Here is a 144179-nt window from a genome sequence, read left to right on the forward strand (position 1 = left end):
AACACATCACTTCGAAGCTTCGGCACAGATATAATTATAAAGCAAAACCATGTTATGGAAACTGGAGTGGGAAATCATTCTGGAAGGAATAGGGAGCTAGAATAGAACACGTGACATATTCCCACTCTAATGTCATTGCAAAATTTGCAACCATGATCTCAACCAGAATATTAGCTTTAATCCAACAGAGAAGTAAGTTATTACCGGAAGGTCCTAGGAATTTTCCCTGGGAAATGGAGCAAAGCTGCAAAGTAACATGTTAGTATGTATAAACAACTCATGGGTTTCCAGTCCTGTCAATACAAATTTATTGTTTAAAAAGTTCAAATATTCAGTGGCAATATCGTGCACCCTCTTAATCAGGGAAGACAAGATATCAACTTGCCTTCCCTGATGAAGATGGCACAGGATATTGCCATTGAAAGTTTGGATTTGATGTTAGTATCATTCACATGCATAACATGCACTACTAGAATACAGTACATATACCTGTGTATATAAAAATAATAAATAAATGTAGAAAGTTGTGGGGCAAATCCTGTTCCTGTGGACATCAATTGCCATTAAGTTTGCACTAGACTATTTTAAAAAGGCACATACAGAGGAACATGAAAATAATACACTGAATTGCACATTTTATTATTTTACATTCCCAGTAACATAATACAGTAACAAATATTGGCATATGACAATATAGCTCCAGAAGGTTCTCCAAGTGTTAGAAAAGATGTGTACAAACTTTCATTCTATATAAAATTGACAATTCATTAGCATTCTCTTTATGTACAAAATTAACACACTAGAAAAATGAATTACATGTTGCATATTTTTATATAAAAAGATATATAAAAATAAGCTTGTACCAGCTTTTTCCTGTTTCACTGCCAATAATTTTAAAATATAGGTTATAAGATAATGCCTTTTATTTTCATATCTTGGTTTTAAACATGAATGAATTCATACTAACATAAAACCGGTTAATCAATAGAACACAGCTTTGATTAATCCCTCAATATTATGCACGGATTTACGGATGGCTAATGGCATAGGTATTAAAGTAAATAAGCAACAGTAATGGGGTCTTTCTTGTATGTTTTGCATATATTTGACAATCAAAAATGAAATAATAATTCAAAATGCATGCAGCAACCACTGGGTTAGCAATTAATTCTTCAATAAACGAGAATAATGCATTTAAAGCAGTCAGGGCCATATATAATTTTAGATTACCTTCTACTACCTTATTTGCAGAAACTTTTTCCCCCTAATTGTAGCGATTATTGCATTTATATTGCATTACATTTTCCTGGAACAGAGAAGATAGCTGAAAAATAGGTTAAGATTACAGAATCTGAGATTTTTATGGTTCAAAGTAAATTGAAGGGGAGCCAAGGAAGAAACTCACTGTGGAACCTCGTTAGAAGTGAAGCTCAGCAAAGTGATTATCAAAGGGAAGGTCAAAATTCATTCCTCTCCAAGAAAATCACAGACGGGTTATGAAGGGGTGTTGCACTCCTACCAGTCTGGCATTTCATATTCAAGATCAAGGTTTAAAATGATCAACAAGAGACACAAACCAACACCAGAGTATTGTGGTACTTTACAAATTTATCTGAGTATGAGTTTTGATTAATTACCACCCATTTCTTCACAAACATTGTCACAGTTATTCTTAAAGAGGGCACAATATTTTTTAATTTTGTTTTGCTGTTGTTGCAGAAATAAGACTAACACAGCTACCTCTCTGAAAACTGTTAATTCTGTGCTGAAAATGTACAGCTGTTTGCACTTCCAATAACTGCATCTACTCCAAAGAGAGGCCACTGAGAAACCTGGCCCTTTATATATTCACAATCCCCCAAGCTACTTGGTTGGGAGTCATGAAGGTTTGACAAATCCGGACAGCTCAAGTTCAGATATGTTCTAAGAAAAAAATCTTTCAATTGAGCCTCTCGTTTATTAATGTATTATTGTTTACAAGGCACTGAAATAAAGTCATTTGAGACTTTGACAAGGACGTTTTAAAGCCATAAATATAATTAATTAAATTAAATTGTCCTCCTGCAGTCATCTGCCGGTGTAGGGATATGAAAGAGGTCCTCTTTTTTGAACTCAGGGTGTTCTCCTCATTGTGTGCAAATCATATGCACTGTGAAACCAAGAAAGGAACTGTTTAATCAATGGCAATCTGTTGGGGATGGTGAAGTCATGCCTGTTGTATCACACAGTTATGAAACAGGACACTGGCCAGTACAACCAATACAGCAACACTGTAACCTTGCAAATCACTCTACAACATAATAGAAAAGAGGAAGCTGGTAGGAATCAAATGAATGTAAAAAAACTAGAAGGGAAAAGAGCTTCTTGCCAGGCACTGATAAGAAATTAAACAAGATGCCAAGTAGGCCTTTCTGGGGAGGGGCATTCCACAACTGAAGGCCCAATATCAGACAGGATTGTTCTCTGGTATCCTTCTATCTCACACACAGCTGGTGTGTGAGACATATCAATCCTCTTACTTAGGGGCAGAACATTTCTAATTCCTGTCACAGGATAGGGCAGAAGTGTCTGGAAGCAGAGATAAGCTCCACCAGTGAAGTCTCGATCATGGGGAACCTCAAACAGAGATCTGGGTGCAAGGTAGGATGGACATGGTATGATGCATGCAAAGGTCCTTGAATATGCACACCCTTGTCCACTGGAAAGGTCCAAACTGGATCCATAAGCCCTTTATACATCAGACAGGCCTCATGCTAAACTAGAAGAATGAAAGAAAAATACAGTGGTGCCTCGCAAGACGAATGCCTCGCGGGATGAAAAACTTGCAAGATGAATGGTTTTGCGATGGAGTCGATGACTCGCAAGATGAATGTTCCTGTGGCTGTGCTTTGCAAGACGAATTTTCCCCGTTTTTTGTTCCTGCTTGATGTTTGCTGATTTTTAAATATTTTTCTACGATGTTTAAAAAGTTGAAGTTTTTTGATTGAAATTTTTGAAATAATCTGCACAATATGTATTATTTTAAAGAGCACTGAATAAACCCTTTGTAAACCAAATTTGACTTTATTCTGACTTTTTTTGCCCACAGGAATGCATTAATTAGATTTCAATGCATTCCTATGGGAAAACACATTGTGCAAGACAATTTTTTCGCAAGATGACATTAACTGCGGAACGAATTAAATTAGTCTTGCGAGGCACCACTGTAACTAATTTTTCCATTTGGATGCAAAAAAAAAAGGTACTCCCCACCCCACACTTCCTGCCCCAGTTGGTGCAACCTGGCAGGGCTATTGAAGTGGCAGTTGGTCTGCCACTTTACCCACCCTTAACCCAACCACGACTGCACTTAAAAACACATGGAACCGAAGACACATTTTCTGATTTTAAATTTAAGATCAGAAAGGTCACATGTATGGCAAAATCCATTACAAAAAGTAGAATAATGACAAAATTATTTGCAGGTGCTAAACAGAGGCTGGCCTTTGGTCATTTATATAAACTAAACAAGGTACTCTTTATGCAGAAAAAAAATAAATGTACCCAAGTGTGACATTAAGAGTAACAGCAGATGACAACTAGTGGCAGAACATTTCCACCTCCTAGTTCTGTTTGTTATGAGCCATAAAACTGCTATTCTGCAATATAATATTGCACAGGAAGAGTCTAACATAAAGAAACCCATTTGCGAATTTTATATGGTGGATTTTGTTTGGTTGTCAACAAATCATGGGAATGGCCAGTCATGAGAGACAGCAATTGTCCCGTTTATGGGTGTTTATTCACAGCATCAATTCTTCTCTCACTGTTTATCATCTATAGCTACCAACCAGGAGAGGGATCACACAGATGCTGTGCTATTGATGCATCCATTTTATTGAATAGCGAGTTGACAGGTCACATACATTGTACTGCAAGATACCTCCGGTCTCTTGGATTGCCAGACCTTTCGTCTAGTGAAAAAGGAAAATTTTATGGTTGTATTCCTATGTTTCCCACCCCCAATGAGTACTTTATATATATTTGGCTCACAAAACCTTATAATGCAGTAAAGGCGAGGCTGGACTGCAAAGTCCCACTTGGTGAACTAGTAATTAACTGACAATAAAACAACAGACATTTCAGGGTATCACAGAAGTCAGATAAGCCATAATATGATCACCTTATAAACAAATATGTTTATAAGGTCATCATGAGTCAGATTCCTTTCACTGGCAAAACTTTCTGAATATATTATATAATTAAGTCTTGACTATCAGGCTAACATAACAGTAATTGCAACTGTAAATGAAAAATTCTTGCCGGGATGAATGCACTTCCATTTGGTAGAAACAAAGTGTTACAGTAGCATTTAATACCTGTGTCACTGGAGTACGCATTTTTGCATGGCAGAAGAATCTGGATATCAAATTTCCAGCAAAACCACAACGAAAACATTGCTTTTAGCATATAAAGGAATGCAGAGAGGGAAATCCAATGTGGAAAGAAGAAACCGTCTAGAAATGTTTGCAAATGGGTCATTCTGGAGACAAAATGTTTCAACATATGCAATGCAACTGCAGTCAGGGTTAAGTCTCTTTCAGCTTGTTGTCAAATACCAAACTCCAGTATTAGGACCTCATCTCTTTACAAGAACAATTCAGTCAACTCTCCCTTAATCATCAAAAGCAGCACAAAATGATTTTGTCTACAAGTATGTTTGTGCATGCACAAAGTGTGCCTTGGTCACATAGCCATGGAACACTCTGCAGTCAAACAGGCATAAAAAGAAAGGTAATTTCTGTATTACCGTGGGGTAATGAAGAGTCGGACACGACTGAACAACTAAACAACAAAAATTTCTGCATTGTACCAATAAGACAAGGTGACATGCAATGGGAAATGTCATGGAAGACAGTAAATCAACATACATGAGATAAGCAGAAATTACTAATAAAAGAAAACCAATAGAACTACTGCTGTTGCCTGTTGCTTTGCTCAATTTTCAGCTTCATTTCTTTATTTCTTAAAAGGCTCTAGCCCATCTGCCAACTACATTATGGGAAAAAAGAGGCAGTATCTTTGATAACATAAACATTCAGCATGATAAAAACCTAAAATATGTTTTAACAAAGGTTCAGTTTGCAATGCTACATGTGATAGTCAGGCACTGTAAAATGAATTCACCATCAGATAAAAATATTGTTTTTAGCACTGACTGGGGACACTGCCTTCCTGTAGCAGCATCTAATAACTTGGTGAATGTTTTGTAATATTAACATTTGTGTTAGGACAATATTCTTTAAACTTTATAAATACAATAAAAAGGATGAGGAATTTTCCAATATTCAAAATACAAATCCATAGAAATAAAATGTTTATAAAACACATGTGGCTTTATAAGCATTGTGCTTTCGGATGGCTTAAAATAGAATGGTTATAATGCTGGGGGGGGGGGGAGAGAAGAGGAGTTGATGTGTTTGTCTTCCATTATTTTCACTCCCAGACACAATTTTCCTCAGAATAGTCTGTTGTAAGAATCCAGTTGTGCTCTGTTCAGAGAAATGGCACCTGCAATGTGTGGCCTCTACGTATGGCTATTACTTTGTGGCTTGTTGAAGTACCTCCTGGCTTCAACACTGCTGAGGGACACAGAGCAGCGTGAGGGGTTCTGTCTTCTGTACTCAATGCTATCTGCTATGGCTTCCTTGATTATCTGCAAAAACAGAGGCAAAACAGCCTTGAAATCAGCACAAGTAATGAAAACAGAATGAATAAGATCTTCCAGCTGGTTACATTTCCTGTAGGCACCCCTCTTTAAGTGGATGTAAAGTGTTTGCTTACTATGCCTGTAAACATCATGAGGGAACTACTCTCACAGAAGATCAACAGAGGCAGACACTGCTGACCTCAGAAGATAATTGAGAAATTCAGATGGTAAACATGAGCTTTTAACCTTCCTTGAAGTACCGGAAGAGTAAGCCCACCACACTTCATGGACAGCTTTCCTAACAGTCTATTTAAATGTACAGTAATTTATAAAAACATTTCACAAACACTCAAATGATGGCCTCAGATACTTCTTCTAAGCATTCTCTTGGGCTTGTCTGATTCTCTAGACAGGGGTCAGAACGCTTCCCCAAACTAACACTCCCCCCACCCCAAAACTAATCAAGCATTGGAATATCATTTTGAGATATCAGCCAGAATCCTACTGACAAAAGGAAATTTTGGAAGTTATGAAACCCAATTTGCTGCTCATCAATAATAGGCTGGTTGAATTCCTGGATGCACACCCAGTCACATGAGTGGGTATGTACCACATTAATGAGCAGCAATTTGAGACAGTGATTTTCTTTGTGCAAGTATAAACAGCCACCAGAATTCTGACCATCATTAGATATACAAATCAGTATATCAACTGAAAAATAAACAATTCATTTAGAACAGAGGTGAAACTCTTCAGATATCATTAGATCTCCCTTCCCATCAGCCCTAGTCAGCATACACAACAGACATGCATGGCCAGAGTTATGATCTAGTTAAAATAATAGATTAGAATATTTTAAACAAAAAAAAAGAATAAAGAATTCAATACTTTAAATGCATTAAAAAGATACAAATACAAAACAACTCCCCATTAAAACTCCTTCCCTGGCAGTCAATTACTTGCCAAAAACCTGAATGAAAAGGTGACAGCAAGGAGAGAGCCAGCCCGGCCTCCCCTGGGATAAGTTTTCACAGTTTTAAGTATGCAATTCCCCAAGCAAATCAACGGGGACCATCTTAACTAGATTAAGAAGACTGTGTGCAATGGGAGGAAATGCATGCAGCAGCACAGGCAAAGGCTACATCAATGTCTTGTGAAAATATTACCCACTGTTCCTTGAAATGAATGCATTGTTTTATGCAACAAATATAAGATGGTGCTGCAATTGGTTTTTAAATTTTGCACATGTTGGAAAGTAATCTGAAATGGAGAAACGTAACCACTAGATGGCAGGATCTGATCACATGTTCTCAAATTTGACCATCTATAGCAAGGAAAAAAGCCACTTTGTCTAATGTGCTCTGCTCCAGATCTAATCTTCTGCATGCTAAAGAAAATAATTGTAATATACATAAGACAATTATCTTTGGGATAATACTGGAAGTATATGTAAGGCTAATCCTACACAGGTGGTTGAGGTGGCTCATGTGAAACTAAAAGTCGGAAAGAATATGGATCTAATAATATACACAGGCAAGTCCTCAACAGCGCCAGCCCCACCCACTCATTTCCTGTGTTTCCAATGTCAAGGGAAGAGGTCTGAGGAATGCTTCTACTCACACTAACTTGAGGGCTGGAGGGAATGTAAAGAATGGTACCAGAGATGTGTGTGTGCATGTGTGCCCATTTCTACTTTGCACTTTTATACCTCAAAGAAGTACTGTACATTTAATAGGGTTACTGAAATACTATTGTATTTGTGCTTGACTATTACATTGGTGATATTATATAATGTAATAAAAAGCACTCAGGACTAGCCTAACTACTGGATTCATGAAACTGAACTGATTGTAAGTATTTGTATTGTGTTATTGCCTTATATCCTAATCCCAGAAAAATAACTTTCTGGAGAACACTATGTAATGATAGAGTACAGTATCTGGATCTGAGGTCAGAGGTTGGGATTTTGATTTTCCATTGTGCCTTGCAGAAGAAGAGCCATCCTGTGTAGCCTTGGGTAAGCTACACAGTCCCAGGGCAGCCCCAGAAGAAGGGAATGGTAAACCACTTCAGAATGATATTTAAAAAGGTGAGATACAAAATTGTGAGTAACCAACAGGAGACCCTCCTTCATGGATTGCTGCCTTGTCGTGGCGAAGGGGCTTGAGTAACTCAGAGAAGCTATGGGCTATGCCGTGCAGGGACACCCAAGACGGACAGGACATAGTGGAGAGTTCCGACTAAACGCAATCCACCTGGAGTAGGAAATGGCAAGCCACTCCAGTATCTTTGCCAAGAACGCCCCATGATCAGAAACAAAAGGCTAAAAGATATGACGCTGGAAGATGGGCCCCTCAGGTCGGAAGGCGTCCAACATGCTACTGAGGAAGAGTGGAGGACAAGTACAAGTAGCTCCAGAGCTAATGAAGTGGTTGGGCCAAAGCCGAAAGGACGCTCAGCTGTGGACGTGCCTGGAAGTGAAAGGAAAATCCAATGCTGCAAAGAAAAATACTGCATAGGAACCTGGAATGTAAGATCTATGAACGTTGGGAAGCTGGAGGTGGTCAAACAGGAGATGGCAAGAATAAACATCGACATCCTGGGCATCAGTGAACTAAAATGGACAGGAATGGGCGAATTCAGCTCAGATGATTATCATATCTACTATTGTGGGCAAGAATCCCGTAGAAGGAATGGAGTAGCCCTCATAGTCAACAAAAGAGTGGGAAAAGCTGTAATGGGATACAATCTCAAAAATGATAGAATGATGTCAAAACGAATCCAAGGCAGACCATTCAACATCACAATAATCCAAGTTTACGCACCAACCAGCATTGCTGAGGAGACTGAAATTGAACAATTCTATGAAGATCTGCAACACCTTCTAGAACTGACACCAAAGAAAGATGTTCTTCTCATTCTAGGGGACTGGAATGCTAAAGTAGGGAGCCAAGAGATAAAAGGAACAACAGGGAAGTTTGGCCTTGGAGTTCAGAACGAAGCAGGACAAAGGCTAATAGAGTTTTGTCAAGAGAATAAGCTGGTCATCACAAACACTCTTTTCCAACAACACAAGAGGCGACTCTATACATGGAAATCACCAGATGGGCAATATAGAAATCAGATTGATTATATTCTCTGCAGCCAAAGATGGAGAAGCTCTATACAGTCAGCAAAAACAAGACCTGGAGCTGACTGCGGTTCTGATCATCAGCTTCTCATAGCAAAATTCAAGCTTAGACTGAAGAGATTAGGAAAAACCACTGGGCCACTCAGGTATAATCTAAACCAAATCCCTTATGAATACACAGTGGAAGTAAAGAACAGATTTAAGGAACTAGATTTGGTGGACAGAGTGCCTGAAGAACTTTGGATAGAGGCTCGTAACATTGTCCAGGAGGCAGCAACGAAAACCATCCCAAAGAAAAGGAAATGCAAGAAAGCAAAGTGGCTGTCCAACGAGGCCTTAGAAATAGCAGAGAGGAGAAGGGAAGCAAAAGGCAAGGGAGATAGGGAAAGTTACAGAAACTTGAATGCAGACTTCCAAAGAATAGCAAGGAGAGACAAGAGGGCCTTCTTAAATGAACAATGCAAAGAAATAGAGGAAGATAACAGAAAAGGAAAGACCAGAGATCTGTTCAGGAAAATTGGACATATTAGAGGAACATTTTGCGCAAAGATGAACATGATAAAAGACAAAAATGGAAGGGACCTAACAGAAGCAGAAGACGTCAAGAAGAGGTGGCAAGAATACGCAGAGGAATTATATCAGAAAGATTTGGATATCCCGGACAACCCAGACAATGTAGTTGCTGACCTTGAGCCAGACATCCTGGAGAGCGAAGTCAAGTGGGCCTTAGAAAGCCTGGCTAACAACAAGGCCAGTGGAGGTGATGGCATTCCAGTTGAACTATTTAAAATCTTGAAAGATGATGCTGTTAAGGTGCTACATTCAATATGCCAGCAAGTTTGGAAAACTCAACAGTGGCCAGAGGATTGGAAAAGATCAGTCTACATCCCAATCCCAAAGAAAGGCAGTGCCAAAGAATGCTCCAACTACCGTACAATTGCACTCATTTCGCACGCTAGCAAGGTTATGCTCAAAATCCTCCAGGGTAGGCTTCAGCAGTATGTGGACCGAGAACTCCCAGAAGTACAAGCTGGATTCCGAAGAGGCAGAGGAACTCGAGACCAAATTGCTAACTTGTGCTGGATTATGGAGAAAGCCAGAGAGCTCCAGAAAAATATCTACTTCTGCTTCATCGACTATGCGAAAGCCTTTGACTGTGTGGACCACAGCAAACTATGGCAAGTTCTTAAAGAAATGGGAGTGCCTGACCACTTTATCTGTCTCCTGAGAAACCTATATGTGGGACAGGAAGCAACAGTTAGAACTGGTCATGGAACAACTGAGTGGTTCAAAATTGGGAAAGGAGTACGGCAAGGCTGTATATTGTCCCCCAGCTTATTTAACTTATATGCAGAATACATCATGCGGAAGGCTGGACTGGAAGAAACCCAAGCCGGAATTAAGATTGCCGGAAGAAATATCAACAACCTCCGATATGCAGATGATACCACTCTGATGGCAGAAAGTGAGGAGGAATTAAAGAACCTTGTAATGAGAGTGAAAGAGGAGAGTGGAAAAAACGGTCTGAAACTCAACATCAAAAAAACTAAGATCATGGCCACTGGTCCCATCACCTCCTGGGAAATAGAAGGGGAAGATATGGAGGCAGTGTCAAATTTTATCTTCCTGGGCTCCATGATCACTGCAGATGCAGACAGCAGCCCTGAAATTAAAAGGCGCCTTCTTCTTGGGAGGAAAGCGATGACAAATCTTGACAGCATCTTGAAAAGCAGAGACATCACCTTGCCAACAAAAGTCCGAATAGTCAAAGCCATGGTTTTTCCTGTCGTGATGTATGGAAGTGAGAGCTGGACCATAAAGAAAGCAGACCGCCGAAGAATTGATGCCTTTGAATTGTGGTGCTGGAGGAGACTCTTGAGAATCCCCTGGACTGCAAGGAGAACAAACCTATCAGTTCTAAAGGAAATCAACCCTGAATGCTCACTTGAAGGACAGATCCTGAAGCTGAGGCTCCAGTACTTTGGCCATCTCATGAGAAGAAAAGAGTCCTTGGAAAAAACCTTGATGTTAGGAAGGTGTGATGGCAAGAGGAGAAGGGGACGACCGAGGATGAGATGGCTGGACAGTGTATGCGAAGCGACCAACATGAAATTGACAGACCTCCGGGAGGCAGTAGAAGACAGGAGGGCCTGGCGTGCTCTGGTCCATGGGGTCACGAAGAGTCGGACACGACTAAACGACTAAACAAACAAAACAAACAACAGGAGACCTGAAGAGAAATAGGAGTAGTTACAAATCTAGCTTTCTTCAACACAATCAGTTAGACTGGGTCTGAACAAAGGCTCCCGAAAACAACGTGAAGATAGGTTCATCGGCATGTTGAACTGTGACGGACAGGTCAGTGACCACTCCTGTCCATCACAACGGAACCCTGATTCAGGAGCCAATGGTTGTACAGAAGAGGTGGGACTAGGGATATATAAGAGAATGGAAGACAGTTGAAGTTCAGTTTGGAGTTTGGAGTCAGTTAGGGAAGAGCTAGGGACTGGTGTTAGAGAAAAGCAGTTTAGGCAGTTAGGACCAGCCTGGTGTCAAAGAATAGAGAGACAGAGAACAAGATATGAAATGAACAAATACTTAGATTAACATAATTCCACCTAAGCAAATATGTTACCAAAGCACAGTTGATTGAATAAATGAAATAAGACCATCCATGATTTACTTATGAACACTTTAATAAACATTGTTTAATTGAGTAACACTGATTTAAGAGTGATATATGATATATTGAGGAATAAATCCTCTGGTGGCAGTGGAAAGGGTTGAAAAGTAAATGTCATACCTGAAAGTGAACTTCGGTTGTGTGGAAGAACAAATAGGGGAACTGGGTGTGTGTGAGATAAAGCTACAGCTTATGGAAGAGGAAGAATGCAACTGATGGAGTTATACATGTGCGCAAATTTTTCTGGGTGTGCAGGCACCTTTATACAGAGATCATACTTTTTGTTTCTCAAAACCCTGTGCAATGGCATTGACTCCTTTTCTTATGTGGGAGGCATCAAAGCTTGGAGAAGTGCATTTTTGGACCACAACACCCAGATCCACCTCCTTCCCCCACCCTGGTGGGTCACTGTAGGATTTTGAGAATTGTTGTTCAAAATAAAGAAAATTTCTCTGAGCTGTAAAAGGCATGCACAATCTTGCATGATGACAGTGGTGTAGAAGAATTAAGAAGCAATCAATAGCAAAGATAGACTGGAGTCTAACTTAGCTTCTTCTTCTTCTTCTTCTTCTTTTTGGGGAGGGGGGGAAGGAGTACGAGGTTACTTTAACTCAGTTTGTTCTCATTCCCAAAGTATTCTCCTTGGCTACTTGGCTAAGTCCCCCCCCCCCATTTTCCTTTTTTTGTTTCGCCAGAGTTTATAAGATGCAAAGAGGATAAATGTTTTAATGAGTGTATTTGCTCAGGCTCTCAAATTGCCAGGCTCACCAACCAATGACAAACATTGCAGACAATATTCTCAGCACAGAATCTTTTGGCCTTTTTGTTCCCTACTGGGACCCTTTCTGGCAACATATAAAAGGAGCTTCTTTGTTTGATTAAAACCAAGCCACTTCCTGCTCATCTATCTTCCCAGTTCACTGAGAATAACCAGAGTGTGCTTGTGTTTCAGCATCCCTTCTACATAACTAAACAATATTCTCTTGATAGAAGTAAAGTTTGACTTATTCAATTAAGGCAATTGCCTCATAAAAGATTGTTCTTAAAAACAAGCTGTTTGTGTGTGTATTCAGAAGAGATTATCCAGCCTTGTAAAAACAGGCTCCTCGACCCCCCTTTCTCCTTGTTTTTTTCTTCTCTGTTCAAGGTCTCACGCTTTTCTGAGATAAGCATGGAATGTTGAGACAAGGGGCCCTTTAGGGAAAGTGATTGTTCTGCGCATGTCTAAAATGTGTTTTCACTAATCCAATGAATTGTTGCTAACTAACTTAATGACCTCAAAGGCCCACCCCTCTCGCCCTGAGGGGACAGCTATAAGACTGTACCAATTCCTTTGTTCTTTGAAGAAATCCTAATCACCCACAATTAAGGTGAAATTGGTTTTTCTTCCCACCAACTGCAGTGGTGTTGTTTGTTTTGTTCTCATGTAAATAAAATGAACTTCAATAGAAAAGCCTTCGTGTCTCAGTCTTTTGTTTAAGGTAAATTGTTTGGCATAACAATTTGGGGGCTCGTCCGGGATCTCTAAACGCCCCGATTGGGGCTGGATTTTGATCCAGTTGAGGTCAGGCAGAACAGGCGGCGGTGAAGTGAATCGGAAGGCGCCCCTGCCTTCTTTTAAGGCAGCCGCTTCCTTGCCGACGCTTTGGCTGCTTGGCATCAAGAACTCGGAAAGAGGCACGAACGCGAGAGTTTTTTTTTTAAGCCGGCCGGCCAACGAATCAACGAGCCAGCAGATCAACGGACCTGGTAAGTCGTAGTGGGAAACTCTGAAAGGGTTGGTTGTTGTTGTGTGAATGAAGAGTGAGTGACCTTGCGGTTCCCAGAGGTGGCCGTTGAAGTAGTCCGGGACCCTGGGCCAAGGTGTGCGACTGTTGTCTGTACCCTCCTTGTGTCTGCGTCAGAGAGACCCCTTACTCTCTACGCAACCTCCCTATCCTTGTGTCTTTGTCTCCCGTGGGATGGGAATACAGACTTCCAAAAGGGCCCGCGGGGGTCCAGAAGAAGGTCCAGAGGGGACCGAGGTAGGAATTCCGAGGGGGACGCCCCGACTCCAGGCCTTCTTGTGGGGGGTGGTAATGAGTTAGGAATTCCTGGCAACAGTGCGGTGGGCAAGCTGTTGCTGCATTGGGAGTCTGTAAAAAGGTACAGGAGTTTCAGACAGAGAAGGGAATGGTCCATGTGCTCTGGAGTTTAGACACAATTTGATATTCGTTCTAAAGGGCCAAAATTTGGCCCATCCGCCCCGTGTCCCTTATGTAGATTTTTGGATATGGTACCTAATCAAATTTGGAGAAGAAATAAAACTGGCAGTAAGTAGAGACTTGATAGGCTCTAAGTTACAAGGTGAGGAAATGACAAAATTGGAGTTTGTAAATTGGACTGCTCCACCTCAGTAAAAGAAAAGGAGGGGGATGGCGAAAATAAAGACGGGACGCTGTCCGAGGGACCGGTGACCCGCTCTAAGGCACGGCAGATGAAAGAGCAGGGAGTTAGTGCCCAGTATCCACTCAGAGAAGTCTCAGAGATGCTTTAGGGACTATGATTTACAAGCCCACAGAGCTGCTGCACATTTGTAAGCAGCTGGCCGGAGTCACCTAGGAGACTCTGGCAATTGCCGCTCGAACAGAACAGGCGGCCGGGGAATCCCTTCCAGGAGTAACCCCTGGAGATTGGGATTTTCAGGATGAAAATATCAGAGGGCGAAGTGCAGAAATGAAAGAGTTCTTGTTGAAAGGGTTGGAGGCAACAGTTCCTAAGACTGTTAGCATGAAATTGGCTTTTTGGTCAACCGTAAGTTCAGTTGAATATCTGGAAAGGCTAAAACGCAATATGCGAAGGAACACTGGGCTGGACCCAGAAGATTCAGGAAATGAAAATATTCTGAGATTGGAATTTGTGTCAGGGTGTTACCCGGATATAAAGTCCAAGTTACAGAAAAGAAACTGGAGGAGTTTTTCTCTGCCCTACCCGCTCAGAAGAGAAGGGAATGAAGAAGCGGGGGGGGGGGGAGAGAAAGGAGGGGCAAGGGGCCCTGACTGTGTTCACTTTTAAGGTGGCTCAGGAAATACTTAGGTGAAGCTAGGCAAAGAAAGAGAGAGAGAGTATGTTGTAAAGAAGGCAAGGAAAGTTGTTGCAAGATCAGATAAAGAGTTTTGAGGGGAAATGGGAAAGGAAAGGCTAGAAAATGCAGCTAGAGGAGGAAGGAGATTCAGGAAAGGAGTCCTTAATAGTGCATGCCAGCTCGGACAGCAGAACTGTTTGCTCTAAGCTGAGCACTACAGTTAGCTGACAGGAAAAAGGATTAAAAAGAGAAGAAGGAACGTAACTTTCTCAAAGTTCATGAAAAACACAGAGAATGTTATCCAAAAGTGTATATGAAATGGAATCCTCAGGAGGAGTCCTAAGAGAAATAGGAGCGAATGGAGAACGGAATGAGAAAAAGCTCTTTTGGCTTGTTAAACTTACTGGGGTATAAAGGGTTAAGAGTAGGCACAGAGTAGGAGGAAAAAAAAAATCGCCTGGTGTTGAGGGAGGGAGATCCCGGTAATTCTTTTCCATCTAAAGGGGCTGTAAAAGCCTATTGGAAAGCTACACTTCTGGATCTGTAAAATTTGTAGTTAGAAAATGGGAAAATCACACACACACACAAAAGACACTAGGGGAATTGTTGACTATGGAATCCCACAGAAAATCATGCAGGAAAATGACAGATGCAGTATGTGGATTGATTGGCAGAAGTACGTGTTTAAAAGTCTGAATTGAAAAGGAGGCTTTGGAGGTGTGATAGAGAAAGCCGCCCAGAGACCTTTGGGTAGAGTGGGCGGCATATAAATTAAATAAATAAATAAATAAAATGCAAGGGAAGAGAATTTGGAGACAGGAGAAAGAAATAGGTTAGTAGATAAGAGATAGCAAGCAGAATTGCTGGGAATGTTCAGATCACCCTCCTTGCTGCTCCAGATGCACAAAGTGGGAGCTGGAGAGACAAGGGGGGGTTGATTTCACACCAGGAATGGTTTGCCTGTTTTACATAGGCACTTTCTGTGGGAATTCCTTAGAAGTCACTTTTGCATTCAGGGGTCACTACCAGTTTTAAGAGATTAAAATGTGTGGTATTTTTATTGAGAGTGAATTATCTAGAAGCCACAGAGGATCTAATCATTGGCATGGATGCCTTGCAAACTATAAACTATGGGTTATGGTTTAATTCCTATAACAAACAACTACATCGAGCCTAAACCCGGAAATCGTTAGGAGAATATATTTCAGTTTTAAGGTGAAGAATTTGAGAACAGGAGTAAATGCAACATAGGAAGCGATTGTCCTGCATTCTTCACACCAGCATAGGACTATCCTTGGCGGTGGATGATGGTCAGTAGGCTGCTACAGATCGAGGCTATTCTCCTTGAAAAACTCGATCTAATACTGAGGGTTTATCAGAAACTGTCAGGAAGGAACTGTGTAATGAACATGATTGTATTGCCCTGACTGGTCTACAGATAAAGTTTAGGGAAGACCTACAGGAAGAGGCAATAGAGGGAACATGGAACTTGTACACTGACGGTTCCTCTAGAGTAGTGAATGGGAAAAGAATAACGGGATATGCAGTGGTAGAGAGGATGGGGGGTTCGAAGTTGAATCTGGACCCCTTCCCCCGTCCATGTCAGCTCAGACAGCAGAATTATATGCCCTAAAGGAGCTTTAGAAATAAGCACAGGAAAATCTGTAAATATCTGGACAGACTCTAAGTATGCATGTGGAGTAGTCCACGTTTTTGGAAAAATTTGGAGTGAAAGAGGACTACTTACATCCCAGGGAAAGAATCTGGCCCACCATCAGTTGATACTGGACACCCTGGAAGCGTTGAGCCTCCAGTCCAAGGTAGCTATTATCCACATTCCAGGGCACCAGAAGGGAAACTCCCCGGAGGTAGTAGGAAACCGGCTGGCTGACGAAGTGGCAAGAAAGGTGGCAGGAAAAGAATTGAATCCCGCCCTCTTAGCAGCCCTTATTCCTACCAGTAAAGAGATCACTGCCCCTTTGGTGTATTCACAAAAGGAGCTTGAATTAGCAGAGGAGCAGGGAGCTACAATGGTGAACGGCACGCTAAAGTTGAGAGATGGAAGACAATGGCTGCCCGAGGGGGTGGTCAGGGAAGTCCTCAAGGCATTGCACGAGGGAGGACGCTGGGGAGTTAAGGCTCTGGTCTCAGCCTTTCTGCAAAAATATACAGGGAAGAAAAGTGTGGTCACACGCCAACACCATTTTAGCCCACTGCATTCCTTGCCAGAGAGTAAATAAGAATAACCCGAGAAAAACAGAAATGGGAGGACGACTTCTGGCCATCCACCCCTTTGAACATTTGCAATGTAATTTTATTGATATGCCAAAGTCAGGACTTTGGAATCAGTGTTTGATAATAACTGATCAGCTCACTGGCTGGGTAGAGGCATACCCTACGGCTCGGGCAACGGCAGGGACAGTTTGTAAAATCTTATTGGAACAAATTATTTGTAGATATGGGTTATGGTTAGCAACAGGGGTAAAAACTGAAAGGATGAACCAGACTTTGAAAGAGCAAATTAATAGTTGATGCAACAAGCGCAGTTGCCCTGACCGAAGGGTTTGCCCCTAGCAGCTGTATAGCATTACAGGACTCTCGCCCTTTGAAGCCTGTGCAGAATGGAAATTTGGGATGTTAATGCACAGAGATACACAGAGAGTGAGCCTTAATTTAGATTTGTTCAAGGATGCCTTTATAAGAAAGTATTTGCTGGCCCTATTCTCTATTTTCTCCGATAACAGGGAGCGAGGCATTTCAGTGCAACGGACGCTATTGGAGGTAGCAGTGCATTCCTTCCACCCCGGGGATTGGGCTTATATCAAGGCATAGGAGAATGAACCGCTCGCCCCAAGATGGCTTGGTCTGTTCCAGATACTGTTGACAACAGAGACTGTCATCCAAACTGAGGAAGCTGGTTGGACTCACTATACCAGAGCCAAGCGCGCAGTCGACCCTGAGGGACGGTGAAAAGTTGTGCCTGTGTCCAAGGACGGACTAAAAGACTATTTTTAAACGACATATGTAATGTCCATTAGTCGGTTAGCGCATAAGTATTGTCCTTTCTTTAGTGTGTATATAGAAGTAAGAAAAGTTAATAATCTGGTCCAAACTTGGCAGGTACATTTGAGAATAGACAGGAGTCTTAGGGGACTCTATTTCTTAAAAAGATATTCAATTGGTGATCAAGTAGTGTTGGAGGACGAGGGGACCATTGATTGGGAGGAGGAAAGGAAAATCTTTAAAGATCAAGAACCTTATGAAAGTACTGACACTGATAGTTGCTCTGAAGAAGAAGGGTTTTGAATGAGGATTGTCGGATTTCATTGTCCTACCCAGGTTACCACTATTTGGGTAATTGCTGTCAGAGTAATGTCTATAACTCCCTATATAACAGGTAGAATTTGTCCCTGGTTTTCCTGTTCAATTAGTCGAACACCAAAAGGGGAGGTGGAAGAGTGGAAGGTACAGATACAAACCACTTCCTATTGGGACACTGAATACAAAGGGTTGGCCTGTGGTAACCAATTGATGGTACGCAAAGAGGTACGAGGTAAGGGCCGTGGAACTTTGTATACCAGCACTGAGTTGGCTTCAAGTCTAGAGTTCTGGCATAACCGAGATTGCAAGCAGTGCCCCCTCATTAAAATCAGAGATAGCAATATCTGCCCTGGATCAGAGTCAGACTCCGACTAGGTCATTTCCCCAGGAAAGTGATCTTTCTACTCTCATACTTTCACCTCCCGGCAGTTTACTCGGAGTATCAGGTAATATCTGAAACTTAAAGACCCCCTGATAGGATTGGATCCTTTTGAGCCTTACTGTTTATTGCATTGCCATTTTTGCCCTCACCATTGGAGTGCCAGAATAACTAAATTTGACGAAAACCCGGCTTTGAGGTGGTATGTGCTTAAGGTGAGATATCCTGAAGGGTTGTGGACTGAAGCTTGTAGGCTGTAAAAACGCCAATTGCAAGCTGTCCGTGGAGAATTCAATCTGATAGCTCGGCGCAGGCAGAGACCAATTCCCAAGGGATGGCTCCGTTACGCATCTTCGGTGCACCACGAAACGTGTTAGAAGTGCAAGGACGCAAGCCCCTGGTCAGTGCCCAGTCTAGATTCAGAGGACGAGGAATGGAATTCCCACTACAAGCGGAGGTAAAGCCCACCCCTCTAATGTCTTGGAGAAATATCAGGCAATTGTTTATTGGCAGACCACGGGTTGATGGCAAAATAAGGATAGTGTTAGGGCTCTTCTTGAGCCTTGTGCTACAAGCTACAGGATCCACCTGCCCCTGTGTAATAACGACAAGGCAGGGAAGCAGGGAACAGCAGACCTTAACCTATAAGTCCATCCTCAATTGTGTTGATAATATTACCTCCTGTGCATTTGACAAGGTAGAGTACAAAATTTGTCAGGACTCCCTTGGAACTCAAACTTGTTATGACCCTAGAGAAAATCCCGAGAGAATTTGGATTGAATTCCGTGTTACAGTAATTGGTAATGGAGGCTGGACTAGAATTAAATGTGGTGGAATAGGCTGGGTTCAGCACAACATGGTATGGAGAATAGCAGCAAGTGCAGGTTAGAAACTCACCTGTTTGTTCCTGTATGAAACTGTGTGAAGTTAGCCACCTGATCTACCACGCCCTGCAAGCCTCAGGAAGGTGCCTGTAAAGTTCGATTGTACCTGGGGCTCCTATGAAAATTGTCCAAGTAAAAGACACCTTAGGTTGGTCTGGGGGAGGGGGGAAGTTTTCATAATTGTGAATAAGTCAAAAAAAAAATTATAAAAAGAAAAACGGGAGAATTGATAGAAGTAAAGTTTGACTTATTCAATTAAGGCAATTGCCTCATAAAAGATTGTTCTTAAAAACAAGCTGTTTGTGTGTGTATTCAGAAGAGATTATCCAGCCTTGTAAAAACAGGCTCCTCGACCCCCCTTTCTCCTTGTTTTTTTCTTCTCTGTTCAAGGTCTCACGCTTTTCTGAGATAAGCATGGAATGTTGAGACAAGGGGCCCTTTAGGGAAAGTGATTGTTCTGCGCATGTCTAAAATGTGTTTTCACTAATCCAATGAATTGTTGCTAACTAACTTAATGACCTCAAAGGCCCACCCCTCTCGCCCTGAGGGGACAGCTATAAGACTGTACCAATTCCTTTGTTCTTTGAAGAAAAATCCTAATCACCCACAATTAAGGTGAAATTGGTTTTTCTTCCCACCAACTGCAGTGGTGTTGTTTGTTTTGTTCTCATGTAAATAAAATGAACTTCAATAGAAAAGCCTTCGTGTCTCAGTCTTTTGTTTAAGGTAAATTGTTTGGCATAACACTCTCATAACACAGCTTTGTTATTCTCTTGTCAAAGACAATAGAACCCGTTTCCATTCAGGATATTGTGCTTTCACAAGATAATTAAGTATTCAAAATGCAGATATTTTTTGGTCAGATTATCTGTCTTCTGGAGGAGAGTTCCATGTTGTTTTGGAGATTGATAAACAAATAGTCAAGGAATACCTTACCACCTTGAACGAGTTAAAATCTCCAGGGCCGGATGAACTGCACCTGAGAGTACTGAAGGAACTGGCTGAAGAACTCTCAGAACTGCTATCCGTTATTTTCTTGAAATCATGGGAAATGGGGGAGGTGCCAGAAGATTGGAGGAGGACTAGTGTTGTCCCTATCTTCTAAAAGGGCAAAAAAAGAGGAACCTGGGAACTACACGCTAGTCAGTCTGACATCAATACCAGGCAAAATTCTGTAAAAGGTTGTAAAGCAGTCATTGTGCAAGCACCTAGAAAACAATGCATTAATAACTAGAAATCAACATGGATTTGTCAGGAACAAATCCTGTCAAACTAATTTGATCTCGTTTTTTGATCAGGTAACCTCCTTGATAGACAGAGGGAATGCTGTAGACATAGTATATCTTGACTTCAGTAAAGCTGAAGAGGCACTGCCGATAGGAGGTGGGCCAGGGAAGCCAGGGCGCTGCCTCTGAGTGGGGACCTGCCAGGGGAGGCAGGGCTGGTAATTGCTGAATAATTGTTTGGATGAAAAAAGATCCAGCATCAACTGCCAAACTGGCGGTTCGCGCCCATCTCTACTTCAGATGGATGGGGATCACATGGAAAGGGTCTACAGATACAGGGATCTAAAAGGCATTAAAAGCCACCACAAAGCATATAAAGTCCCCTTAAGCCAGATTGAACAGTATACATACATCTAAGTTGTTGAGGGTGTTGAACTCCATTAGATCGTGCAGTCTGTTAAAGGCATCATTTGAATATTGGAAGTTAAAGGTGGAGAATGGTGTGTCAGGATCATCAAAAATATCAAAGTCAGCAAAATCCTTTTCCTCCTGAGTCTCTCTTGGAACACCTGCCAAGAGACCACAAGAGATGAAACATTCTAAAGACCATATTAAGCAGTAGATAAGCATAAAATACAAATTGTTTCATGCAAGTTGATAGCTTTTCTGGACTCATGGTCCATGGGGGATCTCTCATGCTTCACTTATTCTGTGTTGGATAGTAACATTCATTTCTTTAATCAGCTAACCAGAACTAATTTTTTTCCTACTGAAAATCTCTGATCTTCAATCATTGATTGAAGATGTGACATTTTCAGTGCTCTCCACTCTTCCACTGTGCTAGAAATCACTTTTAAAAACCAAAATAAAACCCTTCATTTATATCCAGAGAAGCTTGTAAAAGCCCAAATGCTTTGCAAAAAGCATTTGCAGGGGAGTGGGTGCCTACCTAAGAAGGGTCAAAATAAATAAATAAAAATCACCCTACCTGTGCTGTAATGAGGCTTCAAAAAGGTCTTCACTGGTGCCAGTGAAGGCTTCATTAAAGATTAACCACACCATAGTAGTTAAATACAATAAATCATGTTGTTGGGGGGGGGGAATTTCCAGAGGGAGGGCAGGAATGGATCTTTTGAGCTTGGTGCTGGTACAAATAACCCATCCACCATGTGCCTTCATCTTCAATCCAGGTGTAGCCCACTGTTCTAATATTTTGTACCTAGCTTCAGGTTGCCACACCAGAAATAAATGACAATGATCAGTTTAATACTTTTTCTATAAGGCTACTTGAAATTTACAGTCCATTAAATATAACTTTTTCAACAAGTTTCAAATAAAGCAGAAGCTACAGAAAAACCCCTGCAAGAATAAGGAATAGGAATAGGACTGGAATGCAGCAATAAACAAGGGACATTCATATAAATATGAGTTAAGACATATGCAGAAATTTTTGACTGTACTGTAAGTAAATGATCTTAACAGACTAGAAGGTTATTTTTCTTTGTGTTTTTTAATCTACTGACCTGGTGCTTTGTAATCTCTGAAGTTGATATTGGCTAAAACAAAGTGAATAATGGTTGGGCAGTCTATGTCAGAAGCAGGATTCTTGGGTTTGAAGACATAGCACTCTTTCAAGCCTTCACGATCAAATACATATGGGTCTATTTTGGGGAAAGGAAGTTTGTTCATTTTGGCCCATTTTTCAGCAAGTAAAATTTCCTAGGAAAAAAGCAAAAAAATCCATTTTCATAGCAAGCAGATGGCATTGAAAGGGACATCTTGGATAAACAAACAGAAATGGATATTAATTGTGGTCACCTTGGTTGTGTATCTTACAGACTCAAAAAGATTATCATAATTATTGCAAGCTGAATCCGATTTACATGGTTATGAGGCACAATCATAGGTAAAAAGATCTGTAAGCCTGACTGCCTTGTGTCCTTGGTGGAGAGGAATACACCATTCCTAATTCTTCACCAAGAAAGGGGGCACCTGGGTGGTTATGCAAATCTGCCCATAGTGCTAAACAGGGAAAACCAATCAGTACTAAGTTGTTTGTGAAGAGCCAGGGTACCAAAAGAAGGTACACAGGAGCAAAAGCTGGGTGTTTCACTGATCACTATGAAGTTAAACGATCAAGAGACTCCTCTATATCATGAAGTAGTTCCTCTGTAGTGCTATGAATTACATAGACAATTGTGGCCTGATTCCCAGTTTTTACATTCTTTCCATGTTTGTCAAGAGCCACTGCATTTGTTTCAACTATCTGTTGTGTCATCTTTGCGTCAAACGGCATCTAAAGATATCTTTACATCTTTGTGAAGATGTCTTCTTGGTAAGAGGCTCAACTATCATGCAGTGAACTGAGTGAAAAGTCACATGTCCACAGCCACAAATAAAATAAGTGTGTAAACAAGACTCATGGTTGACTCATTTTATCATATTGGTGCAAGATCAGATTTATATGGAATGCAAGAAAGCACACTGGGGGAAGATTTTAGGGACAGTCCAAATATAAGGGAGAAAGAAGTAAAAAAAAAAAGAAGACACAGTTTGCCTCCAAATGCACAGGGAAAAGAAAACATTCAAATGAACATCAGGAAATACTAATCATTATAAAATAAATGCAGTCCAGTGAAAATATAATTTATGCATTTGCTTAGTTTTTCCATCCTACTCTCTCCTCACATTCAAAATTCCCTTTGATTTTCAAAGATAACTAAATTCAGATTTAGTTTCTACTAGAGATGAGCACAAATCAGAAAAATGGTGACCATTTTGATTCATGATTCATCAATGTTGACGAATCACAAATTTACAATTATTTTTTCTGACAAATCGCTTTGTCAATTTATTTTTGACTTTGAAACCCTATAAAACATCCCCCCACACCAGCACCTAGAGATACCAAATTCGCAGGAAGCTTCCCCTTACTCTCCTCTACAAGCTATCCAGGTTTGGTGAAGTTTGGATTTCAGACGTTCAAATTTTCCTAGGGAGTTCCTAGGAAAGTTCTCCCAGGAACCCAGAAACACCAAAATCATAGAGAAGCTTCTACTGACTCTGCTCTACAGTTTTTCCAAGAAGATTGGGTTTCAGATCCAATTTATACACCCACAAAGTACCTCCCCCCCCCCCAGTAATGTGCCCTTTAGCAGCTGGCTTGGGAAAACCCAATCGTCCCCAAAACTGATGGGTCTGTAGAAAAGAGTCAGAGGAAGCTTCCCTACAGTTTTGTATCTCTAAGTGCCTTGGGAGCTGTTTTATAGCCAAATCAATGATTCAAAAATCACTAAAAATTCATTGATTCATGATTTGTCGGGGCATTGATTTAGGTAAATACAAATCGATGAATTAGCAAGTTTTGAAAAAATAGGTGAATCATTTTTTAATTTGTGCCCATCTGTATTTCCTACCATTGATTTTAACAGTCCCCTGAATTTTATTGTAAATCTTTTTTTAAAAAACACAGCTGAAAAATGTTGTTTTGAGGTAACCACAGTTAGTGTAATGACTGATGTGAGTACATTTCACCACATAGTTTTGATGGTGGAAAAGGTGAAGGGAGAACCAGAAGACTACAAGAATTTCCCATCTTAATCCTGAATTGGAGATCAGCATTATGTGCTCTAGGCTTACATTTCATTTTCATTATGCTTCATTTACACCACTTTAGAAGTCAAAGGGCACATGAAATAGAGGCAAAACTTACATGAGACCTTGTATAACTTATTCAGCAAAAGCAGATCAAAAACTGACATGTATATCTCATCTTCAAGTTTATGTATATTCATCTACCCTCTCTGACCTCTCTTGTGAATATTTCTTGTGGGGAAAAATGTAAGCATAAAAAACCTGATCAAGGACTACTTTCAATGTGTGAAGTAAAAAAAAACACCCTAAAAGATTCAATTCATGCTGAAAATGCTCAGTGGAGGCACATGATTCCCCATCTCCCTTGCAGGCTTGTTACTGCCAAGTTTAACTAAGCAAAACTGGAAAGCATTAGAGATACCTAAAAAGAGACCTACAAATGTACTGAAGTATTATCTATGAATTACCTAGACTTAACTCACCTTAAAAGGAGGGCTGGAGTCACTTGGACGTGCAGAGAAATCAAATGAGATTATAAGGTCAACCCCTCGTTGTGGTCTTAAGATAAGTGGATACGGCAGGTTAAAAGTCAGCCCACTATCCACAACATGAATTTTTTTGCTCTTCACATCCAAAGGCTCATATATCCTTTCAAATTCATCAGGATCTTAAAAAAAAGTAGGCAAAAGATGCTGGGTGTTAACATTTTGGAAACAGATTTATCATGTATTTATCCTGAAAATGTTAGAACAGGTCCCCAACCCCCAGTCCATGCTTATCCACACATGCACGCACCACACCCATCCACACATGCACACACCATACCCACCCATGAGCAAGTGCCACACCCACCCACGAGCGTGCCATGCCCACCCACAAGTGCAAGGAGTGCCCCCCGTACACAGACCCTGCCCCCCACCAGTCCATGGTTCAGAAAAGGTTGGGGACCACTGTGTTAGAATATCTAATAGAACTCATGTAGATGTCTGTCTGTCAAGCAAATTCTGCAACCAGTTCTACATGTGCACCACAGTAAGCTCTCTCTGGTGCCTGTGTCATCCTACCAACAGTTTGATAATACAGGAAAAAAACTTGAACACATGTGCTCCCATGTCCTTCTGCTTCCTTTCATGCCTACAGTTTCAATCAGTTACTTCCACTTGTACTTATAGCTTCCAGATTTACTCCCAAAGCTAAGTGCTATTTCTGTCTCCAAATTCACATTAAAAATCTCCTGAATTCAAAGTTCTGATAAAGATAAAAGCAGTGGTAAAATGGTGCAAAAAGACAGGAAAATGTCAGATTTTCAGTTGGACTTTTCTCAATACGTTCCTGTATCTTATTTCCAAATACTTCTTGTCATAACACAAAGCTTAATATGTATACAAGACATCATCCAGAAAGGGGGGGGCAGTTTACTAAATTTAATCCATTTCCATGGGGCTCCTCTCAACTGGTCGCCATATTAATTTCCCTGGAAAATTTTTGGATGCAAATCATTATTAATGGCCATCATCAATGGGGACAACACTTCCCTCCCTAATGCCATTGAGAATTATAATATGTAATGACTTTGTATCATTCTAAGTAAACATATATTGTGGCCACTAGCTGAAAAACAATGGTGAGTTTCAAGAACTTGAAAATTGCCCCCCTTTCCCCAAAGCTATTATGTTTCTATTCATAGTCTGTAAACAAATGATAGAGACCAAATTGCTAACATGTGCTGGATTATGGAGAAAGCCAGAGAGTTCCAGAAAAACATCTACTTCTGCTTCATTGACTATGCCAAAGCCTTTGACTGTGTGGACCACAGCAAACTATGGCAAGTTCTTAAAGAAATGGGAGTGCCTGACCACCTTATCCATCTCCTGAGAAACCTATATGTGGGACAGGAAGCAACAGTTAGAACTGGATATGGAACAACTGATTGGTTCAAAATCCGGAAAGGAGTATGACAAGGCTATATATTGTCTCCCTGCTTATTTAACTTATATGTAGAATACATCATGCGAAAGGCAGGACTGGAGGAATCCCAAGCCGGAATTAAGATTCCCAGAAGAAATTTCACAATCTCCAATATACAAATGATACCATTCTGATGGGCTCCATGATCATTGCAGATGGTGACAGCAGCCACAAAATTAAAAGACGCCTGCTTCTTGGGAGGAAAGCGACAACAAACCTAGACAGCATCTTAAAAAGCAGAGACCTTGCCAACAAAAGTCTGCATAGTCAAAGCTATGGTTTTTCCTGTAGTGATGTATGGAAGTGAGAGCTGGACCATAAAGAAGGCTGACCACCGAAGAATTGATGCTTTTGAACTGTGGTGCTGGAGGAGGCTCTTGAGAGTCCCCTGGGCTGCAAGGAGAACAAACCTATCCATTCTAAAGGAAATCAAGCCTGAGTGCTCACTGGAGGGACAGATCCTGAAGGATGGTTTCAATCCATTGACCTCTGAAGCTGAGGCGCCAATACTTTGGCCATCTCATGAGAAGAGAAGACTCCCTGGAAAAGACCCTGATGTTGGGAAAGCGTGAAGGCAAAAGGAGAAGGGGACGACAGAGGACGAGATGGTTGGACAGTGTCATCGAAGCTACCAACATGGATTTGACCCAACCCCGGGGGGCAGTGGAAGACAGGCGGGCCTGGCATGCTCTGGTCCATGGGGTCACAAAGTGTCAGATAAAACTAAATGACTAAACAACAACAACAAACATAATAATGATGATTATGATGATTCAAAAACACCTGGCATGGTCAAAATTATAGAAACATCGACTGGTATTACCTAACAGATACAAGTCTTAACCAAAAACCTAAATATCTGTTGAATATTGGAGCAGCATGTATGCTGTTCATAATATTGCAGTTTACTGTAGTTCTGATAGTGTGATTTCTGAAATCTGCAACTGCTTATAGTACTGGGTGAAATTTCTTGATATTATTCCCAAAGCCCCAATGTGTTTCTTCCAGAGACGAGATGTTTCGATTGGCAGGTCTCTGTACTTCGTTAGTTTTTCCAATTCTTTATTTTCAACTCTGGCATCCTTTGGAATTGTGATGTCAATGATCTACACATTTCTTCATTCTTTTCTTACTATGTCTGGTGTTATGTTCAAGCTGTCTATCAGTTTGGATCCGGAAATCCCACAAGATTTGACTTCCTCATTTTCTGACACCCACTCCCCACTGCTTCATTGGCCAACCTAAGTTTGATCTCCTGGAACGTGGCGGGCTGGCACGGCAAAAAGCAGGATCCTGATTTTTGTGATCTTCTTCGAGGCTTCAGCACCATACTGTTACAAGAAACATGGACGGCTCACCCTATATCCCTAGCCGGATATGCTTCATATTCCCTACCAGCTCAAAGGCTCACGACAAAGGGACGGCCATCCGGGGGTTTAGCAATACTAGTAGTCGACACAATAGCTTCCAACGCCATTCTTTCCGTCGATGGCATTTGCAAAATCCAGGCCATAAAATTGGAAACCAGGAACCACGAGCTTCTAGTAGCCAACGTTTACATGCCTCCAGCACCCTCCAAGTCTCACAGGCTCAACCAATGGGAATCCCTGAACTCTGCTCTTGATAACCTTGAGCTCCGGTTCCCTGGGACCCCGCTGCTGCTGGCAGGCGACTTCAACGCCAGGGTAGGTCAGGGTGAGACCATCTTCAATCGCGTGTCGGAGACATTTAGCGACACTTCCCCCCTGTATCCCCACGTTTCAGGGAGGCTATCCAAAGACCATCAAATCAACGATGCGGGGACCTACCTGGCACAACTGTGCCTGCTCAGAGGCTTAATATGGCTAAACGGTCTTACTGAGGCAGACATTGAGGGTGAATTCACGTTTATATCCCCCCGTGGTTCCAGTACAATAGATTACATCCTGATCCCCATCCCCTTGTTACCATACGTGGCCGATTTCCGGGTGGGCGAGCCTCTAGCCAGTGACCATCTTCCTCTATCCTGCAGCCTTGCCCCCTACATAGACCCGATACCCCTGATGAACCAGGCTCCTCCGGAGCACTCATCGACCCTGCTCAGAATTCACTGGAACCTCAGAGCCAAACAACTCTTTGAAAAAATAACCAAGCCAGACATATCTCCGTATAGTTCTCTCAACTGGCTATCGTCATCGAAGCCTGAGGACTACATCCAAGGTTTTGAGAACCTAACAGACACCATAACAGCTAACCTGGGGCGACCCTTCCCTCAATCCCTGTCAAAACAGGCCTCAGCCCCCTGTTACAGGCTAGACAAGGTCTCCATTGCCCTGAAGCAGCACCTGAGAAAGATCTACAACAACTACAGATCCTCCAAGGCTCCCAAGCCCCCTTCCCCTTACTTCGAGCTGAAAACCCTCCTCAGTTCAGCCATTAAGAATCTTCATCACCACTCGGCAATGGCCCGATGGTCCCAACTAGCCGAGGCGCTCCATTCAGGTAACAACAAAAAATTCTGGGAAGTGGTTTCCGGTTCCTTCATCTTCAAGCAGACATCACCTGATCTCCCTTACATCCCAGCCGAGACGTGGGAACATCATTTCCTGGCCACCTTTCACGACAGCTGTAAGCCAACAACTTCATCAGCTGCGCCTCCACCCCGAGACCTCCCAGAGTGGGCCCCAATCACAACCAGTCAAACAACAAAACTCATAGGCCAACTCAGAAATGGTAAGGCCCCTGGCCCCGATGCCCTTCCTCCGGAACTGATAAAGGCATATACGGACTGGTGGGCCCCGGTACTTGCTGTCCTATTCACCGCTATTAACGAATCTGGCATGATGCCCAAGTCATGGACACAGGCAATAATAATTCCGATCCTAAAGAAGGGAGACAAGAAAATTCCAGCTAATTACAGACCCATAAGCCTCCTTGACATTATAGGGAAGATGTACGCCAGTCACCTACTTTACAAACTGCAAGACTGGCTTCATGATCAAGACATCATGGGCCTAGAGCAAGCGGGCTTCAGGGAGGGAAAGTCAACACTAGACCACTGCCTGATCCTCTCCCACATGATTTCTAAATACGCCTCGCGGCCAAACACTCGCCTTTATGCAGCCTTTCTAGATCTTAAAGGGGCCTTCGATTCGATCGACAGAGATATTTTATGGCTCAAGCTTGCCAGGTTGGGTATCGACAGAAGGCTACTTTTTCTAATACAAAAACTGCACGCGGGCTCCACTTGCCGCATTAAAATCTCGTCGAAGGGGGCCCTCTCCAACCCAATTCCTGCTAATAGAGGAGTGAAGCAAGGTTGCGTCCTGGCTCCAACCCTGTTCAACCTGTTTATCAACGATCTCGCCCCTCTCTTACGCACTGTCAACGGTCACAGTCCCAAAATTGGCCACCTCTCGATACCAATCCTTTTGTACGCGGACGACATGGTTCTCCTCTCACGCTCAAGAGTGGGCTTAAAGAGACTAATTACTTGCTGCCTTGAATACCTGTCACACAACAACCTTCAACTCAACTTTGAGAAAACCAAAATTGTGGTCTTTGGCAAAGCGTGGAAACCCTTCGTATGGTCATTCCATGGGAATTCCATTCAGCAGGTCAGAGAGTTTAAGTATCTGGGCATTACTTTCCATCACCGACACTCCTGGTTAACTCACCAACGGGCAGCAATCAAGACAGCCAAACTTTCAGCCCAAGCCATCCTACGATTTCACCACACTTGGGGCCATGGCTTTATTCCCGCTGCTTTACAGATCTTTAACGCGAAATCAGTCGCTCAGCTACTATACGGCGTCCCTATTTGGTTGTCCTCCCTACACAGCTCTGTGGAGAGAGTACAATCTGTATTTTTATACAAAATCCTTGGCCTCCCTCACTGTGTTCCATACGCAGCTCTGTGTCTTGAAGGTGGCCAATACAGAATTGAGACTAGGGCCTGGCTCAGATTTCTCAAATACTGGGTCAAAATTTGTTTTTTCTCTCCCAAGGACACCCTATTGCAAGCGTTGCTAGCCGATAGCCTGCTTCCCAATGGCCTGGCCCTATTCACAAAGAAAGTTAAGACTCTAGGGCTATCTCCTGGCCTTTTGGGCCTTATACCCCCCTCCAAGGTGTTTCCAACCATCAAAAACAGGGTCCTGGACATTGAAGTGCAAACTTTGTTTAGTGCGGCACAAAAAGTCTGCTCTCCACTTCGTCTTCACCTCTCACTCACTCTCGGACGCAGCCCAAGCTACTTATATTTCCTTGAACAGCCACTAGAGCGTTGGGCATTTACTCTCGCCAGATGCAACATAGTTCCATCAAATCTAGTGCAGGGCAGATACTTGGGCCTTCCTACAGACCTGAGAACCTGTCCATGTGGCCAGGGAAAAACTGAATCTCTGCATCATATGCTATTTCATTGCATTTTGTATATGGATATCCGCCTGCTCCACCAGTCGGTCTTTCCCCCCTCCTATACGCGATGGGATGACCTAAAGAAAACCCAATACCTTTTAAATGGTACTAACAAGGAAGTCACTGTATCAACTGCTCGATATGTTCACGCCATTATTCAGAGACGCCGCAACATGCCCTCTCTAAAATGAGGGGCTTAACGTTGCAATTTTCCTCACCCCACTCGCATGCAACGAACCCTGTATGCGTATTTTATTGTATTTATTTTGCGGCTTCTTCTGCTGTATGCCAATAAAGGTTTATTATTATTATTATTATTTTCTGACACCTTCTCGGCCTGATGTTCCATGGGTTTTTGGAGGATGGCACATTATATTTTTTGCACAATGACCAGTGCACTAACTTTGCCACTGTCATCATGTGCAATCTTTGGACATTCACAGATGAGGTGTGACACAATTTCATCTTTCTTGGCAGAGTCAACATCTGCTGTTAGCACTAATTCCTTGGATCTTAGCTTCCATCATGTTGGTTAGAAGTGCTTGTTCTTGTGCAACAAAAATCAAGTTTTCGGTTTCTTTCTTAAGGGTCCCCAGTTTTAGCTATGCCCATGCTGAATTATGGTCATGCTTTCCATCAATATTTCTCAGGTGTTCTCCATTTAGTGGTTTATTTTTCTAGCTATTTATTTTCAAATTGTTGTTTCTTATATTGAGCCTTTGTTTCAGTTGTTTTCAAAATACTCTCCATTTTCACCTTAAGTAATTTTTCTCTACTTGTGCTATATAATCATTTAGGGTTCTTTCCCCCTCTTCTACTATCTGCTTCATTTGCAGTAATCCATGATCTCCAATTTTTTTATCTCCATGGAACTTTTTACATATAGTTTTAGGTCATCCATGTATAACAAATGATTGATTTTTCCTGCTTGTTCTGAAATATGGTAGCCCAATCCAGGTTTTATTAAAATTATTGACATAGGGATTAGTGAGATGTGACAAAGAATCCTGTTGAAATACGCCTCTTTTGGTGCTAACTGTCATGATTGACAGAGTTGATAGAGTGCCAGGGGGCACCAATGAGTAGATTCCCTTGGCCTTCACAAGGTTCTCGCTCTTCCTTCCTCTTCGCTGCCACCAGATATTAATGCTTTAATATCAATTAAATGTTGGGACACGTGTGATGCCAAAACTAAATCTTTTATTTAACAAGGGAAGATGATAATCAGTAAGGACTCATAGAATAAATTACAGGCTGCAAATCACTTATATTGAATCTATTAGAATATTTCTTCTTAACTCTTTTAAACCTCTGCTTCAATTTCCATGCTTACAGTTCTCTAACTCACTCTTCATTCCTTTTAAGCGACACACAGTATCTCAGACTCCCTCTACTGGTCTTTTTATCTTTTCCCCCTCCCCCTGGCTCTGCCTTCCATTCTCTCATTGGCTCCTGCGTCAATGTTCCACAGTGACAGGCAGGTGAGGTCAGGGCTGTTCGCTACACAAACTTCCCCAATTTCTTCACCACAGGCCATTAAGACAGTTTTCAATAATATGTTTGCTTTTGTTGAGGAACTTCTGAATATTTTTACTAATCCCAAATTTTTTAGATAGGTTTTAATCCAGCTGTGTGGCAATGAGTCAAATGCCTTTTTATAGACTATCTGAGACTTGTTGATATTTGTTTTTCATTGTTTTGCATTCTTTAGTATCATTTTATCAACAAGCAGCTGATCTTTCTTGCCGCTTGACTTTTTAAATTTCCTTTTCTGTTTAGTTGGGTATGGGGAGTTTTTCGATTAAATAATTATATATTGATCTTGCAAGTACGCCTGTGAGCAGCCTGAATATTGTTGGAAGGCACCTGATTGATTAATAATTACTGAGTTCATTGCCCTTTTGATGATCTTTTATTATAAAAAATGTGTGGCCTGTTGTCATCCAATCTTCAGTTATGGAATTTTGAAGTAAATGATTAAATTGCACCGATATAATTTGATGGAGACTTAAAATTTTAGAGCATCATCTTTACATGGGCCTAATTTCTTTTGCTCTGCATTTTATCCTAGTGATTTATAGAATGGGAACTGGTTATTTTAAAAATGCATGTTTTCCCTATATTGTTCCAACTGTCGATCATAACTTTAAATTTTCTTTGCTGTAGCTGTTACCTGTTGTTTTAACTTTTCCATATTTCAACAACTTTCCTTTCTAGGTCATATCTTTTGCATAGTCTGGCTTTTACTTTATCACTTCTAAGTTTTGAATCTTCAGGTATTTTAAGTTGCTAATATCTGCATGTAATTTGTTTAATTTTTTTCAGCCAAATTTTCCATTTTGGAATGCCAGGAGTTTTCTGGGGTTTTTTGCAGCTTGTAACTAGGTTCCATGGTAATTACGGTAGCAATGCTATACATGAGCTGGTTTATTTTCTTTAGTGTGTTGTTTGGAATTGCTCTGATTACTATATTTGCATCTGTCAGTAGATCTTTTATTGGTTTATTTTGCAACTGGTGCAAGATCGGGAGCCTTTGTCTTTCTGTGTTTTGATCAATATGGGTTACTGTTTTTTCCCTCTGTGATGTCTGCTGTTCTGTCAACTCATAGTGTCCGGGTTGTTTCATAGGTTGTTTCTCTACTGATACATTCTACTATTGTGTCTACATCTACCCTCCATTTGTCTTCCATACCATGGTTATTGTCCTGTGTTGATTTTTCTTTCCTAGTTCTTGCAGTTCCACTTCTGAAAACACTTTACTCCAGATGATAAAACTTCTCTGGTCCATTCACTGTTGTTCAGTTTTGTCACTATTTGGGTACACCCTTTTCCAAATTTCCATCATCTTTCTTGAAAACCACAGGCTGTTGGGTTTGCCTTATAATAGCATTTCATGATTTCTAAATTTTCAGGAGTCCACGTTTTGTGTTTACCTTGTTCCAGTAGCTTTACAGCAGCCTGTCCTGGTCTCTCAACAGCATCTGCTGGGCCCTGTAGCTCATTTGTCCATCAGATGTCAGGGGCTATAGCCTGTTGACCCAGACAATGACCAATGTAGTATAGATTTATTCCTTTGCATCATAATTGGTGGTTGGTGTACACAGTTAGTCTGGCTTCTCAGCTGAGACCTGTGTGGCTTGGGTGACCCTTCAGGTAGCAACACTACCACCAGTGTGTTCGAGTATTGGCGTATTATATACGTTCTTTGAACATATTAATGCAAAAATATTTTAAAATATATTTAGAAAGACAACTATTTTTTTTAAAAAAAGGCAATACTGTTGTGTCTTAGATCTATGATGTGGAATATTTTTTTAGAAGTTCTGTTGCCCAAACTGAAAAAAAAAGAGCAAAAATATAATATTGAACTGAAAATGGTTCTGAAAACTGAAGTAAGGATTCTTACAACTTCTATAAGAAAAAAGTTAAAATAATCTGGAATTTTTAGTACAGACAATAAAGATTAATGGACAATATGTCAGAGCATAGAAAATGGTGGGTCCCTGCAAAGCATTTTGTATAGCAGCTACCATCTAGGGATGTAAAAATCATTCAGTTTTATCTTCACTATGTTTTGCAGAGCCCCATTTCACTCTTGGCCATTTCACTCTCATGGCCGTTTCCTATTTGGCCATGAGATTTTGTTGTTCTCTCAACTGATAATAATCTCAGAATTGCAGAGCTGGAAGGGACCCTTTGGATCATTGAGTCCCAGTGGGGAATTGAACTCTCAATCATTCTTTGAAGTGTAATTTTTTTCTTGCTTGTTTTCCCAAAAGTACACTTCATGCAGTTTCCTAACCTATGCATTTTACCATACTGCTCCACTGAATGAAGTGTGTGAGCACCTTTCAAATATAGAAAAAAAATAGTCATGTGTTTTTAGAGGAATGTACAGTATTCATGGTTTTGTATACCGTATTTTTCGCTCCATAAGACGCACCTTTCCATAAGACGCACCAATTTTTAGGAGAAGAAAACAGGGAAATATAATCTGTTTTCTTCGCTCCATAAGATGCACAGACTTTCCATCCCCCCTGTTTTGTGGGGAAAAAGTGCGTCTTATGGTGCGAAAAATACAGTATATTTCATTTTTTGCCCCAGCATGTTGCAACCCTTGGAAATATATGTATTTCTGAGATATGATGGGCTTCATCCTGCTCCTAGTATTGGGATACATGACACCAATATTTTAGCAAAGGAACTATGAATCCAACAGATTTCTATCCCTGTTCTTACCAGCCCTTATTATAGGCTAGCTTCATGTCGGCTGATCAAAGTTGCAATTCAGCAACCTTTGAATAGCCACATGTTCCTCAGTCCTCAGTTAGAAGTTGGTGAATACTGAGAAAGCAAGTTGAGTCTGGGAACAAAACAGAATGGCAGCACTTTCAGATCAAAGAAATCTAAGCATCAACAATGGATAAAGAGAGTGGATAAAGTCATAGGCCAAAATCTAACAGGTAGTCCCAATAACACCTGTAAACTCATTGAATCAATGGGATTAGTACAAGTGTTAATCTGATTTACCATTCAACAACTGATTTAATGAGACTAGTCTTTTTAGAACTAGCACCTGGTTTTAGGCCACAGAGGACAGATCTATGAATAAGTCACTTGCCATAAACACCAAGAAGGGCTTGCTGCATAATTGAATGCTTGCTGATGCAAACTTTGATCTTGCAAAGTCAGGGTGGTGGTGTTTAAAACCTAAAGCTGCCATTAAAAAGCATTTCACCTACTATGTTCAACATTTTAGTGTGTCAGAGGTCCATTCTTGTTCTACCAGTAAATATCCGTAGCAGATAGCTATAAACAACTAGAAGCGGATGAAAAAAATATTTATCAATGTACAGGCGGAAATGATGACACAGCCACTTAGAAAAAGCATTTCTGTTAACAAATGCCATTTGAGATGTTGCTGTTTCAGTTTAGCTTTTCAAACACTTAAGTACCATTTAGAATTCCACAATGACAAGCAATTTCATCATACCTAATGACTTTTAAAAGTCATTTATTGTTACGATAGAGATACCCAAGGCATGAATGGAGGAAGAGTATGGTGATCTAGTTACAACACATATATACTAAGCACTGCTTTGCTTACATATCCATCCAAATTTCAGTGATGTGGGTGTTAAAAAGCTTAGTGGAGAAAACTAATAAACCAGAAATCCTGTACAGTATTTACCACAGAATCTACCATTCTAGCTTCCAGCAACTTCACTATCTTCATTGACAAGTGGTTCTTAACCATTTATTGTCCAATATTGGCGGTGGTGATGGCACCGGATCCGCTGCCAGCACCAGCTGCTCTGGATCCGCCTGTCAGATCTTCTGCCAGCACCGTGGCTGCAGCCGCCATCACCCCATATCGCCCCCCCTTCTGTTCCTTCACAACCATGTCACCCCTTTAACCCGATATCACTCAGGTTAAGAACCACTGACCTAAATCACCAAGCAGGGACTCATCAATTGCCAGAACCTGATGAAAGTTACACCATTTGTGCTAGCAGGTATAACTAAGCAACAGAACTTTGGCCAACATATTAGTTACATTATTCTTGATGTTTTGGTAGTTAGTATTATTGCTGTGTATAAGGTAGTAACATCCACCAATCATTATAAAACAAATGGATTTCCACCCCTTTGTTGATGAAATTCCAGCTTCTCATCAGTTTTTCTGCCATTTCATTGTTCATTGTTGAGCACAGTGCATGGATTCCAAAGGAGAAGATATAGAGATATGTATAATGCATGTAGGTCAACGGTGACATATTTTCAATACACTGTGACTTTAGACAGAAGGAGTGATCTTCAACACAGAGATGTTTCACTGAAAATGGGACTTCTGAACAAATGTGGCTAGAGATAGACAACATTTAATTCAGTGATTAACATAATCTATTTCTCTCATTCTGTAAGTGAGTGGCCAAAGGCATATGTACTGACCTGCCACAGCCGTATCCATTTCATCATCTTCCACAGATTCCTGAGAGATGAGACCAGCCAGAGGGGAAAGTGGATAACATGTACTGAGGTTCAAGCCCAGCATGAAATTGTGTACTTTGCCAGCACGACCTTCTCTGGTGGTAAAAAGGGCGCTGTCTCCCACTAGAGCCATAAACATACGCTGGACCCAGCTTTCCTGACTGCTCTGTTCATATTCTTTTTTAGCATCAGGGTTTTCTGTGCCTGTATACAGAAGATGCACAGAAGAAGTGACAACACATAACACATTAGAGAAAAATGATCATACATTCTTCTTGAATTAATAATTCAATAAAAGTCTACTTTATTTCTAATCACCACATAGAAGTGATATCAGGCTTTCAAAAGCTTTGCCAGCAACAGAGTACAAGATGGCGCAGGTTCTAACAAGCAGGTAAACTTCTAAATATCGGTCCAACAATGACTTGCAGATCAGCTACCTGAGACGGGACTAGCTTGGCCCTCAAAGCTCAGCAATAGCCAGTGGCCTCTTGGAGATGAATGGGACACAGCAACTATGAATGCCACAATGGTATGAAATAGCTGTGATCTCCACTGGCGAAGGGACTAAATGCCTCGGTGGAGCCACAGACCTTCAAGTGACCACTGTCACAGAAATTATGCCTTTTCAGAAGAGAAAATGCACTTTACATGCCAATGCAATAAATGATGCTTTAGCTGACTATTCAACGAAGCAGCTTCAAGTGTTTTGTAATTCTATGCAGGACAGAAAGGGTTGCATAATCACTCCACATCAGGTATATTCTGAGGCAGAAACAATGTCACTCTGAGGTTTCTTAAGCCAAGTCCTTAGGCGGCCTGAATCATAACCCTGCATCAGTATCCTGCCTATAACTTGGAGAGGTAACAAAACTGTCTCCTCTAGTTGTATATCACACAGAGAGTTTTAAGAGTATCATAAGCATGTTTTTCCATTGAGTTCCATGGGCTTAATTGCTTGTGAATACATTTAGAACTGATCCTACCGAAATCCATGGGATCAGCCCAGTGCAAATGCTTTAACTTAAGTGGGCATATAATCAGGCTTTAAATATGCTCATAAATGCCACAGTTATGGAGAAGTTTCTTTAGTCTCCCTGTATGTATGTGTGTACATATCTCTATGTGTTACTGACATATAACACCATGCACATGAGTACAAAATGGATTTGACATGACAGCTAAGGAGCTAGGAATCAAAAAATTTAAATCTCAACATTGCCATGAGTTTACTAGCCACACTCAAACAAACCGACCCAGCCTCAGCTCTGTTGGCCATAAGGATATAATATCTTTGACCTATCTTCAGGTTTGTTTTTCAGAGAAGGCTTAAAAATGGCCTTTGGGTGGGTCCTTTTAAGGAGAAAGGTGGGGTAAAAACATTTTGAATCACTCACTCATTCACTCAATCAATCAATCTTTGGCCTTCATCTATCATCAACCCTAATCAACACAGTCAACAATAACACATACACTGAGCATATCAAAGCACATATCATTGACATTTTTTCATCTGTATGTGAAAATAAAATATTCAGTCCATATTGGTTATTTATTCCGTATTGTGCATTAAGAAAAACTCATAAAAACTGTCTACTCTGTGCAATGGTCTTAATTAACCTATGACCTTTATGTTCCTTTTTTAAGGCAATGTCTTACTCCAATGGGACATACTTTCTTAAAAGTGTCATGTTTGGTGACTTACCTTTTGGCTCTTGTGATTCATCATCACTGTCTGAATCATTGCTTACAAGATGCCGTAGCCTGATATTTTCTGTGGGGAAAAACCAAGCAAGGCTTTAATAGGAGAGATGGGAGAGTCAAAAGCAATTACAAAAGTTACCCCATCCAGTGGGGACACGGAAAATCAACACCCCTACTGACATATACTGTATGACTTTTCCACACATCTCTGTACATACAGAGACTTCTATGGGTATTTATTAAGGGACCAAAGTAGTGGTGATACACCTTTGGTGACAGCATACTGGACCATTATGTGGGCTCTCACAGTCTGCTCTGCACATTGTGAAAGGGGTTTGGTGCATATTCCCCTGCACAGAAGCTTTAACAGAGTATTGCCACATCCAAGGAATCATAAAAATGTGCATCAGATTATTTATTGTCCCATTCCAAGGGATCTTTCATATGTATAATAGCAAACAAATTAAAAAGTAAAAGCTCAAGACAGTTAAATGTTTTATTGAATTAACCCTGCAATACACACTACTCTGCATTGAAAGAGACTGGGGAAAACATTTAATGTTTTATTACTATATTTTCTGGCCATCTGACAGGGATTCTGTCTTGTTCTTTCCAGCATCTCATTTAAAATATTTATATTAAATTTAACAAAATTAAAAACGAATAATCTGACTTCAGCAAAGGTTATAGACACCTACCTAACCTCTTCCTTACCACTAAACCTCTCAAACGTGTACCCTAGGCTCCTTTTCTTATACTATTATGGCCATGAAGACACTCCTTCACGGTTGGCTCTCACATTATTCTTACTATAATGTATCAGAACATCTTCATATATGGGTAAATCATACCCAATCAGTTATTTGGGGGTTTTTTTCCTGATAGAGGAAGGAGACAGTGGCTGAAATCCTGCTACTTAGCAAATTAAGTCACAAAGTAGGACCGTTTGAATCAATGGAACTTACAGTGAAGTTGACACATCAAATCTCCACTGATTCAGGGGGCCTACCATAGCTGTGACTTAGTATGCTAAGCAACAGGACTGCAGCTAATGTGAGCCACTATTAACAGAGGAAGTTTTTGTATTCACCTTGGCAACATGGAAGGCAGCCACATAGAAAGCTTTTATAGTTGCAACCACATCACTAAACATGTACACAAGCTGAAAGAAGTAGCAACAGGAAGAAGTAGAAATACATACAAAATGATGGCTCTGCCCTATTCCACATCAGCATCTGTTTTTTTCAGGGATGATATACTTTTACTGGGATTTGATCCTGGATTTATATCCTCATTACTTCACTGATATGAAACCAGAATTTCCCAATACGGATTAAATGCTAAACTCTGGCTTAAAGCAAATCAGGACTGAAGTGCCAAATGTGTGCAAGAGGAGGAAACAGATTCTGCCCCACCTCTGTACCTTTCAAATATTTCAAAAGGGCTATTGTATCTCCCCTCAGTCTTCTTTTCTCAAGGCTAAATATGTCCAGTTTTTTTCAGTCTTTCCTCATGGCTTCCAGTCTCTTTATGATCCTTGTTGCCCTCCTCTGTACTTGATCTAGTTTGCTGGCATCCTTCTTGAAGTGTGGCGTCCAGAACTGGACACAGTACTCTAGATGAGGCCTAACAAGTGCCAAATAGGTAAAGGTAAAGGTTCCCCTTGACAATTTTTGTCCAGTCATGTTCGACTCTAGGGGGCGGTGCTCATCCCCGTTTCCAAGCCATAGAGCCAGCGTTTTGTCTGAAGACAATCTTCCGTGGTGACATGGCCAGTGCGACTTCGACACGGAACGCTGTTACCTTCCCACCGAGGTGGTCCCTATTTATCTACTTGCATTTGCATGCTTTCGAACCGCTAGGTTGGTGGGAGAACAAGTGCCAAACAGAAGGGAACTAATAGCTGGAGACTATACAGCATCCCAAAATAGCATTTGCCTTTTTTGCAGTCACATCACTCTGCTGGCTCATATGGCAACTCAAGGACAATTCCAAGATCCTTCTCACTTGTAGGATTCCTGTATGAAGGAATGTGTTGTCTTAGAACACGGCTTCCTAAACTATGGCTTATGAAACCCAGAACAAATGTACAAAATGGTTTCCAGCCACATTAAAAACTCATTTTGCCTTACAAAAGCTCCTAGCATTGTTATAAACTAATGTTTCTAAACAATTCAAACATTTTAGTCATGAATCTCTCGCTGTTGAATATAATATGACTAGACACATGGAATAAAAAGCTCCTGAAAGTTCATATCAAAGAACTTGCTAAATTGCTCCAAAGTTTTAAAAGCCTCAGACTAGGTGGGCCTAATCTTTCTTTCTTTCTTTCTTTCTTTCTTTCTTTCTTTCTTTCTTTCTTTCTTTCTTTCTTTCTTTCTTTCTTTCTTTCTTTCTTTCTTTCTTTCTTTCTTTCTTTCTTTCTTTCTTTACTTCATACAGGAATGACTGGGAAAGGTTTGTATTTCAGACAACAAACAGAAAGACTCCTTTAAATTATATTTGCTATGACTTTTACAAGAGTCATGCACTTATGCAATCTATGTCTAAGTAGATCAACGTCAAGGTTATGCCATGGCACATTTACTTCTTTTTTCCCCTCCACAATATATAGTTACTCAGACAGTACTCTGTCATTAATGTGAATACCATACAGTAAAGTTAAACAACAGACATTTAAGAGAGGTGACCAAATAAGAGCAAGGCGAAAGAAACAACCTGAAAAGGAAGCAAAGCCACACGTACAGATTCTAAATGCCTGCCTTCAGCCTAATGTAAGAGTTATTTATACCTAATCCCACTGAAACAACTGTCTTAACTGTGCTTCATTGATGTTGCAATGGATTTTCTTCCTCTTTTAGGTTTAGGACCAAATCCAGTATAAATCCCATCTAATGGACACCTATTAAAATCACTAGGACATAGGTGAGTGGTGCCTTACAAGACTGATTCATTTAAATGTGTGTGTCATAGGTCATCAAGTTTGAGTTAGCTTATAGAAATCCTAAAAGAACTGTCAAGATAAGTGAGACATTTAAGGAGTGGTTTTACCAGTTCCATCACCTCTGCTGTAAATTTCCACAGCCACGCAAGGATTCGAAACATAAATTCAACAGTACTTTAAATGTATCAGAAGATCAATTGCTGCCAATTACTGGGGGGGCCACAAAATCAGCTATACGGGGATGGGAGGGGGGAACCTGGAGGACAGCAGAGATTTCTGAATCCATTGATTCATCCTCTCTTAATTGTTCCTCTCTTCACACTTTCTTCCCCTTCTTTCTCATAGCATTCTCCTTTCTCAAGGGCCATACTCCAACACTTTAGGAGTTTTGGCCTATCAAATGAGATAAATGGGGATATAACAACCAAAAAAGTCTTCTTGGTAGGGGTCCCCTGGCTGTAGAAGGTTCACTCAGAAAAAATTGCATAAAATGTCCTATTTTTAGTGGCAAGTATCCACAATTCAAAATGCTAGGAAATGGCATGATACTGCTAACCACTTCTCATCCAAAAGGCAAAGCAATTGCCATGGCTATTTCTCAACAAATGTCAATGTTTGTGAGCACAAAAGTCCAAGTTGCAAAGGCCAATAATTTTCTCCCAAAATTCCTCAGCTGGAATACTTATTGGCCATTCTTGGGCTGTGGGATTCTGGCAACTACAGTCCCAAAAAGGAATGTTTTCAAATGCTGGCTATGGCCACTTCAGACTTAGAACATTTTATGGAAAATTAAATCCATTCTTTTAAAAATTCCATGGAGCAGCCCTACAAGTCTGTCATGATGTGTCTTTTGCTCAGAAAGCATCTTGTGACCTTACATGTTTATTGTGGTTTTAGCTTTTATAGACTAGAGCCCACCACATCAGACATTTTGTATGTTTTTCTCAACTGGCAGATTACTTGTTCCTGCCAATTGAGCATAACCCTCTCATTTGATGTTGCAGGCAGTAGTCCAGGAAATCTTACACCATCAGAGATCTGTTAGTTTAGAAGGCCATGAGAATCTTTATTGATTTACAATTAATAAATTGTTTGGTTTACTGGCAATCCTAATTTTCGACTGCTTTATGCTTTGCTATCCTCAAATGCTTAGAACTGCCTTCCAGATAATTGAGTGAGGCCACTTCTTTGTCACTTTGTCATGAAATCCTAGACACATAGTTTGAGTCACATATGGGACAAAATGTTTTTGGATCTTGATTAAAGTAGTGTTTTTGCATCTCCTGAGACTCACAATGAGAATAAATGCAGCTTGCTTTAAGAATGCACCCTTTTTGAGGCTTATGAGGTGCCTGAGAGAAGGCAATGTGCACAAAATTATGTGCCCTAATTAACATGTGCATTTTAACATGTGGTAATTGTAAAAAACAAATATTTCAAAAAAGAAAAAACAACAACCCTCTGAATTATGAATGTGGGACACTGAATCCATGATTCAAAATCGCAGGAAATGGCCCAATATTGTGCAATATCATGCCCACACTGCCAGCAGGAAAAAGGATGCCAAGCTCTGCATACCAAAGGGCAGCCTGACTGTTGACATCATCAGTGACAGCAGTCAAGATGGTCTATAGGATAATCCCCTGTACTTACTACCACTTGTTGAAAAAGAGCTCTGATAATTGCTTTGTGTTTGGGTGTGAAATGGTTTCTGGGATTCTGGGAGTCAGTTTCTGGGATTTTCCCTTGCTTGGTCACTTTTTTGAATGGGCTGCTTCCCAGATTAGCAATGAGCACAACACTGGTTGTGCACACCACATGGTGAGTGGTAAATGGAACTGCCAGTTTGGGAGAGAGAGTCTGGGCTTCCCAGACATCTGTGGTACCAATATTCATATCCCCAGGGATACAAATATGAATATCCCATGTCTAATGAGATGCTATTGATTTATAAGATCTGAGCAGATCTCATCAGGGCAGCCCACCTTTTTTCTAAGAGCTAAAAAACTGGTACAATAAATTGCATTGATGCTCTAGAACACAGTTTTTCTTATTATAATCAAACAAATCAAACATTTGAAGACAGAACAGGAAGCATTATCTGACAGGAGATCAAGGCAGAAATAAGTAACAAGATACGTCTTGATTCCTGGTGGGATTAATTAGCATAAGAAAAATGCTGCTGGAGCAGAGGTGGCAGCCATTAGTACAGCATCCTACTTTCTACAGTGACAGGCCAGATGCTGCAAGGAAGCGGAGGAAAGGATGTGAGGGAAATAGTCCTTTTGCTGTACTCCAGTAATTCAGACACTTATTCTCTCTGGACATAGGCCTTCATTATAATTAGCGTTACTATTTTCTTGAAGTACAACTCATGGAATCTCCCAGTCAAACTGAACACTGGATCCTGGAAGCTGTAATCCGAAGAAGTCACCTCTCCAAGCTGTAGAAGCCACCAGTAGATTAACCTCTTGAATTTTCTCACTAGAGGGCAATACTACAAAGATATTTAAGGTACCTTAGATATTTAAGGTGTCAAGGTATCTTAGAATCTTGCAAAAGTTTTGTGAGGAAAAAATAAAGAGAGCAGAAATTATATCTAAGCATGGACACAAAACTCAGCAGCCATTATTGCCAACTATCATATTTTTTTCAAAAACTGCAATACCTAGCTCTTCTTCCATTGTGGGCCCTTTATTCTTCGAATTGGAATTAGAAACTCCAAGGACTCTGTTGAATAATATAGCAAATGCACTTCCCCAAACACCTACAGAGGGGGAAAAAGAATAATTATTTACATTATGATAAATAACAATGTATGAAATCCTTTTGCCATAACTTATGCCACATGAGGTTGATAGTGTCGTCATCAGCAATTTTTTAAAATGTTTTAAATTAAATATTTCCAGCTTCTGTCTGAAGTCTCCTCTGTAATCCTGCTCATTGCTGAGAAGCCATGGGTTCCACAGGATGGGAGGGAGAAGCCTTTAATTACTGAAAATTGCCACTGCTGATAAACTCATCTTGGTGATGATGTCACCAATTAACAAATTCTCCGCTGCTGGAGCTCCCATAGCTTTCCAACAGTTCCAGGAATTACATGGGTACCTCGGGAGCTTCAGGACAGAAGTTGGAAATATTTAATTTCCAAACTGCATGAGAATCTTTACATAGTGTATGTTACATCAACGTAATTTGAGCCATTTTTTAAAACTTAAAACTAGATCGTATCTTGGTAACAGTTGAAATGGATGTTCACTAGGTTAACGCACCTAAATGCATGTTTAAATAATCAAAGTTTAAGCCACGCATTGGACAGAAATGTTCTATTAGCACCAAAGCCAACTCACATTTGCTATTATTCATCACTGTGTTGTGTGCCAGAACCCACAGAAAGCAGCAGGGTTTAAGAACCAATCAAGTGGTCCAAACCATTCTTCTGTCCTGTATGACATACTCTCAGGAATAATTACTTTTGGCACTGTATAAATGTTACGATTAAAACAAATATCCAAGAGTGGGTGAAATTTCACTAGATGGCCCTTTGTAAGTAGGACTATATTTCCTCCGTTTCTTCTGTGTGGTGACAGTAGTGGTCTACCTGAGAGGAACTGCTATAACATTAACAACATAACAAATATAACGATCTTTTGAATATTAAGGTAATGGCCAAAATAAAAACTAGATGGAAATTGTTAGTTATTATATATGTTTATTATGGATAATATTTACATACATTTGTTTATTACTACAGATAGTATTACTACAGATCATATTTAATTCTGAAATATAATTTTCAAGGGCACAGCAATACCTAAATAATGAATAGAAAAAGGTGGAAAATATAATTCTGCATTGTTGTTAGGTGTTGTGAAGCTGGAACCAACTTACAATGACTCCAATAGGGCATTCAATGTGAGATATTTAAGAACTGGTTTTACTAGTTCCACACCCCTAGTGAATTTCCATGACTGAGCTAGGACTCAAACCCAAGCCTCCTGAATCCTTATCCATCACTCTACTACACTGGGCATCATTCTGTATAACTGGGTATAATTCAAAGCAATTACTTACCCATTAAGAAATGCAAAGGATTCTCTTTATAGTTCTTCACTACTGTTCCCATGAAAAATTTGCTGCCAAATAAACTGGGAGTCATAAAGGTCCCATATTTAGCCATCCCAATCTCATAAGGACTGAATTCTACCCAATCTGCGAATAAATTTGTAAAAGAAAACAAAATATTGGTTAGCATGAAATGCTGATCAGCACTCTGGGTGAATCTATCAGTTTCCCTGTTTCAAATGTTTTTAAAGCTCAAATTCTTTCAATTGAATTTATGGAGAAAACTGAATTTTGGAATGCACTAATGAAAAAAAAGGAAACCAAATTAAATTCCCTCTACTTAACAAAGAATGCTAGTTAGCATGAAATGAAAAACACCAGATACTATTTAGTTTACCACAGGCACAGTACCCGTGTGAAGAAGACTCCTCAAATCCCAGAGCACTAATTTTCTTCTCTCTTATCCACCCAACCACACAAGGATATGAATATATAGTAGTTAACCTGCAATGCATACACATGTGAATCTAGAATTATATTAAAGTGGAGCCGGCAGCACTCCAGATATTGTCAGATTGCAACACTCAGCAACTAGCTAGAGAGTGGCAGTCCAACTGCACTTGGGGAGCCACGCTATCCTCTGTTAGAGGAAGGCAAAGAGTTAACCCTCCTTTTCATGTTTATGCCAATAACTAATGATCTGAGAATGGACATTTTCATTTAGAGGAAGGCTGGATGAGGATAAAAGTAGCATGCATGTATCTTCTGCCTCTTCTAATTATATGTTTTGCTGCTTGCCTGACTGAGTGAGCAGAGGACGCACATTGTACAACAGAACTACTCTGAGCTCACAGCAATCATTTTGTATGAATGCTACCCTTACAAAGACATTGGACTGCATCCATTGAATAAGAACATTCCCAGATGACTTGGATTGTTTTGAAAGATGGACAAAAATATTTTCAGAAGCACAGCTGCGTAACAATGACCAAAAACAATGGACAATTTTAGAAAAGACAGACCATTTTCCCTTTAATTCTGAGCCTGTCAAAAATTTCTTCAGCAGCAAAAACAAACCAAAGTTTTTGGAAGAAAAGCTTTCTTGAGTAAAACAGTTTATGAGATTCACATCATTTTTGACTCTCCATTCAACGAGCGATGATTGAACAAACAGATTTGAGGGCCAACAGGATGGTTACAAAGAGTACTGAGGAAACTAAAAGCTAACAGATTTAGGATGGTATATCCACATATGCAGAAGTAACCCCACTGAACTCAAAAGGATTTATTTCTGTAGATGTACAAGAGTGCGGTGTTTGCATGGCATGAGCATTCACAAACTATACTTTTATTGCTAGAGCCTATTCAGATGCACTGTATTGTTTTCACTCGACATACACAGAGAGAAAGAACAGCAGTAGCAGTAGCCTAATCTTTTTAGCTTTGCTCTTCTTCCTGTTCCTCCTGTAATGGAACGTACGGTACCCCTGTCCTCAAATCAATTCTGAATTAGCAGAATTTTATAAAATTATAGTTCACAAATTGCACACCACATAGGTGTGTACACTTGAACAAAGTCAAGTGTCATACTGTTGAACTGACACCCATTTTCATAGTGAGGAGGACAGAGGTAATGGTGACTTTCAAATAAGAAAGACTAATCAGGTTGAAATGCTGAATTGGTTCACTGATTCTTCATGCATCTCATGAAATGAGTTTGAGTCAACAAAAATTTACACCACAATTAAATCTGCTAGCCTCTGAAGTACTAGAAGATGCTGAGTTGTCTGTGCTACAAGAGACGAGTGAGACCACCCCACGGAAACAGAAATATTATGATGCCATCCTATGAAAACAGAAAAATGCTTCTTGCATCTCAGAAAAATTTGCTCTACGATTATGAGACTCTTGGTGCAATTAGTTCAGCAACAACAAAAATCTGTTCAGTCCTTGTACACAAGCAGGATGGATTTGATTTAAATCAAGTTGATTTAACTCACAATTTAAAACACTAGTCAGCAAGACTCAATTTAAATCATGATTTTTAAATGTAAAGACTCATTCTTGTTGGTAGTTATCTTTAATATTTGCAACCAGATGAAGATTTCATATTTAGAATAATCTGTCAGATTAGTAAAACAGCTACTGTATATCAGAACTAGACATGGGGATAAATATAAAAACAAATCAAGATATTTGTTAAATATTCCTGATTCATCAGATATTTGTTGCTTCATATTCTTGGGGTCCAGAGACTCCAACGAATAAGAAGCAACAAATATAACCCTTTTATATTCATCCCTTCATTCCCTATCTACTTATGCCACCGCAGATCAGCTTTTCCTTGGGGGCATATGCAGAGAGGCGGTGTCCCTTTCGATGGAAAAGGCTTCAGGAGTTAACCTTGAGGCAAAATCCAGAGCCGGAGTCCCAGAGGCAGTTTGTGTCATTCTGGCAACTCCTGTGACATCGCTGGAACTAGTTGTATTGGCTCTTCCCTTTCCATTGGACTATTTCAGCGACGTGGAGAGGGTTGATTTGCCGCCTGGGTAACAGCCTATCCTCCATATTATTTTACCCAGGCTTTGTGCCCTGGAGAGGACACTCCAGCTTTGCATACAGCATTGAAGTCCTCCATACAGAGCACGTTACCATAGTCTCTCGAGACTGAAGGATGTCAATGAATAAAATCTCAGTGCAGCTTGCTAAATCAAAGCTTCCCTCAGAGGGTAGATATGAAGAATGCTTTGTAAGTTGGGCTTCTTGGGCAATAAATCAGGAAGAAAACTGAGTATGTTGTAAAGCTCTCTTAATCCAAGTTTGCTCTGTACAAATGTCATTCTTAGCTGTAATTAGCATAAACCATTATTTGGACATCTGCTTCAGAACACTTTTTTACGAAAGAGTTTTCAGGAAATTCTGAATCATGCTTAAGGTATTCTGAGTTAATGCTAATGAATACTTAACAAAGACAAAATATGGCTGAACAGATTATGTGACATTGCATAATATAATTCATGACAGTGACACTGTACAACATCGCTTTTCATCACGGTGTACAGCAACACCCTTGGTGTCTAGCTTCCTGGCTTTCTAGTGGCTCAGCCAATATGAGAATAGTCTTAACTCTGATCTTGAACAGCTTCCTGCACCTGCCCCTTTCATCTTTTCAGAACTCATTTAGGAGTCTATCATGCTATTATGGGGAGCCCTTCAGCAAACTATGTGCCAAAATGTTCAACCTATACAGACAACATTTAAAAACAAGATACCTATGGGTGACACAGAGAAGTGGCAAAATTAATTACAGTTAAACCACCTGTGAACAAGTCTAAACACATCTCTTTCTTACTCATTGCTACAGCAGGCGCCCCTATAGAGTGTGTCTGACTATTAATAATTACTTATGGTCCTGGGCATGATGAATATCCATTAGGAACAAAAATTTTATGAATAGTGTGAATTCAAAAATCTTCAATTTTGAAACTTGCTAGCAGGTAGCAGAAATTTTGACCCAGTTGTTCCAAGATTGATATTTCAACTGAATAAAGACACCTGTAAGTAGCACAACCAGCTGACTTAAAATCCATAGATAAAGTAATGAAAGAAAAGCTTGTTGCTTCATTTCTTTAAGACATTCCTATTTATTTATGTTATCTTAAACATAAAGTAGTGGTGGGTAATGACTCTAGTTTCCGAGGTGCTGTCAAGCTACTCTGGGTTTTGATCTGCAATTTATGAAATTACAAAAAGTGCTGGATCCTCTTCTGCAAAGATGTTCAGTACCTTGGGTAACTTAAAGTGGAGAGTAAAACACACAGTGGATTCACAGAACTTCTGAAACTGCAGTCACCAGCTGCCATTGAATATAACTGTGCAGCTCTCATGTGACTGATCTCCAACCAGTTGTGAAACTGGACGTTCAACTCGTCATGCACCCAATCGGGGAACAGGAGCCTGAAGGAATACGAAAATCACTACAGTGGTACCCCGCTTGACTATGACCCCTCTTGACGACAAAATCGCTTTACGATGACTATAGCGATCGCAAAATGATGTTTCTATGGGGGTTTTTCGACAATTTGGTCCCTGCTTCGGGAACCGTTTTTTCGCAAAATGATGATTTGTTTGCAAAATGGCTACCCGCTGTTTTCCGGACCGATTGTTCGCAACACAGGGATCATAAAATGGCTGCCCTATGGAGGATCTTCGCTGGACGATGAGGTATTTCCTCCATTGGAACGCATTGACTGGTTTTCAATGCATTCCAATGTTTTTGTGGGGGTTTTTTTTTTGGGTTGATGATGATTTCGCTTAACAGCTATTTTCCTGGAACGCATTATTGTCATCAAGCAGGGCACCACTATATATGATTGCCCTTCTGTGCACTGTTTTTCTACAGTTTAATTTTAGCCATTATGGGTTTTTTTTGTTTTTTTGTCCAAGTGAGACAAAGAAAAGTATTTAAATTAAATGATACCAGAGGGACATAAAAAGAGAACTGACTAAGATGAAGAGCTGAAATTACTCAAACTAACATAATACTAATTCAGATTGCTTGCATATACACAACTATCCAGTTTGATGAGATTTGAAAGGAATAATCCAAAGAAGCAAAAAACAATCCAAGAAATAATTTGAAATGCAATCTTGTATGTTTTTTTTTTTGCATGAATCTAATCAATGCACCTACATGCCATTAAGTATTTTTAGCCTATAAGAAAAGACAGCAAGTACTCAAAACTGTAAGATAAGTATGTTTGAAGGGCACTTGCACCTATATGAGCCTTAAAATCAGCTGGAGGTGCTGCTCGTGTGTATGTCAAACACATTTGTTAGACTGCTGAGCATGAAACAATGGCCTAAATCCAATTGCTAGTTGCAGCCTGAGTAGACTCACTGAATCAAACTGCTGAAAAGAAAGTCAACACTAATGTAAATCTTTTTGATTCAATGTGTCTACACTGGCTTGCCAACTGGATTCAGGTGAGAGTCTTTTCTGTGATGGCTCTACCCTCACAGACTGCCTCACCTTGGAATGTGCAGGTAGTCTTCTCTTTGGCTTAAATGCACCTTAAATTCTTGGATATTGCAATCCACTTTTGAGTGAAAGGACGCCTGTTTTTATTTTCTAATTTATATTGTTATTTTAAATGTCTTATGTTGCTGGTCTAATTATATTTTGTAGTCTTACATTTTTACTTTGTAAACTGCTTCAAAGTGCTATCTCAATAAACTGATGAAAATGTTTTTCAGTACAAAACAGTACAACAGACAGACAGACAGACAGACAGACAGACAGACAGACAGATAGATAGATATTGTGCACAACTATATGAACAAAGTTCAGAAATAAACAAAAATGAGTGAATTATGGATTATTTATTACTGGTGCAAAATCGGAGAATATTGAAGCTCAAAATTGAAAGTGAGAAATCAAACTGGGAAAATTTCTTAAGTATTTTAGCAATTTGATCTATTTGTAAAGGCAGTCCTGAAATGCAACTACAGGCAACATCATCAAACTATGGTGGTGGTCCTTAATCTCTTCTGGGTCACAGACTCCCTTGAGAATCTGCTGAATGCTATGGTCCTTGTATCCCCAAATAACACACAAAAACACAACCAGTTCACAAGGCCCCCAAAGCCCAACCATGGACCTCTTAGTGGTCCATGGCCCCTAGGTTAAGAACCCCTGGTCTAAATATATGTGTATGCAGATACATTCATGCCTGAGAAGTGAGCTGAAGATCATACTGTGTCTGGAATGTACAATGAACATCACAGTCCATTTGTAGGAGCCAGGGTGGACAACAAGCACAGCACTGAAAGCTATGTTGAAACCTCCAGCCCCCACTCTGTAACTGTTGAAAAATTTTGCTCAGAAAGTTTCATTGTGCTCTTTAGGAGGCATGGGAGTGGTTTTGTCATTTTTTGGGGGGTGGGTGGGGTCCAGCACTTTCAGTTTTAAAAAATGTTCAATAGACGACACTACAGTGGGTTTTTTTCTTTTTAAAAAACCACTTTTCAGCTAACTAAAAACCATTGCACTAACCTTTTCAGTACAACACAGCACTAATTTAAAAAAATTGAACAGTTTAAAAATTCAAATATGCAAATTGACTTCTTTGGCCTCCCCTTGAGAGTGTGGGTGTCAAGCTGCCAGCAAATCTGAAAAATGGATCTCAGCCATAATGTAAGTCCAGAAGCAATCCATCCATCCATCCATCCATCCATCCATCCATCCATCCATCCATCCATCCATCCATCCATCCATCCATCCATCCATCCATCCATCCATCCAAGAATTACAGTATAGTTCAGCTGTTTCCAGTCAAGATAACACACATTAATGTTAAATGATTCATGTTATTAAGGTGATAAAACACTTACCTGCAAACATCAGTTCTGATACATCAGGTTTAACATGGAGGCATGTAAAAAGGGGCAGAGCAGACTGTGCATTCTTAATTTTCTCTTTCATGGTGGACAAAGTGGTGTCCATTCTCTATGAGAAAGAAGGAGCAGAAGCAATGTGAAGACTAGAGTTGCCATCATTGTCATCATCCTATAAGAACTGCAGAGCTGAAAGGGACCGTATGAATCATCGCATCCAGGCCCTGTTAGGGGAGTACAGTGAGGAATCAAACTCCCAAATTCTGATATATAAACCACTGAGCTATGCAGCAGCTGAATACTCTGCTATTACTTGATTGCCTTTGCAAAACTATACAAGAAGGCAAAACAACAACAGAAGTACATGTGATTATGGACTGATAATCTTAAACAAAGTCCATGGCTATTTATGCAAACCATAATCTCTCAGAAACACGGTCAGGAACCTGGAACAGAAACAGCTGAGCCTGTGTCTCAAAGTATGCAAGTTACATTCAAAGAGTGGACAATTACAGCTACATTCTAAGATAGTCCCCCAACCAATAAGTCAATAAAAAAGATAACCATTTACGTTTACATTTATCAGATGTAACTTGAATTCTTACCCTTTCAGTTACTTTTTTAAAAAAATATGAAAGTTATAAAATTGCTGGCATATGATACAGAAAACATTCTCCTCCCATCCACTTCATAATCACTTCCATATCTTCAACAAAGTACAAGGAATAGCACATGCCAGTGCTTGAAGCATATGATATTCATCCTTCATTGTTTAGTAAAGGCAAACTCTACTAACTATTAAAGTAATCAAGAAAGTAACAATTATACCAACAAAGGAGTTGAGTTGCCCACTGTTAAGGTCCAATCATGCTATACCTTAATTGCACCTCAATTACTGGAAAAAGCAACTAATTACAAACCACTAATTATCTGTATCTAGTTACCAAATCCAAGAGACCTTATGCAGGATGAGCAACTTGTGGTCCTCCAGATGTTGCTGACTTGAAATATTCATCAGCCTTAGCCTGCAAAGCTAAGTAATATGGAACATGGGAGTTCCAGTTCAGTAACATCTGGAGGCCCACAAGTCGGCCATGCTGTTCTTGTGTATTAATGGTAATAGCTAGGAAACAGTGGCTGGAAAACACAGTGCTAACCAATCTCTGCATCTCTAGTATTACTTTTGGCTCAGAAAAACCAAACTAAAAACATGCAGCACAATCAACTAGTGCAAAAGTCATAAAATCTGTTATCTGGAAAGAGCATTCCTACCTGATAGACAGGAGAATGGTGTAAGATGGTTCACACAATAAGACAATGCTTATGTAAGATAGAATTAGGGAAACAAATTAACAATACCAGCACAATCCATTTTTTTTGCAATTTTGTGCGATCAAAAATACAATTATACAAAGTCACATGAATTCATTGATAGAAGAAAGTTATTTTAAAAATACTACAGGATTTCCGATAGTAATATAGCATTACTGGTCCCACCCCCAAGATTTAGACAATTTTCACAATCATTTAAATAGAAACCTACATTTTGAATAAGTGTTTCTCCAATCAACATTCCAAAGATGTCTGTAAAGGTGACCGGTTGACCAGACCTCTTCTTTTTCCATAGCGCTTCAATATACCGTTTCACCTTCTGGGGAGTAAGCAGTTTTAATGGATTGTGGCTGACATTCATTCTCAACTCTTCATTTATCTCCTTTGGCCCCTTCACTGGGAAATCTGGGTGAGAATACAGTGTGGACATATACCTGTAAATTAAAGAAAGCTTTTCAGTAGGTATAAAGAGGTTCCACAAGTTCACCAACACCCAAGGTCAGAGGGTGACATAATACAAAATCTTTCATGCTGAAATCTGCTAGATCTTTTTAAGCTTGAAGTATAACAGGAAAAGCTACCTGTCCACTAACATCTGTTCCAGCAATTACTCTCAAGTGACTTAGACAAAAATGTTTCATCACGTTTCATTGTGATCTTTTAAATGGGTATGTCAGGTATTGAACCTGCGGCCTCCAGCATACAGGTGAGCTAAGGACCTGCATGGCCACTTCCAATATACCAAGCTGCTATAACCTACTGTTACAAGACCCAGCTGGAAGGACTGAAAGAACAGCTCTGGAAGCCTCATCAGTGCTGATTCCATTGTTGTAGATAAGACTGCTTCTATTGGGGCTGCCTCCTTTTTGGCTTCGGAGGTTTCAAAGGGCTTCCTCCAATGTCGGAGGAATCCTTTTGAAAGCTCCAAAGGCAGGGAGGAAGGGCAGGAAATTCAAATTTCCCGCCCTTTCAGGTTCGTAACTCGATCTGCGTTCACAAATAGGGTCTGCTACTTACGATGAGATTGGGTTCGTAACCCGAAACATTTTCAACTAGGGCCATTACACTGTTGGTTCATATTCAGCTTGTGATCTACGACAATTCCAAGATCCTTCTCGCTCGTAGTTTGAAACTATTTTACAGTGCCCAGTCATTCACATGCACCTAAATTTTAATATAGACATGGACACATATAACTAAGAACACTGCCCAAAATCTCTTCACTTTAAGGTAATTTATTCTATAGCCCAATAAGATAAGAAGACTTAAGACATGAATATTGACCTACCATGTGGATCCAGATAAGCCAGCAATATATGTTGCACAATCCAAAATTCCAGATTCATACAGTGCTTTCATCACACCTGCAAACCCCACCATGGCACGAAATCCACCACCAGATCCCAATATTGCGATCACCGGGACCTGAACATACATACGATAAGAAGGTGTTTTAAAGTAGTCACTGTTAGGCATAAATATCATATTAGATGCTCCTTTGTGTAAATATATCCTAGTGACGTTTTTTTAAAAGAAGAAAAGAAGAGCCCACAAGAACAATGGAAGGAAGAAGCTGCTTTAGCCATTCTCAGTTTGTTTTTCCCCCAGATTACAAACCCAAAGTATGGCTCCATTTCCTCCCAACACCTACATTTCAACTTTCCAAGAAACAAGAGGCATTTGACACCCTTCAGGGAAATAAGCTACAGTACTTGAGTGTGGAAAACACAGGAATGTTACATTCCCTCACTCCTTGAAAAGTTTCCCTCTTCATATTATTTCCTCTTGAAGGAGTCTTGAATGTTAGCTTCTGTAACATCTAGTTAAACCCTTCCTCTCTGCATTAGCCACTCAAAGAGATCAATCTTTGGTCAATACAGATTTAGACCTCTAACATGGGGCGCATGTGTGCATGTGGTGCTCAATATATCTGCTTACTGGTGTTCCTGTGCTTCTACCAGCCCAGATTGTCTTCAAATCAACTAAGGAACAAAAATAGTCTCTGACTGACTTAGAAGCCTTCTGAGTCAGAAAGACACTACACATTTCAGAAAATGAGCACTTTGGCAGTATATGCACATTCCTGTCCTTTCAACCTATCGCTCATTCTTCCTCAAACCATGTCAGTTTCTATTTTGCATCAAACAAATGCTGCAGTGGTTTTGGCTGGCAAATATCATTCAATTACCGTATTTTTCCGTGTATAAGACCCCCCCAAATGTATAAAACAACCCCCTAATTTTGATCCTTGATGGAGGCGGAGGAGCAGTTAATGGGCAAGTGCTCTTCCAGGTCTGTCTCCTGCTGCTGCTGCTGCCTCCGCTGCCCGCCCAATCACCTCCTCCAGTGCGACTGCCGGGGCTCACCTCCAGCTCAAGTCACCGCCTTGTCCCCTGCCCTAAGGAGACGATGGCTGGAGGAGGTGATCCAGTGGTGGCGGAGGCAGGAAGAGGCGCCTGAGCGCAGAAATGGCAGGAACATCTAGTCCAACAACTTAACAATGCAGGAAATTTATAACAAGATCACTCCTAGCTAACGTCCATCTACTGTCCATTGCTTAGCTTTACCTCTTCTTTTTCCTTTTTTTCCCATCTTGGTCTCTTGTAGTACAATTGGGCCTCATTTTTTTTAATGCATTTATGTTTTCATTTATTATATTTGTATCTTTGGCTATCAGTATTTTGTGTAAACTGCCCAGAGTAGACATGTTCTAGATGGGAGGTATATAAGTCTAATAAAATAAATAAATAAATAAATCTTTTATTTAAAATTCTTCAGCGGAAGAGAATGACGTGAGGTATTTCATTGTTAAACCTTCTCCAAGAACTACTCATTGGCAGCACATCAACTTCATTTCCCATAAAGACTTACAGTTAACCCTTTAGACCTCATCCTCTACTGAAGCAAAGCCAAAGAACATGTAGCTGCATGTTCTCATATCTTCCCTTGTTACTATTTCCCCAACCAACTCTAATGACAACTAGCCAATGTTATTCCCTACAGTACAGTGGTCCCCAACTTTTTTGGGGCCGTGGACCAGTTGGGGGTAGCAAGCTCCATGTGTGAGGGGAGGCAGGGACACCCCCTCGTTTGTTCGTTGGGTGTGTTATGCTCGCGTGGTGGGCGTGTCACACTCACACAGTTGGCATGTCACGCCTGTGGGGGGTGTCATGCTCGTGCATGAGACACACCCACCACAAGCGTGACATGCCCCCCGCAGGCATGACAACCCCCCCCCCGCAGGTGCGACATGCCCCCCACGCAAGCATGACATGCCCACTGCACATGCGTGCAGGGGGATGGCGATCCACATCCATGGCCCAGTTCTGGCAAGCCCATGAACTAGATGCTCTAGTATATCTCTGTTTGGCTTGGGGCCCAGTTTATCACTTTTTTTTCTCATGCAGTAACAATATGTGCACATCTACTGAGAATTCCCTGCCATCCAGCATAACTTAGTCCCAGAACTTTCTCCTGTCTGTTTCAGAATCCGTTCGTTCGTTTAGTCGTTCAGTCATGTCTGACTCTTCATGACCCCATGGACCAGAGCACGCCAGGCCCTCCTATCTTCCACTGCCTCCCCGAGTTGTGTCAAATTCATATTGGTTGCTTCAATGACACTGTCCAACCATCTCATCCTCTGTCATCTCCTTCTCCTCTTGCCCTCACACTTTCACAACATCAGGGTCTTTTCCAGAGAGTCTTCTCTTCTCATGAGATGGCCAAAGTATTGGAGCCTCAGCTTCAGGATCTGTCCTTCCAGTGATCACTTAGGGTTGATTTCCTTTAGAATTGATAGGTTTGTTCTCCTTGCAGTCCAGGGGACTCTCAAGAGCCTCCTCCAGCACCACAATTCAAAGGCATAATTTCTTCGGCGGTCTGCTTTCTTTATGGCCCAGTTCTCACTTCCATACATCACAACAGGAAAAACCATAGCTTTGACTATTCGGACTTTTGTTGGCAAGGTGATGTCTCTGCTTTTTAAGATGCTGTCAAGGTTTGCCATCGCTTTCCTCCCAAGAAGCAGGCGTCTTTTAATTCTGTGGCTGCTGTCTCCATCTGCAGTGATCATGGAGCCCAAGAAAGTAAAATCTGTCACTGCCTCCATATCTTCCCCTTCTATTTCCCAGGAGGTGATTGGACCAGTGGCCATGATCTTAGTTTTTTTTGATGTTGAGTTTCAGGCTATTTTTTGCACTCTCCTCTTTCACTCTCATTACAAGGTTCTTTAATTCTTCCTCACTTTCTGCCATCAGAGTGGTACCATCTGCACATCGGAGGTTGTTGATATTTCTTCCGGCAATCTTAATTCCGGCTTGGGTTTCTTCCAGTCCAGCCTTCCACATGATGTATTCTGCATATAAGTTAAATAAGCCGGGGGACAATATACAGCCTTGTCGTACTCCTTTCCCAATTTTGAACCAATCAGTGTCAGAAGTACCATCACACAATTATTAAAAAATCAGATAATTTTCACCCAATACTGTAAACATCAAAAGCATCCATTATTGTTATTTCCTCCTCTTCAACTGACAGAGATCTTTTGCATAGGTATGTATAAGTCTTTATCATTGTTAGTTCATTTTTGCACAAGAGGTTTAATGTGGCATCAGAAGTCCTACAAGCTATGTCTTAAGGTTTTTCTCCTACTTAGTGACAAAAAAAAGAGAGAAATACAACACTTTATTTAAGACTAAAAGCAAAAAAGCAAAGTGTGCTGCTTATATACCGCCCCATAGCGCTTCAAGCACTCTCTGGGCGGTTTACAATTTAATTATACAGGCTACACATTGCCCCCCCAGCAAGCTGGGTACTCATTTTACTGACCTCGGAAGGATAGAAGGCTGAGTCAACCTTGAACCGGCTACCTGGGATTTGAGCCCCAGGTCGTGAGCACAGTTTTAGCTGCAGTACAGCGATTTAACCACTGCGCCACGAGGCTCCTCAGCCTAAAAGCAAAAGCAATATCCTCAACTTGTATCTTAGGAAAAGTAATCCTAATATCCATATCAGATTTTTGCATAAAGCATCCTTCAGTTTTGAAATCCTTCAGAGAGCCTCCTCGCTTAGTCCCTCTACCTTCAGAAAGATGTCTGATGGAGACTAAAAAACAATGCTTTCTAAACAGCTGTTCCCATGTTCTGAAAGTCCTTCCCATGGAAAACTAAGCCAACCCACTTCCTCTTGCCTTTTCACCAATGGGCAAATACCTTTCATTCATCTTAGGTGACTAAGCTGGGTTACCTCAGGAGGCACCTTTAACTAAGTGAGCATGAGGAGTTTTCCTCTTTATTGATATGTTTCAATTACTTACTAATCTGTTTTATGTTTTACTTGCATTTCTTTTATTAGGTTTTAGGGTTAGGCTGCCTTGTTTGGATGAGAAAGCTGGAGTATAAATCTAACAACAACATAAAATGCATACATACTATATGCATACAGAGACAGATGTACATACATTTTCCCCGTGAATGATCAAGACCAAAAGGAGCTGCTAATGAAAGAATGCTGAAGCAAAAACATTTGATAGAGTTGGGAGATAAAATAGACCATGAAGTAAAACAGTAGCACAATATAAAGAGAAGGTATGCTTAGGGGTTTAAGCTAGTAATACTAGCATTGCATCCTGCTCTTCTGTGGTTATTCTCTCAGCAAAACAGGATCACAATACTCAAGAAAAACACCAGTCATGCAACTGCTGACATGAATCTTCCAAACTTACATCACGAGTGGAGGTCAAATCTGTCTTCATGAATTTGTTCAGATGGTACATTATTCTAGTTTTCCTCCGCTGTCGAAAATCCTTTTCTTCATCACACAGAGCCATGCTAAAACGGAGGTCTGTTTGGGAACTACAAAAGAGACAAGATCAACATCAAAAAGAAATTACTCGAACTAATAAGCCAACCAGGTAATTCAGATTCCTATTAATTTTTCTAGCAATAAAGCAAATCATGAAATATATTCAGTATGCTAGCACTGAAATAGCAGAAATTACCTTGGGTTTCTGAATGGCTGTGGTAAAAAGTGTGTTATCTAATACTGCGGTCCCCAACCTTGGGCCTCCAGATGTTCTTGGACTACAACTCCCAGAAGCCTTCACCACCACCTCTGTTGGCCTGGATTTCTAGGAGCTGAAGTCCAAGAAGGTTGGGGACCACTGATCTAATAAACACAATACAGTTCAGGGTGGAATGCAAGGGATTATAATGTACTCTGTATCTGGCTGTAACTCTGACACCACAGCATGCAATTGCAACACAGCATGGCTTCTAGGATATCTTGAATACAGAAATCAAGTTTTCTACAGGTTCTATCTTGCAGGTAGAAAGGCAGGAATGAAGGGGATAAAGTTCGGGGAACGGAGAAGAGCCTTGAGTGATCATAAAACAATCTGCACTATCAAGCATATACTTAAGTAACTCACCTTAAGATTAATGGAACTTTAGCTACTTCCTGTATGATATTATGCTACATGCCTACTTCATATCTGATGTTTTGTACCTTATAATATCACAAAATTTAGATTTTCACACATATTTCTGAAAACTATAACCAGGAAGCAGCAGCAAGAAAAAACATTATCAAAGCTGATACCTATCCATTACTTCCTTTGTTTTATTTTTCAGTGTGTCATTATTACTTACCAAACTTCAAGAGAAACTTCCAAAATAATTTCTGTCACCTAAGTTTTAAAAAAAAATTACAGTAGCATAGGTTTTTTGGTCAGTGAGCTCATGAGCATTATTTACAGATTCATTATTAACACAAAAACACGTAAGCCTATTTCTCAGTAGGAAAAGAGAATTATATAACCAAAGGAATGACAGAAAATGTAAAAATAAATGTAGAACCTGAAACTGTGACACCAAAATATTACAAGACAAACTCTTCAGATCAAAACAAGACACCTGCTTGCATAGCTTCCTATGTGCCGTACGGCCTAAGCGTTCCCAGGAAATGCACATGCAATGCATATACAAGAGAATTTAATCTAGGGCTTGATTAGATGGCTCAAATGCAGCAGGTTCAATAGAGCCGCTTAAGGTTGCACTGAGGTCCAGTATACCATTCGGTGCGATTCTTCTATCCACAAGGTACATGGAGCTCAAGTGACTTTACTTGATCACCTTCCGTAAGAAAAGAAGAGGGAAAAAACGGGGGGGCTAAGAGGTTAAGCTGAACAATGCTGGGAAATTGAAACTGAATGGGAAATTTAATACCACAAGTTCAGCTGCAGGGTTTTCACAGGAAAAAATTAAAATGAATTAAAATTTTATGTAACAAATACCGTTTCTTTTAATTCATAGGGCATCATATTGGGAGATAATCACATGTGACTTCATTTCAAGCATTCATCAAGGAGAAATGTAATGTTATATTAACTATTTTATATTGCCCTTGTCACTTCCTGAGGCTCTTCCTCTCCTGAGAAAACATTAACCAAGTACCACAAGAAAGATGTGATTTAATTAACTCTAAAACACACACTACATTTACCCTTTTCCTCTCACTCAGCACAGTTAATAACATTGCCTTATCACAGAAATGATCACAATAGCCTAGTAAAGCTATGGTAATTACCCCCTTTTTACAGATAAGAAATTCAGGCTGAGAGAGGCACCAAAAGTCACACATTCAAGGTAGAGCTGAATAAGACTTTTCATTAAGGAAGATGTCCAAAATTATATATTAGACCACAGTGATGCTCCCAAAGATGCTGCATAATTAAGGAAGTACTTAAGGAAAATCTCTTTGCCCTAGACAGGGGTAAAAAGCAATCAAACTGAGAAATCTTTGCAAACCTAAGGTAGAATAGAAAAAGCATCCTGGAACTCTGGAACATTATGGGTGCAATTAGTTTGATAATTATGACACATAAAATTCAACGACCTCCATGCCAGACATCACTTGTGGAATGAATCCTGGGTTCACCTGACCAGTCATTTTGGCCACATTAGTAGTTTTAGACAGTCATCCAGCAATCCAATAACAATTGATGACTCTATCACATATATTATAGTACATGCAGTTCATTGGAACAATTTCAAAGCCAATTTAAATTAAAAATTAGAACATTAAATTAGAAAATTAAAAGGAACCCAGTTACATGAAGATATGCACCAGTTAAAAAACTGAACACATGGATTTGCTTTCACCACTAGACTGCACGTGTCCAAAGCATGAAGCTATTTCTATACAGTTATTGATTCAATTGTTCACCCATTGCATGACTGTACAATCTAGACAATGGTGACCCTCCAGGTGCACTGCAAATCCCAGCAGCCCTAGACATGGCAACCCCTGGTGAGGGATTATGGGAGTTGTAGTCCAACAGCTTGCCCATGTTGCTGAACAGTATTGACAGTTTTGACATTGGCGACAAGAAAGCTGACATTTAACCAGTAAAATACTGGAACTTACTTTGCTAATGATAATTGAAATGTCTTTCTTCTCTCCAACCTTCAAAGAAGATAAGGGAAATGTTGCTGTACCAATAGTCTCATCCATTACATAATTGGCATCCATGAGAGTGATCTACAAAAGATGTAAACTTTTTAAACATATCACATCTCTGCTCCCAGTTATCCTTTAATTGATGTATGTGATATCTTACAGCAATGTAAACAATCTGAGGTGGATTAAGGCATCAACACAAGAAAAGATAGTCTTAACCTTTCACTCAAGAAAGAAATGAACAGACAAATTGTCACATGGTCACTCTTGAGTGGGAATCTGCTGTACAACAGATTACAGAACATCACTTTACTACTAATTCATCAGATATGGCAAAACTATTACATCAAAGCTTGCTAGCATCATTGCAAGTTTATCTAATCCATCATCAGTGAAAAACATATTTTATAAAAATAGTATAAGATTTTTAAAAAGAAAGTGAGCAGACAAAAAATAACCAAATTCAATAACTTCTGCATATTAGTGTGTGTTTAAATTGAACAGGGAAGATGAAAATCTTTAAACTTAGAAATAAACTCCACACAGATTAAATAATCAAAAATATTATATTTACCTGCCCAGATTTTGATAATTCATATTGTTTTGAAAGAGTAAACAGAAAATGCCTGAAAACTGAGACCACTATAATTTCAGAACAGCTGCATGCAAGAACAAGGCATGAGCTACAGAGAAAGGTTCTGGGATTAAACATATGCACCACAAGTCACTTGGCATGAACTCTTTCCACTTTAGGAAATGGGACCAGAAGATGATGTTCTACTGATAAAGGAATATACTGGTATAGGAATAGTCTCTTATTCATCTTGGAATTTGTGAGTTCTGGGCTACCAACACACAACTGATTTTGGAAGGAAGATTTCTGAAGAGACACAACCTGGTTACCACAAATAACCTAGTAACCCTAGCTTTAAAAGTCTTTTCAGGGAGGTCAATCTCTCAAATGCTTCACAGAATTGAGATCTGGGGTATGAATCAGAACAACCTACACCATCTTGAAGTAGGACAGAACAAGTTTCTGAGACACACCCTGATGGCACCTAAGGGGACTCTGGCAGCTTTTCTTACAACAGAGACAGGCAGGTTGTCCATTAAAGCCAGGGCAACTCTAGCTATATTTTCCTACTATAAGAGAGTGATAGATATGTCCGATCACCGTCTACCTAAACGCTGTATGGTAGAGCAATGGAAGAGTGGTGGCTGGGCAACTTCAGTTCAAACCCTACTAAAATCTAAATCCCTCTCCACAGATATTTCTGGGGTTAAAAGAATGTTGAGGGACTGGATCTACAAATTGGATAATGACCAGGACTTAGCCTTAATAGACTCTTCAAATTTCTCTCACTGGTACCATCTGCTGAAAACAAACCACTCAAGGGTGCAATACTTACATACACTTACTTTTGCCTCCCTGAGAACTGCGTTCACAGAATTTTGTTTTCAAACCATGCCAACTGCTGTCTTAGATGGCAGGTACATGAATGTCCCTAAGCACCTAAGGCTGTGTATTTGCAGAGCAGGTGAGATAGAGGATGTTGTCCACTATCTACTCAACTATCAGCTCTATCAAAAGCCTAGAGAAAAATTTCTGGGTAACATTTTGGCTGCCCTACAGGAGGAAAGCCCTCAGATGAAGGTGGTCAGGTTACTTTTGGACTGTGACCCATATGTTGCATACAGAACAACACTGTTTGTAGAAGCAGCCAGAAACATCTGCGCTAATCTTCTGAGAGCCATGGCGATCCTTGTGCGAGGGACTCCCAGATATCAAGAGTCTCTTATTATTTTAAATGTCAGTGATTTTATCATGATTTTACTTGATCATATTTGTATTTCAAACAATTGTGACGGCTTTTAGCCAATGCAATAAACTTGAACTTGGTTACCACAAATATCTCACCCATCAGCTGGAGGGAGGCAGTCTCAGTGAATACAGGGCAGGTGGACCCAGCAGAGACATGCCTATATATCACTGTTCTGGAGCTACCAGTGACCTTCAAAGTTCACCACGTCTATGGCGAAGATGGTTCAACAGTCCTGTGTCATCAATCAAATACTCAACACTTCATGATTGTGAGAAATAATTTTCTTTTTAAAAGCATATTCTAAGTCCAACTGCTAGTTCCAACTACAAAAGATCCATTGAATAAATGAACCTACTAATTGTAGGCTTAGAACTCAGAAACTGATGGGCCTACTGTACCTGGGACTAGCAATCATATGTAGATACTGGTAATATTTTGGGTGATGTGAAAAGCTTGTGGTGCTTGACCTGCCATGGTTCAGTTATTTCCAAATGTGGAAGAACTTACATGTGTTGACCAGCTATCATATAATGGCTGAAATCTTATTTTACTTGTTGCCGTGTAAAGTTACACCTGCAGAATTTCTTAGGCAGTTACACCCAGGCAATCTGTGTGTCTGACTGCACACCTGCTGTGCAATTAACTGTGCAACTTACCATACAACAGAGTGAACAGTTGACCTTGAAACTGACTGTATACTGACCATGGAACTGCATTTGTGGAATTTTGTGACACTTGCACAACTTCTAATTATCCAAGTGTAGCAATGCAACAGAACTTCAGCCTTTATGGAAGACATCAATATTATAAAGATGCACATTTGGCCTTCACTTGTATTTCCCTATACTCATTCCCATAGCATAAAAATATAAGTTCAATAGTTCAAAGACAGAGAAGTGTGAAAGGAGATTCCAAACATACACATAACTACAGTGGTGCCTTGAGTTATGAACTTAATCGGTTCCGGAGGATGGTCATAACTCAAAGCACCATTTCCCATAGGAATGCATTGAAACACAATTAATCCATTCCGGCCAGAAAAAAAACACTGAAAAACAAAAAAACACTGCAAGACTCATTGGAAACATGATTGATCCATTCCAGCCGGAAAATAAAAACACAGAGAAAAGCAAATAAAGACTGCAAGACCTATCAGAAATGTGATTGATCCATTCCAGCTGGGGGAAAAAACACCAAAGCAAACAAACACTGCAAGACACACCAGAAACATGAAAAAAACCCAAAAACTTTAAAACCCATCGGAAACATGAAAAATAACCCATCAAAAAGCAAACAAAGACTACAAGACCCATAGGAAATGTGATTGATCCATTCCAGCTGGGGGGGACACCAAAAAGCAAACAAACACTGCAAGACCCATTGGAAATGCGGAAAAAGCACAAAAAAAGCAAACAATGACTGCAAGACCCATCAGAAACATGATTGATCCATTCTGGCCAGAAAAAAAAAAACACGAAAAAGCAAAGACTGCAAGATCCATCAGAAATGTGGGGGGGGGACACCAAAAAGCAAACAAGGACTGCAAGACCCATCAGAAATGAGCAGCTAGATTACTCTGGGCCCAAAAATGGAAAAGCGAAGAGGTTCCAACGATAGAAGAGTTGTTAAAGAAGCTATGGGATATAGCAGAACTGGACACTCTATCAGAAGTGCTACGGGAACAACCAAGAGACTATGTAAAACAAAGCTAGGAACTAATATATACATATATATATACTTAGTATACACTGGAAACTGAACGGGGGTGAGCGGAGGGTTAATGAGGCTGGAGTCTCTGACTCCAAAGGGGGGAGGGTTTAGCTTAGTAGAGAGTTTAGTTTAGGTTTTTCTTTTTTATTATTATCTTTTTTCTTTTTCTATTTCTGTTTTTTAATGTCTTAATTAAAAAATTTTTAAAAAAGAAATGTGAAAAAATTCCACCAAAAAGCAAAGACTGCAAGACCCACCAGAAACGCAAAAAACACACACCATAAAGCAAAAACTGCAAGACCCATCACAGCACAGAAACATAACACACACACCTCAGCCCAAACCCATGCTGCAAAACCCTGTATTCACTCACAACATGCATTTTAAAAAACAGAAAGCAGTACCAGACAGTCCGAAGCCTCCTCCAAACGCACACTGTCTAACCGCTGGGGCAAAAGAGCTACAAAGAAGCAGACTCTTTGCCAACCAATGGTTAGCAGTTCAAATTCCCCGCCTTTTTTCCAGTCGTAACTCAAAGCTCCGGTCGCGAGTTAAAGCAAAATTTTGTGGCCGGAGCTGGTCGTAACTTGAAATGGTCACAGGTTAAGATGTTTGTAAGTCAAGGCACCATTGTACAATGATCATGTTCTTTGTATTTTGTGTGCTACTTTGTAGTTAACACAAGCTGAAATGGTAACTTTATCTCACTATTCAATCTGTTTTCACACATTACAGCTGGAGTGCAGTGACTTTTAAGGTTCGCTGAACGATGAAGAGCAGATTGGTGTGCATATTTGCATGAACACACATAAACACACATATTCAAGACTACTCAAGGTAGAAGAGGCTGTTTCTGGATTTAATTGAATTCATCTAATATATTTTAATTTGAATTATTGTTAATTACTCTTTGCAATGCAGTCATTGCAAGGTAACAATTACAATGTTAATAAATACAATTAAGATATTATTAAATATGCTGACAGCAGCACCCTGAGGGGCATAGAGCTCTCTTGAAAGCAGTTGCCAGAATGCCTCCTAGAATCCACCTCAGACTCCAGCCAAAGAGTGCACTGCCTTCTGCAACTACCTCCTGAAGATGTTGTTGCTGCTATTCCAGTTCTTGTTTTGTAGCACCAAGTTAGAATCAACGTATAGATAGCAACATTAATAGGGCTTTCAAGGTAAGTTATTTATTTAAGGACTGTTCCACATATACCCCCAGGGAATTTCCACGGCTAATGTGGGATTTGAACCTAAGTCTCCTGACTCCTAGTCCATTCCTCTACTACACAGTACATCACATTGGGTCCTCCACACCAGAGATGGGAACCCTTAAATAGGCAGTGGTGGAGGAAAATATCAAGATACTGGTGGTGGAAAATGTCAAGATAGTAAGAGGTCTCCTGCCTTGGGCAGGGAGTTGGACTAGAAGACTTCCAAGGTCCCATCCAACCCTACGACGATTCTATGATTCTATGAGAACTGGGGAAATACAGTGGTGCCTCGCTAGACGATTGCCTCCCAAAATGAGGAATTCGCTAGATGATGACTTTTTTGAGCGATCTTGTGCTTCACAAAACGATTGTTCCAATGGGCAATTTTCACTGGACGATGTTTGGGTCCTTACCTCAGACAGGATTTTTTACCCTGTTTCGCAAGACACTTTTTTGGGGGGGAACCCTGTTTCGCAAGACGGTTTTCCCCCCAATTAGAACACATTAATTACATAAAACCTACTTTTATATCCCAAAAAAGTGAGGAAGAAAGTGTATGCTGCTGGTTGTTCTGGGTTTTTGGGCTCTTTGGCCGTGTTCTGAAGTTTGTTCTTCCTAATGTTTCGCCAGTCTCTGTGGCCAGCATCTTCAGAGGACAGCTGAAGATGCCGGCCACAGAGACTGGCGAAATGTTAGGAAGAACAACCTTCAGAACATGGCCAACGAGCCTGAAAAACCCAGAACAATCATTAGATCCCGGCTGTGAAAGCCTTCGCGAATATATTGTATGCTGCTGTTTTCCCTGGAAAGCCAGCAGCATACACTTTCTCCCCCACTTTTTTGGGATAAAAAAGTAGGTCTTATGTAATTAATGTGTTTCAATGGGGTGAAAAACCATCTTGCAAAGCATCACCAATGGGGCTATGGCTGCAAATTTAAATGGAAGAGGATGGTGAAAACAGCCAAGAACCAAAGGGTAAAGAGATTGTTAAAAAAAAAAAACAGAGAAATCACAAACATAATGCCTCCATTAACACAAATTATGTAGATGAGTTCCCCACATTTGGGGAAATCACAGGGGTCAACAGCACACCCAAAGTGCAATGGATGAGCCTCTCCCTGGGAAAACCATTTTTACAACATGGTATTTCCTCTAGTGAGGAGGAATTAAAGAACCTTGTAATGAGGGTGAAAGAGGAGAATGCAAAAAAAACGGCCTGAAACTCAACATCAAAAAAACTAAGATCATGGCCACTGGTCCCATCACCTCCTGGGAAATAGAAGGGGAAGATATGGAGGCAGTGACAGATTTCACTTTCCTGGGCTCCATGATCACTGCAGATGGTGACAGCACCCACGAAATTAAAAGACGCCTGCTTCTTGGGAGGAAAGCCACGACAAAACTAGACAGCATCTTAAAAAGCAGAGACATCACCTTGCCAACAAAAGTCCGAATAGTCAAAGCTATGGTTTTTCCTGTTCTGATGTATGGAAGTGAGAGCTGGACCATAAAGAAAGCAGACCGCCGAAGAATTGATGCCTTTGAATTGTGGTGCTGGAGGAGGCTCTTGAGAGTCCCCTGGACTGCAAGGAGAACACACCTATCCATTCTGAAGGAAATCGACCCTAAGTGATCACTGGAAGGACAGATCCTGAAGTTGAGGCTCCAATACTTTGGTCATCTCATGAGAAGAGAAGACTCCTTGGAAAAGACCCTGATGTTGGGAAAGTGTGATGGCAAGAGGAGAAGGGGACGACAGAGGATGAGATGGCTGGACAGTGTCTGCGAAGCAACCAACATGAAATTGACACAACTACGGGAAGCAGTGGAAGACAGGAGGGCCTGGCATGCTCTGGTCCATGGGGTCACGAAGAGTCGGACACAACTAAACGACTAAATGACAACGATTTCATCTATAAGGTATGAGTTGGAGTAGCCCTTGCATCTCCTACCCCCTTCTGTCCCCTGACCCCCCAAGTCATGGTGACCCCCTGGCTGCACCTCCCACTCAGCACAGGGCTGAACAGCCCCAGTCCTGCCAGAGGCCAAGAGAGCTCCTCAGTGTTTTAGGGTGCCCTGTGGGACCTCCATCAGGGGCTGAGTGTTCCTCCCACAATCTTCTAGTGCAGTGGTTCTTAACGTGGGCGATAATGCCCCCCAGGGGGCGATTTCATTTTTCAGGAGGGCGGTAGAACGAAAAGGGGCAGTGTGGGGGCGGTGGAGCAGAAAGGGGGCGGTAGGGGGGCACTGGAGCAAGCCAAACCTGTGAAGATGGCTGCAGCCTTTTAACAATGTGCATGAATATATATTTTCCTCCAATCTTAATTTAGTTTCAGAGTTTTCATCTTGAAATTTTTAGTTCCTGCATTGCGGTTTGTTTTTATGCCCTTTTTATATTTCTTTTTGTGTCTTAAAATTCGCTTGCAACTAAATCATTAAATGTTACTTTTGGGGGGCATTTCATTTTCTTGGAATTGAATTTTGTTTTCAGGGGTCATTGGATTTAAGTGTCTTAAGTAAGTAAGTAAGTAAGTAAGTAAGTAAGTAAGTAAGTAAGTAAGTAAATAAATAAATAAATAAATAAATAAATAAATAAATAAATAAATAAGAAAGATATCATCACCGCGGGGAGGGGGGCGATGATAACTTCCTCAGTGGCTCAAGGGGGCGTTTCTTTCAAAAAGGTTAAGAACCACTGCTCTAGTGCACAGGTATTAGCATATGCTAATACTTTATGCTAATACCTGTGCACCAGAGGATTGTGGGAGGAACACCTAGCCCCTGATTGGGGTCCCGTAGGGCACCCCAAAACACTGAAGAACTCTCTTGGCCTCTGGCAGGAATGTTTTATCTTTTTTACTGTAGTTTATTTGCTATAAGCCGCCCAGAGGTCTTTGGGTAGTGTGGGCGGCATATAAGTTAAATAAATAAATAAATAAATAAATAAATAAATAAAAATAAAAATAATAAAAATAAAATAAAAATAAAAATAAAAATAAAAATAAAAATAAAAATAAAAATAAAATAAAATAAAATAAAATAAAATAAAATAAAATAAAATAAAATAATAATAATAATAATAATAATAATAATAATAATAATAATAATAATAATAATAATAATAATAATAATAATAATAATAATAATAATAATAATAATAATAATACAGACAAGGAACAAAAACATGGTGTTTCAATTTAAGAAGCAACACATCCTGTGGTCCCTAACTGTCATGCTTAGAGTCATCATCATTCCATTCTTCTTTTTTTAAAAAAAGCCACTGTGGCAGATATAAAGATATCAGGGCTGACAATAAATGTGTACACATTTAATTTATCTTGAGTAAGATATTGGTCTTTGGGGCTGGGGAGAAAAAGCATTTATATTTTATATAAAACATAAGTAGATCTTCAAGTCGTCCCTAGGCCAAAATAATTTGTGCTGTTACCTCCAAAACATTTTCCTGGTTAGGATCCAAAATAACTTCAAAGGTCTCATTCCATTCAGGGTTCACGTTGTTATTGATGTGTTTTGTTCTCTTTCTGCTATCTGGGGCTGTGGGGATGAAGAGCTCCACATAGGGGTCCGGTGTGTCAACTGCAGGAAAACAAAGACACTAAGGTGTTAATCACTGCTTCTTTAAAACCTCAAGAATTTAATCCCATGTCCAATTGCTCTCAACAGAATTCATCCCAACCGCACCACTGTGTCTAGAGGCCATGTTAGCATTGACTGAACAGTTAAGCAGAATGTCAGAGAGATGGCAAAGAGGCCTAAGAAATTTTGCTGTCTAAAGCAGAGAAACAAATATGCAGTCAAGAGGCAAATATTTCCCACAGCCAAGCAAGTTATTTTAATACATTAAAGGTAGAAAATCCAACAAACATCTAGCAGTAAAAATATAACAATAAACAACTAATAATTAACCCCGTTCTGCCCTTTTAGGATCACACAAACCTGCTACCTGAGGCATGTCCCTCATTTTGTCTTACAGCACAGCCCACCCTACATACTTCCCAGAGACCTCTGGGTAGTGTGGACGGCATATAAGTTAAATAGATAGATAGATAGATAGATAGATAGATAGATAGATAGATAGATAGATAGATAGATAGATAGACAGACAGACAGACAGACAGACAGACAGACAGACAGACAGACAGACAGACAGACAGACAGACAGACAGACAGACAGACAGACAGACAGACAGACAATGGTTGGGGATTTTTAGGATTTGGCAGAAGCCTCCACAGTCCCTACACTATTGTATTTTGAGGATATATCCAACAGTGATCCGACATGAGCAACATTTCAGGCAAAGGCCGATAAAATGTGAAGCTGGCATATCTCCAATGACAGTAGGTCTATTCTGGTGACAGGAATCAGTGTCAGTGTGTCAGTGCATGGCTTTACCATAAGCAGAGGGGAGTACTCCTGGCCTCTCTCCTCCACTTCTGGTTTTGTCACCACCCTCCTCCATACAGAAGGGAGAGTCTGAAGAGGGAGAACTTACTTATCATGAATACTCTTCACCTGAGTCAGAACTCTGGCACTTATAATTTACCACTTAAATTTAATGGAGAGTAAACAGAACAAATACATAAAACATACAAGGTACTCCCACCCACACTGCTCACAAGGTCATGGCAACATTCTGAGTCATCTTTTCATCAGAAGGTATTTGCATCGGTATGTAAACCCCAGGCAAGGAGATCATAATGTAAACAAAAGGCTGTATGAAATTTTTCTCAGATTACAAGGAAAGGGTTAAATGTCTCCCCCCCCCCCCATGTCTATGCTGGTCCCATCAACCACCATATGTAATTTGAACTATTTCAAGCACCTTACTGGAAGATGCACAGAACAGCACGTCTACTACAACCTTCTGTTAAAGTCCCACAGAAAGAAAGAAAAATGTCGTAAGAACAAAAGAGCAACTCTTCTTTAATTTGCTTTGTCCCCAAGCAGGTTGAGATGATATGATAATCAAGAAGCAGTCACTGCCATACATTCAGTCGGGGTCAGTGAGAAGGCTTCTGCTGAGAAGCATTTTACTCATGTTTATCTTAGCTGAAAGTAGCAAAGAAAGGTCCACCTGCCTTGGAATCCTGCCAGCCTTTGGCAATTTATACCTGCCCGGGGGTCTTACATGCCCTTGATTTGAGATATTTGCCTGTAACTAGGATCCATGTTGGTTCTGCATGTACTCATTTATAAGACTGCTCTCTCCTATCTCTGCATCATTCTTTCTGCATGCAAAACATGTAGGTGTGGCACTTAATGAAAGCTGTGGAATCATTACAGGTGGCCTGAAGCCCATGGATAAAATCATTTACCTAGCAGGCATTGCACCCAATGAGAAATGCAACAAGGTAGCAAGTAACAAACAGTGAAAGACTCAAGGCATCTACATCAAATGCACATCCACTCTTTGGCTAGTATCCCACCCCTCCCAGCTTAATATCAAGAAACATATTTTTTTCAGAATATCTTTGAATCTTGAAGGAACAGCAGAGAATGCCAGGAGTATAATGTGGAGAGAACGAATTACCCACCTCTAAAAATGGATGGAACCCCATGAGAGTCTAGCCCCCGGTAACACAAAAAACTGAAGTCACTTACCATATTTTTCCATTTATAACAGGCCCCCACATATAACACCCCTTCCCAATTCTCTTAACCCCAAAATTAAAAAAACTCAGCTTTGCGTATTCAGCCTCTGGGCTCAGAATGCTCGGACATTACCAGTTCCTGTTGCATCTGAGCACTGCCTACAGGCTCCACCTCCAAGGAGGTGTGTTCCAGTTGGTTTGACATCAGTTGACATCAGTTCCATAATGCTCGTGACTGGAGGAATCTAAGTCTCCTGACTGTAGGAAGCTAAGCCTAGTGACTGAAGGAAGCCTGTTACAGAGGCAAGGTGTATGGCATTTGGTTCTCTCCTCAGCTATCACAGCTTACTTCTGTGTAAAAGACACCCTTCAATTTTTATTGTAATGATTTTAGGAAAAGGTTGTGTCTTATACAAGGAAAAATATGGTGATAGATTAGGGGTTGGCTCTGGCAGAACCAAAATGAACCTTAAAAAATGCAGGGTTTGCATCAACACACGCTTTAGGAGTGCAGAGAAAATCAGCCAACTTCACACCTACTGTATATTAGTGTGCTCTATGCCTCTCAAAATGTGCTATGAAAGAACTGACATTAGCTGCCCCAAATACTCTTGATCTTATCTGTTACCTAGCAAAAATTATCTGATATACAGTGGTGCCCCGCATAGCGACGATAATCCATTCCGAAAAAGTTGTCGCTATACGGATTCGTCGCTATGCGGGGCTAAAAAACCCATAGGAACGCATTAAAACACGTTTTATGCGTTCCTATGGGGGAAAAACTCACTTTAAGCGAAAATCCTCCATCCGGCCACCATTTTCGGTGCCTCTAAAGTGAGGCAACACAGCAGGCGGCCATTTTGGAACCGCCGATCAGCTGTGCGAAAATGGGGCCTTTGGGATGATCCCGGGGGAATGCTTCCCCGTGATCATCCCAAAGGCCCCGCCGATCAGCTGTGCTTTGGCGCTGGCTCTCTGTCCCCTCGCAGCTCCAGCCTGGACAGGGAGACTGAGGCACCGCACCGCCACGGCCAGGAGCTAATTATTTACATCATGGAAGAAAAGCAAGAATATTAGGTATACATAAAATACATAAAATATAGATTTATAAAAATTATGTATCTATTTTTGAAAGCATACATATATACATACACATACACACACACACACAAACACACAAACACACACACACACACACACACACACAGAGATGTATATAAAGACATTTTAGAATCATTAGTTTTCCAAAGTTATTATTCACAAGAGGAAATAAGAGGGGTACCTAAACTGATGTTTCTGCTCATGATGTCACATCTCCACTCAATCAGAATGCTCTAACAAGGCATTCAAAAAAAGATTCATTTGAAACGTCAGCAGGGAGAGCATTCTTGCACCTACCTCCACTATCACCGTCTGTACATACAGAGCAACGATGGCAAACCTATGGCACACGTGTCACAGCTGGCACAGAGAGCCCTTTCTGCGGGCATGTGAGCCATAAGTCGGCGAACTGCTACTCCCCCCCCAAGCAAAACCTCAGGAGGCGGCTGCAGCCGCGGTGCTGGCATTTTGACAGGTGGTTAGCCAGGATCCAGAGCAGCTAGCACTGGCGGCGGATCTGGAGTGGGATCTCAAGGCACCTCAGTGCCCGGGATTCCCCCTTCCACCGCCACTGCTGGTTCTGACGCCATGGCCTGCCACCCACTGGTTAGTTTGTTTTTTCCCAGTTTGGGCACTTGGGCCCAAAAAGGTTCACCGTCACTGATACAGAAGGACAGCATTAAGGAGGGAAAGTCTGTTTACATGTGTAGTCTCTTCACATGACCACTAACCTTGGCTTTTTACGATCCTCAATTACAAGGAGAGACAATTGTGCAGCAGAGGCTTTCACTGCCAGACATTCCTTGGTAACCTATGCTGTTTAGGAGTCTGTTCTGTATTATGATATTGGCTGACAGCTAGTTCTTTCTAGATTAAAAGTTAATCTACCCTATGGTGTACATATCTTGCAGCACACATTACACATACACTCTTATCCATGGCCACAAGTTAACCATCATTAAGGAAAAAGCTTTAGAAATTTGGATCCTTGGGGAAGTCAAAATCTTGTACTAGAATGTTGAGGGGACAATACACAAAAGAACATACAGTAAGGCCCCACTTAGCACCCAGGATACATTCCAAGACAATGAGTGCTAACTGAATCAGAGCTAAACATGGTCATTTTAACAAAATAGTGCAGAGCTATTTAGTTAGGTAGACCAGGCCAATGTTGAGCACCACAAATGGCCTTGAGCACTCACACAATTCTCTGAGCAGTTTATATAAAATGTATAATTTATAAAATACAGTGGGGTCTTTACTTAAGAACTTAATCCATATTGGAAGGTGGTTCTCAAGTGGAAAAGTTCTTATGTAGAATCTGCATTTCCCATAGGAATGCATTGAAAACCATTTAATCCGTATCTGCTCTTTTCCGTCCATAGAAACTAATGGGAAGCTGCTATTCCGCCTTCTGCCACTAGAGGGGGATATTTTTTCTTTTTTCCCTTAGGTCAGGGAACAGTGTTAAAAGCACTTCTGACAAAGCTAATTTTGAAGCAATGGACTGAAAACCAATTAATCCGTTCTGGCTGTTTTTTTGTTATGTAGAGGTGCGTTCGTACATTGAAGCATTAGTTCCCATAGGAACTAATGCAAAGCTGGTTAATACGTACTCTACCACTAGGGGGAGAAATTTTTTTAACCTAAGATGACCTAAGGTTAAAAAAAGAGCAGGAAAGGTTTTTTTTTCCTGTTCTTATCTTGGATTTCTGTTCTCAAGTAGAAGCAAAATTTAGCAAATGGAGCTGTTCTTAAGTAGAATTGTTCTTAAGTAGGGACGTTCTTAAGTAGAGACCCCACTGTATACAAGCGAAACTATAAAACACAGCAACCAGCCAGACTAGTTGCAGTGTGGAATGAATACAAGACCCTGTCAGTGCCAACTTCCCATGCCAACCCTGACCCATTTGCACACAACAGGGGGAAAATCTGTTTGAATAGGACATACAAATAGATTCAGCATGCCTCTGCTGATAAGAACACACATAACACATCTGGGAAGGTTTATTTCCATATCTTGATTTAAAGTCTCAACCAGGGTGGATAAAAATCAATCATTTTAAAAAATCTAATTCATTTAATTTTTTTAAAAAATGATTTTAATTTAAACAAAATTAAATCATAAAAATTAAATTATTAAAAAAAATCTTTCTGAAAAAGTTAAATTGTAATTTAAATCAAATCCACCTTCATCTCAACTATATATAAAATCACATAAAATATTCACAGCCTTTCCATTAGTTGCTATACCACTTGGCTTTATTTTATGAAAAATAGGCAATTTATTACTGGCAAAAAGCCCTCAAGTGAGTACATTCAATACCTTTATCTAGTGTTTTAATGAGTAATATGTTTACATTTATGTGCAGCGTTACATGTAGTACAAACAACTCTTGAGTCCGGGGGGCTAACTTTACACCTTGTAATGGTGCAGTGTCCTTCAAAGACTCCTTACTTGAAGTTTTCCTCAAGCTGAAAACAGTGACCTGACAGCTTCAGCAACAATATATAGTGAGAGCAGCTTTAGACTGGCTTATTCTGTACCCAGATAACAAATCAGCTTCCTCCATTGATGTTTACTGCATGGACTGCAGAAGTTAAGAGAAACGCAGCATAATTTATTCACCAGTAACTCTCCCTCCTGCAAAAAAATGGTCTGAAGCTTAACATCAAAAAAACTAAGATCATGGCCACTGGTCCCATCACCTCCTGGCAAATAGAAGGGGAAGATATGGAGGCAGTAACAGGTTTTACTTTCTTGGGCTCCATGATCACTGCAGATGGAGACAGCAACCACAAAATTAAAAGACGCCTGCTTCTTGGGAGGAAAGCAATGAGAAACCTAGACAGCATCTTAAAAAGCAGACATCACCTTGCTGACAAAGGTCCGCATAATCAAAGCTATGGTTTTTCCAGTAGCGATGTATGAAGTGAGAGCTAGACCATAAAGAGGGTTGACCACCAAAGAATTTATGCTTTTGAATTGTAATGCTGGAGGAGACTCTTGAGAGTCCCCTGGACTGCAAAGAGAGCAAACCTATCCATTTTGAAGGAAATCAACCCTAAGTGCTCACTGGTCCTAAAACTGAGGCTCCAATACTTTGGCTATCTCATGAGAAGAGAAGACTCCTTGGAAAAGACCGTGATGTTGGGAAAGTGTGAAGGCAAGAGGAGAAGGGGATGGCAGAAGATGAGATGGTTGGACAGTGTCACTGAAGCTACCAACATGAATTTGACCCAACTCCAGGAGGCAATGTAAGACAGAAGGGCCTGGCGTGCTCTGGTCCACGGGGTCATGAAGAGTCAGACACGACTTAACGACTAAACAACAACTCTCCCTTCCTCCCTCTCCCTCTCTCTCTCTCATACACACACACAAAACACACTACAAAAATTCTTCAGTAGCAAAGTTATCAGGCTATGCCAATAATATTTCAAATTCCACTCTTGATAACTATATTTCTCTCATAATTGTCTCTATTGTTGCTGAATGACTGAATAGAGAAAGAGCAACAGATTCATTTCTCAGACAACCAGGCAATAATTTTAAAGAGTTTGTACTATGTTGTTTGTCAAAACAAAAATATTCTTTTGGCCTGCATTCAAGTTTCTGTTTTGCTTGAATAATTTGAGCAGAACATCTGTATTTCCCCCCCTTCAAGACAGCTTCTATGTTTCAGCAGGCTTTAGACATGTTTATGCAAGTGAGTCTCACAGAATTAAACAGGGTTTATTTCTAGATATGTGGGTACTGGATTATACAGCTGCAGTTTAAGGTCTGCAGCCCATTTTCAATCCATCTCAAATTCTAATTATAGTTGCTAATGCAACAACCATGCTCATTCACCTTTCCTACTGCATGGAAGCATAAAATAAGAGGCAGAAGTGCCAATCTTAAATTCAGCCAATACAAGTTACTCTTTAAAAAACAAACAACCGGTGTTCCCATTGTTTAAAATCTGGAGAAAAATAGCAACGATTTCTCAGTATGATTAAAAATGGTTACACTGAGCAAAAAATACTCCCACCAAATGGAACATAATACAGTATAAATAAAATTAGAAGGATACTCACGCATATCTCCAAAGGCACCCTTGGTAACATTTTTTGCTTTCTTCACTGTCACAGTAAATTTGTGAGAATACTGGTGCTCAACCTGAATTGCCAAAACAACAGCACATTAGGGGGGTAATAAAACAACACAGAACAAATAAATGAAACTGTTCTCTTTGATTGATTATTTCAGCTTTTCTAATATCTCATTTTTTTTCCCACCATCCTCCCTAGAAGGGAATGAAAACCTCACTGGAAGACACAGCATCTTGAAAGAGAAGATTGGCTGTTTCCAGCATCAATTCAAACAGATAGACTACATGGAACCTGACCAGCTCGTAACTCCTGCATAACTTCTTTGTCTCTGTACACACATACATTTATGGTTGTTGGTTTTTGTTGTTCCTGCTGCTTTTAATTTTAGCTTTACTGAATTAACACTCCTCCCCTCCACACACAGGTACCATTAACATACTTGATTAGTCAGCAAGAGCAGAGCAGGTGCTGAGATGAAAATCTTGGGCAGCCTTTACTTCACTCTGTATCTGCAATTTCCCTTACAGGAGAAGATATAATTATATCATCATGGTACACTATGGATACATGTAGACATGTACATTTTACAAATAGGTTTACCATTTAGGATAGCAGTGGGTGGTGTGTCAGAACTTCCCATTGTCACTCTGCCTTGTCCAGAATAAATCATCAGCCAAAAAACAGAACACACCCCCCACTCAAAATTTACACATCCCCCAAAGAAATACAGAGAATTCTGGAATGATCCCACATAAATCTGAACAAAACAGCAAAATTGTACCCCAGATCCAGAGATATGAATCTCTGCAGATCTGTAAATTCACAGGAGTACCCAAAATGTATATCACTTTCTAAAAGTAACTTGTTTATTTTTAATTTTTATTCTTTTAAATTTTATTATCAATCCATTCCAGACAGCATAACAGAACAACACCTATTATATTACCATAATAGTAAATTTCTTATTCATAAACTCTTATACCTTCATGTATACACATTGTTTACATTATCTCTTTATCTTTTTCACATAGTCTCTTCTGTGGCTTATTGCATTTTTATGTCTAGCTGATTCCGCTTAGAATAACCAGCAGTCCAACCCATTATCCACTTGGTTTTTTGGCTCCATATCGTATGTCAACAGGGAGTGCCATATATCCATGATCTTTTTAAATCTCCCCTCTGTATAGTCTGACCCAATTTGTCAGTTTCTCCACCAACACCACTGTCTATATTTTATTCATATATCTTTGCAAACTGAGGTCCTGAGCATCTTTCCAGCACTGGGCAATTTCGTTCGACACTGACCCATAAGGGTTGCCACCAATTCTTTCTTTAATATATTATCATTTCCTACGGTAATTAGTAATAAGGTTTCATTTGGAGCTTTTTATTATTATTTGTTATTTTTTCTAGCCAGTTAATGACCTCATACCAGAATACTTCTACTTTTTGGCAACAAGCTAACCCCATGTGTTCCAAAGTTCCTTTATAGCCACACTTTCTCTAGCACAATTCTGGTATCTCTCTGTTAATTTTATGTATTTGGCAGGACACAAGTGCCACCTGTGGACTACTTTTACTGTTTTTAACATCATCTGATATCAATTTGTATAGTTGGGTTTTCCTTGTATGTATTTATTTATTTATTTATTTATTTATTTATTTATTTATTTATTTATTTATTTATTTATTTATTTATTTATTTATACCGCACCTATCTGGTCATTGCAACCACTCTAGGCAGCTTCCAGACAAATAAAAAAAGAGAAAAGAACATATACATATACTAAAAATAAAAAGAAATTATAAATCAATAATTCTTCAAGATGGAAAACAGTAAAAGATAAGAAAAAAAGAAAAATTAAGTATTAGCTGGAGGGAAGGCCTGCTTAAACATCCAAGTTTTTAGTTGGGTCTTAAAAATACCCAGCAACGGGGCCGCACAAATCTCTGGAGGAAAGTTGTTCCAGAGGTGGGGAGCCACTGCCAAGAAGGCCCGATTTCTTGTTTTTTCCTTTCGGGCCTCCCTCGGCGTCAGGCTCCTCAGCCTCACCTCCTGACTCAATCGAGTGATATGGGTAAATCTTGGTGGCAGTAGGAGTTCCATCAAATATCGAGTCCCTAAACCGTTTAGGGCTTTATACCATATGTTTATATGTTTATATTGTATGTTGATATTTACATTTGTTTCCCAAACTACTGTATTTTTCGCTCCATAAGACGGAATCCCCCCCCAAAAAAAGTGTGGGGGAAAGTGTGTGCGTCTTATGGAGCAAATACTGTAACCCTCCCAAGTCCAACCCAAGCTGCTTGAGGCACGTGTCCTTGGAGGGAGAGAGTGAGAGGCCAGCAAGGCAGGCACACCTGATCCTTCTTGATTAGTGAGTTATCTCTGAATAGTTCTTAGCTTTAAAAAATGCATCGTCTTTCCCCAAAAAGTTCCTTAAGAGACCCACCAAAAGAGACTAAAAGGAAGAACCGTACCTGTGCTTTATTCCCCTAGATATTTTTCAATTGCCGCCCAACAGTTTTCTAATTGCTGAATCCATCTTTCACGCAAAAGAAAAAGGTATAAAAGAAAAGTCATGAGGAATCAAGTATGTGGGTGTAAGAAAGAGGCACTTGCAGAGGTGAATGGATGTATGTTTGTGAGGCAGCTCACACCCCAGACACCAAAACACGCCCTCCAGCTCCGCAGCGGCAGGAAGGGCCAGGGTGGGGGTGGGCTCGCCAGCCTTGCAGGCAGTGAGGCACGGACCGCACAGTGGCTACCTTTCTCTCCCCCTGCTCCAGCCCATCCCCTCTCGTGCTTCCCCCAGGCTCTGGCTGTATGCCGGGGCTCTGGGCTTTCCCTGAAATAGATGACCTGCCGCGTAAAGAGGGCCTGGAGGAAAGCAGATGCCAGGGAGTCCTCTGCTCTCCAGGCATGCACTTGTGCCCGAAGGTGCTTGCCCCAGTGCGGCTTTTCCATCCTCCCAGCAGGAAAAGGAATGGAGGAAGGAGAGGGAGAGAATATTGGTACTGCTGAGGGTCTCCCAGTTTATCACCGGGCGGGGCAAGAGTATGATTTGCTTTGGGGACTCAGCCACTCTTTCTACCTCATGGCTGGGACGAACTGAAGCTGGTGGAAGCCTTTCTTGATGGGGCTCTTGAGTAGCCTCTTCTGCCCCGCCAGACCTTCTGAAAACTGTTTCTCCCTCAGCTTCTCTTCTCCAGTTCCTGCAGGGCTGCAGCTGTCCTTTCCTTCCCGGTCTCCTGCCGTTTCTCCGCAGTGTGGCAGTGCTTGGTCACTTCATTTCTTCCCAGAGCTGTGCAGGTTTGGGAATTCTAGGAGGGCTTGTCCCTCAAAAGTAACGTCCCAGAGCTCTGTTTGCTCCCTCCATCCTGTTATAGTTAATTAAATATTAAATATCCGTTTAAAATTAGATGTCTTATGGTCAGGTGCGTCTTACAAAGCGAAAAATACAGTATCTTTGGTCCTGTGCTGCTACCATGTTTGTTATCCAGAATGCTTTTATAAATTAGTGAAATTAGTTTTTTTTTCTTTTTCTTTTTATCATTCCTATCTATATAGTAATTTTCTAGCTCTGTTAATGATCTATTAGGGCCTGACTTCTTATGAACTGAATTGCAACATTCAATTATCTGAGATAGTTGAAACCAGTTAGTTGCTATTTCTGTAGTTTTTTCTTGGAGCTGGCTAACTGTAATTGGTTTTCCTTGTACAAACTGATATTTTATTCTATAAATTCCTGTTTCCTTCCAAAGTTTCAACTGAAGATTTTTATCCTTACATTCAAACTGTGGGTGTTCTACACAAGGACATAATGGGGATATTGGAGAGGCAAGAATTTTCCTATTTCTTCTCCATATTCTCATTGCTTCTGTAGTAAAAGGGTTCTGTAATTGAGTCCAATTTCTTGGCAACTTAGATGTATATAAATGTAACTTAATTAGGTTTGCTTCCCCTTCCTCTTCCATTTGAACCCATTCAGGGGTCTCTTTTTTCTTTATAAAGTTAATTGAGCTATCTGAAAGGCTTCATAATATTTTAATAAATGTGTGATCGCGAATACTCCTTTCATATTTAGTTGAGCTCCTCGGCTCTTGTGAATTCAAATCTGTGGTTCCTTAAGACAGTCACTCCATCTCATATTTGGTCATCCTCTTTTCCTGCTGCCATCAACTTTTCTCATTATTATTCTCTTTTCTAGCAAATCTGCCTTTTCACAAAGTATGAGAGCCTCAGTTTTGTCATTTTTGCCTCCACAGAAAGTTCAGGCTTGATTTGATCTAGGACTCACTGGCTTGTATTTCTGTCAATCCGAATTATTCACAAAGCTCTCCTTCAGCACCATACTGCAAAAAAATCAATTTTCTTCCTGTCATCTCTCTTCACTGTCCAGCTTTCATATCTGTACATAGTAATTGGGAATACAATAGTGTGAATTATCTTGGCCTCAGTCTCCAGTGACAAATCCTTAGAATCAATCATGTTTTCTAATTCCATTATTACTGCCCTTCTGTGTCTCAGTCTGCTTCTCATTTCTTAGTTGCAGTCTCCATTTGCATTGATAACTGAACCAAGAAAGACAAAATCTTTAGCAATTTGCATTTCATCATTGTCTACATTCAAGTCATGTAATTCTTCAGGAGTCATGTTTTTTGTCTTCTTAATGTCCAAACTCAGTCCTGCTTTGGCACTTTCTCCTTTCACTTTCATTAGAAGTTTTCCAAGTCATTTCTGCTTTCTGCCAGTGAGATGGTGTCATCCACATAGCTTAAATTACTGATGTTTCTTCCACTAATTTTCACTTCTCCTTCATCTGAATCTAGTCCAACTTTCTGTATATGTTCTGTGTAAGACTGAACAGATAGAATGTTAAAACGCACCTTTGCCTAGAAACCACTCTGCCTCTCCATATGCTGTCCTAATAGCAACTTCTTGCCCACAATACCCTGTAGGTTACATATCAGAACAGGCGAGTGCTGAGGCACATCCACTTCTTTCAGAAGAATTTTGCTCCACATAAGTTAAAGGACTTTGTTACAACACTTTGAGCATCACTTTGCTTGCATAGGAAATTAAAGCAATGGTGCTATAGTTACTGCACTCTTTGGCATCTCGTTTCTTAGGGATTGGAATGGCTCTAGTTTGTTGTCCATTGTTTTGTTTTCCATATTTCCAAGCATATTCTTGCTAGAACATTGACAGACTCAGTATCTGTGCCCTGAAATAGTTACCTTGGCATTTCATCTGGTGATTTATATCTGCCAAGTGCTTTGAGAGCAGCATTAACTTCACTTTTTAGAACTGCGGGTTCTTCATCATAGGATTCCTCTTCAAATGTATCTATTACCCATTTATCTATTCTGTACAGGTCTTTAGGACACAGCACTGTTTCCATTTTGTTGCTTTTTCAGCATTCCTAATCTAGGCTGAAATTTCCCTTTGATATACTGGTTTTCTGGAACAGATCTCTTGTTTTCTGGAACATATCTCTTGTTTTTCCTCTTTTGTCATTTCCTTGTATTTCTTTACATTGGCCATTATAACAGTTCTCTTTATCTCCATGTGACAGCCACTAAACAGCTGCATTCAGGATTCAGATTCTATTTCTACCACTTTTTTCTTCTGCTTCTCGTGGCTGTTAATTTAGTGGCTGAACAATTGTAAGTGTTTCTTCTGTCATACATCTAGAGTTTCCTTTTCTTTTGTCTACAAGAAATTTTTCTGCATTCTTTCCTAATATCTCTAATTTCAATAGAGTTCTTCTAGTTCCGTCAGTTGAGTTGAGTTATGCAGATCTGTTCTTTTTGTGGTCTTTAAATTCAGCAGAAGTAGAAAATGCAATACAGTCTATAAAGAAACTCCTGAGAAAGAATTAGCCATATTTTTCTCCGTTAGCTCACATGTCAACACCACTGATGGATATAGCTTAGCTGAACCATGAATGGTAAAACAAGAGAAAACAAGCATTTCAACCCTAAGAAAAATATGATTTCAAAGTGGCCACTTATAAATACAAAACTAAGGGTGATTATGAACTAGTGCAATTCAGAGTCAGAATGACTAGGATATAAGAGTTGAATATGGTAAAAGCTATTACACAAATTAAAAACAGAACACCCAAATCATATTCTGTCAAGTACTCTGAGAAGGAACAACTGGCAATACTCAAGAAATATCCGCAAACTTAAGTTCATTTCTACTTGCGACATCTTGTAAGACTGACAGGATATTACCACTCAAATCACCACTAAGTATGAGTATATTATATGGAACGTTTCAAGATGAAGAGAATCCTCAACTCATTTCCTGACTGGTACTTCCTTTTCACTTACTCTTAAACTTTCCATCACACTGCCCTGTTTGCCCTCATTCCTTGGACAGGCCTCCTTTTTATGTCTGTTAATTTTCCAGTTCACTATCTAACATTTGGAATAGAGTTTTTGAAAAAGATGAAGAGTTGGTGCTTTATTTACAAATGTATATTGAAAGAAAGAGAAAATAAACCTTCGCACTATTTTTCAAACATTGGAAGAATACAAAAGGATAGCTGTTGCTCTTGAGATTTAAAGTGCCGTGTTTCTCCAAAAATAAGACAGGGTCTTATATAAATTTTTGCTCCAAAAATGCATTTGGGCTTATTTTCAGGGGATGTTTTATTTTTTAATGTACAACAATCTATATTTATTTAAATACAGTCATATCTTCTTCTGGTTGCTACACAATGGTGGAGGGTGGAGTTTCACTTAACAGGCTTATTTTTGGGGTAGGGCTTATATTATGAGCCTCCTGAAAAATCATACTAGGGCTTATTTTCAGGTTAGGTCTTCTTTTCAGGGAAACAGGGTATACTTCATTGTAAATCATTGTACATGCAGCAGACGTTGCTAATGAAATGTAAATAAATACAGATTCTGCTGTATATTAGCTGTTAATGTATTCTAGCTGAACTGCATACTTATACAAAGAAATAATACAGTGGTGCCTCGCATAGCGAGATTAATCCGTTCCGGATTAACCTTCACTATGTGAAAACTTCTCTAAGCGGAAAGTAAAAAGCCATTGGAACACATTAAACATTGTTCCAAATCGGCACAAAACTCAGTTTATCGAAGTTTCCAGGGTCCGGCAGCCATTTTCGCGCCCTCGGTAAGCGAGGAGAGGGCGCGAAAACGCTGCGCGCGGCCATTTCGGGCGTCCGGCGGCCATTTTGGAGCCGCCAAACAGCTGATTTTCGGGCGTCGCAAAGCGAAGATTGGTAAGCGAAATGCTTACCGATCTTCGCTATGCGAGTTTCGCCCATTGGGGCCGACCCTATGCCTCCGCATTAGCGATCCCGGAAAAGGGATCGCTATGTGGATTCGTCGCTATACGAGGCACTCATTAAGCGAGGCACCACTGTACAATTAGAGACCTTGGTGTTAACCTTAACCTGAAAATAACTTATGTTGCTGACAAAACTGAGCTGTTGCAACTATAAGGTGTGGAGGAGAACCACGTAAGCTGATTATCATCCTCATATGCTGTCAAGTCAGTTCTGACTTATGGCAACCATTTATCCAGCAGGCAGTATAAGTCTAGAGAGGTAGCTAAAAATTAGCAAAATAAAAAGTGTCCAAGAACTTCTTATGTAATATGAGTAAAGCAAAAGGCAGTCTCTGCCTGCAGGTTTACAATCTAAAACACAAGGGAAAAACACATGGGGAGGGAAGAGCAAGAAGCAAGCTCTAGCATCAGTTCTTAAAATCATGAACTCAAATGGAGCTGATCTCTAGGAAGAGCTTATGAAGTGTGTTTCATCCTTTTAAAGCCAGTTGAAAGGGCTACTGACTGATGACAGCTGAGGGGAAGAAGAGACAACCGTGCTGGTCTTTTGGAGAAGCTAATAAAGTAGTTGTATTGGTAACCAAAAATTTGAAAGAATTATTTCTTTTGGACTACAATGCACAGAATATTCCACCCAACACGGTGACCTGGGACTTGGAGTGCCTCGAAAAAGTGTGTTGAAGTTCTACAGAAACAAAGCTCTTTGTATACAGAGACTATTAAAATTCTAAAGGTACCTCACAAGCCGGGTGCTTTGTTTAATGACGAATCCGCATTATGGCGAGGATTTTGCGATCGCAAAAGTGATTGCAAAACGATATTTTGAATGGGGGAATTTCGCTGCACTGATTTTCGCTTCCCGACGATCAAAACAGCTGATTGTCGGGTTTTCAAAATGGCCACTGGGTGCTCAAAATGGCTGAGTTTAGGAACCATTTTTCGCTGCACAGGAACCCGAAAATGGCTGCCCCTATGGAGGATCTTCGCTGGACGGTGAGTTCTTAGCCAATTGGAATGCATTAACCAGGTTTTAATGCGTTACAATGGCTTTTTTATTTTCGCTTTACGATGTTTTCGTTCTACAGCGATTTCGCTGGAACGAATTAACGTCGTAATGCGAGGCACCACTGTATTTTTTAAAGACTCACTTATTGCACCATATGCCCCATGGCACAACCATAAACTGTATGACAAAAACTAAATTAGCTGCATATTGTCCTCCTTTTAGCATTATCTGCAACAAAAGCCCTATAGCTGAACAGCAACTAAAAAAGTACCCTTCATTGGTGGGGTCCCTGCCCTTTCATGCACTGTGACTGCGTTGACTAGTTATATTAGGTCTGTACTTTATCATTCTTACTTTTTGTTTCTTTTTTATATTATCTTTTAGTTATTTTGCATTATCTGACAATAATTATATATCTAAGCTTTTTGCCATATCACCTCACTTCCTGCAGTAAAACTATGTTAGACTGGAAAAAAAAGTTAAAAGTGAAGGAGTGTATTATAAATGTTCAAAATATTGCAAACTTTATTTCCTCCCAAATGAGATATTTAATCCAGGAGATGGCAGTACCAGCTTATCTCAGCCACTCCCAGACACTATGCAATGGTGTTATTATTCATTATTACTATGCAATAACCTGCAATACTACCCATTTCCTCCATTTTTTTCAAAAATAAAACACAAGATATTTTGCTGCTTTTACTGAGGTTCTAAAGCGGTGAAACATTTGTTTGCTGCAGACTGTTTGCTGCAGACTCACTCTGAAGGATGTGACTACATGAAGGAAAACCCAAAGCCACACAACAGATAAAGGATCATTTCAAGGAATCAAAATATTTTTAGCAACATACTAGTTCAGCATTGTGATGAGTGAATTAGTAATTACCTCTGCTAGCTATTTCCAGAGGCTCCAAATATACTCAAGCTCACATTTTTCTACAGTTCTACTGCAAATGGGAACCCATGTATTGCTTTCCAATGTCTGAGAATGTAGCACTCATTGAAGAATTTTCAAATTAATTGTTAAATACTTTCCTATAATAATTTAAAACAAGAAACTAGTATGTAGCTGAACAATGTCGTTAATACCTTTAATTTACAAACAGTAATACCTTTGCAATACATAATTTATTTTACCTGTTGCATTTTCTCTTTTGTTCATAGAAGGAAGAACACAGATATCCACTGATTTTATTATTATTATTATTATTATTATTATTATTATTATTATTATTATTATTATTATTATTATTATTATTATTATTATTATTATTATTATTATTATTATTATTATTATTATTATTATTATTATTATTATGCTGATAGGTTTCTATTGAATGAACTACTTCATAAGTAGACCCACCATCTAAAATGCAGCCAGAGCCTACCAGGATTGGGGCTTTCTTGGGGTGTGGCTCGCAGACTGTTCTTACCTAGGTCTAGTGTTCTGAAGAATGTATGGAAAATTGGGTTAGATATAGATGGAGCTGGTTGAAAGGAACATATATGAAGGGACTTGAGGCTCATGTGCTGCATCCTCATCATTCTCATATGGGTTTTCTTCCCTCTTTTCAATGGTTTTTCAATCTCCATTCCCTTGTTTCTATGCGTCTAGAAAATAAAAATCTTTATTTCTTGGTAGTAGTTGCTAAATTTGTTGCTGCTGTTCAATTCTGCTTGATAATTGAAATGTTATGTTATGTTATTTATTTATTTATTTTTGCTGCTTTCATGAGCTTCTAAGGAAAGGAAAGGAATCGTTTGCTACAAGCTTGTTTTGCTATGCTTTGCTATACAACATAGTTGGCTACACAGGCTGAGGTATGCATAGAACTACACTATAAAACTCCAAATAAATTAAAAAATAAAGCACAAAACAGGATTGCTTGCTAACCAGGGGCTAATAGAGCTTTGAGTGGCTATGGTCAAGGAAAGATGTACTAGCACTGGCTAGGCAAGACGGGTGCAGGACTTCCAGCACTGCTCTTTTTAGAAGGCACTTAACTTCCTTCTCCAATACAAATGCTTCTTGGTGAGCCCTTGACATCAAAGAAGTCACAACAACAGCAAATAAATGGCACAAATTCACAGCCGGTTGGATTCAAGTAATTGGTAGCCACACTGCAAGACAAATAGTAGCCTTCTGCAATCTTGAGCAATGGCTTCAGGTCACCTTAAGGTTCAACTCGTTTTCCACGTCACCTAACCTCCAAGGCTTCATCTGGTGAGCAGGAATCCACCATGGCTTCACATACTGCCTCCTTCCGATTCCGATAAGGGTTTTCTTCCTCCTTTCAATGGTTTCCTACACAGTTTGTTTCTAAAACAGACCTAGCTGTAGGAAGCACTAAACTATAAAAGTCCAAACAAATATATAAAGGACAGAGCAGGATTGCTTCCTAACCAGTAGCTAAATCCACTGTTAATCCCGGCTAGAGTCACATCCATTAAAATGAATGGGACTGCATGATTTAAATGGCCAGGAGTGCATTTGCACAGTTAAAACAAGTAAGCTAGCTGTATCCATTCCTGGAGATACTTGATCTGGCCACAGTGACATATACCTTAGTTGACTGGATGACTGTAATACACTCTTATGTGGAATAGCCTTTGGAATGTGTTTGGGAACTTCAGCAGGTCGAAAACATGGCAGCCAGATTGTTTCAACTGGAGCTGGTTACAGGGATCACATAACCTCCCTGTTACAGCGGCTCCACTGGCTGTTGATCTGTTTCCCCGCACAACTCAAAGTGCTGTACATAACCTATAAAGCCCTAAACAGCTTCGGTCCAAGCTATCTCAAGGACCGCATCTCCCTTTATGAGCCTGCCCAGCTGCTGAGATCATCAGCAGAGGCCTTTCTCCCAGTCTCACCACCTTCACAGGTGCATTTGGTGGGAACATGGAAGAGGTCCTTCTGTTGCTGCACCCAGACTCCGGAATTCCCTCCCATGGGAAGTCAGGCTGGCCCCATCTTTGCTGTCATCCCACAAGCAAACAAAGACTTTCCTCTTCAAGTGGGCTTTCCCTTAGTGACTGGCTGTCTGAGAGGGCTATTTTTAATGGGCCTTATTGCTTTGAAGTATGTTTTTAGTATTGATTTTATTTACCCTTTTTAATATAATGTTTGTTTAATTCTTTTTAAAGTATTTGCTTACTTATTGTTTTTGTTTTGAAATTTATTTAATTATGTAAGCCACCTTGGATCCTTTTTAAGGAGAAAGGCAGGGTAAAAATATTTTAAATAAATACCTTAAGGTAGGCTAACACTGTATTTAGTTGCCAGATTTGAAAGCATTTGGAAGCAGAGATTTAGACATCACACTACGAGCACAGTAAACTACAGAAGGGAGAGAGTAATAATAGAGTGAAGCAGGAAATTGGAAGGTTGCCTATGACATGTCGCGATCACAGACTAGAATTAGAGTAAATGTGACATCCAAACTGGACTACTGGTCTTTACTGAAGCTGAGACATATCCATTCCATCAGTCATTGGTCCCTTGTGCCAGAAGACTGAAAGGTAATGTCCACTTAGTAGCTTTCAGTACAGATTCTTCTTTCTCTAAAAGTTGTCACAGGAAGAAGCAATGTGAATGAACAATAAGTCACTCTTCCTAATCTCTGAAGCCTCTGTTTATTATAAGCCCAGCCAAACTAATCATTTTAATTTGTAACAAATTTCTAATTAACTTGTCAACATGAGCTTACAGATGTAATTCAGCATGACATTTGCTATAAATGTTCTCATTCTAAGCATGCAATTTATTTTTAAAGAGTTTCTAGACCTAATGACATCCATCTGAAAGTTTATGCCCTAAACCCATTGCTTTTACTTTATTATTTTTTCTTCAAGTTCTTTCCATTTATTCTAAAATTATCCAAAACCCTATGCTGTAAAACATTTACATCATACAATTCTCCAAACTGTAAGCATGATGCACGTTATCCTGGGACAATAACATAAAAAGTCATTACGTACTTACCGTAATTTGCTGATAGGGATCTATACTGGACATTTTATTTTCCGTAAATGAGCCTGGATCAGGTAATGAATGATGTGGTTGCCTACCGATGTGAAATTCGTTCACACTGGATGGCCTCCAAGCTGAATGGATACACTCCTTTAAAAGGCTGTGTGAGAAAAATCAAACAAAAAAAAAACCTCATAATTGTTCTCGTTGTACTTTACAGCATATCTTCAAGATAGTATCTTGGTCCCTACCCCCCAAAAGTCTTCTAGCAGGAGACATAGCCTGTAAATCAAATGTAGCTGACAGAAGGGACCCCTGCATTGTTCTGATAAATGAATAGTCTCAGGATATATACTTGGCCAGATTGTGTAACATCTGTGTTTCTGGGTAAAAGGCTCATAAAAACTTGCCACAGGATGTGGTGATGGCATCTGGCCTAGATGCCTTTAAAAGGGGATTACGATTCCTGGAGGAGAAGTCCACCACAGGTTACAAGCCACTTCCAGGCTTAAAAGGAAGGTACCTCCAAATGCCACATGCAGGTGAGGGGTATCAGGAGAGAGGGATCTAGTTGTCTCGTGTGCTCCCAGAGGCGTCTGGCAGGGCCACTGTGAGATACAGGAAGCTGGATTTAGATGGGCCCTTGGCCTGATCCAGCAAGGCTCTTCTTATGTTCTTATCCAATAATGAACTAAAATGAAAACTAGATTACTGAAGATTTGAGGAACTGAAAATCAAAGCATAAACTAGATGTGTTAGCATTTATATCTCTGTGAATTGTCCATTTTTATAAGAGGTAGGTAGATTAGGGAGCTCTAATTTTATCAAAAAGGGCATGCAAAGGAGGGGGTGTAACTCACCCTTATTGTTCCACTCACTTTCCTAATCTCCTGCCTCTCCCCTCCATTAGCCTTCCTCTAATAAAGGAAATGAGCCAAGATGGAATACCAGTAAGTGGGAGAGGAAATGAAGTAAGGCCAAGAAAAATATTCAATTCTCTTTTTTTTCAAATTAGACCATCACAACTCATCTCCTACTTTGAACATAGTGAAGCAGCCATGAGCATAAACACAGTTGCTATTATCTCATCTATTTGAATCATAACCACAACGTGTCATTTAATTTGTCCAAAAGTGTGTTTGTTTGTTTGTTTGTTTGTTTGTTTGTTTGTTTGTTTGTTTGTTTGTATTCCGCTCTCGTTAGTGCCAAGGTATTACTCTGGGCATTACAACAAATATAATACTAAACAAAAAATAAGGATAAAAACACTGAAAGCAACTACAGTGGTGTCCCGCATAGCGACGATAATCCGTTCCGGATAAATCGTCGCTATCCGGAAACATAGCTATGCGAAATTAAAAAGCCCATAAGAATGCATTAACCTAAGTGCGCCGACTTAGGTCAAATGTTAATGGATGAATTTCAGTTATTGAGACCCGATGATGTGGACACGGTGCTTGGATCTGTCCGGTTTACCACCACCCTACTCGACCCTTGCCCATCTTGGCTAATGGGGAACTCTGCCAGGGGGATTTGTACATGGATCCAGGAAGCCGTCAATGGCTCTTAGAGAGAGGGAGTGGTCCTTAAAAAACTTCTTTATAAGCCTAATCTGGACCCAGGGCCAGTGGCTAACTACTGGCCAGTGGTGAACCTCCTTTATTTGGTCAAGATGTTGGAGCGGGTGGTGGCCGGGCAACTCCAGGCAATGCTGAATGAAACGGATTTTCTAGATCCATTTCAATCAGGTTTCAGGCCGGGTTTCAGCACAGAGACTGCCTTGGTCGCCTTGTATGATGACCTTTGCCAGGAGAGAGATAGGGGGAGTGTGACCCTGTTGATACTCCTGGACGTTGACCATGGTGTCCTTCTTGATAATTACCTGGGTTGGGAGTTGGGGGCACCGTTTTACGGTGGTTCCGCTCCTTTCTGGCTGACCATGTCCAGAAGGTGATGCTGGGGGACAATGGCTCGGCCCCTTGGCAGTTACAGTCAACCCTCAACTTACAAACTTAATCCATTCCAGAAGGAAGTTTGTAAATCGAAAAGTTTGTAAGTCGAATCAGCATTACCCATAGGAATGCATTGAAAACCAATTAATCCATTCCAACTGTTTTTTGGCTATTAGGTTGACGGGCGGTTTGTAACTTGAATCGTTAGTTCCCATAGGAACTAATGCAAAGCGAGTTAATCCGTTTCTACCACTAGAGGCAGAATTTTTTTCCATTTTTCCTTTTAACCTAAGATGATTTAGGTTTAAAAAAAAGGAAAGAAAAGAGGGAGGGAAGGAGGGAACAGACACCTTTTCAACAGAACACCTTGAAAAGCACCTTTTCAGCCAAGACAAGCACCTTCTGGGAAAAAGCAAGCACCTTTCAGACAACAGAACACCTTGAAAACCACCTTTTCAATCAAGACAAGCCAATACAAGCACCTTTTGGGGGAAAAGGACAGCAAAGGAGGGACAGAACATCTTTTAAAAATCCAAAAATCCAAAATGTTTAAAAAGCAAAAAAACAAAAATACAGTCCATACAGCACTGTACCAGGCAATACCAGGCAATACCAGGCAGTCTGAAGACTGTCTCCAAATCCACTCTCAAAACGCTGGGAAGAGCGAGGAAGCAGGCAGGCATCCTTTCAACGGTTAACTGAAAGTTCAAATTTTGCACTTTCCCCACTTCATGTGCATTTTTTTTGTTTGCAACGCGAATCTAAGTTTGCAAGTCGAGTCAATATTTTTTCTATCAGAGCGGTTTTAAAGTTGAAATGTTTGTAACTAGGGCCGTTTGTAAGTCGAGGGTTGACTGTATGCCATGGGGTTCCTCAGGGCTCAATATTGTCCCCCATGCTGTTCAACATATACATGAAATTGTTGGGAGAGGTCATCAAGAGGTATGGGCTGAGGAGTCAGCAATATGCTGACAACACTCAGCTCTACATCTCTTTTTCCATCAGTCCAAGTGAGGCAGTCTCTAAGCTGAACTTGTGTCTGGACCTGATAATGGACCGGATGAGGGTTAATAAATTGAAACTCAATCCAGACAAGATGGAAGTGCTGTTAGTAGGTGGTTTGTCGGACAGGTTAAAGGGCCATTTCCCTGCCCTGAATGGGGTTACACTCCCCCTGAGAGAAGGTCCGCAGCCTGGGGGTGCTCCTGGATCCCAATCTGTCCCTGGAGGCCCAGGTGGACTCAGTGGCCGGGGTGCCTTTCTGCAACTGCGGAAACTGTTCCAGCTGCAGTCCTATCTGGACGAACGGAGCCTCGTGAGAGTCACACATGCACTGGTAACAACCCGTTTAGATTACTGCAATGTGCTTTATGTCTTTGAAGATGATCCAGTGACTACAGCTGGTTCAGAATTGAGCTGGTGAGTGGCAGAGCCATGAGAGACCATATTCAGCCGATTCTGTTTAAATTACATTGGCTACCAGTTGCTGCCCGGGCCCAATTCAAAGTGCTTGTTTTGACATATAAAGCCCTAAACGGCTTGGGCCCTGGGTACCTGAAGGACTGCCTCCTTCCATACGAAACTATGCAACAACTGAGATCTTGCCAGAATGCCCTCCTGAAAGAGCCGTCCCTCAGTGAGGTGATCTGTAGGCAGAGGGCCTTTTCGGCAGCTGCCCCGGGTCTTTGGAATGCCCTCCCAAATGACATCCGACTGGCGCCGACGTTACTGACATTTCGCCGCCAGGTTAAAACCTTCCTGTTCCGGGTGTTTTTTAATTGAAGTTTTTAATTGAAGGTTTTAATTTTAATTTTAATTGATAGTCATGGATCTAGATTGTTTTTGTCAATTGTTTTTGTTTTAATTGCATTCGGTTTTTAGTGTGTTTGTTTTAATTGTATTATTTTAATTGATGTTGGAAGCCACCCGGAGACTCTTGCAGAGCGTGGGCAGCATACAAGTCAAATGGATATATAAATAAATGTCCTTTCCAATGAAAACACATTCCATCTTCCCCAATGTTCCTCAATCCAAGGTTTCTATCATTTCTCTCACCTTCAGTAAATCAGCATGATTAATCATTCATCACATAAATCTCAAATATGATTCTGGCCCAAGAGAGCACAGTAATAAGATCTAGATCCTCAGTTGTGAATACAGATTTCTTATCAACATGATATTGTATAAGAGCTGACCACCACTACCATGCCAACCTTAACACAACTACACTGAATTCCCCATGTCCAGAAATCAAACATTTCTTCTTCCATTTCAGAACCCCTGCCCCCAGTTCCTGAGTAATTCTCCATCATCTGGAACCTGTGGTGGGCCATAGGACAGGAAGTGCTTTCCAAAAATTGCCCTGGCTGAGAATGTCATTATGCTACTGAACTTACACGAACAGTGTATCAGCCATTATCTAGCCTGACTCTGGAATCCTGACGCCTGGTATTTCAGAGTATCTGTACTGGGATCGGAGACCACCAAGGAATGCCAAAGATCTTCAAGTAGGGCTTGGAAAAAGAATCTTACTTGATACTCTGGAAACAACTGATAGTGCTGGGCTAGATGCCTGGTGGTCTGACAATATAGAGTTGCTTCCAACGTTTATGTGATCATATCTCATATACTAGTTCCAGTGATCACATTCTAAAACAGCTTCACCTGTTTTAAAACCCTAAGATTATCCTCAGCGTCCTGTATTTTTTCTTCTTTAATTCTTCCTTTCACACTTGCCTCTCTTATCTCCCCTCAATACATATTCAGCTTGTATGAGGGTTAGAAAAACATTCATTGCAGCCCCATGAAAGATCTGCTTTACTAAATAAAACTGTGCTCTGTGCAAGGCAGCAGTTCTAGAATGCAGTGGACAGAGTAATTCCAAGCAGAATAGAGTTTCCCATACATTAGCTTCATATAAGAGTTATCATCAACCATGGCTATTCAGTAGTACACTACACCCGGATGAAGGCTAAGCAAAAGTCTTTTTGGAGGCTGACTACAGACATCATAACAGAAAGAGAGATGAGCAAGCAGAACTGGATTCATAACATGCTCTCATTACTATAGTATACCTGTTTTACCTCTAAAAATAACATCTCACTCCAACATAGGAATGTAAACATGGAACCGAGCATATTCAGATTTGTTTGGTCTCAGCAGATCCAGTTATCCTAAAGAGCATGCTGACTAGGCACAGCTGGAGTTGCTATTCAGTGCAACTACAGAATGCCAAGGTGAAAGAAGTAGAATATATGCAGCATTCTACTGACAAGTATATTGGAGAAGGGACCAAAATTGTATCCTCCATTTAAGAAACATGGGTCACAAGCAAACACCAAATGTAAAAACTGTAATGCAAATAAATCTAGTAGAAAGTATGCAAATGCACTGTATACCTGGAATGGGTCGTGTAATGCAGTGTCCTAATGCAGTGTCCTCAACCTTGGGCCTCCAGATGTTCTTGGACTACAACTCCCAGAAGCCTTCACCACTACCTCTGCTGGCCAGGATTTCTGGGAGTTGAAGTCCAAGAACATCTGGAAGCCCAAGGTTGGGGACCACTGGTGTAATGTATGTGTGCATTTACTTCCATTTCATGATGGTGGTCATTCTGGTAGAACTACACAACTACAATTAATTTTTCCAAGAATGCACTGATGAAGCAAGCAATGTTTGCCAAGATGTCCATCCCTGCAACGGGCTATAAACTTAGGGACCAAACGAAACGGCAGTTGAGCAGACAGAAACTGAACATTCAATCAGTTGTACACAAACAGTGGATTGCAGCTGACAGTATGCGAGACTGCAGGTCCCAAGTTCAACTCTACTCCAGAACTGACTATATAGACCTTTCTTGAATGACTTTCCTCTGTTATGTTTCCAGCCATGAAGACAAAATGTGTGGTGACTGACCTCACAAGGTTGCTGTGAGAACAAAACAAATGGCTGCAAAACTCAGAAGATCGGAAAATGTTAAGCCAGGGGTAGTTAGCCATAACAATACCTAATAAACATTTTAATCCATGAAGTGAAACCTGACCAAAAACAATAGAAAAAAAGGTTTTGGGACATCATGGTGTACCCAGATCTTCCACTGATTATGACTCAACACTGAATTTACTTGGAACCGTACACTGGGTTTATCTGTGTAAGATGCGATTGCTTCACTCAGAGGTCAGAATAAAAAGTACATTTGTCTTATTTCCATTAAATAGCATACTCTTAAAGTGCTTTGAAAACATAAAACTCAAAGGCTTATTTTAGGAATATGTCATTTATTTTTCAGTATTATTAAAATGTTTGACAGTCTGGATCCAACCTGTTGGTAGGCTTCCATCCTAAGCCAGAAACTCAGAGCACGAAGGCATGCAAAATGCACCAAAGCATTCTCTCTTCCCCAGCTCCCTACCTCAACATGAGCATTCTTTCTAACTAGGAAAATAGAAATTTTTTAGGACAGATCAACATTTTGCCTTCACAGATTAGATGCTGTTCTGGATAGTTCTAACAATTATTTGACTTCAATCCCATTTTTACTCCCCATAGATGGATCCAAAGTAGCCTACAAATGACTAAGAAACATTAAGAGGTCAACATAGTTTTTGCTTTTAGCTTTCAACTAGATATGTCTGTTAAGGCCCTTCTTATCTATTTGCAAATATCAATAATTACATGCAAGGCTAGTGACTTTCACTTTATCATTATCACTGTTCGTCTCTATCTTTCTAGCCAGAACACTGGCTGTTTTGTCTAGGGTGTTGGTTCCTTTTCAACTACTAGCTCGTATTGGCTTGGGTATTTAGCAGCATCTCAGCTATCTGAGTAACTAGCTATTTTGTCACCCAGGAGCAAGCAGCACAAAATATGGCTCAAAATCTACTTTGTCATTTATGGTGTGAAAACCATGCAAAAAGTAATTAAAGCAAAAGCTTGCTGCTTATATACCACCCCACCACACTTCTCTGGACAGTTTACAAGTTAATTATGCAGGCTACACATTGCTTCCCCCCCCCCCCCAGTGAGTTGGGTACTCATTTTACTGACCTCAGAAGGATAGAAAGCTAAGTCAACCTTGAGCCTTTACCTAAGACTGAACCCTGTGTCATGAGCACAGTTTTGGCTGCAGTACAGCAGTTTAACCACTGTACCACAAGCAATGAACACCTTGCCAGCATTTCCTTCCTTTACAGGGGATCAGCAACATGGTCAGAGCTACAAAAAACAAAAGCAATGTACATAACGCACGCATACATACTCACGCACACACACTTTTTAAAAATCCTACCATGTGTTAGTATGCTGATTTTCCATCATGTTGATGAAGGGTCTGGGATGGTGGGGAGAAAATGTGTGCCTCACTTATGTTATGAAGGTACAAACATTGCTCTTCTGTCCTTGGCGATTGCTTTTGCAGATGGATGTTGATAGTTTATGGCTGTTCCAATCCACTGTGATTAGTCATGCACACTTATCAGCCTTGATGAGGGCTGATGAAATGAAACAGCACTGTCAGGAAAGAATGTCAAGTTTTATAGCTGTCTGGCAGTATGCGGGCTTTGAGGGACAAGAGCTTGGCCCTTCTTGTGCTTCAGAACTGATCAACAGAGCATAATGGGAATTCCATTGCTAGAAGAACATTTCTGAGAGGACTAGGTGCTTTGGCTGAATAGCCCTATCTTTCATGGACATGTGTGCCCAAGCTATGACATCACTAGCTTTGTGGCTGTGTGAAGTGTCTTCATGCTCATTCATCTCTATGTATGCAGGACTCCTTTGCAAAACTAGCAAGCATAGTAGGATCTTGTGACTTCCTCGTGTATAGCAGTGTATAGACTCATAGCAGTTCAGAGCATTTTCTTCCTACAGTTTAAGGCAGTTGAGCCAAGTCATTACCTGATAATTCATCATATTTTACCAAATGTTAGGTCATGTTCATCACATATTAGAACTAATGCCACTAGTTTTTCTTAAATTCTGTTAATCCTGTTAAGTTTACTAGTTCAGGTGTAATATCTCACAAGCAGACTTTATTATTTATTTATTTATTCACACAATTCATACCCACCCTATATATATGTTTGCTCAAGTGTCATCTAACTTTTGCAGGTCTCTTAATTGTCTTCTTACCTAAGCAATTGCTAGCTAGAATGAGATCTGAATACATTTTTGAGCCCTAAATGTGGCTGTATGAAAATGTTTAGGTGGTTGTGTGTGTAAAGTACATAAGGCTATGAATTGAATGAATGGCAAAAATATCAGTTTTCCAGATACTGAAAATGTTGGAATTGCTTTGGCTTAACCAAAAATCTATGCCCATCTCTCAGTTTATATGTGTAACTTTTCAGCATGTTATAATGGTCGAGCACCTTGTCCACCGCAAGGGACGTGGTGACGCTGCAGGTTAAACTGCAGAAGCCTCTGTGCTGAAAGGTTAGAAGACGTGCAGTCGTAAGATCGAATCCACATCAGAGTGAGCTCCCGTTGCTTGTCCCAGCTCCCATCAACCTAGCGGTTTGAAAGCATGCAAAATGCAAATACTGTATTTTTTGCACCATAAGACTCACTTTTTTCCCACAAAACAGGGGGGTGGAAAGTCTGTGCATCTTATGGAGCGAAGAAAACAGATTATATTTTCCTGTTTTCTTCTCCTAAAAAATCGGTGCGTCTTATGGAAAGGTGCGTCTTATGGAGCGAAAAATACGGTAGATAAATAGGTACCACCACGGTAGGAAGGTAACGGCACTCCGTATCTAGTCACAGTGGCCACGTGACCACGGAAGATTGTCTATGGACAAATGCTAGCTCTGTGGGTTGGAAACGGAGAAGTGCACCACCCCCTAGAGTCGGACATGACTGGACAAATTGTCAAGCGGAACCTGTACCGTTACCTTACCTTGTCCACCATGTCTGGGATCACATTCATTTGTTGAATAAGGAGAGCTTGAATGCCAGTACATGTCATTCAGTTGACAGATTATACTTGACAACCCTTTCCCTAGAAAAGTGCTGTGGTGATGATTCAGCCTTGAGGTTAAACCTTAGACTGCCTAGAAGGGTGGGGAAGCCCCTTTTCGCCACTTTGGAATTGCCATATATTTTGAGGAGAGTATTTCCTAACACTTGTGATTATGATGAACAATGAGAGTCATCCTAGATTACAGGGTTTAAAAACCAGCCAGCAGATAATCTGCTGTTTTTTCTTCATTTTCTCTCTCACACACTTGTTTTATTTATGTGTGTGAGTGATGTCATAGAGGATCTTCTTCAAAGGTTTGTGTGGGTATGTGAGTCCATGTGCTTAGAAAGGTAGAAACTATCTTCCATATACACCGAGAGAGAGAGAGAGAGAGAGAGAGAGAGAGAGAGAGAGAGAGTCAGTGTTTGGTGGTACTAGTAACAAAATGTTGGAAGTACTATCCCTCCAGTTTTGTTTCAGAAGTGATGTAACATGTGGCTCAAGAAACTTAAGCTCAAAGCACTCTCAGGTGAGGGAAACCAATAGCATCGTTTCTTGGGTCACAGCCAGAAACATGCACCTTCCGCTTTTACTTCTTTTCTTCTTTTTGTGTTTTTGTAATTCTTTGAGTGTCATTTATTTTGAATTTTGTGGAGAAAAATGAATTTTTTTCATAACTGTTATCAAAACCAGTGTGAATTGTTCATCTTATTACACAATAGAATAGGACTGGGTAGATTTCAGGCATGTGAAAACTCAACTTATTTTTACTAAAACCACAGATCAACTGGAACTTGGTGCCAAGGACATAGGCTTAGAATTAAAGGAATCTAAGACCAAGGTTCTCTTCTGAGTATCAGTGTTGAATGCAGCTAAGAATTGTTCCACACATTGAAAAACCTAGAATTGGTTTTCTAAAGCCTTTTTTTACTTCAGTAGCATGTGCGTTAAAACTTTGTTGCTCCTATTGTTAAATAACTCAAAAGTCAGAAGTCATTTCTGATATGCGGCAGATCATCCTAAAGTCTTCCTGTAGATGACCAGATTCAAATGAGAGTAGGATTTTTGTACCTTGAACGGCTATGGAGAGGGGAATTTCAGCAAGTTCCTAGGTGAGAATCAGAAAAACTACACTTGCCAAAATCTCCTTCTGCACAGCTATTAAAGGTAAACAAATCCTGCTCCCATTGGTATCTTGACACTACCATTAGGCTTCTGTGGGATCTCACCAATAGCTTAAGCAAACAAGAAACAATATGACCCATCAGTGGCACATCTGAGCAGGAAATCTACTCCATATAATGTCCAAGTTCTAATTCATCAGAGGTTGAAGACCCCTCTCAGAGTACTTTATTATGCCATACCTTGTCCAGGAGAATGTGAGAAATTTGTGTTTGTTATTGACTTCTCAAATGGTTATCAGTTCCAGCTCTTAGTTATAAGTTGTGAGTCAGACTGGTTAGACTGCATTTTCCAAAGTTCAATGAGGCAGGCAGTCTTTCATTGAGTTTAGATGGGCTTTTTTATTCTTTTGCAAGAGAAGGCTTAAAGAAGGCTTTAAATAGGCCCGGACAACCTTTAAAATGAAATACACCACACATGATCCACTGCACACTTTCAGAGAATGATCTTTTTTTTTTTTTGGAAATCCATTTCTTGGTGTTTTTAGGTCAGCATTACCTACACTGCCTGGCTGTGGCTCTTCAGCATGTCAGGAAGTAATTTTCCAGGTCTCTCTGGAGGTATAAAGAATTGGATCTGAGGCCATTTAAAATGCAAAATATGCCTTCTACAGCTGCACTGTGAATGATCTTTGCATAGAGAAAAGAAGATAAATGTCTATGTTCATGATCAGTACTTTTTCAAACAAGCGCTTTCTAGGTTGGGGGGGATTATATCATTATAACTATAAAGTAGTACAATATGCCATCTCTAACAAAATATAAAATTGCTGGCTTACTTTTTTTAAAACAACCACCAAAAGAAAGGCCAACCTGAAAGTTTACTTTGATATTTTTTTTCTTTTGGATCAGTGATTGCTGCAACATTCAAACCACATGTGTAAGCCAACAGAAGAACAGTAACTAATTTACCTTTCAAAATATATATGTGAATGTAACTTAAGTGTAGCACTGAACTCCTTTAATGCAGGGGTCAGGGAACTTTTTTACTTTTTATTCCCCCCAAAAAATTATATACGCCAACATTACCCCCTTGATTTGAAAGGAAAGAAAACATACATTATTTGAATTCAAAATCCTATTGAATCTACTCAGTCGCCAGAATCTTATTGGTTAATTACATTAGCAGAAATGCAGTGTCGTAAGAGGGGTGTAGCATCTAGGTAGGTAAATACTGGTAGAAAGTGCTCTTCAAGCTAATCTGATCTCAAACCTTTTAGAACTTTGAAGGTTAAAACTAACACTTCAAATTGGACTGGAAATGGATCTGCAGCCAGTGCCAGATAGCAATATGTGAGCGAGAGTCACCAAGTGTGCCGTCCTCCCAGAAGAATCAGCCAAAAGAGAACGAAGGATGTGCCGTAGGAGAACTTTTTAAAATTGATGAGGGAGAAATAGGGCCGAACAAGGCGGTTGAGGTGTTCTTGGCTGAAGGAAGACAGAGACAGAAGTGGGTAGAGTTAGAACTGATAAAGTGAGATGAGATAAAAGAAGAGGAGGAGGGGCAGAAAGGAAAAGATGACAAGAGCGTGCAGACCAAGGAAACAGGAGAGACAAGGTACAAATTCATAAACCTAGTAAAGGAATTCCCCAACTTAAGAACGGGAGGTGGTCTACTGCCAGACCCTCCTAGTGAGATAGAGACAAACCAAGGTAAGGAACAGGATGGAATACGGGAGTAGTTTATCCTACAATGGATATGGGGAAGAAGGAGATCCATTCTGGTGTCAGCAACTATCTCTCCTGTCTGGAGGGAGATTATGTGAAACACCCATGTTGCGGGACAATGTGTGCGGTATTGAGCAGAGCAGAGTTTCTACAAACATCTTTGGGATGAAGAAGGAACGAAGAAAGGAAGAAATACTGAGTATGAGAAAGTTAAAAGTTATATGCTGTTGCAGGAGATGAACGAGTTGGACCCTTTTGGTTTATTATTATTATTATTATTATTATTATTATTATTATTATTATTATTATTATTATTATTATTATTATTATTATTATTATTATTATTATTATTTTGATTTATATCCCGCTCATCTGGTCAGATTGACCACGCTGAGCGGCTAGGTGTTTTGGATGTTAAGACAAAGAATCGTTATTTGTACCGGTCGCCTCCTCTCCTTCTGTTCTTCCCACCGAAACCCCAGGCCCGCCCACACTTATGAAAGAACCCAATTACACAATAAAATGTCACAACAATACACCCACGACAAAAACACGCTGATCACCATAATCACCCAATCTCCTGAAAAGGACAAAAGCTGTTCCCACAGCTATAAATACTCAACTGCCCAACAAACTGCAACAGGACACAGGCAGAGTTCTGACTCCTGTCCTCTGAAGATGCCAGCCACAGAGACTGGTGAAACATTAGGAAGAAAAACCTTAAGAACACAACCAAACAGCCTGGAAAACCCACAACAACCATTCACACATTTATTTCAGTGTAAGCTCTGATAGATCAAAATCCACTTCTCCAGATACAAAGAATATAAAGATTGTGTCTTCTGTGTTTATACACATCTCTATGGCAGTGACAGTCATGGAATTCTATTTATTTATTTATTTATTTATTTATTTATTTATTTATTTATTTATTTATTTATTTATTTATTCATTCATTCATTCATTTATTTATTTATTTATTTATTTATTTATTGAATTCATGAACTGCAGCCATCAGAAATCTGCAGGAATTTCTCCAGCTAGACTTTAAGAAGCTTTAACCAAATAACTCAATCATTTGAGGTGTCTATAATCCCTTTCAACTGTGAAATAATGACACTTATTTGACATGGTGAAGATGAAGGGAGCAGCTGGGAAGGGCACTTCTATGGGACTGGCAAGGCATTATGGGTCTGGCAGTCTTCCTGCTTATTATGCTCCACACAAGGTGCCTCTCAGGAAACTACCAGACTCTACCCATCCACTTCCTCCATCTTCATCAGGTCCAAAAGAAGCCATTACCTCTCCTGTGGAAGTAATTACAGATACTTGTATATCATGGTTCTCAAAGTGGCATTTGTATTATAAAGAAGTAGTACCTCAGTTTGCGAACATCTCAGTTTACATAATTTTCGGTTTACGAACCAAAATCCATAAGAAATAAAGCCCCGGTTTACATTTTATTTTTATTTTTATTTTTATTTATTTTTTTTGGACTATGAAAGGATTTTCCTAGGGCGCATTGTGCCTATAGCGCCACCCCTTTCATAGTGCAATTGCCGTTTCGGTTTGCAAAATTTCCGTACTACGTAACATCGCATAGAACGGATCTGTTTTGCAAACCGAGGTATGACTGTTTTGCAAACCGAGGTAAACTTGAGGGAGGAGATTGGATAAATAAAACGAATACACAAACAAACAAACACACGCACACGCACACACACAAGAAACAAATAAATTCAAATACATTTCTATGGGCCTAAATAAATATCAAGTCTTTTTACTGAACTAAGCAAAGCAAAGCATGCTGCTTATATATCGCCCTATAGTGCTTCAAGCACTCTCTGGATGGTTTACAAGTTAATTATGCAGGCTACACATTGCCCCCACCCCCAGCAAGCTGGGTACTCATTTTACTGACCTCGGAAAGATAGAAGGCTGAGTCAACCTTGAGCCTGCTACCTGGGAATGAACCCCTGGTTGTGAGCACAGTTTTGGCTTCAGTACATGGGCCATGAGACTCTTCTACATATATATATTTATGTTATAGAAAATGATATTAATAATATAGTTTTCTATAACATCTCATGAGTCTAAAAATTGTTGTCTCCCTTGACCTCTGCTGCTCTGACATCTACTCCAGACAACTTCTAGCATTGCTGTGATAGCTAAATCTACAAAGCTTATCACCCTGTGTATAGCCAACGGTTTCAAGTTAATTAACAGCTTAATTATCATCTCTTGACAGTGCATCATCATCATCTTAGAACTGCAGAGCTGAAAGGGACCCAAAAGAGGCACAGTGGGGAATCAAACTCCCAACCATTGGTTTCATACCCAGATACCTATACACTGAGCTACTGTTTGTATCTCCACTTTGTGATGACTGTCACTAGGCATGGGATTTTTGGCATTCATGGACTACACTTCCCAGACGTCTGCAGGAATTCCTCTAGACAAAGTTCTGAAGGCTTTTGGCTATCCCCAACTCCAGTACCTTCAGGTATCTGTATTCACTTTCACATGAGAAGTGACAGAATATAAATATGCCCTGAAAGGTTGAAGTGTCCCACAACAGGTTCCTCTGGGTTGCCAGATTTGAGAGACCAAAGTATTATATGGACAACAATATTTCCCTCGGCCAGGCTTTTTTTTGGGGGGGGGGATTGTCCATACTTACCTACAAGCAGCCTCAGGCCACACAAGACGGAGACAGAGACAGAAACAAGACCCTGCCACAAATCTAGATGCCAGTTATGTCTCCACATCTACACTGGCAGCACCATAAAGAATCCCAACAAAGCTTGTCAATTTACTTGCTCCTCCTCTAGGGTGATTTATGCCATTCTACATCAGCCTTTGACTGTGTGGACCACAGTAAACTGTAGCAAGTCGTTAAAGAAATGGGAGTGCCTGACCACCTTATCTATCTCCTGAGAAATCTATATGTGGGACAGGAAGCAACAGTTAGAACTGGATATGGAACAACTGATTGGTTCAAAATTGGGAAAGGAGTACAAGGTTGTATATTGTCCTCCTGCTTATTTAACTTATATGCAGAATACGTCATGCGAAAGTCCGGACTGGATGAATCCCAAGCCGGAATTAAGACTGCCGGAAGAAATATCAACAACCTCCGATATGCAGATGATACCACTCTGATGGCAGAAAGTGAGGAGGAATTAAGGAACCTTGTAATGAGGGTGAAAGAGGAGAGTGCAAAAAACGGTCTGAAGCTCAACATCAGAAAAACTAAGATCATGGCCACTGGTCCCATCACCTCCTAGGAAATAGAAGGGGAAGATATGGAGGCAGTAACAGATTTCACTTTCTTGGGCTCCATGATTACTGCAGATGGTGACAGCAGCCCCAAAATTAAAAGACGCCTGCTTCTTGGGAGGAAAGCAATGACAAACCTTGACAGCTTCTTAAAAGGCAGAGACATCACCTTGATAACAAAAGTCCGAATAGTCAAAACTATGGTTTTCCCTGTAGTGATGTATGGAAGTGAGAGCTGGACCATAAAGAAAGCTGACCGCCGAAGAACTGATGCTTTTGAATTGTGGTGTTGGAGGAGGCTCTTGAGAGTCCCCTGGACTGCAAGGAGAACAAACCTATCCATTCTAAGGGAAATCAGACAGCTCCTGAAGCTGAGGCTCCAATACATTGGCCATCTCATGAGAAGAGAAGACTCCTTGGAAAAGATGCTGATGTTAAGAAAGTGTGAGGGCAAGAGGAGAAGGGGATGACAGAGGATGAGATGGTTGGACAGTGTCATTGAAGCAACCAACATGAATTTGACCAACTCCGGGAGGCAGTGGAAGACAGGAGGGCTTGGCATGCTCTGGTCCATGGGGTCACGAAGAGTCGGACACAACTAAACGATTAAACAACAACAACAACATCAGCAATGCCCCTCTGCATTCTACATAGAACTAAAGGGCAATCTCTGTACACACACACACACACACACACACACACACACACAAAATGAAAGGGCACAATTCTGATATCAGGAAGGCCAACACAGAGAAACAAATTTCAGAACACGTCAAGCCTTCTAGGATACTTTGCAAAACTTCAATGCAAATAAAATTTCCAAAAGACAGAACTTAAGGGATACAAATTATTACAGTTCAAATTGATCATACTTTTGTTCCACAAGACAGCCACTACTTTGAACTCCCCAATTTCACTCCAACAGTAGTGCAACTCAATTTTGCATTTTGCAGAGAGACAAGCAAATTATTCCCCAAACTGTCCTTGAAGTTCATTCATTCCACCAAATGTTTCCTCAAATATAAAGCTATTCCCAATATGCACATAAAACCCAGTCTACAGCTCCTCTTTCACCTATATGCATACAGACCTCAGACAGTCAACACTGCCACATGAATTCAGTCAGTTAATCTTTATATGTGGTCTCCAACCCATTAAATGTATGAATTCAAAGAAAACTGCCTATACGTGCAGTTCCCATGGATTTCTTCAAATTGCAGCCCGTACGATTCATACTACAAAAGGTAGGTGATTCTGGGAGACATAGTAGAAACCCCACAGACAGACACACACAAAAAGTTTCACCAAGTTATGGGGGCAGGATTACGTTTTCACCACCACCTCTTCTCTTTGCATTGCCTGGGCTGGCTGCTCACAAGCTCTGCCATAACACAGGTAGCAAAGAGAGTTAACCTCAGTAGAGAAGGCTCCCTGGTGGCAAAATTACAGAAGTTCCCCTTTTGAGTAGGTAACAAGCCGACACAAACAAGAGGAAAGTGGAGCAGAGGACCAGTGCCACTGGGTGGCTCTCCAGTCTTTGTACTATTGTTTTACAGTACTTACTCTGTCCCTTGCTGTTGGTTCAAACCAATGTGTTTGACTGATTAATAAATTTAGGAATCACTTTCCATGCCCTAAAATAGTCAATGGAACGATTAACAATAGAAAAATATAATATATCTTTATAAAAAGCCATACAAATGTCAAATCCATCCACCTTTCTAAAAGAAAAAAAAAAAACCTCCGAAGGATGAAGGCCATCCTTCATCAAGGATAAGAATGAACAATAAAAAATACCTACCAATGCTAGGCCATTAGTTTATCATTACATTTGTGAACAACTACCCACAAAAGGAGAAACATCACCTCCTAGCACCTGAAAGATCATGAAGCTGGCACCAGATAAGCTTCTCTGGAGGAACCTTTCCATAACCTGTTAGCTACCATAGAAAAAGACTATCCAGTTGAGTAATGAATATAAATAGTTAAAGAGAAAAAAAATATTGTATATGCATGGGGAAACAGGAAAACCATTTTCACCTTCCTTTGCAACAACTATTTTAGCTTCTGTTATTCCAATAAACAAAAATTCTGTTTTTAAAAGAATCTGTCAAGGCTGAGCTTGTCCACCACACCCTTCTCTTTTAAAATAATGTTCACAGATCCTCAGGCTTATTCACATGAAACACTTCTGACTAGTACACTGGGATAAAAATACTGTATAACACATTTGATGAATAAAATAATCAGAACAATATGATAATATGCTGAGGAAGATAAGACAATTCAGTTGAAACAAGTTATTGTAACCTCAGTCTAATATGAAGCATTAATTCCAAAGTATTATATTAGCAATCAAACCAGATGCAGCTTATTTTTTTTTTCAATTTGGTGTTAGTCCATTTCTTTTTATCAGACTAAGACAGAAATCACTAAAAAAAAAAACAGCTTTCTCATTCAGTCTAGCAGGAGCCAGCTATGAAGTCTGGTGGCTTAGGGCTAACTCCAGTATTAATCCTAAACAGAGTACACACATTGAAAAAAATGGGAATTCGTAGTAACAAGAAACTAAATTGCATTGATTTCAATGGATCTGCTCTGTTTAGGATAAATGCTGGATATATCTGAGAAACCTTTCCTATGTACACTTACCTGGAAGTAAGCACCATAGCATTAACTTTTGAGTGTGCATCTAAAGAAATGTTTCATAAGTCTGGTCCTTAATAAGGTCCTTCCTTCAGATGGCAACCAAAGCAAACTAGGAACAAACTTTTTAAAATAACATTCTTCACATATACCATTAGGCAACTATGTCATTGCTAAATGCCACAGCTAATCATCTGCAGAAGGTTTAACACAATATAGATAAAACCAAAATAACATAGGTATATATTCAAATATTTGCAAAGCTTTTTATCCTAAAATAGTCAATGCATTTTAATAAAGTGGACTCTACCAAATGAAATGAAATGCAGTTTCATTTCAGGCATACTTATTTAGCAGGGACTGCCTGTGTATTTGGTGAGGGTTATGCCATAAAGTTCCTAAAAATATTCTTGTCACTTACTCTTTTGTATTTTCTTAACTGAATGTTTTAATTACAGTTTTCTCATTTAATTGTGTTATTATATATGTATTGTTATTGGTGGCTAAAGTTTGTATCGTAAACTGTTTTGGCTAATTACAGAAATATATAAGTAAATAAATAAACATATTTCCCAAGCAGAAGTATCCTTAGTAGCTTCATACAACAGTACTGCCTTTACCCACGTCAAGATGTGGAGTTAAACCACTTGCTGCTTCCTGTTAAGCTTAGTCAATTGAAGGTACCTGAGGTCAGTCTGACGTAGCCAAGAAAATAGCTAGTAATCAGAGTGTAAGTCACATCGAAGGGATGGGCAGATCATGAACTAGTGGTCAATCCAGTTGCAAGAATTACTGCAAATAATGCTGAATAAGGTCTAGATGGAACTTGATCTGATGTAGCAAAGAAGCCTTAAACAAGAAGGCATGGTGAGCAATTGAAGAGTTACACTGGTCTTGGGTCACAACAAATGCCTATCTAGTCTCACAATCTGATCACAAGGGGGCAACCACTGGCCTATATGAAGCACACAGGGCAGACACATGCACAACACACTCATCGTTCAAGTTTCCACAACATCCAATATAGAGACATGCTGCCTCTAATACTGGACATAATATAAACATAAATGCAAATCCATGAGGCACAGTATTACTATGTATCTCTGTGCCTGTGTGCATGTACACACATGTACTTTATATTAAAAAATTGCAAAGCTTGAGGAGCAAAATGCTCATGTCCAGAATATAATAAAACTTAAGCCCTCTAGAAGGAAACAATGGGCTTTGTGAACAAAACTTTTTTAATAGTAATAATTCGGAGGTGGCAAGGTTTCTATGCAGAGGACATTTGGGCCCCATGTTGCCCACCCCTGCCAGTGTGTTTTAGGATTAGTGCTGTATTGTAAACCTGTAATGTAGATGTACTCCCAGTCAGTTAAGAGCCCTGGAAGGCAGTTCAGACCATAAGATAATTTGGTGGAAGGTGTTCAAATTCTGAGGAAAACTGCTTTAATGCATATTACTAGACATTAAGAAGCTGTCAACTGCTGATATTAAGCAAGGTTTTTTTTTCTCCCGTAGTTTTTGTTTGAGGGAGGTGTTCCTGGAGTAATTTTGACAAGAGGAAATTTTGTAAGACAGCTTGCCTAATAGGATAGGCCTATTACTTCTTCCTATATTTCATAATGAACTATTATCAAGGCAGTGCTGAACATGCTGGGTCAAGCAAATGACACAAACTCTTTCTAAAAACAGTAAAAAAAATTATCTCTGCTCTTTAAAAAAAAGCAGACACAAGATTGACCACTATTGACCTACATGGAATATAGCCCAACAGCTGAGTAAAAGGCTGCATTGTACACCAGGCTATAGTCTTATCCCAGCACACTTTTGGTGGATCTTGGAATGTGAGGTGCCTTATCCCCAAATGCTGACACATCACAAACAGCCTATGCAGTACACTTGTACATTTCATTGAGCACGATTAACTGGTTCACGTGATTTATAGACCTTCCCCATAAAAGTCTGGTGGCACTTTAGGAATTGTTTTACACCAATACAGTGGTGGCCTTGACTTATGACCATAATCCGTTCCAGAATGATGGTCACAACTCGAAATGGTCATAAGTTGAAGCACCATTTCCCATTCCCGTGGAACTGGGTGCTACATCGAATTCCACGGTCTGCATTACCATTAGGGAATGAACATAGGATTGGAATTCCCATACAGTAGTTCCCATCATGGCATCTCCTTCTGCCCCAAAGATCTGAAGATGGTATGAAAGAAGCACTAATTTCAATCATGTACATTACTACTTCTTTTGTCCCACTTCTAATTTTGGACCAAACAAACTTTAGAGGGCTAGAAAAAAATATTGTAAACAAAGAAAAAAATGGAATGAATGAACAGCACAAGCAAACAGTAGCAGCTAGTACTTCCAATTTCAAGGGTGTGGTGAATTCATTTGGGGCTTTAGTTTGTATTTCACAGGAGTATCCAAGGTGCTGAACCCATTAAGGCATAGTGTTCAACACCACAGAAAATGCCTGTAAAGTATAGACCCAATTTGGAACAGACTTCGAAGTTGGAGTCATTTTCCTCTTCTGTGGACATCAACGTATTTATCATGCCACCTTCTTTTTTAAAAAATTATAACCTGATTTCCCATACAATCATATACTTAGCACTATATTTATAGGTATGAATAATACAATCCATTCCTATAGCTCCTTAATACATTTTTCTATCAAGATTAAAAGACAACAGACCAAGATTCCCATCCAACATCTCAAAGTGTCATCCCCTCTATTAATTTCAAACCAAAAACGAACAAAGGTTATGTTCTTTTATTTCTACTCTAGGCAGTCTAAGGCAATCATACCACCTTCAACTATCTATCCGAAGGTATTGACCACCTTCAGCTTCAGTTCTCAACTTGCCAAGGCTCTATCTATTGTCCAGGTTAGAAGACCATAATATACTTGGGACAGCTGTACCTGCTGAATAGGTGAGGTGAAAGACCGCCATAGCCAAGAGATTGGTAGAGATGGTATCAACACATCAACAGAGGAGCTCTTTGTCCACACTGCCTCACAGTTTGTCAATATGAAAACAGAAATGAATCAAGAGCTCAAGCTAAACAAATGCAATTTGAAATCACTAAATCAGTTGCTAGAAATGACTGCCATAGGCAAAGAGTTTGGGTCTGATCTCACACTAAACTATCCCTTTGCAAACACATCTCTTCTGCACATAAGTAATAATGCATCAGTCAGAAAAGGGAAATGGCAACTTATTTCATAAGAGTTCATGACTACAAAGAAGAATCTGGGTCTGATCCCGACAAAAAGTGTTGCTCTATACTCACATTCCTATGGTTCAGTAGCAACGTATCACACATTGAAGTAAAATCCAGGCATTAAGAAAGCTTTTAATACCAGAACAAAAAGTTGGGTGGTATCTCTGACCCACAGTATATGACCAATAAGTGCTTCTCTGACCCCATATTATCCTGCTTCATCATTAGACCACATTATCCAAGCCCCAGACATTTACAGAAGCACCCCCACCACTACCATTCCCTTTCAACTCAGCTGCAAGGCCAAGACAAAGTACAGTACCCAAAACAACCTTATAAATGTCTACACACATCAGAAAGATTTCTTAGGAGTAGGTATGCCAGCAGGTTCAAAATACCCCTCTGGTGTACAGGTAAAGGTAAAGGTTCCCCTTGACATTTAATCCAGTTGTGTCCAACTCTAGGGCGTGGTGTTCATCCCCATCTCCAAGCCAGAGTTTGTCCGTAGATAGTTTCCGTGGTCATGGGGCCAGCACGAATAGACATGGAATGCCGTTACCTTCCCACTGTGGTGGTACCTATTTATCTACTCACATTTTTACATGCTTTAGAACTGCTAGGTTGGCAGGAGCTGGGACGAGCGACAGGAGCTCACTCCGTCACATGGATTCGATCTTACGACTGCTGGTCTTATGACCTTGCAGCACAGAGGCTTCTGTGGTTTAACCCACAGTGCCACCACATCCCCTCAGTATACCTCAGGTGTATACCAATGTCCAAAACTAGACCTTGTTGCCTGTAGGCAGCCCTTCATTCCATCTTATTCTGAAGGAGATGGACTGATTTATTTCCATACCTGGCAACGAGAGAGGGCCTTCCCCAGGCCATTAAACAGAAGTCCATACCTATTTTGAACCTGCCTTTCTCAGAAAAGGGGGAGGAGGAGAAAGGAAAGAACAAATTCTGTCAAGAAGACACAGAGGCCAGAATTTACTTGGTGCAAGTTATGCTTCAGTACACTGATGATGTCATCAGCTCAGTCATGGTTCTGGGTATGTCTAAGGATCCCCTTCGCCCTAGGAAGCCTTCAGGAGCCAGGGAACTCAGAAGAGAATTATTTAAAGCTGAAAAATTGATAAACACAATCAGCTGTGATTTAGGGGCATAATACGTAGTCTCCCCCACCCCCCATCCTGAGACTCCCAAGCCTTCCCCAGGTTAAAAGGAATCCTGAGTAAGTCTGGGGTGTGCAGTGTGGAATAGGAAGCCTTTGATGAGCGATAAAAACCCATAGCTGATGACATCATCAGCTTGCACAGGCATCACTGCTTCTGAAAAAAAATAGGTTTTATTCATCTTTATTTTATTTCATAAAACAAGTTTTGTTTTATTTACAGCTAACCGTTCTTTGCAGACCTACTGTCATCATATCTGCCTAATCCTTTTCCAAATGCCACCAGTACTAGTTGTTATCATTTCCGTATCAACTGTGAAAGTACTTCCCAGGTGATCCTGCCTAGGTCTTACATCTGTCAGAAGAAGCTCTTAGATGTATATCTGGTGAGGAAATGAGAAAGAGACAGATCTTTCCACCTGTTAGTTGATTGTATTATTATGTTTTTAGTAAGTATATTTTATTGTATTTTGTCATTTTTTGTAAGCCGCCCCGAGTAGACTTTGTCTAGAGGGGAGGGGTATAAATCTAAATAAAGTAAAATAAAAAATCTCAGAGACAGATCTCAGGCTATCAGGGGGGTTAAAAATGAATGATTTTTTTAATCACATTGATTTAAATCATGATTTAAATTATTATGAATCTGATTTTTAAAGTTTAAATCAAATCCTCCCTGCAGGCTAAGCCATCTCTCTCCCCATGTCCTTCCACTGATGGGCTAAGGCATTTTTATGTAGGCATGCCCTGGGCTACCAATTGGTCCACAGTGAGTAGTCTTTTAAGGGTGGGTGGACACTGTAGGGCTTTGTTTTGTTTTTTGGTTGGGTTTTAAAAATGACTGTTACAAGGTCTGTGTGAATTCTGCATGGCTTTAATGCAATTTATTATTAAATAGTGTTGTACAAGTTAGCGTGTTGCACTCAGTGATGGTGAGTCGCTAGCAGAAGAAGCAGAGATGATCTGAGCCAAAGGTCTTTGCCTGCTTTTATGGGTCGTTTTATATTATTTGCCTGCTTTTATGTACTGTTTTACATTGCTTATGCTAATAATAAGTCAAGCTGAGAAAAAACCCACACATACAAACACGCAAAAGAAAGCTCCAAGAACGAAAACACTGGACACTATATTTGGAATATTAACAAAAAGAACAGCACTGTCTTGCTGGAGGATAAGACACAAGAGTCATCATTTTAGTTCACTGAAAGCATATGGAGTTGCCATGTGCTCCATTTATGCAGTGCTTAATCTGATCTGATGATATGCTGTTTCATACACAAAATCCAGCCCTGGGCCATGTGGAAGAATCCCAGGGACTACCTTTGAGCATGTCATGAGTATCTTCTCACCACTAACCTCCACATACCAGACTAGAAGCAAGCATTAGAGATAGCCCAAGACTAAAAGAGGAAACTAATACATTTTTCTTTGAGCTGAAAACTCTTTCATATCTTTCTGTATTCCCTTCTCATTAAATCTCTGCAATGTGGCTGATTACACAACAGATTTTTGTACACAACAGATTGCGTACCAGTGTTCACATATGCTGTGCGATGCTAATATCATTGACGATGTTTTCAAACTAAACCTTCATTCTTAAGAATAGTGTCTTCCAGGTAAACCACCAAAACGGAGTTGGGAAAACATCCCTTATTATGTCTCTTGTCAGCAAAGAATTTCCAGAAGATAGAAAGTGGAAAAATACAAGAAACAAAAAAATCTATTAACTCCAACCTCATATTTTAGCCCTGTCGAATGACAGATCAGCATATATATAAACGTATAATAACTGGAGAGAGTGGAAATGGGAAAACACAGGCAAGCAAACTTGTTACATTGTATGCAGCCTGCTATTTGTGGCAAGAAGTGAATCAAGTAAAAGAACATCTACTACAGCCTAATCCCATGTTTGAAGCCAACAAAGGAACAGGCATTGGAGATCATATTGCAGATATCTGCTGGCTACTGAAACACTCTAAAAAGTTTCGGAAGAAGATCAGTTTATGCTTTATATAATACAGCAAAGCCTTTAACTGTATATGAGAAACTATGAGTTGTTCTGAAAGAAATTTGTGTGATTGCCCTTATGCATAACTTGCATTGTCGACAAGAAGCTGCAGTCGGAACAGAATATGGAGACAGTATGGTTTCCTACAAGAAAGTTGTGCATTTTTATTCCCTAATCTGTTCAGCTTGTACACAGAACATATCATATGGAAAGCCAGACTAAATTTAGAGGAAAGAGGAGTTAAAATTACAGTGGGGTCTTTACTTAAGAACGTCCCTACTTAAGAACAATGTAACTTAAGAACAGCTCCTTTTGCTAAATTTTGCTTCTACTTGAGAACAGAAATCCAAGATAAGAACAGAAAAAAAACCTTTCCTGATCTTTTTTTAACCTTAGGTCATCTTAGGTTAAAAAAAAATTCTCCCCCTAGTGGTAGAGTACGTATTAACCAGCTTTGCATTAGTTCCTGTGGGAACTGCTTCAATGTACGAACGCACCTCTACATAACAAAAAAACAGCCAGAACGGATTAATTGGTTTTCAGTCCATTCCTATGGGAAATTTTGCTTCAATTTAAGAACGTTTCAACTTAAGAACACCATTCCAAAATGGATTAAGTTCTTAAGTAGAGGTTCCACTGTAGTTTCTATGGACAGAAAAGAGCAGATACGGATTAAATGGTTTTCAATGCATTCCTATGGGAAATGCAGATTCAACATAAGAACTTTTCAACTTGAGAACCACCTTCCAATACGGATTAAGTTCTTAAGTAGAGACCCCACTGTAGTGGAAGAAGCATCAATAGTTTAAGATACACAGAATACGCTATCTTATTGGCAGAAAGCAGGAATGACTTGAAATGACTTTTGGGGGGAAAATAAGGAAGAAAATGCAAAAGCAGGGCTACAGTAGAACATTAAGATGACAAAAATCATGACTACGGAAGAACTACACAACTTTAACATTGACAGTGAAATTGTTAAGAGATTTTGTATACCTTGGTTCAACCATAAATCGAAATGGAGAATGCAGACAAGAAATTAGATGACTAAGACTTGGAAAGGCAGCAATGATGGAACTAGAAAAGATCATTGAGTGTAAGGATGTGTCACTGGAAACTAAGACCAAGATAATCTACACTCTTGTATTTTAGTTCGCCATGTATGAGTGTGAAAGCTGGACAGTTAAGAAAGCTGACAGGGGCAAAAAATGATTCGTTTGAAATGCCATGCTGGACGAAAGCTTTGTGGATACTCTGGACTGCCAGAAAGACAAATAAGTTTGTCCTAGATCAAATCAAGCCTGAACTCTCTCTAGAGGCAAAAAAAAAAAAAATGTTGAAACTCAGGTTGTCCTCCTTTGAGCAGATGAGAAAGAAGATTCCTGGGGGGGGGATGCTGGGAAAGGTGGAAGGCAACACAAAAAAAAGAGAGGAAGATCAAATACAAGATGGACTGACTCCTGAAAGGAAGCCACAGGATTGAGTTTGCAAGAGCTGAGCAGGGCTACCTAAGGACAGGACATTTTGGAGATCGCTCATTCATAGCATCACCGTAAGTCAGAGCTGACTTGACTGTGCACAGCAATAACATGCTGTATTCATCTTGCACGCCTCTTGGATTCTTCTGGAGAAAAGAATGAAGTATAAATTAAATAAATGAAGACAGATGTGAAATAAAGTCTACAGATCTTAAAGACGCCAACAAGTGAAAACTAAATATACAGTCATTAATTTTGTTTTCCATGTTGCTATTACCCTAGAAATAAACAGTTCCCTTAACAGTAAAGAGTCAATGGTCCTTCCACTCTCTCTGAGGTTATGTTACCTCAATGGGCTGTTAGGAAAATAAAATGCGTGGGAAAATAAACCATATGTGCTGTCCTGAGTTCCTTGGGAAAGGGTGGGGGACGAAATAATAAAATAAATAAGATAATTGTGCTGATATTTCATTTTAGGCAAGCTTGGTACAAATATTATTGTCTACAACCAAACCAGGCCCAAGTTATGTCCTGTGCTGAACACGTTTGAGAAATCTATATTCAATACTGAAACTTTAAACATTAATATTGTTGTGTTCTGCCTGATATCATTCTTATCAGTTTTTGCATATTTTCCTTAACAACAAGCTGAACATTTCTTATAGTACTCAAGTAAGAGAAAGGGACGTAAGGGGAACTCTGGAATGTAGTACTTCAGAGGCATGGATAAACTAAGGAAAAGCACTTGCAAACAATCTACAAATTACCCTGACACTTGAGTAAGCAAAGAGGGATATCTTTCCCGTTTCCACATATTGTGTATCACAATGGATTTCATCCATGTTTACTCTGAGTTAAGCCCAACTGGCCTACACCATCAGATGCGTGTGCACGGGATGGCATTTTCAGTGACAGAAACGTGCCTTCGCGATCTTTGGAATCGGAGCCTCAACATCCAGCTTTCCGTTTCTTGGAAGCTCCACACGGCGGTACCTCATTTTGAGACATAAAGCATTCCTGTGGCTATTACGCAATTTTCCCTGCTCCTGGCCCGAGAACGATGGCAAAAAACGGCTTCTCCTCAGCCACGACTTTCTGTCTTCTATTACGTGCCATTGCAACACCGCTCTCCGCGGCGCCGTATTGTTTGCACGCCTTTATTCCCAGTTTCCCAGTGGGAGAAGGGAGCCTGGCATGCGAGGACCTGCACTTCAGAAGCACAACTGCTCAGTGAGCAAGAGGAGTTGTCTCCTAACCATGGCTACAAAAGCACGTGGGGAGAGTGCCTCTCTGCTTCAGGAAGATGCCCGAGATGCCCCACGGTGGGATCCTTGAGTAAAGGCACGGACGGAACTTGCAAGGCACATTCAAGCCGCCCCTAGGCAATCCCTTCCCGCTCCCAGCGTCGCCCGCCTGTGCAGTTTTCCAAACTGCCCGGCAAAATCGCCGCCCGGCTGGGGCTTTCCTGCGCGCTCGCCAGACCAGACCCGTGAGTGCCGCCGGGTCCTCTTGCCTCGCTTGTCAAGATGTCAAGCGAGGAGCCAGCCCAGCTTCCTTATTGCTCTCCCTGGCCGCGTCCTCGCTTCGCCCTCTCTGCTTCCCGCCCGCTCCCAGGTCCCCTGGCCCGGCGAAGGAACCCAACGCCGTCCCTCCAGCCCGTAACCCCACAGCCGCGTCCCTCCAAATTCCACCGTCTCCGGCTTACACGTTCGGGGCTGCCCTCCACTCTCCTCGGGCGCGCCAAGTCCACGCTCTCCCCTCACTTCCAGGGCTCGCTTGCTCTCTCTCGCTCTGGCCTCGGGGTCTTCCCCCCGCCCGCCCCCCGGCTTCTCCCTGTTCAGACGGGCTGCGTTTTCATTGGAAAGGAGAGCCCAGTGGGAGGAGCCGTGGCCTTCTGTCACGGAGCTCTGTGTTTAAGGTGGCGCCCAAAGTTGGCTGACGAGACCAAAGCCGAGCGTGCTTCCCTCACGTCGGTCGGTCACACGTTCAATGACGGAAGAGAAGTGAGGAAGGGAAGCCGCGGGGAAGAAAAAAGGGATTAGACTGACCGACCACCAATTAAACCAGCTACGTACGGTAGCTATGAGTTGGCGGGAGACGTTACCTCGCACTCTTTGTCTCCTCCTTCCTTCCTCAAGGCGCCTCTAGGGAGAAGAGGCAGCCTGTCTTGTCGTGGCCAAGTCGCGCAGTCCCAAAGCCCGCCCCCCCCCCCGAAAAGAAGGGAATGAGAAACCACTTCTGGAAAGGGTCGTCATAAATCCGAATTGACTTGAGGGCATGGGAATGAAGCTGAACGTCCAACAAGGAGTTTCCAAAGAGGTCTCTGTGTTAAAGCTGTGTCAGCCTGGAAAAGCAGGCAACTTTGCTGGATGGGGAGGGGCCATTTTCTGCCTCCAGGGCCAACATGGGCCACCTAAAATGCTCTCAAACACAAACAACTGTGGAGTCAAAAAATAAGCGTGTCCACACTATGGTGTCAGCAGGGCATCGGTGGTGTCCACTTGTAGACCTAAAGGAGCTGTAATCCACATTTTCATGTTGGGAAAGAGGGAGGACAGCCGGAGGTCTGAGGGTCACCAATACAGCTTGACAGAAACGCATGTAGCCTGTGGTTCATTCTTTGCTCACCACTTCTGTAAAATAGAACAAAAACCTGCAGATTTCTTCAGACACATGGACTCCAGAGTACACCAGACCACATATATATGTATATGTTCCAGTGTACCTGGTGGTGGGGATGGGATCAGAGCGAACTGGAATACAGAAAACTACAGTCTTCTTAATACTGGCAATGAATTTGCACAATGCTACTTAGCATAAACATCCTGCCAAAGGTTATTTACAGTGTAACTTAGGTGAGGGAGGAAATTCTGTTACATGCTGTGAAGTAGCTTCCAAATTATGTCAACAAAAAAGAAATTTTGGCAACTTAAAGATTAACTGCCATACTGTATTTTATTGTAAGCTTTCGTGGAACATGCCCACTTCACCAGACAAAAGAACTGGAATAATTTGCTTGCACAGACTGATACTGCTACAACATCCAAATTATTGCAACCCTAATAGGGTTTTTAAGGTATGTGAAATATTCAAAGAATGGTTTACTTTTGCCATCCCCCAGGAAATTTCTGTGACTGACTAGGGGTGTGAAGCCTTGTCTCCTGAGTTCTAGTCTAACAGACTTGGACAGAACATGTTTACCATTCCCAGAGATCTATCAGTATCTTTCCTCATCTGCAATCTGTAGTCACTGATAACTGACACATTCTTCATTCGAAATTTGACCATTCTTCAATATTGGCTTGCAAGGATAGAAGCAAGTGGGCCTGCTCATGATGAAAGATGCACAGGGTTCACCACGTTCCAGGAAGAAGTCTCAATTTCTGTCAGGGATAATGAGATTTGCAAGAAATTTGCATTATTATGAGGAATAGTGAAAGCAGCATTATGTTCATACAGTAACCACTACAGAGTTCATAAAATGGAAAGAGGTGGCTAAGGAAACACTCTAATCCAGTTTTATGGGAACGAGGACAGTAGGAGTCAGCAGCTGCAAAATGACTACCTTACAAAGTCCTTTGCTGTTTTGGGGGGGAGAGCAATGTTTCAAATAGTCTGCTAAGTACAGGACAAAAAGCAAAATAGAGTGAACAATTTAAGCCCCAAAAGGTGTTTGGGGACTACAGTTCTAATAATTCATCATCATTAGTTCTGGAGTTAGGGCTGAAATGAGTTGAAGTCCAGAAGGCTTTAGAGGCCACGCATTATCCACCCCCAGCTTAGGTCAAGTGCCTGAATAAATGTTTTATGAAAGCTGGTCAGCGCTAGAACAACTTGGGAAGCTGGATGATCTCAGCAGATGCCAAATGGTCTGTTTTATAGATATGTTGCAGCACAGCTTTTCCCAAACAGACACCTTCCGAATGTATGAGACTACATTTTCCAATATCCTTAGCCATGACAGCCATTGTCCATGGATAAGATGGTACTAGTCCAACACAGGACCTGTTCAGATGGGGGAATTTGGAGTGGTCTGGTTTGCCCTTAAAAGGTTCTTACCTTCAGCACAGTCTTATTTTATCTGTCACCTGAATGATCCTTCCTTTCGTACTGGAGACATTTATTCTCTTCTGAAAAGGGCCCACAGAAGTCTTTGGATCGCTTGTTTACTTAAGTATATGTTTACCCTGTTTCCTCATGAATAAGGAAGCAGTAACAGTGGTAGTACTTACAAGAGGGAAAACCAGAGGGGTGAAGGTTGGGGAAATGGAAGGGAGGTGACCCGGCCCTTTTTCTGCCTTTCTCCTCAACTGGGGCTGTGCTGCCTTGCGGGGGAGGGGCAGAGCCCATGGATTCATACGAGTAATAGACCTTTTCCCCATCTTTTCCTGCAACCATCATTCAGTGGGTCATGGTGACATCTCTTTTGGGGAGGGCAGTTAAATAAAGTAAGTGGATTATCAAAATAGCAATGCATCTACCTAGCATGGTACAGTATTAGAATTTTGCTGAGTCAGTTAGGGAGATATTGTAAAAAAGAAGATGAAAATAGAGGAGTGGTTTCCCTGTCCTCCCTTTCAGTGTCATAAGCCACCTAATATACCACAGGATTGTCACCTCAGATAACGCTGCCCACAGCTCCATTTGGGTGCAGGCTAGTCATCCGCACAGGCTGCAGAAGAGGATAATTAGGAGCACCCCGAATCATACCAAAGAAACTAGAAGTCCTAGCAATGTGCCAAAAATGAGCTCTTAGAGGGGCAGGACAGACTAAGTAGAAATATGTGTGGACAGAAAAGAGGAAAGAACATTTTATGCTGAAAAACAAAAGGTGAGGTTTTACAATAAAAAGAACATGGTCAACTGTGGACTTTTACCTTTTTAGGATTTATTTATTTATGCCACCTGGGAAGTCTGTCTCAAGTCCAGGAAGCTAATGAAAAATCAACTTCACATGCAGTCTTTAAAACCCTAAAATAAAATATCAGTTCAATTGCATATACATGAATTCACTATGTGGATTCACCCTTCCAACACCAAACACTAGGAATTATACCTAGAACTGAGATGGCAAGGGTCTCAGCAGTCTAAGTGGCAGCAGCAATCCCACTCATGTTCATTCAGATCTATTACTCACAGCCCTACTCTTCCTTAGCCCCACTCCTTTGTGCAGAATCAGTATTTCACAGGGTTTACATTTATACCAACCACACAGTTAAAACTGTCAGTCCCTGTGATCTAAGTCTCCCTCAGTTACCTGATTAGTTGTTGTGTTGACGTGATATTGATATAATTGGCAAACATGCTTTTAAGAGGCTGTTCAATTCATTTGTCAGTCAAAACATTTTTCATCCATTCTTTTAACTTTAATTGGGCAGAACCTTAAAACCTACCGTACTGGGAATCAGGTGGAAGTGAGCAATCTTCAAAAATCCCCTGCCAGTAGAATGTATGACCTTTGCCCATTATTTGCTCATTCCTTACTGCTCAGGTATCCTTGGATGTTAAAAAAAAACAGCTCCCTATTGACTGAAAGGGTTGACCCCAGTTCCAGCCTCAACAATGACATGCACGTATTTCTAGTTTTCAAAGTTGTATCCATGTTAATCTGTGCAAGCATTTCAACAAGAAATACAAAACAAAAGTAAAAAATGTTATGGCACCTAAAAAAACTAACTGCTACATTTTAATGTAACCTTTCATGGAATACATCACCTCCTCAGATAAAGAATAATAGAAACAATATTTCTAGTGTATCTCTGGCACTGAAAATAAAAACAAGTTTCAGAAGCTCATGGAATAGCATGCCTGTGGTAGGACAGGATGAATCAGTTAGATTGACTGGAGTAGAATTTGATGAAATCTGATAGGCCAGAACAGAGTTTGAAAGGTTCTGGCATTTATTTTTATTCACCATACTTCTGCCCCTCCTTCTCCAATGAACTCAAAGCGGCATATGTGGCTCTTTTTCTCCTTGCTCTACCCTTATGACAACCCTGTGAGGCAGTTTAGGCTGAGAGAACATGAAGATCCCAAAATGAGTTTCCTGCCAGAGCTTGGACTTCAGTCCGAATTTCCCCAGGCCCAATCCAGCGCACTATAGCCACTATAGGGCACATCAGGATTCACCAGTTGCAACATTGGTCAACCTAAAGTACTGGCAGACTGGCTGCCTTTTTTTTAATCCACTAACAAAGTCCTCTTTTAAAGGCTGTGTGATTTCAAAGCAACATCATATTCATTTCTAGGAAGTGTTCAGTGTCCCCCCCCCAACACTCCAACCCAAGGAGCAGAGTTGCAGGTCTGTTTTTGAGAAGAGGGGCTGGACAGATTCATTGGACCAAAGCAAGGAAGGGCAACTGTGGCCCTCAATATGTGTTTTGTAGCCTAAAATTTCTCATTAGCCTTAGTCAACATAATCAGATGTGAGTGATTATGAGAGGTACAATCTCAAGGGCCATAATTGCTCACCTGGATCAGATGCAGTCCAGGGAAAGGGGCTAGAAACCTGAACCTGGCCAAAAATATGGATGTGTTAATTCTTTGGAGTACATCTCCTATAATCCTCCCAAAAACATGATCAGTGGCCATACTGGCTAGTTAATTCTGGGAGCTGTAGTCTACAAAGGTAATGTTTTTAAGCTTTGTTGAGGGTGTAGCAATATGGATGAGAGCCAGGGCTTGTCAGCTCTAGGGCCCTTGAACCATGGATTTCTGCACCAGGACCTCCAGAATAATAAAGGCTAGACACATCCCTGAGAAACCAGCCTATTCGTTGTCTAGGATCTACATCCTGACCTGTGCAAGCAATAATGCTGGAAAGGGTTGTTCAAGAGCAGAAAAGTGCTGGGCACCAAATCTATACCTTAAAAGACCTTCCAGCCCTTAAAAAACAGCTTGGGTAGGACGAGCTGGTCCAAGAGCCTTCAGTCCAAGACTTCATGGGACTATACTGTCAACATCAAAACCAAAATAAAGGATATGTCTTATTCACTTCCAGAGTTTAAAGTTTTTCGACTTGGAATCCCCAATAAATCAGACTTGAGTGTTCTTTTTTTACATACGTACACAGCAGACAGACACAAATACATATAGACACAGAGCTTTTAGAGTGGAGAGATCTCTTATGGAGTTTTTGTAAAATAATAAATAATAAAATACCAGTGATATAAAATCAGGACAAACACTAAAATAACAGCAATCAGCAACTTTGCCTACAAACCAGCACTCAGTCAGTTAATAGTCATTTTAGTTAGTGTCAGATTTAAACAACAAGGTAGTGGCACCAGTTGAAAGCAGACAATGTGGGATTAACTGTGGAAGTTACGCAGGGATGGGACCACCACCAAGAAGGCACTACCCACTGTTGAAACGTACTGGTGATATGGGTATAACAAGAATGGGCTACTCTGCAGGGCTAATGTAACCCACAACCTCTGAACCACAGTACCTACCACCTATTCTATAAAATCTGGGTACACAGTGGTGGACTTTACTTGTTCTGGCAGGGCAGTTGTTAAAAATGTACTTGTGGTTGGGAGCAAATTGTAGGTGCTCACTCAGGTAATTATTTTTCAAGTTGTTGAGGCTGTCCTAGTGAACTTGATGCTGCCCTAAGCAACAAGCTGGGGTTTTCCGTGCACTGCAATATCATTACAGCTAGTCAAAAGCCAACTCTTGAGTGTGAGAGATGGGACAGTTCCCCCTATGTAATCTGAGCCTCAACCTCTTCTAATTTACGTCAGAGGTTGACCTTTGCCTTTTACACTTCCAGCCTCAGGAGATTTCAAATGTAAAACCTTAGTGTATCACTTCTTTGTACTCAGGCAGAAGCTAATTGTAATAGAATGGAACCATGGTCAGAGTTTCCATAGTCCAATTCCACAAATCTAGTACACCTTGTTTGCATATTATGCAAATATTATGCAAATGCATTGCTAAGTGGACAAATAAAATAGCATATTGTGAAAGGATTAAGCAACCAGCACTACCTTGCTGACTTCCAACCCCAACATCGCCACTGTAAGAATTGATTTACAAAGAAACCAATGGCTGTTTTTCTTAGGTGACTTTTTCATGGAATAAGTATTTGAATCCTCAAATGCTAAGAAACAATTAGACTATTATCTCATAAGAGTTCTACTTCTGTACTCATTCCTGCAAGCATGTCCTGTGGCACTCAGTGAACCTTAATTCGGAATAAACATTTACAACTGGGGGGGAAAGCTTATAAAAGCATCCTGTTTGATTTCTTGCATCCTTTCTATGGAGAATGGTGGGATAAAATACAGTATTTTAAATAATAAATAAATAAATTCTTACCATACACCCTCTAGGTGGATGCATGCTAAGAAAATAAGGAACAGTCTGTTTCAGTGTACACACACACACACACACACACACACACACACACACACACACACACACACACACACACACACACACACACACACATCATTCCTGCAAAATTTTTGTTTTTCAATAATAATAATGATAATGATATTTATTCACATTGTACTCAACAACAATTATAATGAGGGTGTGGTAGTGATCAAGAGCTGGGGCAGTTTTCTTTTCTCTCCTATTTTACAGGATTGCACACTGAGTGTAATAAAATAAAGCTCAGCTGACTAGTAAAAGGTTGTTATGTCCTTCACTGTCTGTCCTGGGAAATTCCTTACTGTATTCCTCTCTGTGTGCAGCATGCTTCACTTTAAACTTCTTTTGTCAGCCTTAAGCTTCGAGGTGGCACAACATTTCCCCAAGAACTTTTGGAACAGAAGTTACTATTCTTCCTTCAAAATTTTAATATACAGTTAAGTATGCAGAGAAGCATGGTAGGGAAGGAAGACCTGGGATTAGATAAGATAGACAAAACTTTATTACAGTCAAAGGACCAGCCACAAATAAAACATCTAAAATATATAAATATACAGAAATATACAAAAATATTGGGATCAGATGCAAATCAATAGTTCTGAGGTAAACAACAGTGTCAATACATCTCCCCTGAAGCAATCCCAAAATATCTAACAAACCACGCTCTGACTACGGAGGCCCATCCACTTTTAGGATCCTTTTTCTAATGCCCATTGCAGCAATAAACAATTTGGCAACACTATGTGTAAACATAGGATTGGAATCAGACAGCAGAACATACATTGTTGTTCTGTAGAGCCAGGAAATCAGCCAGTCAAAGGGGAAACAAGTTCTTCATGTACGTCCTTATAATATGTACACCACAACAGGACATGTTCAGTTGTTTCTATCTGCTCCATTCCACATGGGCAAAGGCACTCTGCCCAGGGGATCTTTTTATACTGTCCCTCCTGCACTGCTGAAGGTAGTGCATTCAACTGGGCCAGAGTAAATGCCCTTCTATGCTTGGGCTACTCCAACTGGGCAAAATGAGGTGCTGCTGTGACCTTGTATAAATTATCCTCCCTAAGGTAGAATTCTGGGGCACTGCTTAAGTCATTTTGTCTCTCAATGTCCTCAATACGCTGCTTAATGATTTTCTTTGCCCGTTCCATCCCCTTGGTTAACAGAGTCAGCCTAGAGAGACCCAAAGAGGCTGTTTTTTGTTCAATTAACTGAACTCATTTTGACTTTAAGGTGTCTTGCACGATCAGTGGTGGAAGACCAATAGGGAGATAAGACAGTCTGAGCCAGTACACGAGAATTGCAATCCATATCCTGGCTTCGATTTTAATTTGACCAGTTTCCAATCTTATTTTTACTTTGGCGACATCTCTGGGGACTCCTAATATTGCCCGCTGGAATTTTGACTGTACATGTTCTAGGGTTGCAATATTTGGGAAGGGGCCCAATTGGGAGCCATACAGTAGTTGAGCTACTGCTTTTGCGTGGAACAATTTAATGGCCGAGGGAATGTAATGCCCGCCCTTTGTTCTCATAAATTGTAATATTGCAGCAGAACTTCTCTGGGTGTTTAATGCCACATAATCACCGTGTGAATTCCTAGAGCTGTTAGATTCGAAAACGACACCTAAATATTTAAATTGGTGGATCTGATCAATTCTATGCTGATTTATCATCCATGTTCACATTATTGGCCTTTTGGCAAAAGATATTATTTTTGTATTCGAGAAAGCTTTCACAGCCAGGATCTAATGGTTGTTGTGGGTTTTTGATCTATAAAGGCTATGTGGAGTGAAGTTGCTTTATCAGAGGTATATTTTTCAATAAGATATTGTAATATCAAGCATTAATCAATGGTAGATCGACCTTCCCTAAAACCTGCCTGTTTTTCTGCAAGTATCTCATCTTGCTCCAGCCAATCTTTAAATTTCCGATATAAGTGCCTGGTATATAACTTACAGATTGTGCTAAGGAAACTAATAGGCCTGTAGTTTGCAGGATCATCTCTCTTTCCCTTCTTAAATATGGGGACTATGAGAGCAAAACCCCAGTTATCTGGAATTCGGCCAGTAGTACCAATATACAGTGGTGCCTCGCATTACGACGTTAATTCGTTCCAGCGAAATTGCTGTAAAACAAAAACATCGTAATGCAATTTTTAAAAGCCCATAGAAGATCCTCCATAGCATGGCCATTTTCGCTGCCTGTGCAGCGAGGAATCCGTGCCAGAAAAGAGTGGGCAGCCATTTTGTTTACCCGGTGGCCATTTTGAAACCGCCGATCAGCTGGCCAAAAATCAACGCAGGGAACCGATCATCGCAAAGTAAAATTCCCCCATAGGGAACATCGTTTTCTGCTAGCTTTTGCAATCCCAAAAGCATCGACGTCTAGCGATTTCGTCATCAAACGGAGCACCCGTTAAGCGAGGCACCACTGTACGTGAATAATGATGCTAGAAGTGGAGCCCAAAATTCTAAATTATTTTTGATCACCTCTGGTGGAATCAGATCTTCTCCAGGGCTTTTCTCATTTTCATCTGGGCTATTAAACTGTATATTTCAGAGGTTGACACAGGTGACCATGGTGGAGCATCTTCGAGTGTGCTAATCCATCTCAGCTGGGCCACATCTGCATCTTTATATAAGTCTCGGAAGTGCTTTTCCCATGTCTCTGGATGGATATAGTAATTTAGAAATGATGGCCCAGAGGCTGGAGGAATCTGGCTTGAGTCCTTAGATTCTGTTGCTGGGATCAGTTTTTCCCAATTTTCTTTCTGGGCCTCATTTTTCTTTTTTTCTAGCTTTTTGTAGATCTTTTTTCTCTTTCAGAAGGATTTGGGCCACTTTCAGGTCATAACTTAGTTTACAGGCTTGGTAGATGCTCTGTAAGACTTTCTTAGCTAGTATGCATTCCTTATTAAACCATGGCTTTGAAGTTGGGTGGTGCCATTGTTGGGTCACTTTTGTTTTGCCAGTAACAGTTTCAGCACCCAGATCAGCTCCTCTTAAGTTTCCACGAGGTTGCTTGTGTGTGCATTATAGATGTCCTAATGCTTTGCATGTTTTCAGATGCAACTAAAGTCCGTAGATCCAGGTCCATCTTTGGGGTCCATTTAGCCCGACAGTGCATTCTCCCCTCAGGAAGCATCATGGGTGGGTATTGATTGTCACTTCTTAGATAAGAAAAGGGTTTTTTTAAAAAAATAATTAATATTTATTTATTTTATTTATTTATTTATTTATTTATTGGACTTATATACCGCCTCATAGCGCTACAAGCACTCTCTGGGTGGTTTACAATTTAATTATGTAGGCTACACATTCCCCCCCCCCCCCCCCAGCGAGCTGGGTACTCATTTTACCAACCTCGGAAGGATGGAAGGCTGAGTCAACCTTGAGCCGGCTACCTGGGATTTGAACCCCAGGTCGTGAGCACAGTTTGGTCGCTTTGGAATTTTGGGGCTACTTCCAGATTCTCCAGTAGTGGAATTAAATTTGATGAGATGATTAAATAGTCTACTTGGCTCATTCTAGTTCCTGCCAGGTAAGTGAATTCAGCTGGGTAATCATTCCCATCTGCATCATACAGAATGTGCAGGTTAAGCCTGGTAGTCATTTGATGTAGGAGGAGCCCAGCATAATTTGCTTTCTTATCTTTACATTGTCGACTAAATGGAAGTCCAGTTAGGCCAGATGTAGGAGGGTATGCTTTATGTTGAGAGTATAGGGCTTGATTGTTAGGGCCCATACGAGCGTTGAAGTCCCCTCCCAGAATCACATATGTGTTGGGATAAGAATAAAGCAGCTCTGCTACATAGGCTTCAAATTCTGTCCATATTGCCAGGATCTGTGATTTCTTCTTTTGATGGGGTAAATACACATTTATTATCAGCAAATCCCAGTGTTCAAAGTGGGCAAGGATGGCCATTGTGTGTTGTTTGAAGGATGGCAGCAGCCTTGTGTTTACACACAGGGATGTGGCAGTCAACACTCCTAAACCTCCCTTGCATCTTCCACGACCTACCCCAGAAGTTGCAGTGATGGAGTGTGAGTGAAGACCATTGATTGACACTTTTTCCTAGACCCAAGTTTCTTGTATCAATACAATGTCCTTAGAGGAAAGATACTGTCTTGATTCAGGGTCCTGGGAGAGTCCGATCCATCCATTTGTATTCCATGATATGAGGGCAATTTTATTTGTATGCTGGTCCGGTACCTGCCGTTGTGCCTCTGCAAAGACACTTGCTGTCTCCTGGGCACTCCCTCTCACCTGGTACAAAGTTAATATGGATTCTTGTATATCCTTCAATGCCCTTTTTCTACTAGACATAGCCAAAGATGGAACTGTGTCCTCAGTTATAATGTTAAGAGCCAGGTCATCAGAGGGAACAATCAAGTTGGAATCTAAGCCACCTTTGGTTATTATTAGAGTTGTGTTCCAGAGGAGTGTGGTTTTTAATCTCCTCCAGTATATTTTCTGGAGACCTGTGAGTGGAAGGGGGGGATGGCTCTCTGGTCCTGTCTTATCAGAGGGGGCCCGCTGCAAATCTTTCAATGTAGCCACCAAACATTCCAGTCGGTTTATCATAAAAGCTTGGTCACCTATAGGTAAATTCCCAAAAGCCAAGAGGAGATTAGTTTCTTCTAACCAGTTAAAATCTGACTTAATATTGTCAATAAAATAATTCTTATCCTGTTTATTTCCTCTGGGATCACTATTGCCATATTGCTTCTTCTATCGATTGCCCCCTGAGATCTGCCTCCAGATTGATGAGATCTTCTTTAGGCAGCTCAATACCAAAAGCTGGCTTAATCCTGTCTATTATTCTATCTTTAGGATTAACAAGGGCATTTTATTTCTAAAATATCTGACCATTGTTATACCTCTCTTGGACAGATCCTATTAGTTATTATGTTGTCCTTAAATGTAACTACCACACAAGCATGAGAATAGTTCTAGTACAAATATTCCACCTTCAAGATTTTGGTTGGTGAAAGATTATCTATGCTTGAACTTTGTAGAATTTTGATTAAATTCCACTTGTGTTCATTCTGAGACAGCATACCTTTCCGTTTTGGGTATCCACCGAATATTAAGATATTGTCCATTAGTTTTAGCTTCCAGGGACCTTTGGTCTTTGGTTGTGTTAGTTGTATTGTTCTTTGGTTGTCACTCTCAGTGCTAATATTTAAGACATCGTTCCATGGGTCATTCTCTATTTTTATATTCTCTTTATCAGAGAGGGCATTCATCAAGTGTGTAGCTGTAGGGACCTTATGGCTTTTCCTCCTTTTATCTTTTTTACGGGGTCTGGATTTCTTTTCCTTCTTTCTAACCTATACCAATTTAAATAAATTATTATAGTTCATCCTATGACCTAATTGTTTCTCTTTCTTTATATTCTTTATATTTTTGCTCTTTTTTCATTTTCATTTCTCTATTTTTAGTTCCCTTCAGATTTAATATTTTCCCTTCTGTACATTGTTTAGTCATCCTATTTTGGCTTATGTTCTTTGACTTGTTCTTTACCTTCTTTCTAAGGACTTTTCCTTCGCTCTGAGAAGCAATTTGGGGAGTTTCAGTGCCTAAGTTAGTTTGTTCACTGTTGTTTTTAGGCTGCTTGCCTAACTCAGTTAGGGTTTTTAGCAATTCATGAGATTGAAGGAGAAATAATTTTATTACCTTCATCTCATCTAAAATATCTCTTACCCATTGAAAAGATGTACTATTGTCTATCTCGTATTTCTGCTCAGTTACTTTTGAGGGAGGCTCTGTGTCTGGCTGAATATACCCTTGTTCTAATTCCTATATCTGGGCTATCATGAAGTAATCCAAATCTTTTCTACCCCCCGCTTGCTAACATCTTGTCCCGGGCCAAATTATTTTCTGCAGCGGCTAGTCCATTGCCAAACCAGTTCCCAAGTCTCCCTGCCCTTTTCTGTATATCCCACCTTTATAATCAATTGACCAGTCTAAATTGGGAGTGTGGGAAGATCTAGTTTTCTCTTGCCTCCTACTTCTTTGTCCCGATGTAACGTTATGTATGGGAGAAATTTCCAATTTCTTATATCTCTGTCTAGTGAATACCATTATTCAGAAATGAATTCAATCCAGATTGAAGACACATTAATTGTCAATAGACCCAATAGACCCTTAATCCAAATTAATTAGGATTTAAAAGTACCAAACCTTAAGCTGGCAGAAAACAACCAAAAGCAATAGGAGGTAAAAAGTAAAGGGTAAGATATTTTAAATGCCCGATCAGAGAGTCTCTCATCAGCTCTGGGGAGATTTTTAAATCCTCCAGTGAACTGTGATCCAATCTCAGTCTCTTGTTCCAGTATTCCTTCTCAGTTTTCTTAAATGGCCCCAACCTGGCTTGTAGAATATTCCAGGGAGATAAGTCCTCTTCACCAGCTTCTCCCGTCTCCACAGTCCAGTGGTTGCTCCCTTCTTCCCAGACGTAAAATGTTCTTCTTTTTGCTAGGCTGAGTCTTGCAAAAACAACCTCAGTGCACTACGTCCACACAAGGTCCAGCAATCTGGAGAGACACCCTGCCCTCTTTGTGCAAACCACTGTCGAAGAGTCATATACTTCGAAGAGGGAGAAAGCCGACAGCCGATGTGAATCAAATAGCTATTCAGTCCTAAACAATTTAATCCAAAATGGGTAGATCCTATAACTGTATAGCTTCAGGTCCTTAGAATTCTAGAGTTTATAACTGTCTGTCCATCTTAATTGGCTCAGTGCCTTATTATCACAGGCATTCCCTTATGACCTTCAACTTTCAGCAGCCAGCAAGAGCAAGGGGGGAAAGCATTCTTTGATAGGTACTGTCTTGTTGCCAGCAATAAACATCCCAGGCAGCAAAACGGAGGTTAAAAGCTTATATCATGCAAATAAACTTTATACTCCCCGGAGCTCAGTAACAAGCCATCTGCAGCCGCCGCCACCCTACCGGAGGTTCGACCTGGGATTAAGATGAAAAAAGAAAGGCTAGGTTTGTAAATGAGAGTCAGGAGGAAGGAAAAGGAGAGCATGGAGCTAGCAGCCATAAGGTTACCTCCGGCATCCAAAAGGATAGATCAAAACTGGAGATTTGCGGGAGAGATCTTTCTCTGAGGGCTGTAATGAGAGTGGACTAAATGGGACTTTGTCCCAGGGAACTAAAATTTCTTGGGCACCAATATCTACAGGCAGATCTACTGGTGTTAGGAAAATAAATGGCAACATCTCCTGCTTTAATCTCTTTCCTTTTTAAAAAATAAATGTTTTCTTTCTGTGGGGGGGGGGCACCATACTTCCCTCCTCCTTTTTCACAGGGGGCTCATGTCCATGTCTCACAGGTGGAATGTGTAGGGGACAAAGCCACTTGCTCAAGTGCCAAAATGGCTAGTTACAGCTCTGCTTTCTATGCTTTGTGCTTGCAAAACATGAAGCGTGAATTCCAGAAAGCTACTGATTCCAGTTGGAGACATATAACCACAATGTAAAGTTAAATACTTATACTAACTCTCCTTGTGCAGTGGTATGATCTATTTTAGTTTCATTGGAAAAGGATTTTTTTAAGGCTGACAATTCATAGGTATCATGCACTATTGTCCATAAGAAGGCAAGTTGGGATTATGTGTGAAGCAAAGGACACAGACTTTCACAGAAGACAAAACACACAGCTTGGCCAAATAACCTGCCACAAAGCTCACAAGCTTTCATGTCCTCCAGAACTCTTCATCAGAATAGGTGGTATAAAAAGTAAAAGGTAAAAACAAAATTGTCCAAAAATTAAACTAACCAGTATAACCATAAACTGAGGTCTGCAGCTTTCATGTTTGATGAATAAGTCACTGGTGTGCCAGCATGCAACAGATAATGCTCACAGAGAATTCCTAACTTACAGAATTCTCTGCTAAAAGTGACGCCTTTTGCATAACCATGCAACAGGATTTCAGCCAATATTCAGTGCTGAGAACATCTGATTAACACAGAAGAAGCTTTTCACAACTCCTATAGTTTGCAAGGTAGTTTGCTTTGTTTTGTGATGGGCATCAAAAGGGAAACAGAGACTTCATTTGTATATATGATTGCTCAGTCATGAAGGTGTACCTGAAATCAAGTTTCTAGAACATTAACAGATTTCATCTTCTAATGAGTTTTGTTGTTTAGTCGTTAAGTCGTGTCCAACTCTTTGTGACCCCACGGACCAGAGGACGCCAGGCCCTCCTGTCTTCCACCGCCTCCTGGATTTGGGTCAAATTCATGTTGGTAGCTTCGATGACACTGTCCAACCATCTCATCCTCTGTCGTCCCCTTCTCCTCTTGCCTTCATGCTTTCCCAACATCAGGGTCTTTTCCAGGGAGTCTTCTCTTCTCATGAGATGACCAAAGTATTGGAGACTCAGCTTCAGGATCTGTCCTTCCAGGGAGCACTCAGGGTTGATTTCCTTCAAGATGGATAGGTTTGTTCTCCTTGAAGTCCAGGGGACTTTCAAGAGTCTAATCACAGGCAATCTGTAATGGCTGTCTGTTACAGATTGGTCCTGTAACAGCCTGCCTACCTTCCTCCAAGTCCTGCAAGACCTCAGATGAGCCCTGGACAATTTCAACTTCTGAAACTCTCTCACTCTTTGGGAAGAAAGGTAAACAAATATTTTATTGCAGGAATGTGATCCTTAAAAAATTATTCATAGAATGCATGCCAGTGTGACACTAGGCTGAGGTGAGCCCCCTCCCCCAATGAGGTGAGACTCAGTACAAAAGGCCTTCCAGCTCCCCCATCCTTGTAGCGCCAGCCTGCCTCCTTCTTCCGCATTGAAGGCTTCTGTGCGTAGATAAGAACATGTGACTGATGGTGTGTTTGACAGGAATTTTCACAGGGAGAGACATTCTGTTGTTAAGTATCTTCAAGTTGTATGGTGTTCATATGAATAAGCAGTCTCCAAAATCCCCTGTCCTCAACAGCTCTTGCAAACTTAAGCCTGTGGGTTCCTTTAGGGAAGTCAATCCAGCTCATATTTAGTCTTCCTCTTTTCCATCATTTTTACCTATTTTGTATAGATACGAGGGGTGCTGATCAATATTGAGCCTTTCCCAGAAAAAAATTGTGCTAGGAAGCTGTAATTGCCACACTATTCTACGTATTCCCCCAGGAAGCCAATGCACTTACGACATCTGTCCTGCAGCTTCTTAAGTCCCTGCAAATAAAATTCTTCCGACTGCTGGTGTAACCATGCGTTTTGCAGCATTAGTTGCCTTCAGAACACTCCCAAATCATTGTCCCTTTAGGTGTTTTTTGAGTTTGGGGAACAGATAATAGTCAGAAGGAGCCAGGTCGGGAGAATAGGGTGGATGGGGCTTTGCTTGAAAGCCTAAGAATGTCCATTTTGCCACACACCTGCAGTGTGTGATGAGGCATTGTCATGCAACAGGATGACACCTTTGGAGAGATTTCCTTGACGCTTTTCCTTGATGTTTTGCCTCAACTTCGTCAATAAAGCACAGTAATATTTTGCATTGGTGGTTGAACCCCGTTGGAGGTAGTCCACCAGCAGAACTCCCTTCTTATCCCAAAAAACTGTTGCCATTTGATTCTGCGCCCACCTTTGCACTGGGAACTTCTTTGGCCTGGGGCAACCACTGTGCCTCCATTCCTTAAACTGTTCCTTTGTCTCAGGATCATAACAGTAGATCCATGTCTCATCACCAGTTACCAGTTTGCCCAGGAAATCTGACTCATTTCTTGCAAAATGTTCCAAAACAGCCACTGATGACTCCACACATTTCCTCTTTTGTTCAATTGTCAAAATTTTTGGGATCCACTTTGCTGCCAGCTTTCTCATTTCTAAGTCGTTATGGATAATGGCACCAACTCTCTCACGTGATATTCTCAGATATATAGCAATACTTTTGGCTGCTTGCTATTCGGCGGTCCTCCATGATCATGTCATGGATGGCTTTCACATTTGCAAGGACAGAGACAAAAACAGGCCTTCCACTGGGTTTCTCACTTTCAACACCGAAGACATAAGACATAAGAAATTTATTTGTCATTGTGCTCACAAGTGGGTGCAACGAAATGAGGTGCTCTTCCCCAAGGTAAAACTGGACAACACTACAAAAAAAAGTTACAATATACACAACTTTCACCATCCAAATATAGATACCCCGTTTTCTCTCAGCAATTAAAATTCCACCAAAAACCTATGGCCCCGCATTTAAACTCAATACTGCACTTAGGTAAAAACTGTTCTTGAATCTGCTTGTCCTTGCTTTCAATACCCTGAATCTCCTTCCTGATGGTAATAATTTAAAGAGCTGATGTCCCGGATGAGAGGAGTCTTTCAGTATGTTAGATATCTTCCTCTTACATCTGTTCTTATACAATTCTTCCAAAGAGGGGAGTGAACAGCCAATGATGTTTTGGGCCGTCTTAATCACCCTTTGAATTGCCTTTTTCTCTGCCACTGTGCAGCTCGTGAACCATACACAGAGACAGTAGGATAATATGCTCTCAATCGAACTCCGATAGAAGGTGATCAACAAACTCTCAGTCAATTGTTGCTTTCTAAGAATCCTTAGAAAATACAACCGAAATGGCCAGGTTTAAAATTGACAACCCAATATTTAACTGTTGCATATGGAGGGCCACTGTCACCCATAGTTTGTGAAAATTCATCATGGATCTGCTTTGCATCTTTCCCTTGGAGAAACCGGAACTTGATTATGGTCCTATGCTCTTCCACACTGAACTTTTCTGGAGGTGCTGCCATGTTCACTTTGGACCTGAACATGAAAGATAAGTTAAAATCATAGGTAGTTGATTTTTGCACCATTGAATAGACAAATTGGCCAATACATCCTGCAAATTTATAGCTTCCTAGCTCAATTTTTTATGGAAAAGGCTCAATACTTATCAGCATCCCCTTGTAAACACCCACTTTTGCTTCTGCATCTCCCCCCAATCAGTTGCTATGTCCCCTGCCATGCCAGCAACATTATATCAGCTGCCACTGAGATCAAAGTCTATATCACCCAGCATGTTTTTCCATCAGTGGCCAACCAGATATCTCTTGAAGTCACCTCAACGAAGGCAGCAGGTGTCTCCCATTCTTTATCCCTGTAATCTAGTATTTAGCAGTTTACTGCCTCTGAAAATAAGGGACCTATTTATCTATTTTGTGTAATGGTGAGACTCTAAAATAAATGATTAAACCAGTAATAAATGTTAGTTAAACTGATGGTCTGAGATTTGGGAGGTTCTAAGTCCCACTGAGCCATCTTGCTTCATTGGATGACCTTGGGCTAGTCGCTTTTTCTTAGGCTGACCTACCCCATGAAGTTGTTGGGAAGAGAAAGCGGGAAGGAAGCAGGACCATGGCCTTAAATTTGGTGAAAGAAAGGTAAGTAGAGCACAACTAAATTGTAGCTACTAGTTCACTGTAAGCTTTTCTCATCCTCCATTGAAAGCCCAGGAACCCAGTGGCCTCACTAGACAACATGGCCATGAATTTTATCAAGTTAATAACACAAGTATATGAAGTTCTCCCTCTTCTTACTTCTGAATTTGTTGTCAACCACTTTCACTGTATCATAAAGGAGGACAAAAATTCAAATGCTCTAGCATACATACAATTTTACAATAACCAGAATAGTTAACTTCTTGTTAGTATTTTTCAAAACATCTGGAATGCTACGTGGCTCCTGACATATGGTATTAAATGCACTTCAGTAATGAAGCTACTCTCTCTGACTTGAAAGATGACTGAACCAGTTACACTTGCACCACAAAAAAAGAAGAAGAAGTGAAATTATCTCACATCATGTTACAGATGTAATGTCATGTCTTAGTTATGGCAAAACCAGAATTCATTACAATCATATTTTACTTCCAAGCTCTGTTTGGGACCAGGAATATTGCCGCCATTTATAAATTTCTAAGTGATTGTAAATAACCAGCAAGTTATTGCTCTTCTCCTGAAATGAGTAAGCATATCCACTGCCAACTTTAATTCTCCTAATGTCACTCAAAACCTATCCATTCTACTTCTCATCCACCCCATCCTGTGCCACATGAAAATTAATGGAGTTTAAATCACATCAAATTTATTCCACTGATTCTAATGAATTTAGTCCAAGCATAATTAAGTCTCTGGATCTAATTCCTCATTTCCTAGATTGCAAACATTTACACATGCATTCTACATGTAGCCTTTGACCAAGATCTCATTCATCAGTATTTGGGATGATGAAAACCAACAGGTAGACCTCAATATACTATAAGAGTAGACTTCCACAGTAATCATTGGCAAAAAAAATTATTATAAGGTATTTATTTCACAAATTATATGGATAACCTTGTATGACCTTTGGAAATCCTCTGGCACTTTATTAATTACAACACAGACCATTAGTTTGCAAAATACTCTGTTTGGTTTTCCTGTTGCTTGAAATGCAGTTAAAGAGTAACAGCATACACCTTTTACTTCCCAAAAAGGGCCTTTTAAATGTAAATGATCGGAAGCATTCCCTACTCCATTGCATGCTCCGTTATTTTATCTTTTGCAACTAACCATACCAAATGAAGTGCATCAGCCACATATTATGGTCTGTCAACCACTTGACAACATCACCAACTGAATCATCCATAGTTTTAAAAGAAGTAGCTCTGTTAGGCTGTACAAGCATATCAGAAAAAAAGAACAAAATAAAATCAAAAAGAGGGACAAAAAGGTTGTGGCACCTTAAAGACTAACGGCTATATTTGAATGTGAGCTTTCATGGATCAAGTCCACTTTCTCAGACATAAACGAGAGACTATATGACAATCATATTTATACAAGGCCCCGTAACCAAGTTGGAAAACATAATGGAGAAAGTAGCAATGGCTCATTAGTAAAAGAATAGGCTCTTGGGCTATTCTGAACTCCTGGCGAGGTTATCCAAGACAGAATGTCAATGTTTAGATGCCAGACTTAAGGTACATTTCTCCAGGAATTAATGGTCACATTAGCAGAAGAGAACTGTTAGTTCCACACTGGTGACGGAGGCAAAGAAGTTCTTCAAGAACTGTTTCTGGGCAGCAACAGTGGCAGAGGGTGACAGTGGCGGAGGATCTTTCATAGATAACAACAGTGACATTCAAACTAATTTTTGCTGCTCTGAAAGAGGTCACAGTAAGCCATTTATGGATATTTTATATGCTGAAAACCTTATGGTGAGACAATCCAAACATAATAGCAGTAGAACACCATTTGGGTAAGCATCTTCTGTGCACTAATAAAAAGGCAAAATGGCAAATACAGAATATATAGCTTTCACTGCATACATTTTCAGCTAATATTGGCAAGGAGAAAAAAGGGCCCTAAAGCTCAAGATAACCTCGCTAGCTCAAAATCTAGTCTACAAGCTAGCAAAACCTGGAGAGGAAGGAATTAAAATAATACATAAAGTACTTCCCTTCACCAAAATTACTAAGCAGCTATTTAACCAAAAGGGGAAGTACACAGAAGGGAAAGAGCAGTTGCAAACTTGGAAAATGCTTAACAAGTGAAAACCGGCAGTAAAATGTTACTGCGTTGTGTAGCCCTGTTTGGGCATTCTAGTCTACTAGCTACGCCCTCTTCCATGATACTCTCTTCTTCCTGGGTAGCTTTTCCTTCCACCCCCACCACCCAAAAACACATTTAGCGAACACTGAACACCCTCAGTTCTCACTTGGTTGTTTATAAGGTCCACCTCTTAGAATTTTTTTTCTTTTAAAATGTGTACTGTTTGGTTATATACAAGGAACCACAGCCATGTCTACATATCATAAATAAAAGGAACGACACCTTTAAGTATTCAGATCACTTCACAGGCATTTGATGCAATTCTTACAACCACTGAGCAAGATGCTGTTGCTGCTATGTGAAATAAAAGTGACCTCCAAAATGTCCTATGATTAACAGCCCTACTTAGGTCTAAAGGCCATGGTTTCTTTTACTGTGTCAATCCATCTCATGTTAGGTTCTCTTCTTTCCTACTATCTTCCACATTTTGTAGTGATATTATCTTTTCCATTGAGTCATATCTTTTTATGATATGTGGAAAGTATGATAGACTCATTTTAAATTTAAGTGAGTCTTCAGGTTTGATTTACTCTAGAGTCCACTTTTTCCTCCATCATATTCTGAATTAATCATTTTTTTTCCTCTGACACCTTTCTTCATTTTTCAGCTGTCATGCCCATAAACAGGAATCAGAAATCCAATAGGGTGCATGATGTTGGCTTTTGTCTGCAGTGGCACGTACTTATACTTGAACTTCTTTCCTGCTTCTTTCCTAACTGCTCTTCCAAGTGTCAGCCTTCTGATTCTTTGGCTACAGTTTCTATTTGGACGATTGACCTAAAATATACGAAACATTTAGCTATTTCAGTTTCTTAGTTGCCCACATTATAGTTCTATATTTCTCCTGTAATCATTATTTTTGCGTTATTAATGTCCAGATTTAAAGCTTTTGCTTTAAAAAAACTTTTAATAAAAGGTTACACTTCATCAGCATTCATTTAAAATCGTGGATCTGCATATATTTAATCACTGATGTTTCTGCCACCAATGTTCACTTCTTCATCAGAATCCTAGCCATCTTTCCTTATGAAAATCCTTACTGGTTACATTAAATTACTATTTTTAATCTAGGTGGAGAGACTAGGCTGAAAGGGGAAAGCTTGCATAAAGCCAGATTCAGATTGAGAACTTCCACATTTGTAGCTCAGTCTCTGAGCCAGAATACCACACTAGAACCACATGTAACTATTCTAGACACATTGAAGCCAGAAACATGTGGGTTTTTTATTTTATGTGGAGTGGTTCAGTATATAGCAGTGTTTGAAATAAAGCTCAGAAATTATCCTGAATACTATGAAAATTTCTGGTTGTTAACACAAAGCAGTTAGTAGCCTATAGGTTGTGTTTTTTTCCTACACTTCCAGGCAGACTTCAAGGCATACAGTAGTAATCTAAGCCGGATGTCACTAAGATACAGGTAAAGGTGTGGGTTTAAAATGTGACTCTGAAGTCTTTTTGTTTTAAAATCAGAACATTTTCTGCAAGGGTCTATGGTGGCTGGCATGCTGTAAAATGGAGTTTAGATTCCAAAGTCTTCTTGTTTTAAAATGTGTTTGGTATTAAAATGTGTTTTGTTTAAAAGGTGCTTGGTTTTGTTTAAAAGGTGCTTGGTTTAAAATGTATTTGGTTTAAAAAGTGTTTCGTTTAAAAGGCGTTTTAGACTCCAAACTCTCCCCCCTCATTGTCTTCTCTCTCTCTCTCTCTCTCTCTCTCTCTGTGTGTGTGTGTGTGTGTGTGTGTGTGTGTTCTCTCTTTTTGTGCTTTTTGTGCTTAACCTTTGTCTGAGGGGTCTGTGTGTCCCAGTGATTACCTTCTTTCTTTCCTCTTTTCCCCATTGTTCCCTCCCTCCCTCCTTTCCTGCCCTTTTTTTAACCTAAGTCATCTTAGGTTAAAAGAAGAAAAATTCTCCCCCTAGTGGTAGAGGACGGATTAACCGCTTTTGCATTAGTTCCTATCGGAACGAACGCTTCAACTTGCAACCGGCGCCTCTACATACAACCAAAAAACAGCCAGAACTGATTAATTGGGTTTCAATGCATTTCAATGGGAACTGCTGATTTGATTTACAACCATTTCAACTTACGACCATCTTCTGGAACAGACTATGGTCGTAAGTCAAGGCACCACTGTATAACATAGCCTCTGGTTCCATCTAGTGGCCAGTTCTGGAAATACATCTTGGGAAGGTGTATTGATGTGTTTTGCATTTCATTTTGTTATTAATTTTTTCGGGCAGTGGATAATTTTTTATTTTATTTTATGAAGTGAAACCACGGGTACAGATCCCATGGATACAGTAGTCCTACTGTACTGGGGAGTCATGGCCAGTGACCAATAAGTAAAGGGAACTGCAAGTCAAAAAAAGTTTGGGAATCACTGCACTAAAAGATAGAGCTCCAGGCAACTTATATACTTTTTAAAAGAATAGAAACATATAAAACCAATTTTGGCTAAAAGATTAGTAACATCACATAACTTCCCCCCCCAAAAAAAACCCCATGAAAACCAAACATCGCATATTAAAAATCATTAAAACTGTGAAGAATAAAATTATAAACCACACAACAGGACAGATTAAACATCATATGCCAGTCTAGAAGGATGCACGTTTATTTCCTTCTTAAATTCAGTTAGAATGGGAACAGGGAACATTTCATAGCCTAGAAGCCCCACAGGAAAAAGGCACTCTTCCATTTCCCTGTTTGTCAGCCTTCTGAAACTGTTGGCGTTTGCAAGAGGGCCTCTCCTGAAGATCTTAAACTCCAGACAGGCTCATGGTGAGACAGACAGTCCCTAAGCCATGTAGGGATGTAAGGGTTAAAACCAACACCTTGAGTTGGGCTAGGTAAGCAACTGGCAAACAATGCAGATCTTTCAGTCTCAGGGTCATAGAATCATGATACTGCATACTAGTTAGCCCTGCTGCCACATGTTGCACCAGTTGAAGATCTCGGGCCCTCTTCAAGGGTAGCCCTACATCAAGCACATCAAGGTGTGATGTAACTAAGGCATGGATGACTATTGCTAAGTTAGATTGAGAAAAGGTCATCGCTATTGTACTAAGCAGAATGTTGCAATGGGACTCATTAAAACCATGGCCACTGGGGAGCCCAGCAACAGTGCAGAGTGAAGGAGCACTTCCAGCATCTGAACAGATCTGTCAAGGGAGCACAACCTCTTTTAGAACTGATTGCATCCTTATTCCCAACTCTGACTTACTCCTGACCATCAGTACCTCTGTCTTGTCAGGATTTTAGTTCAGTTTGTTCACTTTCATCCAGCCGATTATCAAGCTCAGGCAATATTCAAAGATCCAGACTGGTTTTTGGTGTCAGGGGACAAGGAATACAGCAAGTTGTCATCGGCATATGGGTGGCACCTCACACCAATGCTCCAATGACTCTCCCTTTGGATTCATATATGTGTTAAAAAGTATAGGGGGTGGGGTGGAGCCCTGGGGGACTCCACAGGCCAAAGTCCATAATGTTGAACAGTACTCCTCCAACACCTCCTGTTGTATATGCCCTGACAGGAAGCACTGGAAACACTGTAATACAGTGCCTCCAGTACCTAACCTATCAAAGGGATCCAACAAGACACCATAGTCAATTGTATCGAATGCTGCTGATGGATCCAGGAGAACTAAGGTTGTGGTCGTCTTATATAGTCCCTGGTGCACTGCAACCAAAGTAATGTTAGTCTCTTATCCCAACCAAAAGTCCAATAAAAGTGGATCCAAATAATTAATTGGTATAATCCAAGAGTGCCTGGAGTTGCAGGGCTTGTTGTTGTTTAGTCGTTTAGTCGTGTCCGACTCTTCGTGACCCCATGGACCAGAGCATGCCAGGCCCTCCTGTCTTCCACTGCCTCCCGGAGTTGTGTCAAATTCATGTTGGTTGCTTCGCAGACATTGTCCAGCCATCTCATCCTCGGTCGTCCCCTTCTCCTCTTGCCCTCACACTTTCCCAACATCAGGGTCTTTTCCAGGGAGTCTTCTCTTCTCATGAGATGGCACTCTGGGTTGATTTCCTTCAAACAGGGCTACCACCTTCTTAACCAGTTGAACCAAAAATGGTAAATTCAAGACTGGCATACTGTTAATCAAAATTTCTCAGTCTAGAGTAGATTTCTTTTTAAAAGATTATGACAGCTTCTTTTAGGCAGGAAGGGACAGAGACTTCATTTAAGGAAGCATTTATCACCTCCCTTAACCATAGCATCAGTGCCACCTTGGCAGATTTAATTAGCTAGAAGGGGTAAGGGTTGAGCAAGCGACAGCCTTCACCACTCCAAGTACTTTGTCCATATCCACAAGATTTACAAGCTGATGAGGAATTCCAGCTAAAAAGACAAATGGCTGCCAAAGTTTTATCAATTTATACTGAAGAAGAAGAATCTCTGCAGACTAGCAGGAATACACAAAGGGCAAAAAGTGGCCAGAATATTGTTGGCGATCTATGCATGAATAAATTAAATTGCATAACTTGCTTCAACAGATTGCCCCTAACTACTTAGGCACCAATCACGTTATGAGATGTGTATCCAATTGCGCAACAGGTGCATGCCTAGTAATGTGACTTGCACCTCAGTATATGCCACTAGCATCTGGCAATTCACCCAGTTGTTAGTGGTGATTCTTGGAAAGCAAGAGGAGATTATAACTTTATTGTTATGTGCCATCAAGTCACCTCCAACTTACAGTCACTCTATGAATGAGAGATCTCTAAAACGTCCTTTCTTCAACTTCCCTGCTCAGCTCTTCTAAACTCAAGCCAATGATTTCCTTTAAGGGCTCAGTCCATTTGGTCTTTCTTTTTTCTTTTTCTTGCTGCCTTTCCCAGCGTTATTGTCTTTTCAAGAGGATCCTGCCTTCTCATGATGTGCCCAAAGTAGAACAGCTTCAGTTTCAACATTTTTGCCTCCAGAGATAGCTCAGGCTTCATTTGATCTAGGACTCACTTGTTTGCCTTTCTGGCAGTTCACAGAGCTCTCTTCCAACACATTTCAAACAAATCAATATTTTCCTGTCGGCCCTCTTAACTGTCCAAGTTTCACATCTATACATGGCAATCAGAAATAGAAGAATGTAGATAATTCTGGTCTCCGATGAAGACTATTACAGATTGAAAGCTAGCTTTTTTTTTCTTTAACTTTTTAGTAGCTCAATAAAAGCCTCACCTACCCTTGCTTTTGTACTGTGTAAGGATCATACAGCTTTCCCCCCCCCCATCCTATTGAGTTACACTATTTAATTTACACATTCATAAATCACCAATAGAACTCTGGGCATTTGACTTTTCACGTAGGTAATCTATTCATGGATAGTGCAGAGAAAAGAGACCTATGCTTAATTCTAGTAGCTCCCAAAACTGGCTTCCATGATTGCAGATCGTTCGGACAGCTCTTCTGAAATCTCCCTGTGCTGCTGCTTTCTTTAAGAACAGAAACAAACAAACAAGGACTGACACCAGAGCAAGAGAAGGGGAGAAGTGAGCAGAAGAATAGAAGTGAGAAATGAGCAGAAGAGTAGAAATCCGCATACAGATTTAGAAAATCACACTTACACCTATCTGTCAATTCCCCCTACCATTGCCATCCTTGTTCAGACTGCTTGCCACATGCAGTGGTATTGTTCCAACAAAAAGAGATTTGGACTCCCACATTGAGTAGGGAGTTGGACTTGATAACCTTACAGGCCCCTTCCAACTTCATTACCCATGTGCCATTTCCATATTAATAATTCATTAGGTGACCTTGAAGCATTGCAGGAATACTAAAGTGAGCAATTCTATGTATCAGTCTTAGAGCTGTGGCTACGCAACTATAAAAGACAGTTATAGTTGGGAGAAAGGGCACACCCTCCCTTGACAAAGACACGAAACGGTGACTCAGGCGGTCATCTAGATATTGGGAACAGAGAAACAACAGCTCAGATTAACCTTGGAGAAACAAACAAACAAACAAAAAACAAGGAGAAGGACTGGGCTACACCTGATGTCTATGCATTTCATGCCTATTTATACTTTAACTCAGTTGCAGTGTGTAAGAACCACATTAATACTGCCACATAAATAAATCATTGTAAAATATAAAATTGCACTATAAAATTTAAAAACCAAAATCACACATTTATTTGTGGTAATTATTACTATAGGCAGCCATTCCAATGAATCTCTCATTTCTCGTCAATAAACAGTTAGTGGCTCTAGTTACCTTAATGACTGTGTTACCTTAATGATTATGGACACACCGTTGTGGGATACATAGTGAAAGGGATTTCAAGGAACATCCAGATTCTTTTCCAGTAATCTATAACCAGAAGGAAGAGAGCGTGCATTTCATATGAGAGGTACTTGTTATTCAAAGAGCCAGCAGTGAAAATGGTGCAGACTGAAGATGATGCAGGTTGCTTTGAAGAAAGCAGTCTGAAAACAGGAACTTTGTAGGAGACATACGAAAGACTTCCTGCACAACCAACCTCTGGCTCCCCCATCTGGCCGTTTAAGTATGCTATTCCAACTTGACTTGCCCTTTCACAAAGAGATCTTTGGTTTCACAAGGAACAGTTGGTGGGGAATGTTAGATTTCTCAAAAAGGTGCAGTGAGATTTCTAAAAGACCTCATCCTACTGGTTGAGGATTCCGCTCTGACACCGCATACGGCAAGGACATTCTGGAGAGACAGGAGGTCACCTTTTATTGCTCCTGTTAAAGCTCCATTGGCAGGATTCAAAAACAACATTTTACAGAGTGCAGCATCACAAACCTCTTTCACTGTGGTGAGGGATAGTTCAGGTTGCATAGTTTCTAGATTTGTTTGTTTTTGAATATGAATAATTCACGGCTCGTACCACTCAGAGAGGCACCTTCGCTTTTCAAGTTTACAGATTCCAGTGTCAAATAACATTGCCTTGCTTTAGCAGTCAGCCAAGTTGTGAATACTCTTCCTTTTCCAAATTATATAGTTCAGCAAATTCCTAATATTTTATTACTGTTCAGTGGTGTGCATCCAGATTCACTCTGGAAGGCCAAAACAAAATTAAGTAGGAGAATTGCTCTTTGTACATTAACCTCTCCTGTGTTTCACTGTTGCTGCTTTATCTTCTTCATCGTACCACCCACCTGCCACCTTTGAAGTGCAACAGCTAGAGGCAGAGGTATCACCAAAGTCTGTTGTATAACTATAGAACCACCCTTCTCAAGCAGAAGTCCCATTTGTCCCAAGACTTCCTGCAGGAGCTGCAATGCCTTTCCTTTTTAGGACCTAGCATTCAGCAGTCAAAGTATTGAAAGCAAGTAGAAACTTGTGAAGTTTTATAATATGCACTTCCTTTAATTTTTTGCACAGTCTTCCAAATGTCACATTAAAAAAACTGAATAGTCCTGCATGTTTGCAGTTCTTCAACGGATGTATCCTTAAGCTGCTACTCTCCCACAATGACATATTGCTGAGATTCTTGATGGTCTGTTTATTTATTACTTACATTTATATCTCTCCTTTCCACCAGTACTCTGA

At 40.4% G+C, this 144179-nt stretch overlaps 1 protein-coding gene and 1 non-coding gene across 5 annotated transcripts; both read right to left on the reverse strand.

Annotated features, from left to right (window-relative positions):
* Positions 1 to 3855: 3855 nt before the first annotated feature.
* On the reverse strand, positions 3856 to 116464 carry PLA2G4A (phospholipase A2 group IVA). 4 transcript variants are annotated; one of them, XM_020795117.3, is made up of 18 exons: positions 116383 to 116464; positions 89110 to 89257; positions 76768 to 76849; positions 69425 to 69573; positions 61193 to 61306; positions 59416 to 59453; positions 58491 to 58620; positions 54057 to 54193; positions 52980 to 53202; positions 51434 to 51548; positions 45050 to 45187; positions 43644 to 43742; positions 38033 to 38101; positions 36289 to 36531; positions 24453 to 24637; positions 21900 to 22095; positions 20788 to 20945; positions 3856 to 5695 (listed from the first exon to the last, which is right to left on the reverse strand). In XM_020795117.3, exons 2-18 carry the CDS (start codon positions 89140 to 89142, stop codon positions 5567 to 5569), a joined length of 2238 nt encoding a protein of 745 aa, XP_020650776.2. In that variant the 5' UTR covers positions 89143 to 89257; positions 116383 to 116464; the 3' UTR covers positions 3856 to 5566. The 4 variants fall into 4 exon arrangements, with proteins under 4 accessions (XP_020650776.2, XP_072854218.2, XP_072854220.2 ...); XM_072998117.2 differs by lacking the exons at positions 76768 to 76849; positions 89110 to 89257; positions 116383 to 116464 and adding an exon at positions 71723 to 71917; XM_072998119.2 differs by lacking the exons at positions 76768 to 76849; positions 89110 to 89257; positions 116383 to 116464 and adding an exon at positions 71600 to 71701.
* LOC140707136 (U1 spliceosomal RNA) lies at positions 66978 to 67143 on the reverse strand. The gene has a single exon (XR_012087105.2). It is a non-coding gene; the product is annotated as a U1 spliceosomal RNA (small nuclear RNA).
* Positions 116465 to 144179: the final 27715 nt, after the last annotated feature.

This window comes from Pogona vitticeps, chromosome 4 (assembly GCF_051106095.1).
Source record: "Pogona vitticeps strain Pit_001003342236 chromosome 4, PviZW2.1, whole genome shotgun sequence".
Lineage (NCBI taxonomy): Eukaryota > Metazoa > Chordata > Lepidosauria > Squamata > Agamidae > Pogona > Pogona vitticeps.

Excerpts from the sequence above, each read along its gene's own strand:
- PLA2G4A (XM_020795117.3), bottom strand. The coding sequence starts at position 89,142 with ATGTCCAGTATAGATCCCTATCAGCAAATTACG. Across the intron at positions 45,188-51,433 it reads ATCAGAACTGATGTTTGCAG|ATTGGGTAGAATTCAGTCCT; the intron begins GTAAGTGTTTTA and ends ATTTATTCGCAG. Across the intron at positions 22,096-24,452 it reads ACTCCAGCCCTCCTTTTAAG|GAAATTTTACTTGCTGAAAA; the intron begins GTGAGTTAAGTC and ends CTTTTTTCCTAG.